We start from the raw sequence: 142,015 nt of genomic DNA on the forward strand, positions 1-142,015 counted from the left end.
TGAAATGTAAAGTAGACGGCACGTCTGGCTAGTCAAAATTTTACCCCTTCTCCATGTGTGTTTAATTTTTTTAAATTGGACACTGCTTGTGAATCATGTAATTTTAATGAGAAAATATTTGGGGCTGAGGAGGTCGTGTGAATGGTTAACTCAAAGAAAGATATATCCCGATCTTCTTGTTAGAATGACACAATCGGCAGTCATTCCTTAATGTTGTGTACAACAACATCCATATTTGCTCATGTTGCCATAAAAAAAGGCAAATGGAAGACGAGACTAATCTCACAGTGCAGGAAAAGATGTTTTAGGGGTGAGGAGTCCTTCCATAATTTAATTGCTGGCTGAATACAAATTTGTTGTTAAATCTACCCCTGTGCATAAGACATTGATCTCATTTTCATAAAGGTCCCATTATGCAAGGTGAGGTAATATGGGGTTTAACATCGCGTTCAAGATTATTGTACTTTATATATTGACATGCATGCACATATGTGTGTGCGTGCATGTGTGGCCTTTCCATGCCACAGTTTAACATGAATACCTCACTGAGACACAGTATACTGACTCCAAGCCTTAACGCTGACCTCCAGGCAGGGTAACAACAAGTACCACTTTTAACATCTTTCAGTTTGATGTGGCCGGGGGTCGAATCCCCAAACTTCCGCTCTCCGGACAGGCGCTCTACCACCAGACCACGGAGGCGGTCTTTACCTGCTGAAACACGTACAAGAACAGTTTCGCCGGATGGTCACAAGTCATACTCATATGTGATGCAAAGAGGCAGGGAGAGCATATAAAAGGGTAGTCCAGTAACTATGACGATGGAACAGTTCCTGAACATGTTATTAGATATCAATTCTGGTTTCTGTATTTCAATAGGAGTGGGTCACAAATGCATTTCATCAGAAAAATAATACCCGATAAAATTTTTTAAAATGCTTATTTTATCTGGAAATAAGTATTAATTGCTGCTTTATCCTTTTTCGAGGTGTATTATTAACATCCTCGCTGACTTGGTTGGCCAAGGGGTCAACATGGTCAAAGGTGCCATGATTCGATGTGCAGAGTTGCGTCCCTTGGGCATGCCAGAAACCTATGATTGTGGGTTCGAATGCCCAATTCTGTTTCAAAGTCTGACAGTATCATACCTGCGCCTGTTGGTTTTACTTAAGTGGTAAACGTCTAAAACCTGTATCACTTGGGCCTTTCCTCCCACATGAAGCGGACAAGGCGTGACATAACTCGAATACTGTACTAAACAACGTTAAACCAAACTCACTTGACATCTTCAACTACTATTCAATACAAACAATAATTATATCAACAGTTTATTATCAGTAAGTCCAGTACAAAAAGAAAATATTTGAATAATCCAACATATTTACATACATATTTGAATACTTCAGCCTGCTAAAATTGCACACATTTCATAAATTAGTGAGCTGTATTTTTAACATTCTTGCTAGGTCATGGCTAAGCGTTGCTCAGTTTTCGTTGTAGGCAATCAATACATCCAAGGTGCCAACCAGTGACAACTGTTCTAAAAAATGCTGGATAAAAATAATTTCTCAGATTTTTCATAAGGAAACACACATGCTGGATGTTCCTTTCCGAAAAAATATGGTATGTCTTAGATGCTAACTGAAAAAGTAGTTTGTATAGAAAAAAAATTCCAGGCCCTGAAAATATATTATTGTCAGACCCTAAAAGAAATTGTCTTAATAGGGCAAAAATGTAATTGCCTTGAGGCTTTTAACACTTATCTAATTCCTCAAAATTTCAACAATTCAAATTTTTGAAATATCCTCATTTCGCAATAAAAAATAAAACGGTCACAGTGGAGGTTACGAGCATATCAGAGATATGATTACTGATAATTAATAAGGTCTTATTCTTGATTATTCTTCAATATAGAAAAGTATCAATTTTTCAGTTACAAATGAATCGGGGCTGCATGTTTTTAAGCCCTGGGATAATTACAGATTTTTCCTATTTTAGTAATACTTCATCCAAATTCAAGCCCAGGGCTTGAAAACGAAAAGAACGAAACTATGATAGGAAGAATGAACATCCCCTGTGCAATGAAACATTACCATATTCGACGTAATAAGCGCTCAGGGCGCCCTAGAATAAAATTTTGGTGAAAAAAGACAGAGTTGAAAGATCATAAATTTTGTGGTTTATGCTAACAGCCTGAAATGATACAAAAGAAAAGTTTGTGTGTATTTTAAAAGACAGATATATTGTTCCAGAATTTAATTGCCCATAATTAAGGGTGCATATAACACACGAGTGCGTATCATACACAAATAAATAAGTCTTGTCAAGGCCGTAGTTAAATTTTTTGACAGGGGGGGGGGGGCAAATATTTGTACAAGTATCACTTGTCCCCAACTTGATTCAAATAAAACTGTTTTCTATAAAAAGAAATCGAGGGGGGCAACTGCCCCCCCGGCTGGCTACGGCACTGCTTGTGTACATTGATCAATCGGAAGAAATTGGGATTGTTCACTTGCCAATATATTAGCAAATATCGCCATGGGCGCTTATTACGTCAAATACGGTACTCACAAATAGATGGAGAGAGTGACACTCACAAGAGACATGATTTAACTTTTTGCTACTAGAAAATTATGAGTCAAGAACACATTCAAAACTGAAACTGAAAACTGTCAAAAATGTCAGTACAAACCAATATCGCCGTTATGCGTGTTTGTCACGTGTCTGTAATGTCCCACATTGTGTATCCGGAATACCACCTAGAGGAAGGGTCAGAAGCGTGCTACAACACATGTTGAAGAATATCCAGTACGGGAGATCAATAATTTTTCCAATTAAATTTAAGCCAATGGGCAAAAAAGCAGTTTATTTTTTCCCGTTTATAAGCCCATGTGCTAAATAACGAGGGGGCTAAAGATGTGCAGTCCTGATAGAGAGCAAAACTTGATGAAAATATGAAATTGATCCTTACTGAATATTTAATAACACAAAATAGATAAATGTTAACATGTAATTTTCTTGATCCTCTATCCTTACCAAAGGTTGAGCAGCTTTAGACGAGCGAGGAATAGAAAACATAGATGCCAATATGTTGTCTCTAACAAGGATAACGTCTCACCTTGCTTTACAGTTCAAAACAGAAAAAGCAGTACCAACATCGCCAAATTGACATCTTTTACATGGGTGTCTGATTATTATGAAAGCCAAGCCTAGTTCGTCAAGGGTGGAAACTGGGCTTTTTCAGTCAGTTAACTCCCTTGCCTCAGGAAGAGTGAGTGAGTGAGTGAGTATGGTTTTACGCCGCTTTTAGCAATATTCCAGCAATATCACGGCGGGGGACACCAGAAATGGGCTTCACACATTGTATCCATGTCGGGAATCGAACCCGGGTCTTCGGCGTGACGAGCGAACGCTTTAACCACTAGGCTACCTGACCGCCCCTGCCTCAGGAAGATGGTCATTAACATGCTGAATGTGAAAAGTTTCAAATCGTCACATCAGAAAGATGTGATATGTCCGAATGTTATTCCTGTCAGGTTGGATAAATTAAACAATGAATAGTATCTACCCAGTCAATTCAAACTGAAAACATCTTGAGTGAATGGATGAATGTTGTCAAAGCCAGACTCAGCAATGTCACAGCTGAATCACAACCTGTAGAAAACCTAGCCTGGACCAGACAAACCAGTGGTCGATATTATGAACAAAGTCCAACTCACTGTCGCTGTATGATGACACACAATCAACTCACCAATGACAACCAGACAATCCTGAATGGTAATTACTAATGGTAGCTTCAAGAAATTTCAAAACTTGTGAGCAATTTTGTTAGTCACACAGCCATCCCACTTAGCAATTAATTCATATATAATATACATTGTTCAATGTAAAACATTTGACAATAATATACCAGTAAATGGTAACAACGATTATAGGTCGCAGTTCCAAAATGCAATCTTAGTGCCACTATTTCCTGAGCTATGTTTTTGTGACTTGTATGTATTAATTCATGTGATGACCAACCAGAACAATTCAATATCAATAAAGTAAACAACTGACTGATAAAATTCAGTGGAAAAAATATTCATAAAATACAATTTGACATCATAACATGTGAATAAATTTAAACAGGAATTTTATTCTTCTATTGCCACTGACTATCTTTGTTTAGACACTTGTCAAGCAGTGATGTATCACATGGTAAATGAATATCATGATTTGTGTTATAATTATGGTTTCAAGTTTGCTTTGTGCATTGTTGTGGCATCAAGAATGCTTTGTGGCATCAAGTATGCTTTGTGGCATGAAATTTGCTTTGTGGCATCAAGATTGCTTTTAAGGGATGAAGTTTGCTTTGTGGCATGGAGTTTGCTTTGTGGCATCAAGTATGCTTTGTGGCATGAAGTTTGCTTTGTGGCATCAAGATTGCTTTGTGGCATCAAGATTGCTTTGTGGCATCAAGTATGCTTTGTGGCATCAAGTTTGCTTTATGATGTCAAGTTTGCTTTGTGGCATCAAGTTTGCTTTGTGATGTCAAGATTGCTTTCTGGCATAAAGTTTGCTTTGTGATGTCACAATTGCTTTGAGGCATAAAGTTTTCTTTGTGATGTCAAGATTGATTTGTAGGATAAAGTTTTCTTTGTGGTATCAAGATTGCCTTGTGGAATTAAGTTTGCTTTGTGGTATCAAGATTGCTTTGTGGGATAAAGTTTGCTTTGTGGTATCAAGATTGCTTTGTGGGATAAAGTTTGCTTTGTGGCATCAAGTTTGCTTTGTGGCATCAAGATTGCTTTGTGACATCAAGTTTGCTTTGTGGTATCAAGATTGCTTTGTGGCACAGCGACACAGGCGACAGGCATCAGTCACACACATAGCCCAATGAGACATAAACATGTACACATAAATATAAAAAGTAGGAGACATCCAAGTCCAATACAAAAAGATAATGGTGCGTCTTGAATATTGAGCCTATCCAAAGAACTGTATTCACAAAGCATCAGCCTCCGAAAACAGATCTGTATGAAAGCAACCACCATGTCTATTTCTCCCACATAAAAATAATTTGTGTTGAAACTCTGTTTAACCACTTTATCCTATATTTTATAACAGTCTTCTTTCAGATAGAGTTGAACATCCCCTATTTTTACTGTACATTGATCACAAATGGAACCTGTCTGTGAAATCAGCTCAGGCATACTGAACGGTTGGCATCGTAGAAAAGCTTTTATTTAGTCAATCAAAACAATGTACTGCAGCTAGGGAAGGAACTCTCCGTATCACAGAATAGGACATGGTCCTTGCTACGATGCTGGCTCCCTCGTCTGTTATATGCCGAGCCCACCTGGAACAATTAATGAGTGTCTGACATGCTTTGGACATTTTGGTTTTTTTAGTTGTTGTTTAACGCTGCACTCAGCAATATTCCAGCCATATGACAGCAATCTGTAAATAATTGAGTCAGGACCAGACAATCCTGCAATTGACATCATGAGCATCCATCTATGCAATTGGGATCAATGACATACGGCAGCTAAGTCAGTTAATCTGACCACTTGATCCCGTTAGTCACCTCTTATGACAAGCATAGTCGCCTCTTACGACAAGCATGGGTTGCTGAAGACCTATTCTACCCCGGTCATGGTGTGCCACTTGGATGTGGGAGGAAAGCCTGAAGTGATGCAGGTCTTGGATGTTTACCAATCTCGTGAAATCAAATCATGGGTTTGATGCTGACAAACCTAAAAACATAATCAGGACAAATTTGGGATTCAAACCCATGACTAAATGTTTTTTGCATGCCAAAGGAATGCACCTCTGCATGGTGGAATGTGGCGCCTTAGACAACAATAAATGGATATTGGTAAGGCGCTATAGTCCATCCTGAAGCATGCTCAAAGCACTAACCCCGCACCCCCAGTCAATGGATTAGTGTGCACTCGATTTTCTTTCTCAGCCCCCTTGGGAGTACACAACCCAAGTTACCTGTGAGGCTCTAGAAGCCTAACAGTCACATTACCATCTCATTCTACCGGGTACCCATTCGCTGCTGGGTGAACACAGGCATATTTCAAACAAAGTCACTTGCCTAAAGAGACACCACATGTGGTACATGTGCTTTTACTTGGGTAAAACATTTTAAAAAATTTAACTGAAATTATGAATGTGCAAATAATACAGATCTGCAAAAAGTTAATGGTTCCTAATCAGTTCAGCTGAAATGTCCCTTATGGACAACGTACCTGCAACCTCGAGACTGGTACCAGTGATGTACTTGCTTCTGTCACTGGCCAGGAACACGCATGCATCAGCTACGTCTGTAACCACGGTAACAATGCAAAATGTAAACAAATCTCTTCACTGCACGAAAAAACCTTCAGCAATACTTGTCATAGAATCTAGCTATCCTCTGCTTGATTTGTGAATACGAACTCTGAAGTACTGATGAGAATACTGTGGTGGACTTTCTGCTCTGATCAGTCCTAGAAGGATTCTAGGGCAGGATAGACAATTCCCAGTACTGAACAGCAGTTGTCATTGGAAGGGAAATAATAATAATAATAATAATAATAATAATGTGCATTTTTATAATGCGCCAAATCCACACCCTAAAGCATGCTCAAAGTGCTCCATTATTAACCCAGTCTCTGGATCAGTGTGCACTTGGTTTTCATTCTCAGCTCCCTGAGGATCATACAACCAAAGCTGCTTGTGAGATGGAGATTGCTAATTAAATTCAAGGCCTTGTCAAAACACGATATCCATATACCTAGCTAAATCTAATTTCAAGGAATTTTCAAGACAGACCACAAACTTCACCCTGGTCACCAGAGGCAACTGTCATGGGGACTTGGCTCGTACAGCGTGTGACCTGGCTGATTGTATGTCATCGTGGCATGAATTGGTGATCATACTATCGACCATTTGTTGGTCGCATTGGTTTTTTTCCAAGGTTGTGTGATTTGTCTGGAACATTGCTGATTGACTCATAAAATACAATGTTATCTCACCCTCTGACTTCCCTATCTTCATCATGGGAACGAGGAACATCGCCCTCTGTAGCAGGTGTTCCGGGACCGCTGCTGTCATGGGAGTATCGATGAAGCCAGGGAGGACGGCGTTCACTCGAATGTTGAACCTGGGACAGCCATGATTACATTAAGTGTAACCTATTCATACATAACAGCATTATTTGTTCAATAATTCAATCTTAGTATTTTTTTACCCAAACATGATGATCCCCTATTTGTATACATAATTTGGTGACACCACTCAATTTGAACTTCCTGAAGCAGCTACATGGCAATGGCTGGTAAATAATGGATTCTGGACCTGACAAACCAGTGATTGATATTGTGAGCAATGTCCAACACCTTCAGGATCTATTCTAACCCGGATTCCCCATGGAGGTCTTTTCTACCATCTTCCCGAGATAAAAGTCCAGTTTCCAACCTTGCCGAACTAGGCTGGAATTCCTGGGCTCAATCGTAGCGCCACCAGTGGCTATTATGAGTTCCTTCTATGTCCCTCCTATTCACCAATCAGATTCCACCTCTCATTTCACTTGCATTTGCTTCAAAGAAAACTGTGGCGCCCAGTCAAGACGATCTGATAATCAAAATCTTTTTTGTGTAATAAAACGGGTCTTATTTCACGAATGCATCAGATCACGAGAGCACCTTGATTAAAAACATGAAAAGATTTGGAAAATATGTGTTGACAATGATTTGGCGGAACACATGATTTGCAAATCCTGCAATCGACCGAAATCCGCACAACATTTTATGTTCCGGACGTCGATTTCACGACCCAATTTTGATTGGACTTATGCATAGACTCGTTAGTCCAGTCAATTCTCCACAATTCCAGCCTTGTTCGGCAAGGGTGCAAACTGTACTTTTAAAGTCAGTTAACTCCCTTGCCTCAGGAAGATGTTTTCTACAAGCATGCCAAGTATCAGTTTCATTTGTCCTAGGAGATATAGGAGCACTCTGCTGGTCCTAGGGGTATCTGAGGAGATATTTGCACTCGGCTGGTCCTAGGGGTATCTGAGGAGATATTTGCACTCGGCTGGTCCTAGGGGTATCTGAGGAGATATTTGCACTCGGCTGGTCCTAGGGGTATCTGAGGAGATATTTACACTCTGCTGGTCCTACGGGTATCTGAGAAGATATTTGCACTCAGCTGGTCCTAAGGGCATCTGAAGAGATATTTGCACTCTGCTGGTCCTAAGGGTATCTGAGGAGATATTTGCACTCTGCTGGTCCTAAGGGTATCTGAGGATATATTTGCACTCTGCTGGTCCTAGGGGTATCTGATGAGATATTTGCACTCGGCTGGTCCTAAGGGCATCTGAAGAGATATTTGCACTCTGCTGGTCCTAAGGGCATCTGAAGAGATATTTGCACTCTGCTGGTCCTAAGGGTATCTGAAGAGATATTTGCACTCTGCTGGTCCTAGGGGTATCTGAGGAGATATTTGCACTCGGCTGGTCCTAGGAGTATCTGAGGAGATATGTGCACTCTGCTGGTCCTAGGGGTATCTGATGAGATATTTGCACTCGGCTGGTCCTAGGGATATCTGATGAGATATTTGCACTCTGATGGTCCTAGGGGTATCCGAGGAGATATTTGCACTCTTCTGTACGCAGGACAAGCAAGCCGTGGCACAAACTCCCCTCACTCACTGTTTTGAATAAGTTACTTCCCCTGCCGACCTACTTCCAAGTTTCCTGACTCAAATTAATCAGTAAACAGGAGAAAGCAGGAAGAGAGAATTATCATCTTATTCCTCATTCATGACTTCCGCGAAACTTGCCTAAGGAAGGAAATATCTATTTGAGAGCAAAATCAACAAACATCTCTTCTTTAACATCTTACAGTTTCATGTCACGCCATTCTAGGTTCTACACACAGACAGAGAAGTCCTCCACACCTCCTGAAGCTGACTGAACACTGACATTACATTCTAGGTTCTACACACAGACAGAGAAGTCCACCACACCTCCTGAAGCTGACTGGACACTGACATTACATTCTAGGTTCTACACACAGACAGAGAAGTCCACCACACCTCCTGAAGCTGACTGAACACTGACATTACATTCTAGGTTCTACACACAGACAGAGAAGTCCACCACACCTCCTGAAGCTGACTGGACACTGACATTACATTCTAGGTTCTACACACAGACAGAGAAGTCCACCACCCCTCCTGAAGCTGACTGAACACTGACATTACATTCTAGGTTCTACACACAGACAGAGAAGTCCACCACACCTCCTGAAGCTGACTGAACACTGACATTACATTCTAGGTTCTACACACAGACAGAGAAGTCCACCACACCTCCTGAAGCTGACGGGACACTGACATTACATTCTAGGTTCTACACACAGACAGAGAAGTCCACCACACCTCCTGAAGCTGACTGGACACTGAAATTACATTCTAGGTTCTACACACAGACAGAGAAGTACACCACACCTCCTGAAGCTGACTGGACACTGACATTACATTCTAGGTTCTACACACAGACAGAGAAGTCCACCACACCTCCTGAAGCTGACTGGACACTGCAGACATTACATTCTAGGTTCTACACACAGACAGAGAAGTCCACCACACCTCCTGAAGCTGACTGAACACTGACATTACATTCTAGGTTCTACACACAGACAGAGAAGTCCACCACCCCTCCTGAAGCTGACTGAACACTGACATTACATTCTAGGTTCTACACACAGACAGAGAAGTCCACCACACCTCCTGAAGCTGACTGAACACTGACATTACATTCTAGGTTCTACACACAGACAGAGAAGTCCACCACACCTCCTGAAGCTGACGGGACACTGACATTACATTCTAGGTTCTACACACAGACAGAGAAGTCCACCACACCTCCTGAAGCTGACTGGACACTGAAATTACATTCTAGGTTCTACACACAGACAGAGAAGTCCACCACACCTCCTGAAGCTGACGGGACACTGAAATTACATTCTAGGTTCTACACACAGACAGAGAAGTCCACCACACCTCCTGAAGCTGACTGGACACTGCAGACATTACATTCTAGGTTCTACACACAGACAGAGAAGTCCACCACACCTCCTGAAGCTGACTGGACACTGACATTACATTCTAGGTTCTACACACAGACAGAGAAGTCCTCCACACCTCCTGAAGCTGACGGGACACTGAAATTACATTCTAGGTTCTACACACAGACAGAGAAGTCCTCCACACCTCCTGAAGCTGACTGGACACTGACATTACATTCTAGGTTCTACACACAGACAGAGAAGTCCACCACACCTCCTGAAGCTGACTGGACACTGACATTACATTCTAGGATCTACACACAGACAGAGAAGTCCTCCACACCTCCTGAAGCTGACTGGACACTGAAATTACATTAGAGAGAGTGAGCGCGTGAGTAAGTTGGGTTTAACACCGCTTTGAACAGTATTCCAGTTATATCGCGGCGTGTAGGCTTGATGTGGGAGGAAAGCAGAAGTGATGTAGGTTTCAGACGTTTACCACTTCGGTGAAACCCACGGGTGTAGTTTTGACAAACTTAGAAACCATGATCATAGGTTTCTGGCGTGTCCAAGGGAGACAACTGCACATCGAATTGTGGCACCTTTGACCCCTAGGCCACCCAAAGACGTTAATTATACTCCTGGAAAAAGGAAAAAGCGCCAATTACTGTTAACTTCCAGATAAAATAAGCATTTTTTAAATTTGTATCGTGTATTATTTTTCTGATGAAATGTTTTTGTGACCTACTCCTACTGAAATACAGAAACAAATTGATTATTACTATAATGTTCTTGAATGATCCTTGCTCTGTTGATAAAAGATATGATCCTTGAAGGAGTGAAACGAAGACTTTTACAGGGCGCCGCCATTGATGCTGGCTCGCACATGGTCAATCCCCAAAACGAGACCCTGACCTCTGACCCATACATATGCATATAATTACAAACCTTGATTGCATATACACTACAATTACTTTTACCACTTTAGTGGAACCCATGAGCCCAGGTATGGTGCTGACAGACCTAGAAACATAAATGGGGTGAACCTGGATTCGAACCCATGGTCATAGGTTTAGGGGATGCCCACAGCAACCCTTGGCCCAAAATAACGAAAGATCTTTGTGACTTTCAGGAACATAGGCGGCATCGACACAGGATCAGAGCATTATGCGGGTATGATTCATGAGGGTCTACACTGGGGAGTCTGGGTTAGACCCAAGTAACATGCTGGTATGATTCATGGGGGTCTACACTGTTGGAAGTCCAGGTTAGACCTAAGTAACATGCTGGTATGATTTATGGGGGTCTACACTGGGGAGTCTGGGTTAGACCCAAGTAACATGCTGGTATGATTCATGGGGGTCTACACTGTTGGGAATGTGGGTTAGACCTAAGTAACATGCTGGTATGATCCATGAGGGTCTTCACTGTTGGGAGGCCAGGTTAGACTTAAGTAACATGCTGGTATGATTCATGAGGGTCTACACTGTAGGGAGTATGGGTTAGACCCAAGTAACATGATGGTATGATTCATGGGGGTCTACACTGCTGGGAATCCTGGTAGGACTCAAGTTACATGCTGTATGATTCATGAGGGTCTACAATGTGGGAGGTCCGGGTTAGACCCAAGTAACATATTGGTATGATTCATGAGGGTCTACACTGTGAGGAGTACGGGTTAGACCCAAGTAACATGCTGGTGTGATTCATGAGGGTCTACACTGTGAGGAGTCAGGGTTAGACCTAAGTAACATGCTGGTATGATTCATGAGGGTCTACACTGTGAGGAGTCCAGGTTAGACCCAAGCAACATGCTTGTATGATTCATGAGGGTCTTCACTGTGAGGAGTCCAGGTTAGACCCAAGCAACATGCTTGTATGATTCATGAGGGTCTACACTGTAGGGAGTCTGGGTTAGACCCAAGTAACATGCTGGTATGATTCATGAGGGTCTTCACTGTTGGGAGTATGGGTTAGACCCAAGTAACATGCTGGTATGCTTCATGGGGGTCTTCACTGTGAGGAGTCCGGGGTTAGTCCCGAGTAACATGCTGGTATGATACATGGGGTCTACACTGTGAGGAGTCCAGGTTAGACCCGACTAACATGCTGGTATGATTCATGAGGGTCTTCACTGTGAGGAGTCCGGGTTAGACCCAAGTAACATGCTGGTATGATCCATGAGGGTCTTCACTGTTGGGAGTCCGGGTTAGACCCAAGTAACATGCTGGTATGATTCATGAGGGTCTACACTGTGAGGAGTCCAGGTTAGACCCGACTTACATGCTGGTATGATTCATGAGGGTCTACACTGTGAGGGGTCCGGGTTAGACCCGACTAACATGCTGGTATGATTCATGAGGGTCTTCACTGTGAGGAGTCCGGGTTAGACCTAAGTAACATGCTGGTATGATTCATGAGGGTCTACACTGTTGGGAGTCCGGGTTAGACCCAAGTAACATGCTGGTATGATTCATGAGGGTCTTCACTGTGAGGAGTCCGGGTTAGACCCAAGTAACATGCTGGTATGATCCATGAGGGTCTTCACTGTTGGGAGTCCGGGTGAGACCCAAGTAACATGCTGGTATGATTCATGAGGGTCTACACTGTGAGGAGTCCGGGTTAGACCCGACTAACATGCTGGTATGATTCATGAGGGTCTTCACTGTGAGGAGTCTGGGTTAGACCTAAGTAACATGCTGGTATGATTCATGAGGGTCTACACTGTTGGAGGTCCGGTTAGACCCAAGTAACATGATGGTATGATTCATGGGTTCTACACTGTTGGGAATCCTGGTATGACTCAAGTAACATGCTGTATGATTCATGAGGGTCTTCACTGTTGGGAGTCCGGGTTAGACCCAAGTAACATGCTGGTATGATTCATGAGGGTCTACACTGTGAGGAGTCCGGGTTAGACCCGACTAACATGCTGGTATGATTCATGAGGGTCTTCACTGTGAGGAGTCTGGGTTAGACCTAAGTAACATGCTGGTATGATTCATGAGGGTCTACACTGTTGGAGGTCCGGTTAGACCCAAGTAACATGATGGTATGATTCATGGGTTCTACACTGTTGGGAATCCTGGTATGACTCAAGTAACATGCTGTATGATTCATGAGGGTCTTCACTGTTGGGAGTCCGGGTTAGACCCAAGTAACATGCTGGTATGATTCATGAGGGTCTACACTGTGAGGAGTCCGGGTTAGACCCGACTAACATGCTGGTATGATTCATGAGGGTCTTCACTGTGAGGAGTCTGGGTTAGACCTAAGTAACATGCTGGTATGATTCATGAGGGTCTACACTGTTGGAGGTCCGGTTAGACCCAAGTAACATGATGGTATGATTCATGGGTTCTACACTGTTGGGAATCCTGGTATGACTCAAGTAACATGCTGTATGATTCATGAGGGTCTTCACTGTTGGGAGTCCGGGTTAGACCCAAGTAACATGCTGGTATGATTCATGAGGGTCTACACAATGACATATTTGAGTTAGACTAGGTCCTAAGTAACATGCCAAAAATATAACTCTAGATTTCCAGCCTAGTTCGGCAATTGTGAAAACTGGAATTTTACAGTCAGTTAACAACCTTGCCTCAGGAAGATGGGTTGAGTGAGGCATTGCTCATTATATCAATCACTGAAGATTATTTACTGGCCCCAGTTATACAGGTATGTGAATCATAACTTGTGTGTTATTCATGAGCTGTGTGTGATTCATGATCTCATGTTTGATTTATGAGGAGTGATTAATGATTCAGAAGTTGGACTGAATCAAGATGAATAACTACGGTGCTCAATAGTTAGAAAATGTTACACCAGCTATAGATAGTTTCAGTTCAGTTATGACCAAACCTTGCAAATTCTCTTGCCGCTGTTTTCGTCAGTCCAATAACACCTGCCTTGGACGCTGCATAGTTGCCCTGCCCAATATTACCCATCTGAAACAGAAGCATCGTATAAATATCACGGCTTCATGCAATATTACCCTTCTGAACACACAGGCATAGGATATACAATAAGGCTTAACCCAATTATACCCAGCTGACACATAAGCATAGGATATACATCTAGGCTTCACACAATATTACCCATCTGACACACAAGCATAGGATATACATCTAGGCTTCACACAAAATTTACCCATCTAAAACACAGGCCTAGGATATACATCTAGGCTTCACACATTATTACCCATATAAAACACAAGCATAGGATATACATCTAGGCTTCACCCAATATTACCCATCTAAAACACAGGCATAAGATATACATCTAGGGTTCGCACATTATAACCCATATAAAACACAAGCATAGGATATACATCTAGGCTTCACACAATATTACCCATCTAAAACACAGGCATAGGATATACATCTAGGCTTCACACAATATTCCCCATCTAAAACACAGGCATAGGATATACATCTAGGCATGTATACTGCATACTCGACTTGTGTTTCTTTTGCGTGTGAGTATACATCTAGGCTTCACCCAATGATACCCATCTGACACACAAGCATAGGATATACATCTAGGCTTTACCTAATATTACCCAACTGAAATACAAGCATGCCATGGTTACCTTGCCGACGATGCTGGATATATTGATGATAGATCCATTCTCCACCTTGCCCTCCATCATACATTTGCCGACTGCCTGGTTCACCAGGAACGTGCCCTGGCAAGGGGAGAAATACTGCATCACAACCTGTTCCCAGGGACAATCCAGGGAGGCTACAGGGGGAGGGGTGGCAAAACATGACAGCTACAGGGGGTGGGGTGGGTGGGTGTGTTTAACCTGACAGCTACAGGGGGAGGGGTGGGAAACATGACAGCTACAGGGGGTGGGGTGGGTGGGGTGGGTGGGTGTGTTTAACTTGACAGCTACAGGGGGAGGGGTGGGTGGGTGTGTTTAACCTGACAGCTACAGGGGGAGGGGTGGGAAACATGACAGCTACAAGGGTGGGGTGGGTGGGTGTGTTTAACTTGACAGCTACAGGGGGAGGGGTGGGTGGGTGTGTTTAACCTGACAGCTACAGGGGGTGGGGTGGGAAACATGACCGCTACAGGGGGAGGGGTGGGTGGGTGTGTTTAACCTGACAGCTACAGGGGGAGGGGTGGGTGGGTGTGTTTAACCTCAATGCTACAGGGGGAGGGGTGGGTGGGTGTGTTTAACCTGACAGCTACAGGGGGAGGGATGGGTGGGTGTGTTTAACATGACAGCTACAGGGGGAGGGGTGGGTGGGTGTGTTTAACTTGACAGCTACAGGGGGAGGGGTGGGTGGGTGTGTTTAACATGACAGCTACAGGGGGAGGGGTGGGTGGGTGTGTTTAACCTGACAGCTACAGGGGGAGGGGTGGGTGGGTGTGTTTAACCTGACAGCTACAGGGGGTGGGGTGGGAAACATGACAGCTACAGGGGGAGGGGTGGGTGGGTGTGTTTAACCTGACAGCTACAGGGGGTGGGGTGGGTGGGTGTGTTTAACCTGACAGCTACAGGGGGAGGGGTGGGTGGGTGTGTTTAACCTGACAGCTACAGGGGGTGGGGTGGGAAACATGACAGCTCCAGGGAGAGGGGTGGGTGGGTGTGTTTAACCTGACAGCTACAGGGGGAGGGGTGGGTGGGTGTGTTTAACCTGACAGCTACAGGGGGTGGGGTGGGAAACATGACCGCTACAGGGGGAGGGGTGGGTGGGTGTGTTTAACCTGACAGCTACAGGGGGAGGGGTGGGTGTGTGTGTTTAACCTGACAGCTACAGGGGGAGGGGTGGGTGGGTGTGTTTAACCTGACAGCTACAGGGGGTGGGGTGGGAAACATGACAGCTACAGGGGGAGGGGTGGGTGGGTGTGTTTAACCTGACAGCTACAGGGGGAGGGGTGGGTGGGTGTGTTTAACCTGACAGCTACAGGGGTCGGGGTGGGAAACATGACAGCTACAGGGGGAGGGGTGGGTGGGTGTGTTTAACCTGACAGCTACAGGGGGTGGGGTGGGTGGGTGTGTTTAACCTGACAGCTACAGGGGGAGGGGTGGGTGGGTGTGTTTAACCTGACAGCTACAGGGGGAGGGGTGGGTGTGTGTGTTTAACCTGACAGCTACAGGGGGAGGGGTGGGTGTGTGTGTTTAACCTGACAGCTACAGGGGGAGGGGTGGGTGGGTGTGTTTAACCTGACAGCTACAGGGGGTGGGGTGGGAAACATGACCGCTACAGGGGGAGGGGTGGGTGGGTGTGTTTAACCTGACAGCTACAGGGGGAGGGGTGGGTGTGTGTGTTTAACCTGACAGCTACAGGGGGAGGGGTGGGTGGGTGTGTTTAACCTGACAGCTACAGGGGGTGGGGTGGGAAACATGACAGCTACAGGGGGAGGGGTGGGTGGGTGTGTTTTACCTGACAGCTACAGGGGGAGGGGTGGGTGGGTGTGTTTAACCTGACAGCTACAGGGGTCGGGGTGGGAAACATGACAGCTACAGGGGGAGGGGTGGGTGGGTGTGTTTAACCTGACAGCTACAGGGGGTGGGGTGGGTGGGTGTGTTTAACCTGACAGCTACAGGGGGAGGGGTGGGTGGGTGTGTTTAACCTGACAGCTACAGGGGGAGGGGTGGGTGTGTGTGTTTAACCTGACAGCTACAGGGGGAGGGGTGGGTGTGTGTGTTTAACCTGACAGCTACAGGGGGAGGGGTGGGTGGGTGTGTTTAACCTGACAGCTACAGGGGGTGGGGTGGGAAACATGACCGCTACAGGGGGAGGGGTGGGTGGGTGTGTTTAACCTGACAGCTACAGGGGGTGGGGTGGGAAACATGACAGCTACAGGGAGAGGGATGGGTGGGTGTGTTTAACATGACAGTTACAGGGAGGGGGTGGGTGGGTCGGTGGGTGGGTGGGTGGGTTTAACATGACAGCTACAGGGGGAGGGTTGGGTGGGTGGGTTTAACATGACAGCTGCAGGGGGAGGAGTGGGTGGGTGAGTTTATGACAGCTACAGGGAGAGGAGTGGGTGGGTGAGTTTAACATGACAGCTACAAGGGGAGGGGTGGGAAACATGACAGCTGCAGGGGGAGGGGTGGGTGGGCGTTAACACAACCTGACGACCTGATCCATGCGGGTGACAATAATTGTAATTGTTTAACAGATGGCATACCTAACACATCAATGACTAAGTATTTCATTCGTACTTCTATTCACAAATGCAAATTTGTCAGTTTTAGCATTGTGTCATTAAAATCACTTCTCAAAATGAAAGATTTCTTAATTTTTCACTCATCATATTTCAGAATCATTTTGGGATTTTTATATGAATATAATAATATTTCGAATAAAATCACATCCACAAACCTTCAAATTGACATCAATGACCTTGTCGAAATTTTTCTCATCCATTTTCATGAGGAAGTTGTCTCGTGTTATTCCTGCAGAGTTTACAGCCACAGATGGCAGCACCGAAAATTGGCTTTTAATTTGTGCCATCATGGCGTTAATATCGGTGGAGGAGGCGATGTCGGCTGTGTATGCCTGGTGCTTCTGGCCTGGCGGAGATAGAAACATTACAGAATTATAAATTGCTTTTGTAGACAATCAAATGCCACAGAATCACTTGCAGATTTGGGTGTTTTACAGATGGGTGTTTGTTGCTGATAGAATGTTTTACTGATAAGGTGTCATTCTGACAAAATGTTTTAATGATAAGGTGTCATTCTGACAAAATGTTTTACTGATAAGGTGTCATTCTGACAAAATGTTTTACTGATAAGGTGTCATTCTAACAAAATGTTTTACTGATGAGCATTTATTACCAATGGCTGAAAACCAAAACTAAAATTTCAAATTTCAAATACTTGGACCATCAGGCTAGAATACTTACTGCCTTGTGGGAGTCCTGACACTGTTGCCTCAGCATTGGACTTGTCGATGTCCACCACTGCGAGTATAGCGCCCTCTCGGGCAAACACCTGACATATTGTTTTACCTATGCCACTGCCTCCTCCTGTAACCATGGTAACAAAGAAACATCTGACTAAATTTGATGTTACAACCCTATATTGATTTAGAAAACTGAAACAGTTGAATTTTTGACAGATGGAAATTGATGTAACCCATAGCAACCAGAGAACATTATAGTACAAAAGGAGAAACTATATTATAAGAGTCATTTCTGTTGCATGCTGCTAGGGTTGTTCTCGACCACGGTGCTTTCAATTAGGAGATCAACATGCTGTGTTTTCAATGTAGAGCTATTTTACCTGTAGATTTAACCCCGCTAAATTGAATTTGAAACCAAACACCCAGCGTGAGGTTTCAAATGTTTAATTTAGCATAGTTAAATCTACAGGTAACCTAGCTCTACATTGAAAACACAGTATGTTTTTCTCCATTCTACCATGACTAAACATAACGCGAACTCTTTGGTGTTAGCAAATATATAGAGTGGAGCGGGATTGGTTGAGTCCAGTATTTTGAGTGGGTTATCAATCTGAATTACGGAATCACCAACAACAGCCTGTAAACAAAATATGGCGCTGTATATGCTCAAGCAGTTTGTCTACACTGTAATACTTCTCCCGAACATATCACAGGCATTGAAAGCATATAAGCACGGTAACTTGGTCAGCTAGCATGAGGTGGGCATCCCTAAAGAAAACAAAGCAAGCATTGCAAGGCTTTCGTTCTACACCGAACGTCACCATTATGACATCATATCACTCATTGTCACGCAAAAGATTGACAAGTTTGTTTTTTGCAAGACAGAAGAAAACTATCATAAAACATGTCCTTCACTCAGATCCTGTGAAAAACTAGAGTGGTAAAATGCAAAACTTACACCGTAGTACATTTAACATTGCCTGATGTAAATGTATGTAAGGTCGAAAGATATAATGAGTGTACCCTGGTCAAGAACTACCCATCACTATCACTTCCTGTTTTTTGTAGTTTTTTTACACTGAAATAAGTTTTCAAAGTGCTCAGTGACATTTAACTGTTTTGGGTTTCAAGTTTGCAACACAGTTTGATAACATTATCTTGACGGAAAGACCTGAAATCCGACGCTACTTGACAATGAGTGTCATTCCCAATTCGATCGAATCAGGTTGAGGTCAATGACAGCCAATGTCATTTGACACGACATACAGGTGACACCCATTGCCGACAACACAGCACAAGTTTTCACCGACAAATAGACAATAATGTTGGAAGTTTACATCGCTAATAATGCATAATATTTAATAGGTATGAGGTAAACAAGTTTAGAATAAATATATAACTGAAATGTCCTAAAATTTCAAGATACCCGTCACGATAGCTAATCTTCCTGCAAGTACTCCCGACGCCATGCTGCTTGTTATTTATAGCCACAGGAAGTTCACGTACGCAACTTATTTTTAGATTTGGGGATTTCGATCTTTTCTATTTCTATAATAATATTGACCAATCAGGAAACGTGTTACAGATAAAGAATCCCGTGCGGTCCTATAAGAATTTCTGTTGCATTAGTGTTTGGTCATGAATTGCACATGGTGATCGTTTCATCATGAGTTTTACAGTTGTTCTGAATTCTTGTGTTGCTGGCGTTCTCAAATCCTTCACAGTTGATGCCCGTATTTTAACGAAGAGATCATGCATCCGAAAAAGTCTTAACAAGGTTGTAACCGCTAGATTCTGCACCAGTATCGGTTATCCGCAGTTGACATCCAGAGATGACGATTCCGAATCCGACTCGGAGAATGAAGTTGGAGAGACAAGATCGCTCACAAATAAATTTTTGGTAACTCTTTCTTTTGAAGTATTCTCAATTACAACAATGTATAGATGTATAAACCACGGAAAGTGTGTCTGGAGCAGTTCACTATGGGCACGACTGAGCAGACACGTGTGCACCGGTACTCTCAGGCTAGCCAGACGATCTCATGAATGACATTGACAAACATGCTTCAATGTCGGTATAATGTCGTATTTTTATGCTTGTATTTCTGTCTTCACGTCAGTTCTTGTTTAGTGAAATACAAAATATCAACACTGTAACACACAATATTCTGTAGATGATCTGAACAGTTGGCTTTGCTACAAAAGGCCAGGAAACTGAAGGTCAAAGTTCAAAATTCTGAATTCATTTATAAGAAATAAATATAGATCTAATCACAGATTTTGTAAAACTTGTGTTTATAGAACTTGCATCTGTTTAATCAGAAATTGGCCCTGTTCGCATTCCAAGCTAGAATACATATTCTGAACATCTGCTTGTAAACTGTAAGTTACATATGCTAAATGGATCAGGTGGCCATATGTTTGGTGACCATGGCAACTGGATGATTGCATGTTATTTTACGCTGATTGTAGGATATCAATCACTCGTTTGTCTGGTCCTGAATTTGGCCCGTAATGATTGCTTGAATAACCTGTTATGGTCTGATTAGAACTGCAAACAGTTGTTGTGCAAACTGATAGTTGTTATCAAAATGTTATATTTGTATTAATAATCGGAGCACCTTTAGAATACAGTACCACAACTTCTCGTGAGGACGATCTCTGCCGTAGGTCACATGTCACAAGACAAGCAAACAGTTTTAGTGAGAATCCGTCGGACGCGAACCCGCGACCTTCGGATTGTTAGCCTGACAGCTAACCGACTGAGCTACGTCCACACTGTTAAACTTAGTGCAAATTTACCTAGTCATTCCTATGATGTTACGGAACTGAACGAAAGGGTCGAATAGGTGACGAACACTTACGAAAGTTAGGGGTAGGCATGGTGTCTCGTGACTTTAGTCTACGGACACTTACGAATGATCCCGATGCCATTTGGCACACTCGTCCCATTCCGTAATCTACAAGATACTGGGTGGTGATCAGGAATGAGCCGATATGCCGCGGACTGAAAACGGCTCCAGGCGTCAGACGTCAGACGTCGAACTCGCGAGTGCGCATGAATGATATGGTATTTAATAATTCGTCGGGTGATTTTTGTGACAGAAAAGTGTGGTGGGGAACACTGTAAGGATGATTTGGATAATAGTAAGGAACGATGGAGGAATAAGCATGACTAGTGACGACACAACGGTGAGTTCGCTTTTGAATCTGTACTGAAAAATGTAGCCGGTGAAAGTGGCTTGTGTGAATGTTCCAGGACAGTTTCCAGTAGCCAAAATATTCGACACAAAACCATTTCATCCTTTTTACTCGACGTTTTTGTGGGAAGAATATAAGGAGTCGCTATATAATCTATAATAGCCACTAAACGAGTACCTCGGCCCCTAACCCTAATGATCGTAAAGGGGTGATTGATCGTAAAGAGGTTAAGGGTTAATGATCACGTGTTTGAAAAGTTTGTGGTACTGTATTCTAAAGGTAGGCCTAATAATCATGTGCCATTATGTTTGGGTACAGTTTATTTTAATATTTTCTCAATGTTATGTATTCACTATTAAATATGTAAAAAATACACTGTTTACATTATTATGTTTGCACACATCTTTCATCATGTTCATATGTGTCAATCTCATTCAAATAAATCCATGGAAGACAGGAAATACTGCAATGAATGTCATTCAGGATATACTGTGGCATGACATTCAAATTCAGCTTGGACAGTTGTACCTTACACTGTAGATGTATTAATTATTTTGATATCATGAAATGGTTAATCGACACGAAACAGTTTCATCATGTTCAGTTAGGCAAGTAAACAGTTTAAGATTGTTCAAACTGTGACATCCCTATCCAGAATGATTATTTACCGGCTGCCATCACGATCTCTAGCCCATTTTTATTTTGTGCTGTCAACTCATTCTTTCTTCTTTTAAATGTGCCTCAACTAGTTTTAAATCTAATCTGTTATATGCTAGTTATCGTACTGTCCTTCGATGACAGGTTTTTATAAAGTTTAAATATATGTATTATAAATGTCTATCTTCTCGTCACGATATCGCTGAAATATTAACTCACTCACACACAGTACTGGACCACAATTATGTTTCTAGGTTTGTCAGCACCATACACGTGCTCTTTGGTTTCACCGAAGTGGTAAACGTCTAAGACCTGCATAACTTCGGGCTTTCCTCCCACATTAAGCTGACACAACGTGATATAACTGGAATACTGTTAAAAGCAGCGTTAAACACAACTCACTCACTCAAAGGACTGGAATATTGCTGAATGTGGCATCAAACAACAAACAAACAAATTGTTGTTTGGAAATCTGCTCATTGAATCAATCTTGAAGGTCTTGCGATTAAGTCTTGATCCATCTGTATGATCTTCCCGATTCAAGGGTCCAGGGTGGAAACTGAACTTTTATAGTCAGTTAATGTCCTTGGATCGGGAAGATGGTCTTGATCAAAAGACCATTTGCCACTGTATCATTGTTTTCAGATTGTAGGTCTCGGCAACCCAGAGATGCAGTCAAGTCGCTACAGTGTGGGGATGCAGTTTGTGGACCTTCTGGCCAAAAGGATGCGACTGAGGTGGACCGCACACATGTTCAACAAGACGGGTGGATTCACTGCGTCGGCGCACATCGGCAACTACACCGAGTTACACCTTCTCAAACCACGGTTGCCTGTGAATATCAACGGGGCAAGCGTCATCAAATCAAGTGAGTTCACGACTACAGAAGACTCAAGTTACCGTGGTTACTAGTGCATAGGTTGATATGTTTTGCTATGGATTCTTTCTAGCCAGGAGGTTAGGTTGTTATGTAAGTTTTTGCTGCCGTCCATTGTTTGTGGGACCGCCTCCGTGGTCTAATGGTAGAGCGGAATATTTGGGGTTCAATCCCCGACCGCGTCATACCCAAAGACGTTAAAAGATGGTACTTGTTGTTACCCTGTCTGGCACTCAGCATTAACAGGCTAAAACAGGGACTGGTCGGCTCGGAGTCAGTATACTGTGTCTGAGTGGGGTATTCATGTTAAACTGCGGCATGGTATCTTAGTGAGCTAGCACTATAAATCGGCATCAGTCCGGACTAGTACAAGCAGCCACACACACATGCATGCACATCGCTACATAAGTGCAATAATCTTGGATGCGACGTTAAACCCCATTTCACCTGACATTGTTCGTGGTCCTGTCATACATCGGAAAGTGAGTTTTGTTGGAAATCATCAATTGATTCTGTAACCATGTTAATAGCCATTAAAAAATTAAGATTTGAGACCTCAGGCTGATCATGCTGTTGGTTTCAAATGAAGTTTTTGGTCATTGAATATTCCATTTTCTTTCAACTCGACCCATACAAGATCGCGTCAGGTAGCGTGTATAATTAAGTAATCAGTGTCAAGACTTCTAAATTCTCAGAACAAATGAGCAAAGTGTTTGGATTAGCATATTTGATTTCTGTGCCTTGAAAAAATCTAGAACATCCATTTCCTAATGTAGATATTTAAGGCCCTGACATTATTTTGTTATTGTGGATATTATTTACTCCCGGCCATTTCTGAGCGCCATGGCCCCTCCATCCATCAAGGAATGTTTGTACTATGTTTGATCTCTGGCACACGAATGTGAGGACTTCTGTGCTAGGTTAGTGATAACGAGGATGGAGACGTCGACATCACTCCCAAATGAACCTATGGTCCAGGGAATATTTGGCATCAGAGATTGGAAATTAGCGCCATTCTCCTGAAGCAAGGGAGTTAACTGACCATAAAAGTCCTGTTCCCACTCTTGCCGAACTAGGCTGGAATTATGGAGTTATGCTTTATCTGGACGCATAGTCTACGCATAGTCCAATCAAAATTGTGTAGCGAAATCGACATTCAGTTTGTAAACTGACGTGCAGATTGTGGTTGATTCAGGATTTGCAAAGTATGTTTACCGACAGATATTTTCCAAATCTTGTCATGTTTTTAATCAAGGAATGCACATGTTTTGATGCACTTCGTGAAGTAGAACCCATTTTATTAGAATATAGATCTTCATTATCGATCAGATCCTCTTCACTGGGCGATGCACATTTTATATTAAGAAAATGCAAGTGATATGAGAGGTGGGATCTGATTGGTCAAAAGGAATGACTTAGGAGGGTGTTAACTTGGAATAGCCACTGGTTGCGCTACGATCAAGTCCAGGAATTCCAGCCTAGTTCGTCAAGGGTGGAAACTGGACTTTTACAGTCAGTTAACTCCCTTGCCTCAGGAAGATGTTAAACACTTGCTGATGTGTGTATGATCAACTTTCACAGTGTAGGAACTATTTGTTCTTCCAGCTCGTTTCTTTGATGTGAAAGCGGGGAATGTGTATTTGGTACACGCACTGCCTGATTTAGCCCAAGGGGAGTTCGAAATCTCCAAAGTGGACAGCACCAGGTAAGAGAGCGGTCAGTTGGAGGGAGATGGTCAATACAATCATATAACACAAGGGTCAGGAGGCACTTTGCACAATTTGATGACTAGTATTATTTGTCAGTAATTTTGAAGAGCCATTATAGTATTAGTGGTGTGTGTGTGTATGCATGTGTGTGTGTGTGCATGTGTGTGTGTGCATGTGTGTGCATGTGTTTGCACTCACTCACTCACTCACTCACTCACTCACTCATTCATATCCAAGACATTACTTCCTCAACATGCTCAACAAGTCTGTGTGTTTACAGACCCGTGAAGACCTGGGGTAAAATAGGTCTTCAGCAACCCATGCTTGCCATAAAGGGCGACTATGCTTGTCGTAAGAGGTGACTAACGAGATCGGGTGGTCAGGCTCGCTGACTTGGTTGATGCACGTCATAGTATCCCAATTGCGTGGATTGATGCTCATCATGTCAATCACTGGGTTGTCTGGCCCAGACTCATTTATTTACAGACAGCTGTCATATACCCCGGTAGCTGGAATATTGCTGAGTGCATCATTAAACAACAAACAAACAAACAAAACATCTGGAAGACAGCATGTCGCAATTCAAGCACAACCTTGTGAGGTTCCACAGTTGAATGTTTAGATGGCAGACTGGGATATAACTGAAATACTGTACAAAGGGGAGGTAACTCACTCATACCTTGGTCCCACGGTTCGTCAGGAGAAAGGCTGGTTGAGTCAGTGGTTGGTATAGTGGAATGTGTTGATGTTTCAGCTACAGTGGTGTGGCGTCCACGGTGGAGACCCTCAATTCAGATGTAAGTATTGTAATGAAGTTTTTTAAATCAGGAATTATTTTGCTCATGTAACACATGTGTCAGGATGTTAAAAAAATAATAGATAGTGATAATCATTCGGGCAGGCTATCGATATAGATTATAGAGATCGATAATCGCTTACTAAATATCAATCAGTTATTGATAAATATCGGCGAAGTAACTTTAAGTAAAAAAATATGCAGATATAACAAAAACAGTTGCTTTCCGTCTTTGACAATTGACATATCAACAAAAACATGACTGTCTTGGTAATTCTCCAATTGATTTCATCACAATAGTTTATGTAAGTTTTGTAGTGCAGGGGAGATAACTACATCAGAGAAAAATCCCTTCTATGTTTCGGCTGTTTTGTCAATCAATTTTGAAGGGAAACATAATTAATTAAGGAATTTCTGTGTAGATTTTAGTTCAAATGATACAAATAATAACGAACCTAGTTGTACTTATTATTACGGAACACAGAAAAGAAATGGCAATACATATTGTTTGAAAAGCCGGTATCCATGGTAGTCCTAGAGGAGGTGCAACATGAAATCACCTCACTCACTCTGTCCTTTATTTACCGCCTCCGTGGCCTAGTGGTAGAGTGTCCGCCTGGAGAGCGGAAGGTCCAGGGTTAGATCCCGACCGCGTCATAACAAAAGACTTTAAAAGATGGTACTTCTTGTTACCCTGTCTGGCGCTTGGTATTAAGGGGCTAAAACAAGAACTGGTCGGCTCGAGGTCAGTATACTGTGTCTGAGTGGGGTATTCATGTTAAACTGCGGCATGGTATCTCATTGTGCTGGCACTATAAATCGGCATCAGTCCGGACTAGTACAAGCAGCCACACACACACACGTACATGCACGTCGCTATATAAGTGCAATAATCTTGGACGCGACGTTAAACCCCATTTCACCTCACCTCACCTGTCCTTTATTTGTTTTTGTTTTTGTTTTTTCATGGTAATCTTCCCCTTGTGTTGTGTTTCAGGAAATGACGAGTCTTGCTATCGGAATAGACGGTCCAGCAGAAGATGAGGAACCGGATGACTATGTGTGGGATGATTTCACAAATGATGAATATGGCAACATTGACAATGCCATCAAGGATGCCATGGAAACGCTGATAACACACATTGAAGAGAAACATGACATTGAGCTGGACATTAGGGTATCTCGGCCCTTGCATGTCAAAGACGAAGGCCTTTCCAAATACATGACAAAAATGAAGAAACTGTCCAAGACGAAATATTCCAAGGATTATCGGAGAGGTCATCGGAATGAGAGAGATTCTCGGTATGAGAGAGATTCCCGGAATGAGAGATATTCTTGGAATGAGAGAGATTCTCGGAATGAGAGAGATTCTTGGAATGAGAAAGATTCTTGGAATGAGAAAGATTCTCGAAGATACTATTAATCATGTAAATAATGGCTGTGATTGTGATGGATTGTGCTTCAGACAAGCCTCCGTATGCAGTACATTTGTTCTGGATACAATATTTTACTTAGTTGTTATTCTGTTACCATGGTTACTCAGACCTTTATTGCCAAATCTGTTATTGCCAGTGCCACAGATTTGAATTTGTTCTCAGTTGTATCATTATTGGCTGTACAACCATTACAGTCGGCACTTTTACTCTGATCGGCCTTTGACAACACTATTCGGAAATATCTATCTAACTAAAAATCCACACAGAGCACAAGTATTCCTTTTCGATACTACACCCTTTTCAGGTTAAATGTCATGGCGCTTAGAAATGACAGGGTGTATGAAATAACCTCATCATATGTAGTACTGGCTTTATTATTTTCCATTCAGAATTGGCTGTTCATGTTCATTTTCGAGATCAGAAAATGCTGTTCTGAATGATTTGTTCGCTCGTACAGAGAAATTAGACTTCTTGACACTGATCAGCTGATTAAAAGGTTGACCTGGGACAACCCCACATGGAAACTTTGTCTGATCATCACACAGAGAGGTATTGTGTTGGATTCATTTGGAGTAAAAGATGTGACTTTAATGAGATTGGTGTGGTGCATCTGTTGCCAGCTTTTCTCATTAGCTATCGCTGCATCCCATTACAGGTCATGTCAGAACTACCAAAGGCCTTTCATCTGGCCAATCAGTGCATCGCTTATGGCATCGCAAGAGAGAAAATCTGATTGTGGATTCTAATCATGCGGCCATGAAATGGTTAATACAGGGTATTCCGAATGACAGTTATTGGAAGTACGACTCATTCTGTCAAAATCATCGTCAGTCTCCCTATAAACATTCATAGCCCATGGAAAGTACTGCCATACAATCTCTGCCTTCTATTAGATTTTCCAGAATTTTCTTGTATTCAGTTTTCAAATTTTATATCAAGAATTTTGAGAATATTTTTCAAAGCCTAGTCTGGAAAGAAAGTCGCCATTTTAGAATTAGTGTCGTAAAACCCAAGAAAGCTGCTTTCTGATTGGCTAATGTTGACTTCCTGTTAGTCATGTCACTGGTTGATCAAAGTTTGCGAAGGGTCATTCTGACGTGACCTGTAAAAGGATGGCCTCAGATCTTTGGTGTTGCGGTAGCAAACTATAATACAAACAAACTAAGCTTTCTCATCAGAAGTTTGTGTTTTCCTTTCATTTTCTGATGGGAAGAAAATACATCGTCATCCATGATGACAGAATTAGACACAAAGAGAACTCTTCCATAAAAAAGAAAATTATTATTATAAAAACTACTACAAAAACCATATTTCTTATTTAACAAAACCAAAATGTTTTGATTGCTCTGAAAATAATTCTTCACACGAAATGACCTTAGACTTGTTTCCAGTTTTCTTGTAGCCAAATAATGGCATTCTTGTCACATTTGAAGAAATTTGAAACTGGAAGGGTACCGGTATGTTGAGAAGGGCAGTCATTCTTAATCTTGATAAGTTGGCTGCCGTAAAATTTGATGCTAGTTTAAGATATTGTATCTTGATATGATGTGTAAAAATGTCTTCGATAAATATTTTGCTTTTACCAATCTATTAACTGAGAAAACTTCATGCAGGATTGTGAGTGAGTAATATTATCACATTATTTAATATGTTTGCCATGTTTCCACACTAAGATAACAATAATAATCTTTGAAAACTTAATGCTGTGATTGGTATTGTGTGCGTATATTGGAGAGAAGGGAGGAGGCTTTGGGGATGCCAGATTTTTGCTTACAGTTGACAAAATGTGTTCATTATCTGTAAGATTACTGAGGGGAATAGGTGGCCCAGAGTTACATCCCTTTGGCATGCCAGGAACCTATCATCGTTGGTTAAAATCTCAGATTTGCACTGTTTATGTTCCTAGGTTTGTCAGCACCATACCCGTGAGTGGTAAGCATCTAACATCTGCATTGCTTTGGCTTTCACCACAGCAAGCTTACACGCATCTTCCCAAGGCACGGACGTTAAGTGACTATGAAAGTCCAGTTTCCCCCTTGCTAGTAATTCCAGACCAGTTCAGCAAGGATGGAAACTGGACTTTTATAATCACTTTAACCTAGCCTTGGGAAGATGGCTGACACGCTGTTTGAAAGATTGTTTAGAGCAGTGTCTTGTATGTACTTCCTATTCTTTTATATGTTGAAACGGGTATTAAATATTATGACAAAATTAGTTAGTATGTGAATCTAGTTAGATTTTATCATGTTCAGTTTTGGACAACCTAGTCAAAACTTGAAATATGCCCAGCATCAAAAGTTAAGCACCATCCAATTTTGATTAAACAGACATTACAGTGTATTAGTATTATAGATTCAGGTCTTGGTGTTTTTGCAAATACAAATTTGTGTTTTGTGTCTGTCCCAAATAACCTAAACCTGATTATTGCAGAATGCTCCAACAGGTGTAATCATGAACATAACTTGAGGCACTCGTTATGGGGTTCTCTGGTCACTAATCAAGCGGGGGCACGGGTGTCCAGTCGTCTAAGGTGCCGCGATTCGCTGTGCAGAGTTGCGTCCCTTGGGCACGCCAGAAACCTATGATTGTGGGTTTGAATCCCGGTTCGCCCTGATTATGTTTCTAGGTTTGTCAGCACCATACCCGTGCTCATGGGTTTCACCGAAGTGGTAAACGTCTAAGACCTGCATAACTTGGGGCTTTCCTCCCACAATCAGCAGACACGCCATAATATAACTGGAATACTGTTATAAGCGGCGTTAAACCCAACTCACTCACTCACACTTGATCAATGGCTGCCGAAGTGTCAGGACAGATCCTGGTACATATTCTTCAGTTGTCTTGAGACAATGCCTTGTACATAGGAAGTGTGTAGTTTGATAGTGTTATTGATGAAGGGTATATTTGACATGTTCAGGTCTGTCTTAGAAACAAATTATCTTCTGGGACAAGCGGAACAGAAATGATTTATTGTGATATCAATATGTAGAACATTTTTTCATCAATAAATTACAAACCAAACTTGATCTTCAGACTTTTATTTCTGTGTTTATTACATCGTAAGTGATGCCATGGTTTACACTAGAAAAACATCTGTGTAATATGAACTAATACTTCTGCTTTATTGACTAGACAACATGGACGATGGTCAAACACATGTCAAACACATGCTCCTCAAATAAGGGAGGATTTAAGAAGAATCTACTGGCCATCATACTGATGAGGATTCTGGTTCAGACTTGGTCCCCAGCAACCTATGCTGGTCATTGAGACGACCAGATGAATTGGGTGGTAAGGCTCAGGGTCATTGTACCAGAGCGGTGTGAATCATTCTGTCAAATACCTAGAATATTGCTGAATGTCAAACCAAATCACACATGGAATTGGGCGGTGAAGTCACTTCAATGTAAACTGTTAGCAGAACTCACCATGGTCACAGCACTGTAATGAGTGAGTGAGTGAGGGAGTGAGTTGGATTTAACACCACTTTTAACAGTATTCCAGTTATATCACAGCGTGTAATGTCTCCTTAATGTGAGAGGAAAGCCCAAAGTGATGCAGGTCTCAGACGTTTACCACTTTGGTGCAACCCACAAGCACAGGTATGGTGCTGACAAACCTAGAAACATAATTGGGGCGAACCAGGATTTGAACCCACAAACTTAGGTTTCTGGCATGCCCAAGGGACGTAACTCTGCACAGCGAATCGCGGCACCTAAGATGACTGGGCAACCCGTGCCCCCCAGCAATGTAATATCATCCATAGAAAATCACTGTTTGTTAAAAATTGAGGGAACTATTCATCCATTTGTTAATATGTTTTCTCACTAATATACAGGAATTATGCAAATTATTTTCTTTAAGAATAAGATGTTATCAATCTGTGGTAAAAACATTAATTACTATTTGTGGTATTTTAATATACTGATTTCCTACATGCATCTACAGTTAAGTATTAATCTGGTGAATTAGTGTTCTGAATGCACAGTGCCCAACTTTTTTTTTTTTCTAACAATTAAATTAGATTTTAAAATACCTATCAGATAAAACCTTTAATACCTTACATAGACCAGCAGAAGTGTGAATCTAAGCTTGTGAAGTAATCCGAGCTCTCTGGTTAACAAACTTTGGTTTTGTTTTGTTTGTTGTTTTACGCCGCACTCAGCAATATTCCAGCTATATGACGGCGGTCTGTAAATAATCGAGTCTGGTCCAGACAATCCAGTGATTGATATCATGAGCATCAATCCATGCAATTTGGATCGATGACATGCATCAACCAAGTCAGAGAGCCTGACCACCCGATCCCGTTAGTCGCCTCTTACGACAAGCATAGTCGCCTTTTACGGCAAACATGGGTTGCTGACCTATTCTACCCCGGAATCTTCACGGGTAACAAACTTTGAATTATGATGAATGTTGCATCACTAATGGCTTTGTTTTTAGTGGAAAACCAGGGTTTTGAATTCTTTGTATTAGAGTGCCAATGACATGATTAAAATAAGTTCCTGTTGCTTTAAGGGGACACTTAAAATTTGTTTCTAGTTTTTTCAAAATGCCTTCAGATTCTGTACATTTTCGAAGCCAATGACAGATGTTCTTTTAAGTAACAAACACCTAATGCAACGTATAATATTAATTAAATTAATGAAGTGATTCAGGACTTGAATTCCAATGTCATCAGTTACCAATCTCAATGAAAAGGAAGAAGACCCGTGAAGATTGGGGTAGAATGGGTCTTCAGCAACCCAAGTTTGCTGTAAGAGGAGACTTTGCTTGTCGCAAGAGGCGACTAACGGGATCAAGTGGTCAGACTCGCTGACTTGATTGATGCACATCATCGAATCCCAATTGCATAGTTTGATGCTCATGATATCAATCACTGGATTGTCTGGTCCAGACTCGATTATTTACAGACCGCCATCATATAGCTGGAATATTGCTGAGTGCGGCGTTAAACAACAAACAAACGAAAAGGTAGGAGGCTTTAATTGAAATTAGTTAATATCTAGTTCATGGTGAAATGAGTTTGAAGATGGATCAAAGTATTCAAAAGACACACTTAGTTCCAAATGGCACACCTAAACATCTTTGTAAGCGCCCTGGGGCACACTCGAAATGGAATATGTCTTTCCCTGAAGAGTGACAAAGTGATTCTTTTCACTCAAGTTTTCATTCACCAATTGTTAAACCTGCTAAATGGATGTGTACTTCTTGTCAATATCAGCTTGCCGTGAAAGGTGTTGACTGACTATTTCAAGTTTCACATTCAGTTACTTTTGTGGGAAAGAAATATTTGTGAAAATGAGAAGAGAAACATGGACAACTGGCTCTCAAGCATGGCTGACATTGGGAGGATTACCTAGGATTATTTATTAACACTTACATTATGGTGAAAATGGCTACATCGAAAAATGAAATATACCAACTGAGCACAGTCCCCTGACTGGTACCCTTTTACAATGACATCTATTTCGGCTATTTGTATCTGTAGTAAAGGATTCCTGGTGTTCAGGTGGGATGATCTTCACTGCTTCATAAATAGCTGCTACCTGTAACAAAATAGATTTTATTCTTAATTATCTGTCTTATACAACTACATTGTATAAAAAATGTGCTGTTTTCATTCATGATAATTTTCTCAGCTCAGTATTTAGTGAAAAAAGAAATGATGTTCACCAATTTTGGCACCAAAGTTCAAGGCCTGATATAATAACCAAATTCTGGAAGAGTAGAATTTCAATTAGAACAGTTCACCTATACATCATCATATGAGGAGAGATTGATAGGTTCCAAGCCTGACATCGGAAGACTTGACTATAAGACATTAATATGATTTATTTTTCAACATTATACCCTTCTACATTGAGACACTTTTGGACAATGTTGAAGGGATTTCTCTTGGCTTGTCCTCTTGGCTGTCCAAAACGTTTTCCACAGCTGCTATGTCATGTTTGGGAACAGGTGGAAGTTTGACAGAGCCAGATAGGAAAATAAGGTTGGCGCTGAAGGAGTTCACAGCCACTCGTGGATAGTAGCCATGGGAATGACTAATTTGTGCACTGGCATATTGTCCTGGCAGAAGAGTACACCTCTTAGTTTCCTGCAGTTGCCTCAAAGGTGCAGCATTATATGCTCCGTTTATTGTGTGGCCTTTTAGAAGATAGTACACCATGATGACACCCTTGAACCATGACACCATGATGACAACACAAAGGCCATAACTTTCCATCTGATGCAACAGCCTTCGTCCTCTTTGGCAGTGGTTATGCCAAATGCTTCCAAACGTTTGAAATTGTGGTTTGGACTCAGGTTTCATCCATTGTTAAAAATCATTGCAAAAACCTTTCTGGTTCAGCTTCAAACAGAGCTAGATTATCAGGAGACATGCTTGGTGCGTTTTGGATCAGAGGTCGAAGGTTATAGCATCCAACAAGGTGATACTATCAGCTCCAGTTTCTGTAATAATGGAATGTACTGTCTCCTTGGAAATGCCTTTGAACTGGCAATATGACACTAAGTCATTTGCTGGTCAGTTGTCACTGTATCGTGGATTCTGTGGATCATTTCCGGTGTTGCTGACATGACAGGCCTTCCAGGACAGGGGTCACTGGACACTTCCATGCTTAAACTCTGCTGCCCACTCTGATGCTGTACACATGTCTTCACATGGCTTTTTTCTGCAAGTTATTGATCACTACAAGTTCCTTAATTTTTCCTTGATATACCTCTATGACATCATGTAATGTCCACAACAAAAGCTTTTTATTTATTTATTGCAAAGACTGACACAAGATCCACTTCACAAAGTTATCAGATGTCTGGAGGCAGTAACCCAGCAGCATGTTGCTAGTGGCATGATCGTGTCCAGGGCGACCCACAGCTTCTGGGTGGAATACACCACCACCAGTGTCTGTTGACCAGTATTGCTACATTAGATTCTTGATTCACAACAGCTACTACCATCGATGGATGTCTTGTGAGACTATGCATAACCAACAGATGGATCATTGTTTCATTGCATCTAGGGTTAATATTGAAGAGGGAATTGTCCTAAAATACATTTGGGTGGAGCAAGGGGAGATGGTGGAGCAAGGGGAGATGGTGGAGCAAGGGAGATGGTGGAGCAAGGGGAGATGATGGAGCAGGGGGAGATGGTGGAGCAAGGGGAGATGGTGGAGCAAGGGGAAATGGTGGAGCAAGGGCAGATGGTGGAGCAAGGGCAGATGGTGGAGCAAGGGCAGAAGGTGGAGCAAAGTAGAGGGTCGAGCAAAGGAGAGATGGTGGAGTAGATGGTGGAGCAAGGTCAGATGGTGGAGCAAGGGGAGATGGTGGAGCAAGGGAGATGGTGGAGCAAGGGGAGATGGTGGAGCAAGGGAGATGGTGGAGCAAGGGCAGAAGGTGGAGCAAGGGGAGATGATGGAGCAAGGGGAGATGGTGGAGCAAGGGGAGATGATGGAGCAAGGGAGATGGTGGAGCAAGGGGAGATGGTGGAGCAAGGGAGATGGTGGAGCAAGGGGAGATGGTGGAGCAAGGGGAGATGGTGGAGCAAGGGAGATGGTGGAGCAAGGGAGATGGTGGAGCAAGGGGAGATGGTGGAGCAAGGGGAGATGGTGGAGCAAGGGGAGATGGTGGAGCAAGGGCAGAAGGTGGAGCAAGGGGAGATGGTGGAGCAAAGGAGAGATGGTGGAGCAAGGGGAGATGGTGGAGCAAGGGGAGATGGTGGAGCAAGGGAGATGGTGGAGCAAGGGAGATGGTGGAGCAAGGGGAGATGGTGGAGCAAGGGAGATGGTGGAGCAAGGGAGATGGTGGAGCAAGGACAGATGGTGGAGAAAGGGGAGATGGTGGAGCAAGGGAGATGGTGGAGCAAGGGGAGATGGTGGAGCAAGGGAGATGGTGGAGCAAGGGAGATGGTGGAGCAAGGGAGATGGTGGAGCAAGGGGAGATGGTGGAGCAAGGGGAGATGGTTGAGCAAGGGGAGATGGTGGAGCAGGGAGATGGTGGAGCAAGGGGAGATGGTGGAGCAAGGGAGATGGTGGAGCAAGGGGAGATGGTGGAGCAAAGGAGAGGTGGTGGAGTAGATGATGGAGCAAGGTCAGATGGTGGAGCAAGGGGAGATGGTGGAGCAAAGGAGATGGTGGAGCAAAGGAGAGGTGGTGGAGTAGATGATGGAGCAAGGTCAGATGGTGGAGCAAGGGGAGATGGTGGAGCAAGGGGAGATGTGGAGCAAGGGAGATGGTTGAGCAAGGGGAAAGGTTGAGCAAGGGAGATGGTGGAGCAAGGACAGATGGTGGAGCAAGGGCAGAAGGTGGAGCAAGGGGAGATGGTGGAGCAAGGGCAGAAGGTGGAGAAAGGGCAGATGGTGGAGCAAGGGGAGAAGGTGGAGCAAGGGCAGAAGGTGGAGCAAGGGGGATAAGGACAGATGATGGAGCAAGGGAAGATAGTAGAGCACAGACAGATGGTGGAGCAAGGGAAGATGGTGGAGCAAGGACAGATGGTGGAGCAAGGACAGATGGTGTGGCAATCGGAGATGGTGGAGCAAGGGCAGAAGGTGGAGCAAGGGGGACAAGGACAGATGATGGAGCAAGGGGAGATAGTAGAGCATGGACAGATGGTGGAGCAAGGGCAGAAGGTGGAGCAAGGGAGATGGTGGAGCAAGGGGAGATGGTGGAGCAAGGGGAGATGGTTGAGCAAGGGCAGAAGGTGGAGAAAGGGCAGATGGTGGAGCAAGGGGAGAAGGTGGAGCAAGGGCAGAAGGTGGAGCAAGGGGGATAAGGACAGATGATGGAGCAAGGGGAGATAGTAGAGCACAGACAGATGGTGGAGCAAGGGAAGATGGTGGAGCAAGGACAGATGGTGGAGCAAGGACAGATGGTGTGGCAATCGGAGATGGTGGAGCAAGGGCAGAAGGTGGAGCAAGGGGGACAAGGACAGATGATGGAGCAAGGGGAGATAGTAGAGCATGGACAGATGGTGGAGCAAGGGCAGAAGGTGGAGGAAGGGGGACAAGGACAGATGATGGAGCAAGGGGAGATAGTAGAGCATGGACAGATGGTGGAGCAAGGGCAGAAGGTGGAGGAAGGGGGACAAGGACAGATGATGGAGCAAGGGGAGATAGTAGAGCACGGACAGATGGCGGAGCAAGGGAAGATGGTGGAGCAAGGACAGATGGTGGAGCCATCAACCAACTCATTCCTTGTACATACGAATACATATACTTTGCATGTAGTCATTATTTATAACCAACAAAACAAACCACATCCTGGTATTAACAAAGACTTCAAGAAAAAGTGAATAAGAAAAGTGATCCGACTAATGAGCTTGAACGCTCAGATTACATCGCAAGAAAACGTACATAGATAAGTCTTTACATTGCAGAAACAGTAATATTTCTTCTGCAACACATCACAGATTTGCAGCCATCGACTCTAAATACTGCTTTAATATCAGGTAACAAAAGGTCCCTGCACAGGATTGGGTTCACTTGAGTGTCCTCAGTTATATACGGCCTAATGTCATTTCTTGATAAACATCTGTCACTACTACACAATATAGGCTGTATCAATGGTGATGGCGTAACTCAGTGTTTACAAACCCTTGAAACATTGATGATGCATCACATTCAGATGAGTGACAAGATATGTGACATATTCAAGACAGTGAAAAGATAAGAAGATGCTGTGACTAAGATGCAGGTTTTTTATTTCTCAAAAAAAGAAAGAAAAACACCTGTGCATTAATAAAATATACTTTCAATATCACACGATAAGTAGAATTTAAATATACACACAACAATAATACTAAAGATGAATTGACTATTAACAAAATCTGTCCAAGTTTAAAATCACTTTGATCCTAAATTTGTACAAAGATCAATATTTCTTTTTACACAGCTTAAATCAAATAAACAAATGTACAGATATGTTAAATCTGTAAACAAATAAGATACATAATTGTTATGTACATAAATATATTTGCCAATTAACTGGACGGAATTATATTTAGTTGCGCAAAATGTAAATGTTAAATTTCAAAGGTTTTAAGTTCATGATTTTGACTTCAAATTTAATTGTCATATTGACAGATATAAAAACCTATATCACAAATTTACATGGCTAATAACATAAAACTAATTCAATTTTTGATTCAATAAATTTAAAAAACATATCACATAACAATCCTAAAGATAATCAACAAAATCATGTGACCAATTCATTGAATTCACTTAATTTCAGGCTATATTGTTATTGGAATTATTTGATAATTGGACATCAACATAGGAAGTGAATGTGAAATGTGATTGACACAATGTTGTTAATAGCATGTCAATATCAGAAGTGAAGACTGTGTTTACAGTGAGCTGCATGATCAGAATGATGTATATTTCATCACAGATGTCACTGATTGGCAAGGCATGCAATGTGCTCAGTGTCATATACACAGCTTTAGTATACTTTACTGGAAAGTCTCTTGGATGTTGCGATTGGTCCAAGAGCGATTGGTGTCTTGGGTTTATCCAATGAATGAAGCTCTTGCATGACTACATGTTGTGTGGACATTGGTACCCGAGTGAGCAGCTGGTCAGCATAAAACATGGCCTGAAAAATAGAGTTTCAACTGTAACTTACACATTTATACAGAGAGTGAGTGTTGGGCTTAATGCCGCTTTGAACAGTATTCCAGTTATATCATAGCGTGTCAGCTTAATGTGGGAGGAAAGCTGAAAGTGACATAGGTCTCAGATGTTAACGACTTCGGTGAAACCCATGAGCATGGGTATGGTGCTGACAAACCTAGAAACAAAATCGGAGTGAACTGAGATTCAAACACATGATCCTAGGTTCCTGGTCTGCCCAAGATGCAACTCTGCACAACGAATTGTGACACCTTAGACGAATGGATCACCTGTGCCCTCTTTTATACAGTGCTTGAAGAGGGTCAGTTCACCCACAAGTGGGCAAACATAAAAAGAAAATGACCCCCAATGACTTTGATAAAATTCACACAATTTTCTGTTTGATGCAGCGTACAAACGAGTCTAATTTCCCAATTGAGATAGAGTTGACATGGTCTTCATCTTCATCTTCCCTCAAATTGACATCATGGTACAGATGCTGGTACTATTACCAAGCGAGTGTTGAGATGTCCTAGCCAGTTTTTGATCACTTGCTTCATAAAGGTAAATATGAAAACATACAAGTTTATTGATAACAACTTCTGGTTTATTGAATCTGGAACATTTCGATGTAGATTCTTACACTGCAGGTTGATCTACATCTTTACTCACCAACTTCTAGAATGCCAGTCAAACAGTTAGTAGATAAGAGAGAAAATGAGTTGTGTTTTACCCTGCTTTTTGCAATATTCGAGCAATATCACAGCGGGGGACACCGGAAATGGGCTATACACATTGTACCCGAATCAGGAATCGAACTCGGGCATTTGGCATGACAAGCGAACGCTTTAACCACTAGGCTTGCCTACCCTTTCGCCCCCAGTTTGATAAAGGAACTAGCATCTGTACCAAAACGTATTTCTTGCATTAGAATCTTGGTGCCTGTGATTTTGCAGCAGACACTATCATGATTTTGTCAACATGTAATAGGACATTATCTATATAATTACCAAATTTGAAAAATATCTCTAGGACAATTTGGATGACAATCAGTTAATGTCCTTGAAAATGAACAGATGAGCCCTGTGGTAAAATTGTTTATCACCTGTCAATCAAGCAACATGATTGACCAATCAGAAAGTCTGAAGCAATACAAAAAACGTCATTTTGTCTGACAACTTTCAACCTGTACGACTTATACCAAAGTGACAGATGCTTTAAACATATATATGACAATGTCACTCACATCAGTATCTTCGGAAATGTAACATTTTTCATTAGTAGAAGTATGAAGACTTTAAAAAAAATACCCATACATGTTGATGACTAATTTGTGTTTCCTTGTGTTTGGGTAGAGGTAAACTCCACTCTGGCGATAGGGTAATTAAGTCAAAGGGGGTATGTGGGGGTGTCTCAAAATAGGAGGAATTTATTTTTCTATCCAACATGATATTTTCATTATTTCAATACTGTCGGACTTCCTGTTCTCACCTTGGGGGCGCTGACAGTCTGGATGCCCACAGAGCGAGTGAGGACCTTCCTGAGGGTGCCGAGTCTGGTGGTGGCCGACAACACCCTCATCTTGTCCAGGTTGGTGGGGATGAGCTGCTTGGGGCGGGGGATGAGCCCCAGGTCACCCAGGCTGTAGTGAGGCAGTGTACCTCCGGTGTTTGAGATCGGGGACAACGGTAACTGACTGTAAGAGGATACAAACATTCTCTGTAGATGCCACAAAGCTGTAGAGGGACTGGATCACTGTGGATGACTGGGATTTGACATGTTCATGCTCTTGTTTGAATACGGGGACAAACGAGGAAAAAAAACAACCAACGATACAAGGAAATAGTCACTGGGGGCTAAGTCTGGGCTGTACAGTTAAATCACCCACCCTACAGCCCAGACTTAGCCCCCAGTGACTTTTTCCTGTTCTGGCAAATGAAATCTGCCCTACTTGGAAGATGCTTCCAGGATGATGAGGACATAAAGGCTGCCACAGAGGCGTGGTTAGAGGGCCAATCTGTGTATGTCTATAAAAGTGGTATTAAAAGCTTGAAGGACAAATGGAATAAGTGTATTGAGGTGAATGGAGATTATATTGAAAAATAAAAGTGCAAAAGATATTCTGCGACTTGGTCTTATATTGAAGTTGCAAAACTTATTGAACGCCCCTCATATGACAAATTATTATTATATACCAGAACTTACCCTCTCCTAATGCCCTTGCCACTGCCAGGAATTTTACTTGCACTCCTCTCCATCTCCTCGTACTGCTTGCCCAGTTCCCCGGGGGGTGGGCCGACGCCCACAGCTGCAGCACTGTTGAGGAGGATGAGCAGCTGCTCCAGCATCCGGTCCCGGCTCTCCATCTCATTCAGAGCATCTTCTTCATCTAGGTCCTCTTCTGCATCAGTTTTCTAGACATCAGGGAGGGAAATCAGATTTAATGTAATAATTTTGATACAACTGGCAAATTGAAACATATAGTATTAATAAGGGAAGCACAATGATTCAATAATATCAATCACTTGATTGTCTGGTCCAGACTCTATTTTTTACAGATCGCCATCATATAGCTGGAATATTGCTGAGTGCGGTATTAAACAACAAACAAACACACACAAAAATAAAAAAGATATCCTTGTACCATGTCCCACATTTCAAACTACAATCATAGCTGAAACAATTGGCTGATTTGACAATGGTAAGAGAGGGATTTTGAATCAAGACAATGACTTTTGAAAATACAGTGCGGGTGGGCGTTTTTTTGGCTTGTTCAAACTAGTATATAACCCAATAAACTTTTGTGTATCTGGGAAACAGCCCCTCTACATTAACAAGCATACAAACTCCTAATTGCTGCCATGACAATAAAAAAAAGTTGTGCCGTGAATCAGTGCGCATGTAAAGGGAAGTAACTGTGTGCAATATTGGATCGCATTGTTCTTAAGTATTAGGATTTTTTAATTTTTTTAAAAATGGAAATAAAAACGAAACGTGTGGCAGACTTTATGATGATGCGGGCAGTGCCTTAGAACCAAGACTAATTTTTTTTAGCCTTACATTTGAAATTTTATTTAGAACTGAAAGAATTGTAGATGCAGAGGTTTACTCAGTAGCACCTTCAAATCTGTAAACACATATCTATACCAGGACATTGTATAAACAAGAAAGCCATTTTGAGAGCTGGACACAATATCAAAACATACCCTGACAGCCATTTTGAGAGCTGAACACAATATTAAAACATACCCTGACAACCATCTTGAGAGATGAACACAATATTACAACATACCCTGACAGCCATCTTGAGAGCTGAACACAATATTACAACATACCCTGACAGCCATTTTGAGAGCTGAACACAATATTACAGCATACCCTGACAGCCATTTTGAGAGCTGAACACAATATTACAACATACCCTGACAGCCATTTTGAGAGCTGAACACAATATTAAAACATACCATGAGAACCATTTTGAGGTCTGAACACAATATTACAACATACCCTGAGAACCATCTTGAGAGCATAGGCAGTGTCTGCCAGAACTCGGTCAATCTTGGCCTTTTCTTTCCTCTCCTTTTCCAGATGGTATGTGACATCTCGAAGCTGCTCTTCCTGTTGATCCTTCTCCCCATACAGCTGCTGGTTCTCCTCGCGAGTTGACTCCACCTGTTGACGGAGGAGATCTGCCTCGGCATCACGCTCTCTATACTCCTCCTCTCTTAGCTCGTACTCTGCTATCATAGCTTCCTGGTTCCGACACTTCTCCGTGAACATCTTGATCATCTGAACACAAACAAAGTTATGACTCGAATATTTCACACATCTATTTATTCTTCTAAAAATAACATTGTTTAATATACCAAGAACAAGTTATGAATAATCTGTCATTAAGTATTCTAGTTCTTTTTTTCCTTTGATATAAGCCTCAAAAGGCTATTTCCATGTTTTACTGTTGAAAAGGCTGTGTTCGATGTGATCTAGGTAGTGTACAACCCAATCCACACCTTGAGTGTCTTACACCCCAGCTACTCCCATACATGATACATGGACAGTTTGTACAAAACAGGGCGGTTGGGCAGCCTAGTGGTTAAAGCGTTTGCTTGTCACGCCGAAGACCCAGGTTTGATTCCCGACATGGGTACAATGTGTGAAGCCCATTTCTGGTGTCCCTGCCGTAATATTGCTGGAATATTGCTGCATAAACCCATACTCACTCACTCTATGCCAAAAACTTTAGAGTCAAACAGCCCGAATTAGCTCTTGGCATCATTTAATTTTAGTGCTGTTATATGGACTATTTTTGTACTAGACCAAACAGAATTTTACTAGACTCGGGCTTCTGACAAGTGACTTAAGTCGCAGACTGTATGGAGACTGTAGTCCCATGCTATAGACAGGTGGAGAGTGTAGGCTTACCATAAATGTACACACAATACAGATTTCAATCATGGAGAAGAAAACACTTCAAACAGAACATTTGTAGGGTGTAGATAATATTGAATTTGGTTGCTTGGCAAAATACTTCTAATGTCTTTTGCAAAATGACATGAGTGCCAAAAAACAGTTCATTCAAAACATAACAGATCGCTTTCTGGTACTGAACACAGGGATGATTCCTAAGTTGCATCAGCCATCAGACAGAACCAAGAAGAGCCTGATGAACCAACGATGCAGCAAGTACCATATCCTGCCTAACATAAGGTGATTAATTGAAAGAAATTGTTTTCCTGATCTGTCAAAATGAACAATAGCAAAATGAAAATCTAATAAAAAAATAATTCAGATATTGTTTTAATATTGATCTACTGGTATAATTTAAAAAAATAAAATAATATGCAACATCACTCTAATAAATTTGTGTTGAAAAGAATATTCATTGTGACATGCAAAATACTAATGCAATAGTGAAGTGTTTAATGCAAACTTTAAAGCTATGTAATCCTTCAACATGACATATCTGGTTGCGCAGTCATTTAGGTGGGAAAATGGCCACATTCATGTGCCTCAAGAGTGCAGTTGAGATCTTATTATTTCTTACCACCAACACTGCAAGAAAAAAAATTAAAAGTGTGTAAATCAACTAAACAAATATTTATTGCGGAACCTGTCCAACAAATGATTCAAACCATGTACCTTTTGACCGCTATGATTTTTCTTCAGTAATTCCTTCTCATTTGTCTCCAGCATCTCAATCTGCTGTTTCTGTTTCTTCTCCCGCTGACGGAGTTCATCGTTTTCCTGAATCAGTTCCATGGTTTTGTCTGACATTTTCGCTAACTGTGCGTTGATTGACACATTTTCCCGTATTGTCCTTTTAGTTGTCTCTGCCATTTGCTTGTTGGAAACTTTTCTAAACTCGGCAGCAACTTGGTTCACTCTCAGAATCATCTCTTTCTTTAACCTGTCAAAGTTCATCATAAAATAAAAGAAACACTTATTTCAACGACATCAACTTATCAATGTAAAATCAATGTTTACCCATAACAATAATTTTTTTCAGCTTTCTCTCAAATATATTTCTGCAAACCTCCAAATCCATAATATGCAAAATTTGAAAAAATACAATGTGGCTCTCACTCAAAGAAAGTGGTGTGGGATGGCAGCTTATATTTTCTAGTGTTAAAAGAGTATGCTATAGAAAGGGCTTGTATCTAGGTATTTTCATATTTCAGGGTTCACTCTAGGAATTTTCTGACATGGACCCTTTATGTGAAAATTTCAAATTTTCCAGAGGTAAGCCCATACAGCACAATGTTAAAATGCCCCATTGTATTTGAAAATGTGGGCCTTTTTTCAAATTTAGGGGCTAAAAGCACAAGGCCCCACCCCAGAATTATCCCTGATATTCCCTTTCTTAAAACTGACTTAAATGCTCCCATACATGTTCTTTTGTTGATGATAATATTACCCAAAATGCAAATTTCATTGCCTTAACTCAGCATAAGTAAGTTTGTGAGTATGGCGTTACATTGCTTTTGGCAATATACCAGCAATATCAAGGACGGGGACACCAGAAATGGGTTTCACACATTGTACCCATGTGGGTAATTGAACCCATGTCTTCAGTGTGACCGCTTTAACTAGACCGCTTTGTACTAGGCCGGACTGATGCCGATTTATAGTGCCCGCACAATGAGATACCATGCTGCAGTTACACATGAATACGCCACTCAGACACAGTATACTGACTCCCAGCCGACCAGTCCTTGTCCCTTAATGTCGAGCGCCTGACAGGGTAACAACAAGTACCATCTTTTAACGTCTTTTGGTATGACGCGGTCGGGGATCGAACCCCGGACCTTCCGCTCTCCGGGTGGACACTCTACCACAAGACCACGGAGGCGGTCTTTGAACTGAGAAACCTAGAAACATATCAAGGCCCAAATCTGGGATTCAAACCCACAATCAACAGTTCTTTGCACCCCAAAGTGATGAAATCTGCACAGCAAATTGTGCCTTGGATGACAGGACCACCCATTTCCAGGTTCAACTGTATACCAATCACCCCTAGCTGCTGATCACTGACCTGTCTTTATCAATGACAGCCTTCTTCTCCAAGGCATAGATGGCCTCCTTGTGATCCTGATCCTTCTTGGCCAGCTCTTCTTCCATCATGGCAAACTTGGCCATCAAGTCCTCCTTCTGTACCTTGAACTCCTCCAGAGAAGCTAGCTTGCCACCTACAACAGGGAGAGTGAGTGAGTTGGGTTTAATGCCGCTTTGAACAGTATTCCAGATATATCAGCGTGTCAGTTTGATGGCAAGGAAGGGCTAACTGATGCAGGTCTCAGACGTTGACCACTTTGGTGAAACCACAAGCATGGGTATTGTGCTGTAAACCTAGAAACATAATCAGGGCAAACTGGGATTTGAACCCATGATCATCGATTCTGGTGCGTCCAAGTGATGCAACTCAGCACAGCGAAATGAGGCACCTTACATGATTGTGGCTACCCGTGACCCTGACAAGGGCGTGAGTGAGTATGCATTTATAGAATTACAAAAGTAATACAGATGACAACGACATTCCTTGATGAAAATGCATCAACATGACATCATACAAGAAATGACATTGTCTGTAAGAAATGACAAAAAAAGTCATGACATTACTTTGGGCATAATGGATTTTAACAATGGGATCGACATTAATGCCACAGATTACAGCCCTTGGCCCCGTTCCACAAAGCAATCTTAGCGCTAAGACAATCCTAACTCCCATATCTTAACATAGACTTATGATAATCTTAGAGCTAAGATCACTTTGTGCAACAGGGCCCTGAAATAGATCTGATTCCTGCATGCTTTCAGTATCGCCAGCATCACTTATCCCTTACCTAAGATCATGTTCTCTGATGTCAGCTGATCCTTCATCTCCTGGTACTCATTCCTCAAGGACTGCAGCTGATTCTCGTAGGTTTCCTTCTCTGCATCTTTGGCTTGTTGCAAACCAATGAAACGATCGTTCAAGTCTGCCAGTTCATCAGCTGAAAAACAATGGTTCAGGTGACAATAACGCCCTTGAAAATAGTTTAAAAAAATGAATATAAAAAATAAATTGCCTCCAACTTCACATTTAGATTGAGTTAAAATTTTACATCGCGATACATGGCAATACTGCAGCCATATTGCGATGAGAATAAGTTATTTATCATTAAATATGTCGACAAAGGAGAGTGAAACAGTAAGGTAAGTATCACAGTTAAAGTATAAAACAAACCAGATCAATATTAAAACACATCATTTTACAATAGATTATTTAGTATCAATCAAGACTATGCTATAGACTACTAGCAACCAAAGCTAGACCACCTAACTGGGGATCATGGTGACTTACAGTGCTTTTGCTTCCTGCATGATTCCCAGCAGGATTAATGCCATCACTTTGGTTACCAGTGGCTGAATGCAATGCTAACCAATATTAAAAAACAAAGTACACTCAAGAAATTAAAACACTAGTCAATGTTATATACTTCAATGTACCATTGGATGAAATTGTAATAATTAATTTCTTGGGGTGTATGCATTATTGCTACTGTTTATTGTTGTACAGCTTGTTATAAGATGCAGAAGCTTACACTTTTTCTCCACTTGTTGTTTCCAGAAGGACACGATCTCCCTCTTATCCGTGTCCATCTGGTCAAACTTGGCATGGAACTGGGCATTTCCAACTTCAAGCTCATCACACTTTTTCTGATACCTGCAGGGATTAATAAGACAGATTAGTCTTTGTTTGTTTGTTTGTTTGTTGTTTAATGCCACACACATCAATATTCCAGCTACATGACGACGGTCTGTAAATAATCAAGTCTGGGCCAGACAATCCAGTGATTGACATCATGAGCATCAATCCACGCAATTGGGATACGATGACATGCACCAACCAAGTCAGCAAGCCTGATCTCGATCCTGTTAGTCGCTTTTATGACAAGCATAGTTGCCTTTGATGGCAAGCATGGGTTGCTGAAGACCAATTCTACCCTGGATCTTCACGAGTAATAGAGATTGGTAGAAGTATTAGGATGATGTATCAAGTGAGAGGCTGTTGTTTTATGCCACAGTCAGCAACATGAAAGCAGGGACTTTTCAATCTAGTGACTGAATCCATGCTGAAAGCAAAGGTCACATTGGGATACGATCACCTGCCAATCATATTACCATCTTAGTCAGCTCATTTAGATGACCTAAAGGAGAAGGTGTTTTCAGGCCCCTTTTGGCCCATGGATAAGCATAATTTAAGAAATGAGGAAACCATTTTAAGTCATTAATACAATTGAAGAGCTTAGAGCTAAAAGGGGCCAAAATGCACTTTGGCCCTTTTTGCATATTATTGCATAAATAAAATCTATGAGTTTTTGTCTACCTGTAGGAAAAATATTGTATGTTTTCATTGATGCGTTTTTGAAATATAGCTACTTAAAATTATATAAAAGGGCCAAAGTCAAGTTCCAAAAGGACCAAAGTCACTTTGCTAGATTTTGGCTCTTTTAGTTCTCATTTCCGTGTGTGGTTGAGACTGGTTGTCTGAGAGAGATTTTGAAAGTTTGGACACCTTATTATTATCTTGGCATTAGTTTGTGGTGGCACAAAGAGAAGGCATTACTGGAAATGGGATTGTGTAACTCAAGATAAAAGAGGAAAAAGATTTTGAGTAGGCGACGCCAGGTGAAGGGTTCAGTAAAGAAACTGGAAAGATGCATATTTATTGTGGTTGAAGTGGGGAGCGGAGTGTGTGTTATATTTTTAGGCCTTACAGAAATCATCTTCCCGAGGCAAGAGAGTTAACTGACTTTAAAAGTCCAGTTCCTACCCTTGCCGAACTTGGCTGGAATTCCTGGGCTCGATTGTAGCGCCACCAGTGGCCATTACGAGTTATGTCCTTTCTATGCCTTTCCTATTGACCAATCAGATTCAACCTCTTGTATCACTTGCATTTGCTTCAAACAAAATGGTGGCGCCCAGTCAAGACGATCTGATCGATAATCAAGATCTATATTGTGATAAAACGAGTCTTACATCGCAAAGTGCATCAAATCACGTGAGCACCTTGATTAAAAACATGAAAAGATTTAGAAAATATCTGTTGACAAAGAGTTAGCGGTGCACATGCTTTGCAAATCCTGCAGTCGACCAAAATCTGCATGACACATTACGAAACGATTTCGGTGCGCGATTTTGATAGGACTATGCAGAGACTCGTTAGTCCAGTCAAAATGTAACTCCATAATACCAGCCTAGTTCAACAAGGGTGGAAACTGGACTTTTATAGTCAGTTAACTCCCTTGCCTCGGGAAGATGTACAGAAATAGAACTGAATCTACTATAGATACTGAATAATTCACTCTTTCATTTCCTATCCAATTTTCATATCCTATAGTTTGTCACAAGTGACCAATCCCAACAATGAATTATACATGACAATTAGTTATTAACGGGACACAAATTGGCACTAGCTCCCTAGCATGAGTCAGTTTGTCTAATGTTTAGGTGGTGTTCTTATAGGGTATCACTATTCTGGCTAGTAAATCTTTAAGATTACCGTATTCCACGTAATAAGCGCCCCGCTGTAATAAGCGCCCACAGCGATATTTGCTAATATATTGGCTAGTGAAGAATCCCAATTAGCACCCCTTCCGATTGATCAATGTACACAAGACTTATTTATTCGCGTATAATATGCACTCGTGTGTTATATGCACCCTTAATTATGGGCAATTATATTCTGGAAAAATATATCTCTCGTATATAAACATTTCAGGCTGTCAGCATAAACCACAAAATTTATCTTTCAACTCTGTTTTTTTTCACCAAAATAATATTCTAATAAAAGCCCACTATTTCTAATTTTGAGAGCACCCTAGGCGCTTATTACAACGAATACGGTAAGTTGCATCCCTATTTAAGTACATTGATAACCACTAGACCAATGATGACATATAGAGAATCTCACCCGAGTGTCTTTTGATATGAAATATATCAACACGAGTTGATAAAAGTGGAAAAATTCTGAGGCTTGTCGAGGATTTTTGCCACTTTTATCAACGAGTGTTGATATATTTGATATCAAAAGACACAAGGGGGAGATTTTATTTATCATCCAACATCATTCTTCCAGCTTTTTCAACAGTAATTAGCAGTGTCTTCAGTGTAAAAAAGTACTGCTTACAGCTTCAGTAGCAGAGCCATTAGTGATGTCATTTGATTGTGACGTCATGGTAACCAGTGGCGTCACAATGGTCTGCAAAGCATTGTGATGTAATTTCATTGCAGCGATATCTACAGTTTAGATATCGCTTGATCTCATCCAAGCGATATCTCCTGTGGGAGCCGGTTTGGGATGATAAAACCGATTAAGAGAAAAGTTGAATGAAGGACTAAGCTATCACGGTCTTGATGGGGTGTGTTCCACGTCAGTAGTCAGTAAACATTTCGGACATCTAGTCAGTAGTCATTATTTTTCAGCTTAGAAAAAAATACCTTGAATAACGGACAAGCTGTCAGGTTGAATATAGTTTTATTTAATTTATGCTATGCAGCGCTTTATGGACAGTTTACGTTAATCACTGACTTATCTAACTTTTACAATAGTTTTCTTTTACCGTATTCGACTTAATAAACGCCCAGGGCACTCTCAACATTAGAAATAAGGGGCTCATATTAGAATATTATTTTGGTGAAAAACAACATAGTTGGAAGATCGTAAAATTTGTAGTTTATGCTGAGAGCTTGAAATGTATATATACGACAGATATATTTTTCAAGAATTTTATTTCCCACAACTAAGGATGCATATAACACACATATTATACAAGAATAAATGAGTCTTGTGTACATTGATCAATCGGAAGGGGTGCTAATTGGGATTGTTCACTTGCCAATATATTAGCAAATATCGCCGTGGGCACTTATTAGAGCGGGGCACTTATTATGTCGAATACGGTAGTTGCTTTATGCTAAGCAGTATTCCCATCAGTATCCTCATCTATCAGTGTACCAGGCAAACTAATGAAGACTTGAAATGACAACAGATGAATGAATGTTGTTTTACAGCACTGTATTACAGCTATGTTGTGGAGGGCTGTAAATAATCAAGCCATTACCAGACAAACCAGTGGTTGACAGAAATATCAACATTCTTCCGATCAGAACAATGATACAAGGATCAGTAATGTGATCACATGGCAAAATTAACCCTCAACAACTGTAACAAAAACATGGCCTTTCAAAGCATTATTCAATGTACTTTAAAATATTTCTTTCAATATGTGTTCAACATGTTACAATTTAATTATTTGCATTATAACAGTGTTCAGTCAATCAATATTCATAAATATGACATGTACACTTCTACTGCTAGTCAACTGATGCATGACACTGTTCATGTATTTGGACCTATAGTTGGGAACATATATTAATGTGTCCTGGTAAAAGCTGTTATTTTGTATTCAAAATATTTGTCAAATAAATCAATACTATAACATAAATGTCAAATTCAGTCAATGCTCTTAAACTCTCTTTGCATTTTGTCAAATCATTTACAGAATTCTACAATGACATCATTACAGTTGACATGAAAAGTATAGCAAACCTGACGAGTCTGTTCTCAAGATCTCTGATTTGTATCAGGAAAAATTCTTTGGACAATTCGCTGAGCTGTTCGGTGGAAACTTTGGCTGGAGATCCACGTCCAGACTTCTTTCCACTCTTTTTCCCCTTCTTCTTTCCGCTCTTCTTCTTCTTGGGCGGCATGACTGTTTACTTATGCGTGACAATGAAAATATTGAATTGTCAAACCATCAACGAAAACTATCAGTATATAATTGCTGACATCTACCACTTAGGATGGACGTTTAAATGTTTACACATCCACATAAATTCTTCTGCCGTCCGCCATATTTGTTGTCATAACCCGTGACGTCACGTCCATAGAAACGAGTAAATTGTTATATACTTTTTAACAGACATATATTCATACAGTGTATTCAGATAATATCTAACATGAAATACTCCTTAATAATAAAACTATACTTAAATACTAAACTCATCGAGAACTTTTGTACACCACATCACGTGATCGTCAAAATGGCTGCCAAACCAAAGTGGCGAAAGATCCTCTACGAGGACCAAGGTGTTCCTGATAACTACGTCGACGCCAGTTTCTTGGATGAATTAAAGAAGAATTGTATGCTTGCATATTTCATCTAACGAAAATCTTCCATGTCTAATTCGAAAGACCTTTGTTGGAAGCGTTTGGTCCTGATTTGATTCTGAGGGTTATGAATAAGAAACACGAAATGAGAAATAAATGTCATGTCTCATGAACTGTGTCGCGATAGTATCATACGATACGTAACTGGATTGTATGATGATGATTTCCATATGTTCCGGACATTGTTCATTCTCGCCTCATGTTCCCATGTTTGGTTGGACTGTGGTGATTAGGCTAGTAGAGTTTCAATGATATCCAAAGGCGCCTATGATTGCAGTGGCTCTGTTTTTAAATGGATTTTAGTTGGAATTTAATCTAAATTACGTAATTGATCATTATTGTCATTATGGCCGCAAATAAGTTCAATTTAGTAATAACTCAAAAACAGAAAAATACTCAAGCACAACTGTGCATATGGTTGATGTGTGTGTAATATACATTGTCACCTGTCATGGTAGATCGTTTGGCCTGTCATTGATTGTGAATTTGTGTACATAAGTAGCCAATTCAAATGGGATATAAAACACTACGACAATGTCAAATATGTCAGTGAAACATGTATGCATGAATTTTAATTGGTTTACGAATCCACCATCACTCAACAATGGTTAAAAGTGGAAATCTAGCTGAGAGTCTGAAAAGCACTATTTGTACTGTTTGTTCTATTCTTACAAATGTAAATTTACATAAGTCAATAAATAGATATATTCCTGTATTAGTTGAAATGTTTACATCTTTTTGTTTGCCAGTGTACACCCGGAAATATGAATACCTGCCGCTGGTTTACGAGTCAGGAGTGATTACTCAGCATCTTAGCAGGTACCAGTAGCATAAACTGCCAGGTCTCTTTTTACAGATGTATTGAGCATATGCAATTCAATTTGCAAAGCAGCATCATTTTTTATCATGGGTTTAAATTCTAGAATTGTCCTGATTATCGTTCTTGGTGTTCCTTGGTTCCTCACACATTAAGCTGACATGCTGTGATAGAACAGAAATACTTACAAAAGCAACACCAAGTCTCACTGAGCATAAGTCAAAATGCTTGTATCGATGCTCATGACATCAGTCACTGGATTGTCTGGTCCAGACTCATATATTTACAGACTGCCGTCATATAGCTGGAATATTGCTGAGTGCGGCATTAAACAACGAACAAACAAACAAACACAAAAATACCTTGTGATGATGTATATTATGTGAAGCCAGAGTGATAAAAAAACTGTACAATCACACCTTTTTATGTAATTTTAGAGAAAGCTTTTCTTCTTGTTGGCACACTTAAATCCCAAAAGCACACCAGAATGTTTTTAGGAGAGTCCTGTGGCTGATGTAGTCCAAGGTTTTCCTCAGTCATGATTGAATGTGTATCGTTAAATATTTACATGTAATAGGGTTATTTTACATGGTGTCATCTCCTGTTCCAGCGTCTGCTTGTTTGTGATAGTGTTTGTGTACATGAATGAGAAATGGTTGTCGGCGGAGAGTCTGTGTGTTGTGTCCACTGGGGTAACTGTCGTGGCGTACCTCCTCAATGAAGTCATCGATGGTGGACAGAGTCGGTCCCAGTCCAAGAGGACAAGTAAGTTTGCCGTCTTTGTAGGCGTGTGTCAGAGATACAAACCCTGTAAACACCATCTTCTCAGAAACTACTGGACCAATGAAGCTGAAACTTCACATGCTTGTTGGAAGCAGAATTCATGAGGTTCCAATGAGGTGCCACCGTGGCAGCCATATTGAAAAAGCTATTTATGTCTTGATCGTTGTATGATTAAAAGTGTGTGTTTGAATATTTGAATATCAATACTAACAACAACTGACCCGTGAAGATTGGGGTTAGAATAGGTCTTCAGCAACCCATGCTTGCTGTAAAAGGCGACTATACTTGTTGTCAGGCGGCTAACAAGATCGGATGGTCAGACTCGCTGACTTTGTTGATGTGTGGATTGATGCTCATGATATCAATCACTGGATTGTCGGGTCCAGACTCGATTATTTACAGACCGCCATCATATAGCTGGAATATTGCAGAGTGCGGCGTTAAACAAGAAACAAACTGGCAGCAGCATTTTCTTTGTTGACATTTTAGACCGTTGACTACAGCTGGGGTGCCGTGGCACTAGACTAGTTTTATGCTGATGCACTAATTTGCACCCTGTAAAACTCTGCATGCATGTTATATTCATAATATATTCATAATATATTCAATTCGATAAATACTAGACAGAAGGTTTGCTTAGTTGATTTTATAGGCATTCACCTTATGAGTATTCCGTGCAGAATAAGTCCCTGTGATACCTGTTGCTTGTTGTAAGAGTTGACTGAAAAATGTTGATCGAGGGATAGTGTGCAATCGTACAACAAAGGCTGTTAACCACTTGTTTACTCCAAATTTTTGCAATCGTGATACAGCTGGAATATTAATAGGATGTAGCAATAACGTATTAAAACAACATTTGTTCGTGTCATGTTTCTGTGAAATCATATTTGTTTGTAGAATGGCCCAAATAAGGAATAAATTTTTAACAGATATTTTCGAAATTGAAAAAGTAAATGCTTTGCTTAATTTCTTATCCAGTGATGGACGATCTGAAGACGGCGGTTCTGTTTTCCGGCTTCAGTTTTGGTCTGTCACCGATCTTAGTGTCCCTGACAGAGACAGTCAGCACTGACACAATCTATGCCATGACAACTATCATGCTGCTGGCCAACGTGCTGTTCCACGACTACGGTGCAAGTGCTGCGATGTAGGTGTTAATATATTCACTGAAATACTGAGCATGTTGAGTGATGGATTATATCAGCGTGTCAGACTGAACCAGGACATCTTCCCGAGGCAAGGGAGTTAACTTACAATAAAAGTCCAGTTTCCACCCTTGCCGAACTAGGCTGGTATTATGGAGTTACATTTTGGCTGGACTAACGAGTCTATGCATAGTCCAATCAAAATCGCGCACCGAAATCGAAATCCGGTTCGTAAACTGTCATGCAGATTTCGGTCGATTGCAGGATTTGCAAAGCATGTACACCTCCAACTCGTTGTCAGCTGATATTTTCCAAATCCTTTCATGTTTTTTATCAAGGTGCTCACGTGATTAGATGCCTTACGCGATGTAGGACCCGTTTTATCACGATAGAGAACTCGATTATCGATCAGATCGTCCTGACTGGGCGCCACCATTTTGTGTGAAGCAAACGCAAGTGATATGAGAGGTGGAATCTGATGGGTCCATAGGAGAGGTTTAGTAGGGTCATAACTGGTAATAGCCACTGGTGGCGCTACGATCGAGCCCAGGAATTCCAGTCTAGTTCGGCAAGGATGGAAACTGGACTTTTTAAGTCAGTTAACTCTCTTGCCTCCGGAAGATGGATACAGGAGGGGAATGATGCAGATCGTAGAATTTACCACTGGTGACACAGTGTTGGAAATTAAACTTCTATTCCAGACAATGATCATTAGGTTCCTTAAGGTTGAAAATTGTAAACTGAAAAAAAAATTGGCTTTCTGGAATGTCTTTCAGTTGGCCGGTTATTGTATGGCAGTACGTCCCATGGTATATGGAAATTATCTTATGTTCCAAATGTTTATCCTATTGGACAGGACCCGTGAAGATCCGGGGTAGAATAGGTATTCAGCAACCCTTGCTTGCTGTAAAAGGCGACTATGCTTGTCGTAAGAGGCGACTGATGGGATCGGGTGTTCAGGCTCGCTGACTTGGTTGATGCATGTCCCAATTGCGTGGTTGATTATTTACAGACTGCCATCATATAGCTGGAATATTGCTGAGTGCGGCGTTAAACAACAAACCAATCTATTGGACAGAGATCATGATTTGATGATAGATGATAGATGATGATTTGACAGTATAAGTCATACAGCCCATCATTGTCGTTCGGAAAGCCTTGTATTAAACTTTTCAAGATTGTATGATTAGAAAACACATTTGGACTTTCACATTCATGGTTTCATCAGCTGCCATTACCCTGTGGGGATTCTAGGTTAGAATATTCTGGAAAAGGACCCCAGTGTCCCATGTTTGTCGTAGCAGACGTCCACTTGAATCAGTATTCATGTTCGGTGACTGGGTGGATTGTACCCAGGTGGCATTGGACATTGTTCATTATCATGATTATCATAAATCATGATAATATCAATCATGGGTTTGTCTGGTCCAGACTAGATTCTTTCTGTGTGAGGTGTTATACAAAAACAAAATCCATGTAATCAATCCCTGAATTATTTATTGATTGTGGAAACTTGGAGAAATTCCTTCTTGAAAGTGTAATTAAAGCTGCATATAACTGTTTATCCAGCTTGTTCTACATGAAGGTGACTGGATTAGATGCATGGCATCACATCTTGTCCCAGCCTCTAGTCATGAACTCTGTTGATGTTCCAGTGTGTCTGGCACCCTGTCTCTAAGCGCGGCAACGTTCGCGTCCGTGTGCCTGGCGTCCCGCCTGAACACCACCTGGCATGCCTTCACAACCATTGTGTTTTCCTTTGAGCTGTTCGCTCTGTGGCCTGTCCTGAGGCGGAAACTGAAGGTATGTGTTTGATGGCCATTCCCCGTTCTAGTTTGCAGATTATCCTCCACCAAAAAAGTGTTTTGCGGCAGATATCGAAACGGGTTCCATCTGTCCGTCCGTCATGTTTTGTTTCCAGAGCATAACTCAGAAACCATTTAATATATCTTCATGAAACGTTATATACATTTCATGCATGCATTGAACTGTTGCCTTTTGCTATTCGGGATTTTTTAACAGGCTTAAACTTTTTGTGCATGTGATGACCGTAGAATATCCAGGTTTATTCATGGTGTCACTATTTGCATTCAGTGATGTCATTTTTTTTCATTTCCCAAGAATCTTTTGCACCAATCTTCCTTTAACTGACTATAAATATTTGTACCAAAATAAAGTAAAAGTGTCATCAAGTTATTACTTCAAAAGAGCTGCGCGTCACAGCCTTGTGGCGCTATTTTGTTTTCTTTTGGAGGACAGCAGTTTGCAAACACACAAGATAATTCAAGTGGCCTCCAAGTCTCCCACATATTTGTTTAAAGTTGTCTCCACTATAGTGGCTGAATTGTCTTCAAACAATTTTAAGGTGTCATGCTTGTCGAAGAGGCGACTAACAGGATCGGGTGGTCAGACTCGCTGACTTGGTTGATGCATGTCATCGTATCCCAATTGTGTGGATCGATGCTCATGATGTCAATCACTGGATTGTCTGGTCCAGACTGGATCATTTACAGACCGCCGTCATATAGCTGGAATATTTCTGAGTGCGGCGTTAAACAACAATCAAACTAACAAACAAAATCAAACAATTTTTAAGCATTTCTTACTAAAACAAATTGTGTTTAAGTTTTAGTTTGAATTAAAGAAAACATGCTTTATGTTTATGGCATGAATGAGAAAATAACAAGTTCCATATAATTTTTCCAGACTCATGCACCCAGCAGCCAGGTTCCACTGACTGTCCTCCTGGGGGGCGGGGCACTGATGCTGCTGTTGTCCGTCACAACAGCAGGCGCTGTGTTGTTCGCTGTGTTCCATCTGTTCATCACATTCATCTGCCCCTACTGGCTCACCAGACTACAGCTTTATAAAAAGTGAGTATGCATTAATTCTAGCTTTTTAATTGAACCATAATAAACTTTTGAGAGACAAATGTTTCTGACACTATAAAATCCTATTTCTTTTGAACATGGAAATGAATGTATTTCTTTTTTTCAGTAACATCTACGGTCCATGGGATGAAGCTGTGATTAAACCTGATCCATCATAACACGATGACAGTGTTGTTATATAGACATGCGAGTGAGAGAAAGGTTGAATAGTGGTCAGTGTGTGATTGTTGCTGCCAATTTAATAAATTTGGCAGGTGTTATTTATTAGTACTGAATTATGGATGTCTGTTCCTGTCCATCTTCCTGAGGCAAGAGAGTTAACTGACTTTAAAAGTCCAGGGCCTGGTTCAACAAGGCGATCTTAGCGCTACGATCATCGTAAGCCTATGTTAAAGTATGGGAGTTACGATCATCTTAGCGCTAATATCGCTTTGTGGGGCCTCGGCTGGAATTCCTGGGTTCAGTCGTAGCGCCACCAGTGGCTATTATGGGTTATGTCCTTTCTATGCCTCTCCTATTGACCAATCGGATTCAACCTCTCATATCACTTGCATTTGCTTCAAACAAAATGGCGGCGCCCGGTCAAGACGATCTGATCGATAATCAAGATCTATAGTGTGATAAAACGCGTCTTACATCGCCAAGTGCATCAACTCACGTGAGCACCTTGATTAAAAACATGAAAAGATTTGGAAAATATCTGTTGACAACGAGTTGGCAGTGCACATGCTTTGCAAATCCTGCAATCGATCGAAATCTGCATGACAGTTTACAAACCAGATTTCAATTTCGATGCGCGATTGTGATTGGACTATGCATAGACTTAAGAGTTAACTCCCTTGCAACTGGACTGGACTGCATAGTCCAATCAAAATTGCGTAATGAAATCGACATCCGGTTCGTAAACAACATGGATTTAAACTTGGCGTCCACAGATATTTTCCAAATCTTTTCATGTTTTTTATCAATGTGCTCACGTAATTTGATGCACTTCGTTAAGTAAGACCCATTTTATTACAATCTATATTTTGATCATTGATCAGATCGTCACGACTGACCTCGCCACTATTTTGTTTTGAAGCAAATGCTAGTGACATGAGAGGTTGAATCTAATTGGTCAATAGGAGGGGAAGAGAGGGGGCCGATCTCATTAAAATCAGATCTTAGTTCTCGCTACCGCTAAACAAAGCTTTGTACTAAGATCTGATTTTAATGAGATTGAGAGGGGGCAAAACTCGTAATAGCCATTGGTGGCGCTATGGTCGAGTACAGAAATTCCATCCCAGTGCGGCAAGGGTTGAAACTGGACTTATAGTCAGTTAACTCGGGAACAGTTTGCCTCGGGAAGATGGGTTTGTGTGGACAACAGGTAATTGGAACCAGATCTGATATTGACTGGATATTTCAGGCAATAAAATATTTATTTTTTCATCATGTTTCTGTGCATCTGTTTGAGTGAGTGAGTGAGTATGGTTTTATTCCGCTTTTAGCAATATTCCAGCAATATCATGGCAGGGGACACCACTGCCCATGTGGGGAATCAAACCTGGGTAATCGGCATGAGGAGTGAACGCTGCAACCACTAGGCTACCCCACTGCCATGCTTCTGTTATAAGTGAGGAGGAAGGTCAAATGATATCATTCTTCAACACATTGACTCTGAATTATCTTTACAAATTGGTTGAAACAAAAAACATGGCACCATGTTGGGATTCCCTAGCAACCTATGCTGGTTGTAAGAGGCGACCAAATAGATCGGATGCTGAGACTCCTTGACTTGGATGATGCCATGTCATTGTACCCAACCCTGGATCCTTGTTCACAATATCGATCACTGGATTGTCTGGTCCAGAGTCATATAGTTGGAATATTACTGTGTGCAGCGTTAAGCAACAAACAAACACACATGAACATTATGAACAGTAAAATTGTTATGATTACACATAAACTCCAAAGCTGTAAAAAACGACTATGCTTGTCGTAAGAGGCGACTGATGGATCAGGTGGTCAGGTTCACCGACTTGGTTGATGCATGTCATCTTATCCCAACTGCGTAGATTGATGCTCATGATGTCAATCAGATTTCTTGTTTGGTCCAGGTTAAACAACAAACAAAGATAACAAGGAGTATCGGTCCAAATAATTTACTATCTTGGAAGGAATTATATATTTTCATATCCCATGGAAAGAACACTGACTTAAAGCACAGTATGGAACAACTGTCCAAATGAAGAGTGTTCCTGCGAAAACCATGTATCCGCATTGGAGGGAAGTACATTTCTGAGCAGTAGAATAAATGCTTGGTTCCCCGCCATGGAGAAAACAGGCTGACCGTGGATTTCTGAGCGGGAGAATAAATCTCTTTAATATACCACGCCACAAAGAATACAGGCTGCATGAGGATTTCTGAGAGGAATAACTAATACTCGCACAAAGAAAACAGGCTGCACGTGGATTTCTTATCTGCAGAATAAATCCCATACCCGCCACGAAGAAAGCAGGCTGCACGCTGATTTGTGAGCAGGAGAATAAATCTCTTATACCACACCAAGAATATGGGCTGCGCTTGGATTTCTGAGCGGGACAATAAATCCCTTATACCCCGCTTCTAAGAAAAAAGCTGAACAGTCGAACACCTGTTTTTGTTTTTGTTTCATTTAATCAATTTTCAATTTGATTAAATTCTTTTACAATGGCAGATTGTAACATGTCGAAAAGATAAATTCGTTGTTGAAGTATCACTCGGGGTATATGTATCTTCCCGAGGCAAGAGCGTTAACTGACTTTAAAAGTGCAGTTTCCACCCTTGGTGGAAGCTGGACTTTTATAGTCAGATAACTCTCTTGCCTCGGGAAGATGGGGTATATGTGGTTTTATGCATCACTTTATGATTTATACCGCTCAGTTCCACACATGGCTCGTGGTATAAAACTTAAAGCAGATAAAACCACATATACTCCGAGTAATACTTTTACAATAGTTACTGAGTATAGTATTTGGAACATGTTGCAGACGTTTCATTTCATCCCAGTCATGTCAGATTGTTGTATATGATATGTATGTAAATCAGATACTGATGCTCAACTCTAGCAAGGTGATCTGGCGTTATTGTGTTAGGGTGTCACTCTAGGGCCGTTCTGTTAAAAAAAGGTAAAATTGCCGTTTGTAAAATCTCATCTTGATATCTCACAGCATTCAAATTTCCATCAATCACAATCATTTGAGTCCTTCCTGTAGCCGTTATTCCAGCCCATATCATACCACCACTATCCCAAAAGCGTCCCCTTCAAGAACACATGGCGTAACGTAATGTTCACGCCAACGCTTGTAGACAAGGGGACCCGTGAAGCCGAAGCGACTTACGGGATCGTGTGGTCAGGCCCCCTGACTTGGCATGTCATCGTATCCCAATTGCATAAATCGATGCTCATGTCGTCAATCACTGGCTTGTCTGGTCCAGACTCCATTATTTACAGACCGCCGTGAATATAGCTGGAATATTGCTGAGTGCGGCGTTAAATAACAAACAAACAAATTGTAGACAAGGATCTCGCCATCGGATCTGACCGAGTGGCATTGGCATGGAATTAGATATCGGACATTTTATAGATAACACCTGCAGCAATTTCTACTGCAGTTATTCCATGAAAAAAACCCCAATGCAATACCAGCGACAATTTGGTTTGTTTGTCTCCGAGATTTTTCATGAGCAAAAGCCAAAATTTAATTTGGAGGTTTTGAAGTGAAAATAATCCACCTGTTGCCTTTGAGTATATTTGCTTGAGGTACACCTACAAGGCAGGCTCGAAGAGCGTTTCTCAGACGGGGGTGTCGAGACCAAACTAAAGGCATATGATTAAATCTAAACATGTATAAAAATAAGTCAAGGGATCAGATGGGCTCAATGATTGAGCGGATCAGGTGTTCTCAATGACTGAGAGGATTAGGTGGGCTCAATGACTGAGAGGATCAGGTGGGCTCAATGAGTGCAGGGATCAGGTGGGCTCAATGACTGAGAGGATCAGGTGGGCTCAATGACTGAGAGGATCAGGTGTTTTAATGACTGAGAGAATCAGGTGTTCTTAATGACTGAGAGGATCAGGTGGGCTCAATGACTGAGAGGATCAGGTGGGCTCAATGACTGAGAGGATCAGGTGGGCTCAATTAGTGCAGGGATCAGGTGGGCTCAATGACTGAGAGGATCAGGTGTTCTCAATGACTGAGAGGATCAGGTGTTCTTAATGAGTGCAGGGATTAGGTGGGCTTAATGACTGAGAGGATCAGGTGTTCTTAATGAGTGCAGGGATTAGGTGGGCTCAATGACTGAGAGGATCAGATGGGCTCAATGACTGAGAGGATCAGGTGTTCTTAATGAGTGCAGGGATCAGGTGGGCTCAATGACTGAGAGGATCAGGTGGGCTCAATGACTGAGAGGATCAGGTGGGCTCAATGACTGAGAGGATCAGGTGGGCCCAATGACTGAGAGGATCAGATGGGCTCAATGATTGAGCGGATCAGGTGTTCTCAATGACTGAGAGGATCAGGTGGGCTCAATGACTGAGAGGGTCAGGTGGGCTCAATGACTGAGAGGATCAGGTGTTCTTAATGACTGAGAGGATCAGGTGGGCTCAATGACTGAGAGGATCAGGTGGGCTCAATGAGTGCAGGGATCAGGTGGGCTCAATGAGTGCAGGGATCAGGTGGGCTCAATGTATTAGCAGCTTTGCTGTAGTAATTAAATAAGGCGCCTGAACATCCATCTGAGGTATAGCTCCGTATGTTGATTATTGATCCCACTCGTTTTGACCTCAGACCGACATTTACTCCCAGAAAGAAAGTTATACTATTTTAAAATATATGTCTACAAAGTACAAACTAAAAAAGATCCAGCTGGAGCCCAGAACAGTGGTTAATTTCACGGACCCTAGAGCTGGGGCATTCTAGACTTGAGTTGGAGTTTAATATATTCCCTAGGGTCAAGGAGAGGCAATTTTGGCCTTTGAATTCCGACTTACCCTTAAACCCAGTGATAACCAACGATTTGAAAGTTTATAATCATGTTGTGTTGTTCCCCGTGTAATCACATGAACAATGAAACGAAAAGCATAAACATTTTATTCGCATAAATACATTAAATTTTTTAAAAAAAAGCTGTAATACTGGCCGGTGACAATATATAATTATGAATGTGAAAACTAAAAGTACATGTGCACAATTTGGCCTTTGTACTTCATGTCAACGCGAGGGCAGAATGGCTCTCTGTACATACATGAAGATGGACCCCGCCATTCGTTCAAATAATAAAAGTAACAGCTGTGATCAAATCTCAGGTATATTTCCATTCTGCAGGAACCTGCGCAATAAACACAAAACATCCTGCCGCAATTAATGGAATCTGTTGTTTCGACAATAATACCACACACGCTACAGACTTGGTTGGATGTCGGATGATTGATGGGATGATTGTCAGGTTCAACTGTAATTTAGTTTTGATTTGAAGCATTCCTGTAATTTGATGATGTATTTTATATAATCATCCACCCAAATCTATGTCTCAGATGTGTATATTAACGCTCGCCATTCACACATCTGACAGTTAACTTTCCATGGTCAGAACCCAATGTAACTGATGTCTGGGTTCTCAAAGCAAAGGTGGAAGTTAATCGCCGCCCCCCCCCCCCCCCCCCCAAATCACCCCCCACCCCCTCACAAACACCTTCAGTTATATCCATCCAATTTATAAGATATACCAAGCTTCTATCTCTTTCAATAGTGAGACTCCCATATTACTGATATCTTGCCTCTCAGCGGATGACCGTGCAATCCTTAACACAATCCTTAAGTTGCACAAAATAATTGGTACTTCAATGATCTTCATGTTAAAAGTTGGACGATCCTTGGTTATCCGTCATGCACTTCGTCAACACTTCACGGGATTGTACATACTTCGTTCCGCCCATGAATAAATGAGGCTGTATATACCGTATTTCCTTTATTAGAATCCAATTTTCGCGGACCTCTAATTAACGCAGGGCCATATATGCTCTGACCAACAATAGAAGCCACAAGGCTACGACACGTCATTCATACGTCATCATACATCCCGCCCACGTCATCCTCTCATTGGAACCAATCCTTTGCATGAGTCCTTGGTAAGACTACATAGCAAGACGCCGCTATGTATCCACGGGTGTCGGAACTTATTGTACACAAGCCCGTGAAGTCTTGACGACCTGGAACACCCTATCACCACCTCAGTCACAGCGCCTTGTGGAGGACGTCCACGTTTTGCCGGACCCAGTCCTCGAACGAGAGCAGGTTAGGGTTCATCTGCCTGGTGGACGCCACGTTGTATCTCTGGTCAACTCGGCAGAAAAAGTAGAACATGTTGGCCCAGTCGCGGACACCAGGGAAGTCAAGCATCTTGTAGTCGTTCACGCTAATCTGAAACACAGGGAATAAGGTGGTCAAATAAAAGCGACAGAAACATTTCTATTATACATAATTTCATCTTCTTGAGGCAAGGGTGAAAACTGGACTTTTATTGTCAGTTAACTCCCTTGCCTCGGGAAGATGACAAAATTCATACTTCAAGTTCACCGTACAATGTCATAACATGTGTTAAAGAATCACTATCAAATAGTAATGATACCAGGTGTTTGCGAAAAGGTGAGCGTATTCTGCCCCACCAGTGGCATCCGCCTCAAACACTTGCAAATGCAAGTCAATTGAAAAACAACGTTACATATAGCAGAAGTATAGAAAAAACGGAACTAAATCGAATATAATCTTTGTCACTGATGCGTCAAATTTGGAAGTTCCCTACACTGAGGTCTTGAGAGTTGTAACCCTGATCAAACAACTTTTGACCAAGTGCTGCAACGTTTAATGCATCAAAAATAGCGAGCCTGACCACCCGATCCCGTTATTCGCCTCAAAGCATACTCGCTATTTACGGCAAGCATAGGTTGCTGAAGATCTATTCTACCCCGGATCAAGCATGAGTGACTGGGGACCTTTAGTACCATAGACCTTTAGTACCGTAGATTACTGGGTTGGGAGATAATGAATAAATACCAACATGAATACCAACCCAATTTCAAAACCAAATGTAGTATGGATTTTGATATTTTGGCCCCCTCCCTTTTTGAAATGCTTGATTCAACCATGTGCGAAGCCCATTTCTAATGTCCCCAGTCGTGATATTGCTGGAATATTGCTATACTCACTCACCCACTCACTGCAATTGCAAGACTGTCGTTACATGAAACACTGTCATGGTTACCTGTTTCTCTTTAAACGTTTTGGGTTTGAGGTGTGTGGTGAGGATCTGGGCAATCTCTCTGATCGTGAGCTTGTCGCCGCACACGCTGACCGTCTTGTTGAGGTACATGTCGCGGCAGAGGAAGATCTTCCGCACGACGTCCCCGATGTTGTCGATGCAGATCATGTCTAGCGGGGCCTGGCCTATGGGCAATGCTGTAAACAGACATGTCAGATTTCCTAAGAAGCGGGCGAGGTCAAAGAAAGGTGAGGTGACGTGAAATTGGGTTTAACGTCGCGTCCAAGATTATTGCACTTATATAGCGACGTGCATGCACGTGTGTCTGCTTGTACTAGTCCGGACTGATGCCGATTTATAGTGCTAGCCCACTGAGATACCATGCCGCAGTTTAACATGAATACCCCACTCAGACACAGTATACTGACTCCGAGCCGACCAGTCCTTCTTTTAGCCCCTTAATGCCGAGCGCCAGACAGGATAACAACAAGTACCATCTTTAAACGTCTTTTGGTATGACGCGGCCGGTGATCAAAACCCGGACCTTCCGCCCTCCGGGCGGACGCTCTACCACTAGACCACGGAGGCGGTCAGGCCAAAGAAAGAACCTTCTAACTGTTACCAATTTGGAGGAACCTATGGATTCATGGTACTTGCAGATCGTTAAAAAGATGTTCACTCATCGGTGATAATTCAAGTTGCAGTATCTTGTTCAATGTGTGCTGAAGGTTTAATTAAAAATTGAAATGGTTTGCACTATAACAATAGTATAAGATAGCGACAGCTTGTATTTCCACACCCGTGAAGAACCGGGTTAGAAGAGGTCTTCAGCAACCCATGCTTGCCGTGAACGGCGACTGTGCTTGTCGTAAGTGGCGACTAACGGGATTAGGTGGTCAGGCTCCCTGACTTGGTTGATGCATGTCATCTTATCCCTATCGCGTGGATCGATGCTCATGATGTCAGTCCCTGGATTGTCTGGTCCAGATTCGATTATTTACAGACCGCTGTCATATAGCTGGAATATTGCTGAGTGCGGCGTTAAACAACAAACAAACACAATCTATTTTCACAACCGTGGACCTGGTGAGTGAATGAATGTTGTTTAACGCCACCGTCAGCAATATTCCTGGAACAGCTGTATTAGGGCAAACAACCTGCAAACAACCGTGTCTTGACCAGACAAACCAGTGGTTGACAGCATGAGCAACGGTTTATTGATGACACACAGCCATCCCGGTATCGAGGCCACACACTGCGCTCCCCATCAGTCGGCTATACGACTAGCATGGGCTGCTTGGCAAATATCCTGCTGCGGAATCTCTGAGGGGTATACGTGTTTTTCCACAACCACCTGTCATTTGACTGAAGAAAACATTCAAGACCTTTTAGTGTGATAGTATGACAGGCAATAGAAACGGATGTCAATTATGTCCACAGTCAAAACGGAGAACACTCATCTTCCCGAGACAATTGAGTTAACTGACTATAAAAGTCCTGATGCACCCTTGCACTACTAGATTGGAATTATGGAGTTATATTTTGCAAAGCATGTGTACGGCAACCTCGGCGTCGACAGGTATTTTGCAAATCTTTTCATGTATTTAATCAAGATGCCCACGTGATTGGATGCACTTCGCGAAATAAGACCCTTAATATTACAAAAACGATTTTGATTGTCGATCAGATCGTCTTGACTGGGAGCCGCCATTTTGTATGAAGCAAATGCAAATAATATGACAGGTTGAATTTGATTGGTCAGTAGGCGGGACATAGAAGGGACATAACTCGTAATAGCCACTGGCGGCGCTACGATCGATCCCAGAAATTCCAGCCCAGTTGGGCAAGGGTGGCAACTGGCCTTTTACAGTCAGTTAACTCCCTTGCCTCGGGAAGATGGAAATTATCTGGGAATCATTCAGTAAATATTTATTGAGCCGCCATTTGAATTTTTATTCCCTAATCTATTAAATCAATAATTCATGTATCGATATCACAAATTCATTTTTAGATACGAATAAAACGAATGTATTTGTAGATGTCAATAAATGAATAAATTGCAATTGGCTGACTAAGAAATATTCCATAAACCGAAAACAATATCAGGCCACGCCCACTAACGGACTGCTCCACCTGGTTGGATGATAACAGAAAGGGCGGGGCTTCCGCTGCATTATTGAGCCGAACGATGTCACTGACTTCGAACTGGCCAGAGTTCTGTTTGTGCTTATCATTAAATAAGCAGGCTGTGTAGTTATTAGTGTTATATCATAAACTACATTTTAGGGTATCACAGTTATCTAAAGATCGAATCTCACATTAATAAATGATATATATATATATATATATATATATATATATATATATATATATATATATATCATTATTTTATATTTTAAAATCCTATTTTTTTAAACTTACATAATCTGTATTCGTGTTGGTCAACCTGATCTGGTCTGAAAAGGCCCATGAACTCTTCATAATAGCACGGCACCATGATACAAGTTAGGGGGAGTTTCTTCTCATATAAGTAATCCTCGATCTCCGCCTTGGCGTCGAGGTGACGCACTTCAATTCCCAGCATGCGTTTCGCGTGCAACTGTGTACTGAAAACTACATGTTTCACACCAGCCATTGCGCATGCGTCTGCTATAAGACGACCTTGACGAATTTCATTTTCTTTGCACGATGGGTCTTTAAAGTCGGTGTATGTGACAAGGAAACATGCGTCGGTGCCGTCCAGTGCCATTTTGATGCTGTAAACATCATCCAAATTACACTGGCGAATGTCAACTCCCTCATTCTGAACTAATTGTTGAGGCCTGTTCGAGTCAAGTGTACTGGTCACCGCTCGTACCCGGATGTTGGGATCACGTGCAAGGGTACGTGCAACAGCGCCACCTTGCGATCCGGTTGCTCCAAATACCGTGATGATAAGTGGCTGCGCCATCATTTATCTGGAGAATGCAAAACACGAATTATACAAATGTACACACTTTTATTCCTTAGTGTATAAATGCTTTTCATAGTGGGATGCTAGTGTTGAACATTATTCAAATCAGATTACGGCATTTTTAAAACCAAATTCCCCTTAATTAGTTTTGACTTGATTATATCGCACCGTCGGTACGCATCGTTGCACATGCTATCAAACCCTGGTATGTCAGGCCAAGACCGTCGTCAGTCTAATTAAAATCAGATCTTTTTACTCCGATTGGATACCTCTCTCTGTGAAGATTTCAGGACACCTACATAGAAGGTCGCGTCAGCTGAACTTTCTAATCAGCTAAAAGGCGTCGAGGCCTTAAAATTGTCGGTAAGATTGAGCGAAGCTTTCAAACCAGCACATATGAGACCTGTATCTCGAAAACGAAACTAATCGGTCGGTTCTGAATGAAATTGATAATGCCGGGATTATATTTTTTGTTCTGTTGCATTTAACACAGTTAACATAGTTCACTGATGTACAAAGAGATGATAGCTTGACAAGAATTTGGTGACGTGATCCTTATACCCTTGCATTATTTACTTCGTGAGTATGGTATCGAATCCAAGTGTTTTGTTTTTTTGCTGAATGTTAAAGTGTTTTGTGCAAAAACGTGTTAACAGGTTCAGAATTGGTATTGTGAAAAAATTAAAAACTTTGAACATAAAAAAATAAAGAATAAGTCTCCATCATACCTAAATCATTTGTTACTTCAAAATATGTAACCTGTTTACATAACATACAAAATATTACTTTTCCTTTTGCCAAAAACAACCACGTTTTTAAAAGTCAATTATAACAAATGGAAATCACAAAATAAAAATACTGTTTTTATAATTGAATTAAATACAAGAATGTATCCAAATATTTCAGTTATGGAAAACATGTAAATAAAATATTACATACAAGACTTCGACATAGATGTAGCAATCTGAATGATGATTTGTTTAGAGTTAATGTGCCTCCTCACCATGTGGTTGAAATAATAGAGTCAACTGGTAATATACATTACACTTAGCACCTCGTCAATACACGTTAGCTGTTATATACGGACTGTAATCAATATTCACGACCCGTCTGTCGCACGGGACAATCTATACACCGGGATAATCCCTGTCTGAGCGCCCCTTTTGTGTCGTCCTTGAAACAGCACTCGATCCGCAATTGAAAACCGTTGATTGAAATCAACTTGTGCCGTCAGCTGATAAAGGAGCTATAGGAATTGTTGCTGTAAAACACGCTGTGTGTCGAGATTGACAGCTATACCAACGTGTCACTATAACAGTCAATACTGATATTAACACATATTGCGGTGTCTGACATCTACCTGGTGTTCAGATCTGTTGTACAGGATTTCGGGGCGGGTAACCCAGTCGTCTATATGTCGTAATTCGCTGTGTGGTGTAGCCCCCCTTAAGCGTGTCAGAACCTATGGTCGCGGATTCGAATCTTGGATTCGTCCTGGTTATGTTTCTAGGTTTGTCAGTAGCTACGGAGCCGTGCTCGAGGGTTTGACCAAAGTGGTAAACGCCTAAGACCTGCATCACGTAGGTCTTTCCTTCCACAGTAAGCTAACACGCCGTGAAATACTGTTCAAAGCCGCGCTTTACCAAACTCACTAGACCCGTGAAGATCCGGGATAGAATAGGTCTTCTCCGAACCATGCTTGCCGTAAAAGGCGACTATGCTTGTCGTAAAAGACGACTATGCTTGTCGTAAAAGGCGACTCACGGGATCGGGTAGTCAGACTTAGCTGATGAATGCCTTCGTATCCCAGTTGGGTGGATCAATGCTCATGATATCAATGTCTGGATTGTCTGGTCCAGATTCGATTATTTACAGACCGCCGTCATCTAGGTGGAATATTGCTAAGTGCGACGTTAAACAACAAACAAACAAAAATGCTCACTCACTCACTCGCCTCGCTCACCTCACTCAATCGTGCTACTATAATTTTTCAATGTTGGATTTTCTGTAACTGACTGATTTGTTAAACACGGTCTCTTGTTCATAAAAGCGAGGTTGGGTGTGACGTCACTTTGAGCATAATTCAACTGTGTTGATTTGTTTAGTGTATTGGGCTGTCGGTATTAATTCTGACATGAAGTAAAACATTCTTTTTATTATCTCAATTTTCCCCGCCGCTGTGAATATTTCATCTTCACGAGGCAAGGGAGTTGACTGACAAGTCCAGTTTCCACCCTTGCTGAACTAGGCTGGTATTATGGAGTTACATTTTGGCTGGATTAACGAGTCTATGCATTGTCCAATCAAAATCGCGCAACGAAAACGAAATCCGGTTCGTAAACTGTCATGCAGATTTCGGTCGTTTGCAAGATTTGGCGCGACGATCGAGCCCAAGAATTCCAGCCTAGTTCAGCAAGGGTGGAAACTGGACTTTTAAAGTCAGTTATCTCTCTAGCCTCGTGAAGATGTGAATATTTTTTCCCCGATGTGTTACAAACAATACCCCTAAAATTGCACTACAAAGGCAGACCAGCTTGATCTTTCTTCAGCTATATTTATGAAACATTCGCTTCTTTCTGTTTGAAGTTGAAGATGTGAAACACAGAAAATCAATGGATGGCCTTAGGGAGAGAAGCATGTTGTAAACGTTTATAACATAGTTATAATGGGGTTCGAACCCGCAGTCAGCGGATCCTGATTTAGTTTATCAATAAAGTTTTGCTGGAGTTGCGGCACCTTAGATCACGTGTCCTCCCGTGTCCTTAGCACTTCATACAACCTTAATTTTAGGGTCAGTCGTATACTAGTACTAGTATATTATAGGGAGGCATGGTTCACCAAGTCGGCTAAGATGCAGGGTTGCATGGTTGCGTCCCTTAGGCTTGACAGTATCCGATTATATATGTGGGTTCGAATCCACGATTCGCCCTGATAATGACCTGCACCATACACGTTGGTTTCCCTAAAGTGGTAAAAATCTACCTTCTGCATCATCCTTTCCTCCAACAGTAATTTGGCATTAAAGGCGCCGAGATGTAACTGAAATACTCACTCTCTCTCTCACGCACTCACATGTCTAGTTGGACCTCCTCGCGGTCTAGAGGACAGCGTATGCCAGGAGGGTGGACGGTTTGGGGGTTCGATTCCCGGCCGCGTCATTCCGAAATGACGTTGAACGATGGTACTTGTTGTTACCCTGCCTGCTCGGCAATAAGGGATAACACAAGGACTGATTGATTCGGAGTAATATTATGTCTGAGTGGGGTATTCATGTTAAACTGGTATCTCAGTGGGCTAGCTCTATAAAACCGACACTAGTCCGGACTGATACAAGCAGACCCCGCCGACCCCTCTACACACAAACACACACATATACACACGCAAGCACATACGAACGCACACACACACGAACACACACACACACACACACACACACACACACACACACACACACACACACACACACACACACACACACACACACACACTATCAGGTACAATCAATGTCTTTGTGTCCGGGGGCGGTGGGGTAGCCTAGTGGTTAAAGCGTTCGCACGCCGAAAACCCGGGTTCGATTCCCGACATGGGTACAATGTGTGAAGCCCATTTCTGGTGTCCCCCGCCGTGATATTGCTGGAATATTGCTAAACGCGGCGTAAAACCATACTCACTCACTCGCTCTTTGTGTCCGATTGATTGAGGATGTAGTACTATAACAGCTTACCCCGTGGTTCAAGGTCAACAGGGAATATGGATTTATCGACATGAAACTATATCAAATATAAACACTGTCGATATTGTTATCAATGTAATAAGATCCACCGCGGGCGACAATTCACAATATTGAGCGAGCGGGCGAATTAGATTATACTGATTGAGTTAAGATAACACAACGCACGTAGCTGCTTCGACCTCATGCATATTGGGCTGCGTTTTAATTTTATAAAGAAAGATATATATAATCAAATCTTTTCAGTGTTGCCTATTTTCATTGAGATATTTGAATAACAGTGAGTTTCGGAATGCATTTTCGCCGTAATCAGCAGTATTCAAACTGTAAGTTATATATATTTAGGCACCAGCTTAAGGTCGGCATGTAGATGCATTTCAAACAAGCAATGAAAAAGCACTCGAAATATACGAACTTTTGATATCCTATTCTCTCTAGTTTTAAAAACAACACTCTTAAATTACCTTGTTATTTCGACTATTCAATCCAGCGTCCAGGAATGCTTCCATTCAAAAGGTCATTATTCTTAGTCAACGTCGTACAATGAAATACATCAAATTAAAATATTAACGGTTTTTTTTAAATGTTGTGAAGCTGACCGAAAAATCTCCTATCAACGGAATGACATTTCATGTGTGCCATCAACAAGAGACCATATGCCGATATCTTGTATCTGCGCGAACTGTCGTGTGACAAAAATAAAAAATAAATAAACAGTTGGAACGCGTGATTCTGATTCGCTATAAATACACAAATATTGACGATAAAAAGTTGAGATAAGCTCTAACGCTCTATAGCTCACTAAGTTACTCGGAAACTCTTGAGATGGCAGTTTAAATCAAATGTGTCATTCTTTTCTCGGTACTTAAACAACAATTCCGTGTCGTATGAAAGTGTAGCGGTTCTCCCCCAAACAAAGACTAAAGACTAACCTCGTCTGTCCCTCGTGGCTGTCACAACTGCCAGTGTTTGGCTCAAGGAGTTAGCAACGGTAGTGACCGTCTGCGCATGACGAGAAGGCTTGTTTACATTGAGCTGTTGACACTTGACACGACACTCGTGTTTGAACCTGTCAGTGGGTAAATAGCTTTTAACATGTCGTCAGAGGGTGACAGAGTTGTGTCCCTTAACCCAAAAAGAAACGGGCGTAAAATTCCAAATTCGTTTATCAGTTTGTACCCTTTTTTTCTATTGAGTGTTTATTGTATCTGTGTTTGTGTAAGAATCGACCGCCTGTGGTCTAGTGGCATCGGAATGCCTTGGTTCGATCCCCGGCTGCGTCATACTAAAACACATTTTGGACCCTCCGGACTGGTGAATAGCAATGACTCCTATCAGTTCGAACTAAATCAAATGGAACTAGAAGACCTTGTTTCAACAACTGTTCCCGATTCCTATTCTTACCTTTTTCTAAAGTCATTAGAACTATAAAAACTGACATTTTCCTGCCTTCAAAAGAAAGACCAAAAGTAGTTTCGTTACATTGGATTAAAAATGCCTGTGAGAGCATGAACAACATCATCAAATTAAGTACCAATTGGAAATAAATGAAAATCCCGGATTTAACTGACAGATTTCACACAATTGTAAAAATGCAGTTTGCTGACATGCGCCGTGCCCTCTACGGCCAAGGCAACTACCAACTGACACCGTGGATCGCAGGCTTTAAATTGTCTAATGCCTGCTGGACATCAAAAAGCCAACAGGAGAAAGACAGACATTTTCGGAAGTTCCTGCGTGGCCCCAGATGTCAACAAGGCATTACTGTTTCGTCGGATGATCCTGCGTGGCCCCAGATGTCAACAAGGCATTACTGTTTCGTCGGATGATCGCCTCCACATCCCCAAGACACCACAGACAGCCCGAAAACCAGAACAACGAAAGAGGATTAAAAAAGCAAAGACGTTCACACACTAAGAAAGTAGTATTTTCAACAAAATAATTCATGTACTATAGGAAAGTAGGAAGTAAGTCAGATAGATATGATGAACATTGATTATTATTTATTAAACATCTTATGTATTGTAAATAAGTACGCGGGTTAGAATTGGTCTTCAGCAACCCATGCTTGCCGTAAGAGGCGACTATGCTTGTGGTAAGAGGCGACTAACAGGATCGGGTGGTCAGGCTCGCTGACTTGGTTGATGCATGTCATCGTATCCCAATTGCGTGGATCGATGCTCATGATGTCAATCACTGGATTGTCTGGTCCAGACTCGATTATTTACAGACCGCTGTCATATAGCTGGAATATTGCTGACTGCGGCGTTAAACAACAAACAAACAAACATTTTTTACATTGTCTGTAATTACTTATACGCCCGCCTTGTTGGATAAAGAACAAAACCTTTACGCCCTATTAAATATCTTTTACCCTGTTACTTGTACTCATTTTTGTTTTTATTTGCTTTGAGTTCTTTTTATTTGTACGCCAGTTGTTTTTCTCACGATCTTACCAAACTGAGAAAGACATGTCTTATTGACTGCACTGTATTTTTAAACTCCCGGACGTCTGATGAAACCTCCCGGACGTTTCCGGACGTCTGATGAAACGTCCCGGACGTTTCCGGACGCCCTCGGACATTCTCACGATCTTTCCAAACTGAGAAAGACATGTTTTATTGATTGCACTGTATTTTTAAACTCCCGGACGTCTGATGAAACCTCCCGGACGTTTCCGGACGTCTGATGAAACCTCCCGGACGTTAAATAGTAGGACCCGTGTCAGTATACTGTGGCTGAGTTTGGTATCCATGTAAAAAACTACAGCATAGCATCTCAGTGGGCTAGCACTAAAAACTGGCATAAACCTGGACCAGTAGTCACATACACATGTATCCACAGTGCTACATTTAAGTGAAATATATATATTATTGAACGCGACGTGAAAACCCATTTAAACTCGCCTCACTGTATTTTTATATTTCTTGGAATTAAATCATTCCTGATTGTCAGTCTTTTCACACATTTTGATCTCTGTATTAATATGTAAATAAATTGTCAGGTGAAAACTTTGATTCTTATATATCGCACGGATGTAAATGCACATAGATCACTCACACGGAAAAAATTAAATTGTGGTAGATGACAGAACGACGACTGTGTTGCACATGTTACCCACAATTCCCTGGTGCAAGATTATATCGCAAAGATTTACGACAAAAAGTCAGGCCTGAATTCATTCCACTGCCGCGGTGGTCTATTTGTAATAGTTTCCTGAAAAGTCTTTGGGACTAGTGGGCAATTGAATATGGGTGATTATTGTAAACAATTGATGTAACATGCCATATTTGGTCTACTAGTTCTTCACATTCCCAGTATTTTGTTAGTTGTCCAGTTTTATTTCATTTACACCCTGACACTGCATGACAGTTGTGGGAAAGTTTACCGCAATAGTGATTGGGAGACAATGCCAACAAGCCTATTAATTACAAGCTGGACCGAGTTCTGTCGTGAATAGGCTACTGTGTTTATTTACCTTGAAGAGACATTGCTTATAAAAATTCAGCATGTAAGGGAGGTAATCGCATTGTAGTAAAACAGATGTAAAACAAGGAATGAATTGAAACCAATATTTTTCGTATTATTGAAAACACATATTTGCTGATTAAACAGTTTGGGAAAATTTAAATGTTGTAAGTTTATTTTGACGATAAAAGAGTTTGCCGCCGTGTTGATTCCTCGCTTCAAAGCTAGTGTTCTTGTTTTCTACTGTCGCAAATATTTTCCCTTCCGTTTCCAGAACCAGAATAATCTCCCTTGTTAACACAAGCTCCCCACAGCGAAAGTCCATTTGCGCAGCTCTCTACCCCATCGCGCTGTTACCGAGAGTGTAACGAAGTTAGCAACGGTAGTGACCGTCTGCGCATGACGAGAAGGCTTGATACATTGAGCTGTTGACACTTGACACGACACTCGTGTTTGAACCTGTCAGTGGGTAAATAGCTTTTAACATGTCGTCAGAGGGTGACAGAGTTGTGTCCCTTAACCCAAAAAGAAACGGGCGTAAAATTCCAAATTCGTTTATCAGTTTGTACCCTTTTTTTCTATTGAGTGTTTATTGTATCTGTGTTTGTGTAAGAATCGACCGCCTGTGGTCTAGTGGCATCGGAATGTTTTGGTTCGATCCCCGGCTGCGTCATACTAAAACACATTTTGGACCCTCCGGACTGGTGAATAGCAATGACTCCTATCAGTTCAAACTAAATCAAATGGAACTAGAAGACCTTGTTTCAACAACTGTTCCCGATTCCTATTCTTACCTTTTTCTAAAGTCATTAGAACTATAAAAACTGACATTTTCCTGCCTTCAAAAGAAAGACCATAAGCAGTTTCGTTACATTGGATTAAAAATGCCTGTGAGAGCATGAACAACATCATCAAATTAAGTACCAATTGGAAATAAATGAAAATCCCGGATTTAACTGACAGATTTCACACAATTGTAAAAATGCAGTTTGCTGACATGCGCCGTGCCCTCTACGGCCAAGGCAACTACCAACTGACACCGCGGATCGCAGGCTTTAAATTGTCTAATGCCTGCTGGACATCAAAAAGCCAACAGGAGAAGACAGACATTTTCGGAAGTTCCTGCGTGGCCCCAGATGTCAACAAGGCATTACTGTTTCGTCGGATGATCGCTTCAACATCCCCAAGACACCACAGACAGCCCGAAAACCAGAACAACGAAAGAGGATTAAAACAGCAAAGACGTTCACACACTAAGAAAGTAGTATTTTCAACAAAATAATTCATGTACTATAGGAAAGTAGGAAGTAAGTCAGATAGATATGATGAACATTGATTATTATTTATTAAACATCTTATGTATTGTAAATAAGTACGCGGGTTAGAATTGGTCTTCAGCAACCCATGCTTGCCGTAAAAGGCGACTATGCTTGTGGTAAGAGGCGACTAACAGGATCGGGTGGTCAGGCTCGCTCACTTGGTTGATGCATGTCATCGTATCCCAATTGCGTGGATCGATGCTCATGATGTCAATCACTGGATTGTCTGGTCCAGACTCGATTATTTACAGACCGCTGTCATATAGCTGGAATATTGCTGACTGCGGCGTTAAACAACAAACAAACAAACATTTTTTACATTGTCTGTAATTACTTATACGTCCGCCTTGTTGGATAAAGAACAAAACCTTTACGCCCTATTAAATATCTTTTACCCTGTTACTTGTACTCATTTTTGTTTTTATTTGCTGTGAGTTCTTTTTATTTGTACGCCAGTTGTTTTTCTCACGATCTTACCAAACTGAGAAAGACATGTCTTATTGACTGCACTGTATTTTTAAACTCCCGGACGTCTGATGAAACCTCCCGGACGTTTCCGGACGTCTGATGAAACGTCCCGGACGTTTCCGGACGCCCTCGGACATTCTCACGATCTTACCAAACTGAGAAAGACATGTTTTATTGACTGCACTGTATTTTTAAACTCCCGGACGTCTGATGAAACCTCCCGGACGTTTCCGGACGTCTGATGAAACCTCCCGGACGTTTCCGGACGTTCCCGGGCGGCCCCGGACGTTAAATAGTAGGACCCGTGTCAGTATACTGTGGCTGAGTTTGGTATCCATGTAAAAAACTACAGCATAGCATCTCAGTGGGCTAGCACTAAAAACTGGCATAAACCTGGACCAGTAGTCACATACACATGTATCCACAGTGCTACATTTAAGTGAAATATATATATTATTGAACGCGACGTGAAAACCCATTTAAACTCGCCTCACTGTATTTTTATATTTCTTGGAATTAAATCATTCCTGATTGTCAGTCTTTTCACACATTTTGATCTCTGTATTAATATGTAAATAAATTGTCAGGTGAAAACTTTGATTCTTATATATCGCACGGATGTAAATGCACATAGATCACTCACACGGAAAAAAATAAATTGTGGTAGATGACAGAACGACGACTGTGTTGCACATGTTACCCACAATTCCCTGGTGCAAGATTATATCGCAAAGATTTACGACAAAAAGTCAGGCCTGAATTCATTCCACTGCCGCGGTGGTCTATTTGTAATAGTTTCCTGAAACGTCTTTGGGACTAGTGGGCAATTGAATATGGGTGATTATTGTAAACAATTGATGTAACATGCCATATTTGGTCTACTAGTTCTTCACATTCCCAGTATTTTGTTAGTTGTCCAGTTTTATTTCATTTACACCCTGACACTGCATGACAGTTGTGGGAAAGTTTACCGCAATAGTGATTGGGAGACAATGCCAACAAGCCTATTAATTACAAGCTGGACCGAGTTCTGTCGTGAATAGGCTACTGTGTTTATTTACCTTGAAGAGACATTGCTTATAAAAATTCAGCATGTAAGGGAGGTAATCGCATTGTAGTAAAACAGATGTAAAACAAGGAATGAATTGAAACCAATATTTTTCGTATTATTGAAAACACATATTTGCTGATTAAACAGTTTGGGAAAATTTAAATGTTGTAAGTTTATTTTGACGATAAAAGAGTTTGCCGCCGTGTTGATTCCTCGCTTCAAAGCTAGTGTTCTTGTTTTCTACTGTGGCAAATATTTTCCCTTCCGTTTCCAGAACCAGAATAATCTCCCTTGTTAACACAAGCTCCCCACAGCGATAGTCCATTTGCGCAGCTCTCTACCCCATCGCGCTGTTACCGAGAGTGTAACGAAGGTGTCACGCGCTGGGAAGGAGCTTGCACAAATCTGGACGCACTCAGTCGATTGAATGAAGGAAACACTGGACGTTTAAGAAATATCATGACGGAATTGGTTCGGTTTATCCCGGCTTTTAAACTTTAATCCGGAATGCATTTGATTAGTATTAGAATTCAATACAGATACAACACAAATAAGGTCACAACTATTAACTATTATTATATTTGTTTGTTATTTAACGACCCACTCAGCAATATTCCAGCTATTTGACGGCGGTCTGTAAATAATCGAGTCAATCCAGTGATTGACATCATGAGCATCGATCTACGCAACTGAGATACGATGACATGCATCTATCAAGTCAGCGAGCATGACCACCCGATCCCGTTAGTCGCATATTCCGACAAGCATGGGTTGCCGGAGACCAGTTCTAAACCGGAACTTCACGGCTTAATAATTATTATGCGTCCCAGGGGTTATCTTTTAGGATATGAAGGACGATGTAATTTGGAAATACCAATAAGTGAAAAAAAATCTTTAAATATTTATAAACTATGCAACAATAGATCGAGTATTCATTTTCAGACTGCACTGGTCAAACCTGTGTCTGATACAATGAGCACCGTTTCACGCAATCGGGTACGCCGAAATATTGTATAACTTAAATATACGTTAATGTCCAGCGGTGATTCCGGGGTAGAATAGGTCCAAGGTATCTATGTTTATCAGGTTCGGTGACTTGGTTGAATTTGTGTCATCGTACCCGAACAACGTGGAGCGTTGCTCATAATATCAACCACTGGTTTGGCAGATCCAGTCTCGACTATTTACGTGGGCCGCCGTGATATGCCTGACATATTGCTAACTGTGGTGTTAAATAACAGTCACCGACACACTAAGGTCGCATTGTGTGAACACAACCTGTGCATATACAACCCTAGTTTCCCAACAGGGAGAAATACCTTTCTCATAAGTCATAGTCGTCTCTTAAGTCATACATATAGACATACGATGCAGTAGTCATTATCATCCGTCAGTTAATGGACGTTATTTTCGAGGTAAAGTTGACTATATTCTCGCTGTGTCATTGAGGTATACTTGACAAAAGAAGTGTCTGCCAGACTCCCTGGACAGGTGGCGCTGCAGTTTAAAGGGATGGAGGTAAACATTATCAGTGCTATAAAAAGATCTATACTGACTCCGGAGACCATATAAGTTACCTTTTTTCACGAAATGTATATTTTCCCACATTTGAAGCCCAAAAGCTACATTGACAAACCCGATTTCTACCATAACGTTATATTTTAACAACAAATTGGCCATAATTGTGTAGTTATGCTCGAACGCCATTGGGATATACATAAAGTCAGCACTCTGAATAAAGAAATATGTAAAATTTTGTGAATTATTTTGATAATTCAACAGAAACTGTGATTCAAATGATGTTTTTGGCTTCAATTGCGATATGTTCCTAATTTCGTCTATGACAGCCAACATATTTGGTTTGTATTTCCAAAACCCCCACCTCGGCACTAGTTCTTCAAGAGAAGCATTCGCCATATTGAAACCAGTGTGCAGCCAGATCTTATCACGTGGCAGTGTGTCAATGTTCCAAGGGTTAATCAGAGTGTCATCTCCAATCTGTAAGAATCCTTTTACATCGACATTAAGCTTCATGGCCTCAACGGTGCATTCATACATAAAGTACCAACCTCTTTTGAAGCGCTCTATGAAAATGAAGTATGGAAGTGCAAGAACCCTCATATACTTCTTGAACTTCGTCAAGTTTGGTCCGCAGTAGATTATGACAGAAAAGTACGGGCGATACATTGCTTCGAGGATGTTGATATTGGAATACAGTTTACCCACATTGAATGTTATTATCAGGGCTATGTCATCTATTACCTTATTTGGAAACCTTCTAACAGACGTGGGACACAATAGCTTCAGCTGTTCATGGGATTCGCTGTTCACTGATGTCCTTTTAGGTACAGTACCGGCGGCCCCGAGTGTTGGGTTCTCCCGTGGTTGTATTGGTTGGGCTTCTCTCTGTGGTGTCTGGTATTTAATTGACGTCAGTTCTGAAACCCATTTGTTGATCATATGGAGATCCCGCATTGTGACTAATAGCTCTCCTGCCATTATAGTCATGGCATTTTCCAAACATTTTAAGATATCCAAACCATGAACGCATTTCCATGACAACAATGCAGATGGAACATTCACATCGCGCTTGTTGTTAGACGTGCCTGTCCGTTCTGACGTGCAAGCTGGATATATTCCAATATGACCTGGGATTTCCCACAGTAAGCGTTGTATTATCATGTCTCCATTTCCGATGTCTCTCAAAAGGAGAGCCCAGAATGCATCATACCGGAAGACGTCGATGTGGGTACTTAGGTAAGTGTACGTGTTGATCGGGAGAAACACTGGGGGATACGAATCACAGTTTGACGACAGTTTTTCCTGAGTTGTCTCCCCCTGTGTTGGACTGAACGAAGACATAATTAATGCACTTATATGTTTCTCTATGTAGAAATCGTTATAGAATTTCGTTAGTTTTCCTATCTCGTTGTTAAATACTTCATGCGGGCCAATAAAAGTTTTATTTGACATCAGCATTATTCCCGATTCAGGCATATTGTCGGCCATTCTCTTTATCAGCTTCATGGTACCTGCATCTAGATGACGGGCCACACATATCACCTTTGCCCCGCGAGATATGGCGTGAAGATAAGCGCCTATTCTCTTGGACAGCCACTTGTCATTTTCATATTGTGTGGTTGTTTCCTCTTCGGTTGAATTCAAAACGGCGCAACCAGAAAATCTGTTCGAAGAAAAGTGAGTGAGTGAGTGAGTGAGTGAGTGAGTGAGTGAGTGAGTGAGAGTGAAATGGTTGGTTGGATGGTTTGTTGTTTTACGCCACACTCAGCAATATTCCAGCTATATGAAGGCGGTCTGTAAATAATCGCGTCTGGACCAGACAGTCCAGTGATTGGTATCAAGAGCATCGATCCACGCAATTGGGATCGATGACCTGCATCAACCAAGTCAGCGACCCTGACCACCCGATCCCGTTAGTCGTCTTTTACGACAAGCATGAGTGAAGTGAACAGATGCTTAACTTTCTGAAAAATCTATAAGAAAAAACAAAATGCATGGTGAAATAGGGAAGTTTAAAAGGTGACAAACACACTTCCAGTCAATCCTGAATGTACCCAAAATGTGTAAAATAAAACCCACGAAACATTTCTTTACGGAACAAATTACCTGCAGAATATCCTTGTGTCGGTATGACCAAGAGACAATACCGTCCATCCAGCGATGCCAATGACGTCATTTCCTGTGTAGGATGACGTAATTATCCATTTACCACTTGATTGTCTAAAAAAGAGACATAAGTAAAATGATCTTCTTTAGCAACGTAAATGCACAGTAAGCGATTTAAAGAATAACTAAATGTTTACGGAACGACAACTCGGAATATAACAGTACCCTGTTATCCGTTTATTATTGAGTATAGTATGCAGTTAGATTTTATTTCAAACTGATTTTGGTATCTGAAACCACATAATAATAAACCCGAGACGATGCAGATTAGAATTATTCTTCAGCAAACCATGAACGGGATCGGTTTGTGACTTGGTTCATGCATGTCATTGTATCCCAATTGGGTGGATCGATGCTCATGATGTCAATCACTCGATTGTCTGGTTCAGATTTGATTATTTAGAGACCGCCGTCATATAGCTTGAATATTGCTGAGTGCGACGTTAAACGACAAACAAACAAACAAACAAACAAACAACATGTTACTTATCTCCTGAAGGAATGCACGAACGTAACAAGACAACAGACCGGAGGGTTGACGTACATTGTTTGGTAATGTTGAATTTTGTAGATAACGAACTGGTTCGACACTAAATGTAATTATATATATCGATCAAGAATAATGTTCCGAATAATTAGTTACTAAGTAACAGGTGTTTACAGTATTGTTTGATGGCGTATTGGGATCTATTGTGTTAATGCGTCGGGAACCTGATCAATACGTACGCTTGTGAGACAGAGCCTAGTCGACGGTGCGCCAACATCACGTCGTACCATTTCCAAAACATGTACATTATAAACACCTGGCACAACACAAATGACACAAACAGTGTTTTCCTGGCTGAAAAAGGAAAAAGAAATAAGTAGTAACTTCGCATAGGGGACCCCACTCGCCCCTTTCCGTAACTCATTCCTGACCAACTCTTGTTATTCCGGGATAAGCTGAATAGCGACTCTCCCGTGGTCATTTTTGCAATTGGGTTCCGTCTAAGCGCAAACGAGCATAGCTAAAAGAATTGTCAACTCGTTGCGTAAGGATTCGCGAATATTTTCCCCATGTATATATTTTCCAGATGTTATTTAAAACACATCTTGACTTAAGGTATTATACACCATGTTTGAACACATTTAACTGTATGTTGGGTATATTTTTAGATGCAAGACATATGCACATTTAAAATTATTCTTGAGGGATTCTTTGACTGAAGTACTTGAAGTCATACGCGCAGTCTGATTGGTTTTTCGTATAGGGGGAGGATTCTTCTTGTGGGTTACGGAAAGGGACGAGTGGTGACGAATGTTCGTAACCCTTAAGAACAATCGGCTTGTCCCGGAATGACGCGAGTCCAGTTTGATCGCGTGCCTGTCGTCTCCCATTTCATCTGACATTACATCAATCCCCGCTTTCGTGTGAAGATCACTTATCACTATCTCGGAAGCTTGACCACTGTTGCGGCGAGGGGATTAAAATTCTTGTCATTGTCATTTCCACTGCTCTCATCTTTTATACTGCCATTGAATATTGTACTACCATTCTATTGTGTACGAATACTGACACTGTAATTACCGTGTAGTAATTTGTATTGATTAATTTAATTGATAATAGTTAATTTTGTAATACAGTTGTTGTTTGTTTGTTGGTTTCACACTAAATTCTTTTACGTACAGATTTCTGGGATAACATATTGTTTCAATTTGGGAATCAACACGTAACAGTATGCCTCTACCAAATTTCCGTTATCAGGGCGTGTCAGCTATATGTGGGATGAAAGCCCGAAGTAATGCAGGTAATACCGCTTTGGTGAAACCAACGAGGAAGGACATGGTGCTGACAAATCCAGAAACATAACCATGGCAAACCTGGATTCGAACCCACAATTCGTAGGTTCCTGACACGCCTAAGAGACGCAACTCTGCACAGGGAAAGGCGACTTTGTTATTGTATATCGACCAGCGGCCACGGTCGCCCTGATAGGGACAATGGACCTATTGACCATATAAACTGTAACATATTGATCTACCACTGTGTATGCTGGCGCATGACTCTTCGTGAAAGGTACATACACAGTCAAAACGGATACAACTTCTGAATTCTGAACAAACTAACTTTCGAAATCAAAATGTTAAAAACAAGAAATACCTTAAAAATAAACAACAGTTGCAATACGTAATGATTGCGAGCTTAAGAATAAAATTAAAAAAACAAAAAAGACATCCACTCTTCAAAAAAAGAAACGAACAGGTAGTATGTAGTAGTTCATTGAACCTGACTACACAAAAAATCCGGTATTATAAATTGGATATATGTTATTGGAAAATATTGGTGGCCTTATATTCGACAAACAGTGCGTCAAAACGCAGCCATTGTCGATTTGCAATGTCTTAAACGGCATTGTTTTCACACTTGCTCAAAAATGGAATAGAGGAAAACAGTCAAGCAAAATGCACGTGCAAGTTATTGCATTCGTAACTCGTGGTAGTGGCTATAAAAATGCCACCATAAGCCAATAATTTGTCATTCAATTGTCAACATTTATTAAGATCGAAAATGCCGAGACTCAGCGCTGCTGATCGGAACATCGCCATAGGAGGTATCCAAAGAGGGGAGTCGCAGTCTTCTGTTGCATGCCACTTCAACGCCAACAACAGAGCCATTTGCCGCCTTTGGGACCGATACACACAGTTCAATTCCACTGCAGACCGACCGAGAACAGACCGACCAAGAGTTACCATCCCTTCACAGGATCGCTACATTCGACTGTTCCACCTACGTCATCGCAATGCCACAGCTACGGAGACTACAGGACGCATCCCTGGTTTGAGGAGGATATCGGACCAGACTGTCAGGAACCATATTCGCGAGGCTGGAATCCGACCCAGAAGACCAGTTATCGTCCCTGTTTTGCAACAGATCCATCGACAGCGACGCTTGCTTTGGTGCCATACCTTACAGCCTTGGAATTTGAGAAACTGGAGACGTGTACGATGAACCACGATTTCTTCTTCACCGGCGAGATGGAAGACAACGTGTTTATCGTCGTCAAAATAAGCGGTTTGCCCCACATTGTGTACGTGAATTCGACAAATTCGGTGGCGGTACTGTCATGGTGTGGGGGCAAAAACCACGAGATCTGACTTGGTTGTGGTTCAAGGACATTTGACAGCAAATCGCTACATGAATCAAATTATTTAACCTCACCTTCTTCCAATCATTGACCGCCAAAGGGAGCTGTTTCAACAAGACAACGCTCCACCGCACACAGCTCGTTTCACGGTAGACTACCTTCATAATGCCAACATCAACGATTTGCCCTGGCCGTCGGGATCTCCAGGTCTCAACCCAATCGAACACCTCTTGGATGAACTCGATCGACGTGTACGTCAACGTCGCAGACACTTCCACAATTGGCCAACGCCTATCTATCTATCTATCTATCTATCTATCTATCTATCTATCTATGATATTAAATTAAATATATCGACTTTATTATTTACAATAAATTTACTAAAATTCTACCTGTGCGTTTCTTTTTTTGAAGAGTGTGCATTTAAAGACCTATGGGTGCACGGCTAGAAAAATGAATTCATTTGTGAAATTAAGTAGCATGTTCGAAATAGCGCGATAAACATTGGTTACATTGAGTCTAAAAATGAAAATAGATCGACTCCAACTGATACGACACGTAGTATGCTCGTAACGATTCTTAGTATGCTCGGTACGAATCCTGGTATGCGCGGTACGAATCTTGGTCTGGTCGGTACGAATCCCGGTATGCTCGGTTCGAATCCCGGTATGTTTGTTGTGAATCACAGTATGTTTGGTACGAATTCCGGTATGCTCCGGTATGCTTGTCATGAATCCTGTTATACTTGGTACGTATCCTGGTATGCTCGACGCGAAGCTCAGCATGAAATCATGGTATTCTCGGTACGAAACCCACTATGCTCAGTATGAAACCCGGTATTCTCGGTACGAAACCCACTATGCTCAGTATGAAACCCGGTATTCTCGGTACGAAACCCACTATGCTCAGCATGAAATCATGGTATTCTCGGTACGAAACCCACTATGCTCAGTATGAAACCCGGTATTTTCGGTACGAAACCCACTATGCTCGGTATGAAACCCGTTAGGCTCGGTACGAAACAAACTATGCTCGGTATGAAACCCGGTAGGCTCGGTACGAAACCCACTATGCTCAGTATGAAACCCGGTAGGCTCGGTACGAAACCCACTATGCTCAGTATGAAATCATGGTATTCTCGGTACGAAACCAACTATGCTCAGAATGAAACCCGGTATTCTCGGTACGAAACCCACTATGCTCGGTATGAAAACCATTATGCTCGGTATGAAACCTGGTAGGCTCGGTACGAAACCCACTATGCTCGGTATGAAACCCGGTAGGCTCGGTACGAAACAAACTATGCTCGGTACGAAACCCACTATGCTCAGTATGAAACCCGGTAGGCTCGGTACGAAACCCGGTATGGTTGGTAGAGTATTGACATATTTTATACATACCCAGGTATTGGTAGGCTTGGTATAAATCTCAACACGTTTATTTCGAATCCTGGTTCAAATGCAGGAAATCCTGTTTTCGCCACAAATCGCCAGAAGGGTCGGGTGGTCAGTCCCCGTGACCCATGCAGACGGCGTTGATCATTGCTCATGATGTCAATCACTGGATTGCCTGGTTCAGAGACGGTTATTTACAGACCGAAGTCATATAGCTGGAATATTGCTGAGTGCGGCGTTACACTCATGCACATCCTGGTATCTTGGGAAGGCAAATCCAGATAATGTTTTTCATTAAATCCCGGTTTACACTGCCAGTAGATATTCCAACTCCCAATGCATGTCGGAGTTTAGTGCCAGTGAGAACAAGATTACTCTGCAACGACTGTACATCTATTCCAAAGTATTCGTCAAATTGACAATCCATCTTTTGGGTTACTTTGCATTACGACAACAACAACAACAACAACAACAACAACAATATTAATAATAATCTGAAGACTTACCCCGCGTAACCCGAAGTAGGCAACGGTAGCGACGTTGTAGCGTCATGCTTACAGCCTCACCCAAAACAAACTGGATTGTATGACAATAGAACTGTATAATATTATTGATTGGGTTGCATTATCATACACACTGTATTGACCAAATCCGCAGACGCGTGAAACAACTTGTGTGTTGTATTGTAGGTATATAAAACAGCTGGCATTTAACCATACATCACCGAACCGAGGCCGCGTGGCGTGTGAGGTTCACTCGGCTTTAAAGAGTGTTTCAGTTATATCACGGCGTTATGTTTGTTTGTTTGTTGTTTAACGGCGCACTCAGCAATATTCCAGCTATATGATGGCGGTCTGTAAAATAATCGAATCTGGACCAGACAATCCAGTGATTGACATCATGAGTATCGATCCACGCAATTGGGATCGATGACATGTATCAACCAAGTCAGCGAGCCTGACCACCCGATCCCGTTAGTCGCCTTTTACGACAAGCATAGTCGCCTTTTACGGCAAGCATGGGTTGCTGAAGACCTATTCTACCCCTTGAATGTTCACGGGTCCACGGCGTTTTGTGAAGGAAAAAGCACGACTCCGAGGTTCGGTCTTACATTGCCGATACCCGATTGCCCACGTCTCACTTTCTCGAATAGCTGGAATATTGCTGAGTGTGGCGTTAAACAACAAACCAACAACAACGTCCTCCACCATAACCGAGAAGGAGTGTTTTATTTCACTTATAAACCGTCTAAATGCAAGAAATAACAGAAAGAATATGTAAACATTGAGATATCTTATAGTGAACCGCTACAGGATGTCGCGGTATAACGGGAATGCGATCAAAGTGAAGAGAAAAAAAACACGTGCAGCATAGATGTGTATATAAGATAGAGACGGGATATATCGCAAAGAAAATGAAGAACGATGTTTAGTTTATTTCTTATATGAGATATCAACATTATTTACAGCACTTCAAGGATGATGATAAAATGTACAAGCTTTAAACATATTTACCCGTATTTTAATAACAATGACGGACAAGTCTATTTTATGCACCGGTGGATAATAACCTCATATTCTCACAATCCTCACGCTGATTACCTGTATCTTTTCTCCCAATACCGATTGTCATATCTCTCCCGATTTTGGAGACAAAAAACGTGCGCATGAATACTAGTACATCGATAGCCTACCTATCGATTCCTAAAAAATGGCTGCCGATCGATAACCCATAGGAACTGTAAAACGTATCGATATTTCTCCCATTACACGATTGGTCTCTGATACATGCTGGGTCAACAGCTCTTGCGAAATTCATAGACGCCCTGGCGTCTAATAGAGGAAATACGGTAGTTTGATATCGGATGTTTTTGACTATTAACTATTTGATATATGATGATAACCCAAAAGATCTATTATAAGTGACTTTAAGGTAATGACAGAAGTAGGATCTTCCCATATGCCGCTTTGTTTATCATTCTTTACATCAGATAACCATCCCGCTGATGGACCCGAAAATGTATTACAAAGAGTTACATATACCTGGCCACAGAACGTTAATGAAAAATGCCGGAATGCTGAAAACAACCAAACTGAACTTTCTGGTGATGTAGACAGCGTATATGAAAAATTTCAAAATAAGTTATTAACTTGTGCAAATGACTGTAAGAAAACATCGAAAACGTCAATTTCTGCAAAGGGAAGCAACTGGTACGACGACGAATGCCGAGACGCTAGGTCACATGCAAGATACAAGCTGTGTGCATTTCATGCTGCCAACAACGCTCGTGCACGGCATGAATACATCGAGTCATGGAACTATTGTAAACACCTCTGCAACCAGAAGTCAAAACACGATTTTAATACATATTGTGACAGTTTAAAAACAGCATTAAAAACTAAAAATGCGGACTTTAGGAAATTATTGAAACGACGAAAAACCCTTTGTTTTGATAACATAAAACCATCTGACTTTGTGAATCATTTTAAGACTGTGTTTCATAATAACTTCCTATACGAAGAACAGCAAGACTTTTATAATTACATGAACCGTTTTGTGTTATCCTTGTCTGATTCTATTATTGAGATAATATCGATACAAACAGTGAACTTGATACGGATATAACTCACAGTGAAATAGTTGATGCGATAACAATCTCATCAAAATCAGATCTTAGTTTTCGCTGCCGCTAAACAAAGATCTGAGGACAACCCATTGCGGGTCACGTCAGAACGACCTTTCGTGAACTTTGACCGACCACTGAAATGACTGACAAGAAGTCGACATCAGCCAATTAGAAAGCAGCTTTCTCGAGCTTTACGGCACTCGTTTCAAGCTGGCGACTTCCATTTTAGACAACGCTTGAAAATTATGTTGACACAGTTCTCGATTAAAATTTGGAAAACTGAACAAACGAACGTTCCGGAATGTCTAATTTATGGTTGAGAATGTATGTCAGTGCTTCCCTGGTACTGTTCAACGCGTCCTCCGTTCAAATGTTTATCCTACGGAAGTGAGAGATAGACGATAATGTTGACGGAATCAGCCGCACGGGCCGTAACTGTCGTTCGGAATACCCCGTGTTAACGTTTTCGAGGTTGCATTATTAGAAAACTCATTCCGACTGTCACTTTCATGATCTGGTAAGCGACGCTTTGATTGGTCGGATGAAAGGTCGTTCTGACGTGGCCCGTAATGGGATGTCCTCAGATCTTTGTTCAGCGATAGCGAGAACTAGGATCTGATTTTAATGAGATTGATGCTATAAATGATATGAAAAATGGTAAATCCCCTGGTTATAGTAGAATACCGATGGAATTCTTTTATAAACGCCCCTACCATATGTATTGAAATGTTACTTTCACTATTTAATCTCATTTTAAATACTGGTGTTTACCCTAAAGCCTGGTCACTAGGTGTAATTATGCCTCTATTCAAACAAGGCAGTAGAAACAACCCTTCTGATTATAGACCCATCTCAGGGAAAATAATGTGTAAACATTGAACCGATTGGGAAGATCAAGATAGTTTTTTAGTACCTGAGCAGGCTGGGTTTCGAAAAGGATTTAGAGAATCTGTGTATGTTATCAATGCTTTGATTGAAAAATACTTGTTGATACATAAAAGAAGATTCTATTGTGCATTCATAGATCTAAAGTCAGCGTTCGATTCAGCGTGTAGGACAAGTTTAGTTTACAAACACTGGATAGGTAATTTTAATGGTAAAATATTTAGAATACTTTAAAATATGTATGAAAATGTTAAATCTTGTATATTTGTAAACGGTGGCTATACAGACTTTTTCCATTGCCAGTCAGGTGTACGACAGGGATGAGGGTTATCTCCCTTTCTATTTTCATTCTTTGTAAATGATATTGTTGATTTTCTTAATTCAGACGGGCAACGTAATATCCAATTAGGATTGATTGAACTTTTTATTCTAATGTTTGCAGATGATATGGTCTATTTCGACAGTACAGTAGTGGGTTTGCAAAGACGCCTTGACAAAATAAAGATTTATTGTTATAAATGGAAATTGTCTATTCTACCATGAATTTGGAATTTACTCGAATCTGATTGGTCAATCAGAGGCTATTAAATCACAATAAACCCCCGCTGATTGAAACAGCTGGTTTGACGGCCGCATCACCGCGGAAGCTAATATTCATAGAACAGTACTATTTTCAGTCATTGTCGGTAGGCATATTTAAATAATTATATCTACAATTACAGGCTACAAAATGCACAGATGCGGTTACTGCAATATTCAAAAGATGTGTGGCAATACATTTCGTGCAGAAAAACACGACAGAAATCAACAAAGGGAATGTATTTACGATTTGGAGACAACAGAGAGCTTGGAATTTTGGCGCTTTTCTATATACGACTGTGACGTCATATTTTTTGCGTCACAAGTAGCGATATGACGTCATAATGGTGACGTGCGATGTAGAGCGAAAGCCTTGCAAAGCCTGCTTTGTTTTCTTTAGGGATGCCCACCTCATGTTAGCTTACCAAGTTGCCGTGTTTATATGCTTTCAATGCCTGTCATATGTTCGAGTGAAGTATTACGGGGTAAACAAACTGCTTGAGTATATACAGCACCATATTTTGTTCGGTGATTCCGTAATTCAGATCGATAACCCACTCAAAACACTGAACTCAACCCATGCCGCTTCACTCAATATATTTGCTAACACCAAAGAGTTCGCGTTTTATTTAGTCATGGTAGAATGGAGATAAACATACTGTGTTTTCAATGTAGAGCTAGGTTACCTGTTGATTTAACCCCGCTAAATTGAATTTGGAACCGAACGCGCAGCAAAAGTAAAGTTATTGTATTTAGACGTAGTGCTCGTCTTCGAAGATATGAAAAGTTTTGGTTTGGCACCGACATTATAGAAATTGTTCCTAAATATTTAGGTGCTTATCTTTCATCATCCGGTAGTTGGTACTTAACACAAAAGACACTAGCACTACAAGTTCTGCCACATCCAAGTTCGGGGTGGAGAGACATTTATTTTGATGTTATTATTGTTTACTGGGGGTAATTGCTAACTAACTAATAACACTTACACATGTTAAATGTATAGTAGAAGGTTATTCAAAATGTTTGTTGTAGAAATATATTCGTTTAGCATTTTAAAACCTTTTTCTACAACCTGTCACCCCTACAATAGAAATGATGGCTTCTTCGATTTCCAAGAAATAACCTCTCTCGCAACTTCCAAGAATTGACAGTCAGTCCACAGTGTACAACAAGTTGGTAGAAATTAAAACATCCGTCTTTGGACTAAGTTTGGAGTGTTTTTTTTCAACTTCTTTTGAAAAACTATGTGTTTTGAACACTTATTTTGAACTACTCACGACTATGGTGTTTTTAATCTGGAACTTTAGTAATAATTGTTACATATATAACTACCTGTGACCACTTTTAGGAATGTGCCAAGATTGCGGACCTGTGTGCCTGTGTTGTTACGCGTTGCAAGAGAGCGCCGTTTTCAAAGCGTTGTTGCCGTCATGGTAGAAAGGATTTATCTCCTAAATAAATTGCTGGGCACCAAAAGTAAAACAAATTCTTTATTCATATGGTTTTGGCCATGTTTGGGATAGTCAAGGAGTAAATCATATTGGTTTCATTGATAACTTTAAAATCAGATGTATTGATATAGATAACCAACAGTGGTCTAGTAGTTTAAGAACTTACATAAAACTTTCTTTTTATTCTTGTATTAAACAATATAATGTACTGGAAAATTATCTAGATTGTATTTCAAGTAGTGCCTATCGTATTGCTTTGAGTAAATTTAGATGTTCTGTTCATACTTTGCTTAATTGAAAATGGAAGGAAGTACAATATACCAAGAGCTAAGAGACTGTCCGTTTTGTGTAAGACCTGAAGTGGAATCTGAATATCATTTTTGTCTACAATGTCAATATTATGACAGTTTGAGACGTAATGTTCTACCTTATTATTTTTACACAAACTTTTCCTAAATGTGTAACACTCTGTACATCTAAAACCCCATGCATAATTAATGTTTTAGCTCAATTTTTATTTCTTGCTTTTAAAAAGCGTAATAATTTTCTTATTGGCGCTGAAATTGTTTAATTCTGATATCATATATTGTATAATGGGCCGGTGGCCCCTTTACTGAAATAGAGCTCTCTCTCTCTCTATCGGATGTTTTTGGCGATGATATGAAGTTCTAGGCCGTAACCCTGACTGCTTCCATGATGAGATTACACGACTTTACGGAGGCATATTTCCTGCATACAAATGAAATGTTTATCATGGTTATGAAACTGATAGGGACATTTCGAAGCGAATAGACTCGGAACAGGCAATGTCGTCATTAAAAAACAACCGACAATGAAAGTAAAACATTATAAAAATGTGTTTGAAGAAACTTTATTCATGACAACATGTTGTTTACAAACATTTTTGTATTCGATATTCATTGCCATCGGCATTCGGGAACCACCACCGTCAGAATTTGGCTATTTCAAGGCCACAACTGTCTCATTGCTTTCTCGCCTCTTATACCTCTTATTTAAACATTTGAAACCTCGCGTTAAAGCGCACGGTTCAAAATTGAAATAAGACGTATTTACTTTACAGTGGGACTACATCAAATTTACAAACACAATCTCATAAATGTTTTATCGTGACATAAACCACACTTCGTTCTTCGTTGTGCTTTGCGTTTTATCGCGTAGCTATCTTATATTTCATGACAAAACATTGTTCTATCAAACACTTTTTTCACATCAACGTTTATTAGACAATCATTCCGTGATATATATTTTTTAATCAATGGCTAACACATCATCATTTGTGACAGTTTTTAGATAAAAAAGATGTGCATAGTGTACGTGATGGTGGGTATTAGCCTGTTTTATAGTAATTTTAAAATGAAAACTCAATTAATTTCAGGGCTTACAGATACTATGCATACAGAAGATTCTCAACTTCTTGTGAAAAATCTTTGTCTACCAAAGACGTCCTAAAATGTAGAAGGGTTCATCCTGCATGTTTCGAAAGTGAGTGAGTGAGTGAGTGAGTGAGTGAGTTGGGTTTAACGCCGCTTTTAACAGTATTCCAGTTACATCACGGCGTGTCAGCTTAATGTGGGAGGAAAGCCCGAAGTGATGCAGGTCTCAGACGTTTACTGCTTCGATGAAACCCGTGAGCACGGGTATGGTGCTGACAAACCTAGAAACATAATCGGGGCGAACCGGGGTTCGAACCCACATTCAGAGGTTTCTGGCGCGCCCAAGGGACCCACCTCTGCACAGCAAATTGCGACGCCTTAGACGACTGGGCCACCCGTGCCCCCGCATGTTTTGTGAATAGAATAAGAGAGGCCTCTCGCAGAATAAGAGTTTCATGTATGCAAAGACCATGAACTGAATATGTGCATAAAAAATAAAATCATATATGACTTTTTGTATGTGTAAATATATACTTTGTAAGACTTTTAAACATGTTAAAAATGTTTTGATTCAATAGATCTCCTTTTATGCGTTACCGTGTAAAATAATTAAATTTTTTCCAGTATAAAGATGATATTCGATACAAGCATAATTAAAACAGAGATATGAAGAAGCTACCTGCTGATGCCAATTTTGGCAATATATGTCATTAAGAATATAAACGTTTCATTACCAGTCTCATGTGAAATTAACACGTAAGAATATCCACACATTAAATGTAAATTCCTCACTGCAGACACCCAGTGCTCCTACCGATTATATCGAGTTGCTTTACCATTATATAACATCATATAACAGTGAAACCATTATATAACATTATATAACAGTGAATTTGACATCTATGACAGAACTTTACACTTTCTTCTTAAGAAACTAAACATTCTTCAAACACGTGCTGGCATGAAATGACACAAACATATATTTGGTAAGTCTGTTCAGGAGGAAGTCTTTACGCTGGGACAGGAACATCTAAACATCTAGATTGCTGTTTTTACTACGTTACTATATATCGTATTCTTCATATAACATTTAAAACAAGCATTAAAGTGCATCATCCACTGATTGCATTGCAGCATACTCTATATTATTTGTTCCGATAGTAAGAACACATTTAAACATCATTGGTAAAGCGTAGAGCCCCCCAATCAAAATAGGACCCCTCTTCCCCACTCATATTTGGGAACGTTTCCGACCCAAAAATAAAGGGGCTTCAAAATGCTTTTCGGTCTGAACTATTTGGCGATACTGTCTAGGAGCTTCGTAATGGTGAAATGCGACACGCAAACCTTTCAACCACCATTCCAGTATGTTCCTAGTCACCTGGAGTGACCGTTCAGACCGTTTGTCAACAAACACCGGAGCAGCCACTTTGCCAACATACGTAGGAGCTGATTTCTTTCCTACAAATAAAGGCGCGGATAATGTGCGACCAATCAAAGGGGCATGTGATTCCCTGTTCCACGATAGTCCTTTCTGTTCCCGTCGAACCAGTTGTTGAATTCTCTGCAGTAGATTTACAACTGTATTCTGTGTATCAGGCTGGCTGGGGTCTGCACTGGCGGAGTCACTGCCGAACAGTCGCTCGAGACGGTGGTCATCTGACAACATGTAATCACCTCGCACTTGCCCGTTGGTGTGAGAGGCGGTTGCGTCCCCTTGTTGCAGCACAGCATATTGAGACAACAGCGGCCACGGGGATAAATCATTCAAAGTCGGCGAGTCAGCACCTGCAAGGTAAAAAGTCAGAACAGTCAGAACACTTAATGGAACAAAAAAAACATGAAATGTGCGTTTGGGAGTTAAAGGTGTCGGTATTCAAATAGAACATGTGTTTTTTCTTTACTCTGTGAAAATGTATTTTAAGTCATGAACACAAACCAGAATTCGAGCTTAAGGAGACATATTTAGTGTGATTTGTAGTGTGTTTAAGAATCCAAGTACACTTTTAAAACCGATATCACGTGGAAATGCATGTGTTGTAAGAGTGCTTTACATGTTGAAAAGGGTTGTGAAAAACAAAGCATACAGAATAATACCTATATCATTGGCGGAAGTCCGAATAGATCCAAGCAAAAGAATGAGATGGAATGAAATAATGGCAAAGATGCGTTTCATGGCAGGTGATGGAGACCCTGGAAAAAAATGATGATGATGAAGATGATGATAATAATATCATGCAAAACCATACGTCTATTTCTCAGTGTGGCCACATCGAATTGTATTAAAATAACTTGAGAGACATTTTAAATCATTTCGAGCAGAGTTAATTATACACTTCTAATTTTGCACGTGAACATGACTTTATCTTGATTTTTAAAATATTCGGTATGTTATTTTTATTCCACCATGAAACCACAGCTTCAAAACAATCACAGTACACTAACGGGTATAGAACATAGGTCTCCAGCAGCCCATGCGTGTCTCCACATTGGGATTCCTTGATAGAATATAGGTCCCCAGCAACCCATTCTTGCCGTAAGATGCGACTTTATGGATCGGATGGTTGATGCAGGTAACCGTAGCCCATTGTATAGATCGATGTTCATGATGTCAATCCCTGGATTGTCTGGTCCAGACTCGATCATTTTCAGACTGTCTTCATACAGCTGGTATATTGCCGAGTGCGGCGTTAAACAACAAACAAACAAACAAACAAACAGAGCAACTTTGCTAAGTAACATGATGAATACGGATCACTGAAAATGAAAGGAGTAATGCTTGCATGAAGCAATAATTTTTATAGGTTTAACCCTGAATGGTATGAAAACATTTCTTGATAAGTATCTTCATTGTCTATGTCCCAAATTTTAGAAAATGTGACATTCGCAAATATGTTAACATTTGAAATTGTTGGGCATCAAATACTTATGTACACATGCAAATCTGTAACCACATGACGTTTACAAAACCCCCACATGTAGCAGTTGATGAAGAGAATAAAGAGCATACCTTTTTGAGTATCGCTGCTCCCTGATAGAAAAGAAATGTATAATGAAGCTACGGATCGGAGCTGGGGTTGCATTTGGTCACTTTGCCATAAGAGATGAGTCAATTATGTTGCTAAGAGACCTGTTAATAAATATTTTCTGTGTGACGTATTTCAGTTATATTTGACGACGGTGTTGACGCACATTGTTGGTCAAATGGACCCATGTCCAATCTGGGATAGAGTACCTCATCAAAGGTTCTTGTAATGTACAATGGGAATGGAGTGAGCACAAAGACTGTCAAGAATAAATCAGGTACCTGATTACTTCTATTACAAAGATGGTGTTTGGGTGAGGAAATGGATTGTTGAAAATTATGTGTGCTTCCCAAAAGCCATTCCATTGAGAATAATTACTGTGTCAGTTATCGTTCTTACTATTTCTCATTAAAATCAGATCTTTGTTCTCGCTATCGCTGAACAGAGATCTGAGGACATGCCATTACAGGTCATGTAAGAAAACCTTTCATCCGACCAATCAAAGCGTCGCTTACCAGATCATGAAAGTGACAGTCGGAATGTATTTTCTAATCATGCAACCTCGAAAACGTTAACATGGGGTATTCCGAACGACAGTTACGGCCGTACGACTGTTTCCGTCAAAATTATCGTCTATCTCTCGGTTCCGTGGGATAAACATTTGAACGGAGGACGCGTTGCACAGTTTGTAGGGAGCACTGCCTAACACTCTCAACCATATATTAGACATTCCGGAATGTTCGTTTGTTCAGTTTTCAAACTATTGATCGAGAACTGTGTCAATATACTTTTTAAGCCTGGACAGAAATGGAATTCGCTAGATTGAAACTTGTGCTGCTTTCTAATTGGCTGATGCCGACTTGGCTGGTGTCATTTCAGTCGTCGGTCAAAGTTCGCGAAAGGTCATCCTGACTTGACCCGAAATGGAATGTCCTCAGATCTTTGTTTAGCGGCATCGAGAACATGGATCTGATTTTAATGAGATTGCGTTCTTACTTTGATCAAGTTAATCACCATGGTTGGCTTACATGATGTAGTTCAGTCAATCAAGGGTCAAACTTCATGCCATGGTTGTTTCAGCAGGTCCTGTTTGAGGAGGCAATTAGAGTCACAAGGGGCGACAAAACTTACATCTGTCACATTTTACACTTGAAACGTGTTGGTTGGTTTCTGTAAAATGGAGCTGTGGGGTAGCCTTGTGGTTAAAACGTTTGCTCAACAATGTGAAGCCAAGTTCTATTACCCACATGCGTACAATGTGAAAAAAACATTTCTGTTGTTCCTCGCCGTGATATTTCTGGAATATTGCTAAAAGCAGCGTTAAAGCACACTAACGCACTCACTCGATGATGTCAATATATTTATATGAGTTAGTGAGTGACTGAGTAAGTTAAGGTTTAAAGTCACATTGGCAATATTTCAGCCATATCGTTATTAAATCAAGTCGTATAATAATGATACACACAACTGAACTACCAAACATGTCGACGGACAGGATAAGAACTAGATTATCACAGACGTAGAATTAAAACTACCATGTCACCATAAAAATTGAACTATTGATAGCAATACAAATAAAAATGGGCTAGAGATAACATGCGACCAAAGTTAGCCCACCATACTAGGGACCATGGGGACTTCTGCTACCTACATGGTACCCCCCGCAAGATTAACACCATGCTTCTGGCTACTGGCGATTGCTGGAAAGTTAAGCCAGCAATTTAAATGTACAAGTATTCTTAAATCAAAACTATGGTAGAAATAAACGTACTTTGAAGGGTGAGGTCTTACATACTCCCACAGGGGGACAATAACTTCATGCTGTACAGCCACTTACAATCGCAGATATCAAATTTACTCATACCAATTTTAAAATAAGACGTACTTAATTACAAAACACGATCTTCAAAAATGTTGTAACAAAGATATTTCATTTAAAAAGCAAAATATTAAATGAGAACTTACACTATTAAAATGGTCCTTCATACTTGATGCTTTGAAATATGTATCCCTTGCGATGGAAAAATCAATGCTTGACTGTGATTTTTTCATCACAAGGAATACACATCGGGGGGTCGTCACCGTCCAATATATTGATGACGCATTGTGTATACCTGCTGTGGTCAATACACGTATTATTATGAACTCTTCAAATCTTGACTGACAACCAAAGTAGGTGTAACCGATATTTTGTTTAATTTCATGTTTATTAACACCTACTTGGGTGTCCGACGTCTTTTTCATCAGATCTCGGATATATGATACAATCATTGTTTATAATCAGTGTATGGAATCCGAAGTGGTGTCACAGATTTGTTGAGTGCTGTTTTAGTAGCATCATCAGCCATTGTGTTCCCAGTGATTCCAACATGGCTGGGTAACCGACAGCAAACGGTGTCGTATTGACCAGTAGCAAGTTCATTATATATTTCAAGAATTTCGATTAAAAGTGGATGTTGGGTGGACTGATTTATAATTGCCCGAAGACAGGAAAGATAGTCGGAAAAGATAATAAATTGTTTTTGCTTTGATTGTTTACAAATGTATTCTAGTGCTGTTAATATGGCCTTTGCTGTAAAAATGGAACAGTTATCTGGTATTCTGAATGATGTAGTCCTGGATCCAGTGATGGCGGCACTTGCATCACCATCCTTGGATCCATCTGTAAATGCAGATTTGTAAGTATCAAATTTGTTTCGTAATTGATTATAATCCTATTGATAAATAAGTTTATTGGTTTCAGAATTCTTTAATTTAGTTAAGATTAGATCCCCCTAAGATTCACCTGTACTAACTGTCAAATTTGGGAAGTCAAAAGTTGGGTGGGGCTATATTTTCAAGATTAATGTTAGCTGCAGAAATAGACGATTGTAGTCTTATGCCAAGCGGCGGACTAAGTGATGATTTTTGTTGTTGTAGAGGTCTTCAAAAAGAGGACTAAAAACACTATCTTAGACTGTATTAAATTTCAAAGAACGAAATTTAAAAATATATTGCAAAGATAATATAATGAGACGTTGTTTAAGGGACGGCTCATCAGCCTCCACACACAGACTTGGTATCGGAGAAGTTCGGAAGGTTCCAAGGCAAAGCCTCAGTCGTCCTTGACGATGAATAGAATCTAGTATTTAAAAATTGCTTTCACAAGCTCCACCATAAATGATGGATTCGTAATCAAGTTTAGAACGGACAGGAGATCTGTATAGTTGGAGGAGGGTTTACTGACCCCCTTCCCATTTAGAATTAGAGACAACTTTTAATAAATCTAGGGCCTTTATTCTTAAAGTATTTAATGTGGGGTAAAGAGGTTAAATGATGATCGAAAATTATATCTACCAATTTTTGCTTCCTTTACAACGTTAATAGGGGTGTTATCTAATATTAGTTCTGGGTCTTTGTGAGGTTTGTATTTTCTACAAAAAATTATTCAGTTTGTTTTCGATTTTGAAAATGTAAAGCCATTTTCAAGACAGTAAAAGATCAGTTTCCATATAGTGTCACATACTTTTTCTTAATCGAAAAAGATAGTCACTGCGTATTGTTTGTTTATAATGGCATTCTTTACGAATGACTCCAATCGAATTAAATGGTCAATGGTACTGCGATTTGTACGAAAACCACATTGTATATTGGTTATTAGATAATCAGATTCGAAGTACTATGTTAATCTATTTTTGACCAGTACCTCAATCAATCTTTATTGTATGAAAGGCCATTGGCCCATATACACATACAGATAAACAATATCATTTTACAGCTGTACGGCGCATTATATAATTATTGGATAACTAATATGATGCTTGACATGTAATAGAGGTATTGTAATAACAGTGGTAATAACTACAGTGGCAGTAGTAGTATAAAATACAAAAGGAATGGAATAGCATAGTGCGACTTTCAATACAAAATAATCTATCAGTAATATACTTATCATGTCATGACAATTTGACAATTTAAATGTATATGCATTTCTAGTAGAAACAAACAGACAAAAAATGAAATGTAGATACTCCTGATCTAGATGCGAAAGTTTCAAAACAACTACTTTTTTCTGGACATATCGGATTCACTAAGTAATTTACTACGCACTCGTAGACTTTGATAGATGTATTGTGATATCTTAGTTAATTTTTGACTAGGGATACCATTAAAAGATAGTATTTTGTTCATCGAATAGTGGTTCTTAGTGATATCAGGCATATATTTCAATTTATGGTTGTCGTAAATTGGACATATAAACAAAAAGTGTAATTCGTTTTCAATATGGTTTTCGCAGAATGGACAAAAACGCATATCCTTAGGAATAGAGGAGAAGCGACCCCTGTTGCACATCAAATCATTTAACCCTAGCCTAAGTTTAATACGTTCCATGGTTTTTGCAAACACAGCTGGTCAATGAAATGGGTAGATAATTGAAAGGATCAGAATGATCACGTCAAGGTTTAGGTATGGGAACAATCATAGCTTCACGCTGTAATTCTCCTGACGTCCAGATTTTATCACATATTATCAAAAGGGTTTCTGAATAGGATTGCAGTAAATGTTTTATAGCAGTATCACGAGCTTGCCCAAGAGCAGTATCACGAGCTTGCCGTAGAGCAGTATCACGAGCTTGCCCAAGAGCAGTATCACGAGCTTGCCCAAGAGCAGTATCACGAGCTTGCCCAAGAGCAGTATCACGAGCTTGCCCAAGAGCAGTATCACGAGCTTGCCCCAGAGCAGTATTCACCAAGTTTATAAGCAATATCAGAAGTATCGGTTAATAACTCATTCCCATTCTTAAGTTGGTGGATACTAGAGATTTAGAACCTTTATCTTTAATTTTCTGTATCATGTCCCATACCTTAGACAAAGGCTATCTTGGAGACATAGGAGACATAATTTTGCCAAGACTGAGGTATATTTTGTTTAAATGTATGCCATGCTTTAGCGTTTAATATTCTAAATTTATTCAAATTGTTGACCATAGAATGGCGAAGGAAATAGTGTTCAGCAATTTCCCACTGTAATTGGACCCGTGAAGATTCCGGGGTAGAATAAGTCTTCAGCGACCCATGCTCCTGTAAAAGGTGACTATGCTTGTGTAAAAGGCGACTTACGGGATCGGGTGGTCAGGGTCGCTGACTTAGTTGATGCATGTCATCGATCCCAATTGCATGGATCGATGCTCATGATATTAATCACTGGATTGTCCGGTCCAGACTCGATTATTTACAGACCGCCGTCATATAGCTTGAATATTGCTGAGTGCGAGGTTAAACAATGAAACAAACCAAACCAAACCGTTTGTAAATGGTGACACTACAACTCAACAGTGGGTTGTGGCCATTCAAATCTCCCCTGATAACACAGAGTTTAGGGCGTTGGTCATATAGTGCCTGAAGATCAGATTGTTGGAGAGTGTACGATGGTGGTACATGCAAAGAACATAAAATAGAAACAATATTTAATGTTACATGTACTGCAAAAGCCTGAGAGGACCATGGCTGTGAATGACACCCTGCCCCACCATAACAGAAGATCCTCGAGTTGCTTTATCCCCTGGAGGGGAAAAGCAATGGTAAGAATTGTACTGTCTCAAATACCATTTGTCAGAAGTTTTAAGGAAAATTTCTTATAAACAAAATGCCGATGGTTTGAAATCTTGAAATAACAGCCGAAGATCATTGATATTGTTCCAAAGTCCTCTACAATTATATTGGATTAAAGTGGGAGAGCAACTCATGGGGGTTCAATTGGAAATCGTGAGCTAGGGAAAGACACCTCAATATGTTTCATGGCTTTCGATTCCTATTTTCTTTTGTTGTTTTCATTTCGGTGACAGGTTCACAATGAATTTCAGGTTCAGGAATAGAATCTGGCAGAGGTTCATTGAACAGTTCAGTTTGAAGCTGCTGATGGTGTTAGATTTGTTAGTATGAACTTCATACAATATGGTCTGCTCATCAGAGATAGCCGTTTGGCATAAACTTTGAGTGGAGAAGAGTAGACTGCAGCAGAATAAGCCAGGGTGCAAGAGGAAGTAGGTGACTCTTGATCAACCAATTTCTTGGCATCAGAAAAGGAGATGTCATTTGTGTACTTTAGTTTCAGAAGTTTGCATTGATCGAGCACCAGAGATTTATAGATTTAGTGTTGAAGAAAACTGATAATGAATTACTGAAACAATTGATCTTTACACTTGTATTACATTCGAAATAAAATGTCTGGACATCAAGTGCTAAAAGATCTCTCACAAATCTCGCTGAATCCTGGTATCTAGGAATTGTTTTATCCAATTTAGGCATTTTTAAATACATAAAAAAAATGAATATCTATGTACACATTTTCGAAAATGAAAAGCTGTTACCTGAATACAATGCATGAGCTGCATACACAGGTTGGGTTTTCACCTATTTGTTTCCCATGCAGGATTGACTCGATGGGCGCCTTGTCAGTTTCTCTTGACAACACCTGTCAGGTAGTGACTTCAATCCCTTAGGCACGCCAGAAATTGTATTTGTTAGAATCATTGAGATGATATTGCTCATATCCATTTTTGATAATTTACAAAAAAACCCGACTTATTTCATCACACACACTGTCAATTATCATTATAGCACCCAAGTATATTTCCTCATTGTTATTAAGGTCCAAGCGGCCAACGTGGTCCCGTGTTGAGAATCATTGTCATACATAAGGGTCATCAGCTGCAGTTAATGAGAAGTGACGAAATACAAACAACTAAATTGTTCTTTGTCCATATTTATTTCACAAAGGTATCTATAAAAACAAAATAAAAATGTCTGGTCTTATTTGACTATTATTGACAAATCATATAAAAGAGGCTTTCCACTCACCTCGTTACCTTTGCCCATACACTCATTGGTGATATAGGAAGTAACACTTTGATAAGACCAGTTGTGTACTTCCAATGAACTCAAGGAAGACAGATGGATGAGAGCATGACCCAATTCCAATATACTGGGGAATTGACGAGGTATGATATGGCCATTTTCCAAACAAATGTTTACCAACTTTTGTTAGAAAAAGAAAATATCTTTTGCTCACTGCTTCATGATCAAAGTCATAAAAAAATCTCCAAAAGCATACACGAAGGAGCTTCGTAATGGTGAAATGCGCCATGCAAACCTTTCAACCACCATTCCAGTATGTTCCCAGTCACCTGGAGTGACCGTTCAAACCGTTTGTTTGCGAACATTGCTGTTTTATACTACATTACTATCTAAATATCGTATTCTTCATATAACGAATCAAACAAGCATTATAGTGCATCCTCCCTTGATTGAATTGCAGCATACTCTATATTATATTTTTCGATAGTAAGAACACATTAAAACATCATTGGTAAAGCGGAGAGCCCCCCAAATCAAAATAGGACCCCTCTTCCCCACTCACATTTGGGAACGTTTCCGACCCACAAAAAAAGGGGCTTCAAAATGCTTTTCTGTTTGAACTATTTGGCGATACTGTCTAGGAGCTTCGTAATGGTGAAATGCGACACGCAAACCTTTCAACCACCATTCCAGTATGTTCCCAGTCACCTGGAGTGACCGTTCAAACCGTTTGTCAACGAACACCGGAGCAGCCACTTTGCCAACATTCGTAGGAGCTGATTTCTTTCCTACAAATAAAGGCGCGGATAATGTGCGACCAATCAAAGGGGCATGTGATTCCCTGTTCCACGATAGTCCTTTCTGTTCCCGCCGAACCAGTTGTTGAATTCTCTGCAGTAGATTTACAACTGTATTCTGTGTATCAGGCTGGCTGGGGTCTGCACTGGCGGAGTCACTGCCGAACAGTCGCTCGAGACGGTGGTCATCTGACAACATGTAATCACCTCGCACTTGCCCGTTGGTGTGAGAGGCAGTTGCGTCCCCTTGTTGCAGCACAGCATATTGAGACAACAGCGGGGATAAATCATTCATATTCGGCGAGTCAGCACCTGCAAGGTAAATAGTCAGAACAGTCAGAACACTTTATAGAACAACAAAACATGAAATGTGCGTTAGAGAGTTAAAGGTGTCGGTATTCAAATAGAACATGTGTTTTTTTTCTTTCTTCTTTGAAAATGTATTTTTAGTCATGAACATAAACCAGAATTCTAGCTTAAGGAGATATATTTAGTGAGATGTATAGTGTGTTTTAGAATCCAAGTACACTTTTTAAACCGATATCACGTGGAAATGCATGTGTTGTAAGAGTATTTTCCATGCTCAAGACCTGTGAAGATCCGGAATAGAATAGGTCTTCAGTTACCCTTGCTTGCTGTTAAAGGCGACTATGCTTGTCATAAGAGGCGACTTACGGGGTGGGGTGGTCAGGCTCCCTGACTTACTTGAAGCATGTCATCGATCCCAATTGCGTGGATCCATGCTCGTGATATCAATCACTGGATTGTCTGGTCCAGGCTCGATTATTTACAGACCGCCGTCATATAGCTGGAATATTGCTGAGTGCGGCGTAAAAAAACCAACCAACCAACCAACCAATTATGCCAAAAAGAGTTGTGAAATACAAAGCATATAGAATAATACCTATATCATTGGCGGAAGTCAGAAGAGATCCAAGTAAAAGAATGAGAGTGGATGAAGTCACGGCACACATTTCTTGGATGTCAACTGATGGAGACCCTGGGAAAAAAAATGATAATGGTGATTGGAAATAATAATGACAATAATAGCAATAACATTAATAATAAAAATAATCAATAAATTGGAATGCATTCAAGCGCTTTGTTTCTTCCTCGGTGTCGGCACGTTGTATTGGGATAATGTTATTACATTAAGACTGTCTGTGACATGCTGGATGCACTCTTCATCGCAACCATTAAGTCAGCAAGAGGTAGTTAGCCATCACAAGCAATTAACATAAACATGACTTTGACTTGAAGGATAATATCCGGAATGTTTTGTATCGGATGGCCAGATTGCAGTTACATAATATAGTGCAGATGTTACACAACTGACCAACTCAAGTAAGGGATGATTTGATAAGCCATCGATCTCCGTTATTCTATTGCTTTGATAATCCTTTTCTGACCTTGACAAAAGTATTTCTACCATTCGTCCAAAATAATATTCAAACATATATACAACAGCTTCGGAACAACCGCCTCAACCGACAATCGGTAAAGGTTTAACATAACTTTAGTAATCAAGAGTATACCTTTGTGATGAATATCTCCGTTTCCCAAGAAACGAATCTTCTTTTCTGCTGTGTGTTTGCAAGAGTCACCGATAGAAATGAGTTGATAGTATTATTTATCTGACTTTTTATCTGTCTTTTACTTTCGTCATCTATGACGTGTGTCGATGACGTGCATGCCGTCTGCCGTGAGAACAACATGTGTCATATGTGTGTTGTATGTGTCATAAACAGTGTGCTGTTTGTCGCACTTCTTCTGTGTATCTCAATTCCTTCCTTTTGGAGAAAAACATCATGTTTTGATGGACGTTTGAGGCCTTGAACTTTCATCTCCGACGGCAAATCTGAAAACAAATAAAATTTACTGGCATCGTAAAATAAAAAGCTATCAGTTATTTTCCGTAGGACAACGTAGTTCTATGTGTATTCTCACAGCTTAGAAACACAAGCTTTCAAGTTGTTCCTCTTTCACAAAACAACCATATGACTGAGGTGATCGTAAGTCCTAAGATCTTAACCATAACTTTTTGCACGTGGCGTCTTTCAGGAAATAACCTCAAGCTGAGGTGATGAAACTCACGGGTTACATGTAGTTCTACCCAGAATTAACCTGCTCAGATGAATACCATGTGTTTGACTAACCATTGGTTGAATTATCCAGGGCCTGTCTCGATTGTTGGTATCAAAGTCAGGCACATTAACTGTCCTTAAAAATTGATTTCACCCAAATATGGCTCCAATGTACTGATGACAAATCGAGGGGTTAGTGCCAGAACCACTTATCTCCATTTTCCCTAGATGTGAGAAATTCCACTTCAATAGTTTGAAATGGTGAAAAAAAGCACCACTTGAAGTTTTATTAGCAATATTGTTTCCAGCCATTGTCATTAAGTATGCGAAACAATATATCTTGTTTTTTCAACATAACATAGATATTAACATGTAATAAAGACAACCTGAAATATATGCAATGTTCTGGCATATCGGTTCCCCAAAGAAATTCAGCTTGACTATCAGCCAAAGCGAAGTAAATGAAGGCAACTCCATCTGGCAGCATAAACATTATAAGAGAAAGGGGAAATGTGAGGCCCAGATTCTTGTAAACAGAAGTGATACATTGTGGCCCTGATAAATGATTACATTTCTGCTTGCGTCAAATAACCCCAAACACAGGGGCATACTGTAAAACCTGGGGTGGGGTCTGGGGTCTGGGCTGATTGGCTTGCGTATTGAACTTGTTTGGGTTCACATCATATGTTTACTGTCTGAAGCTGAGAATGAAGACGTGACTTAGTGACGCACATATAAACATAGCTGTGTAGGATACAGGTAGATAAACTGTCCATATCTGCTGGTGCATGTTTCGAAGTTCCTGGAGTGTCTGTGAAACACGTGGTTGACGTCGAAGGCGCCGATCCATCTCATCTCACATCTGCTCGATTGGTGAGAGATCAGGGGATGACATTCGCGTTGTTTTGTTGAAGAGAATCCTGAACAAGTCGAGCAATATGAGGCCGGGTGTTGTCATGTTGAAAGGTAATGCCTGGGCCATGACGACGCAAAAACGGTAGAACAACAGGGCCGATGATCTCGTCGCGGTAGCGCTGTCATTGAGATTTCCCTCTACCACTATCAAACGGGTCCTCTATCTTGCTGTAATCCAACCCCTTACCATAACGCTGCCGACCCCGAACCGATCTTCTTCCATGACACAATGATTGACGTAACGTTCACCTGGACGTCGGTACACTCGAATCCGTCCATCGCTGTGGCTGAGGTGAAAACGAGACTCGTCAGTGAAGAGAACTTGTCCCCACTGCATGGCCGTCCAGCGTAGACGCTGTCTGCACCGCTATAGACGTGCCTGACGGTTGTTTCCTGTCAAAATGGGACGCCTGGCGGGTCTTCTGGCGACAATCCCTGCACATCTGAGGCGACGACGTACGGTTTGTGAAGATATTCGTCGAAGGCCAGGGATGCTTCTTGCAGTCACTGTTGCTGGCTGGAATCGATTTCGTAGGTGTGTTGTTCGAATCCAGTTGTCTTGTCGATTATTGGATACGCGTGGCCTGCCACTCCGAGGATGGTCTCTGACTGCATTCGTCTGTTGCCAACGTTGCCATAAAACCAAATGGTGTTTCTGTGGACTTTAAATTGTCTTGCAACATCACGTTGACTCGATCCTGCTTCAAGCTTACCAATGGCTCGTAGACGCTCATTTTCGGACAAGCGTGGAATTTCATAATGTTGAATAATTGCGTAATTTTGTTGCATTGATACCATGAGCATCGGTCCAAGCTGTTGTGATAAGATGACATTTATGAACCAAGTCAGCAAGCCTGACAACCTGATCACTTTAGTCGCCTTTTACGACAAGCATTCGGTGTACCCATCACAAACACATGCAAAGCCAAGTCAACTGTTCACCTGACAAAGTGAGTGAGTGAGTTAAATTTTACTATCATCAGCAATATTTCAGCCATATAGTGATGGGAACTAGGTATTAGATCTGATCAAACCAGATCTTTTTTTTTAAAAACCATATTGCTAAAATAGATTAAGTCCTATCAATTAAAACAAGGCTATAGACCACTAATAAGCAAAGTTAGACCAATTCCTGGAGAACATGGGGACTTACAGTACGTATTGACTATGCTTGTCGTAAAAGGCGACTAACGGGATCGGGTGGTCAGGCTCACTGACTTGGTTAATGCATGTCATCGATCCCAATTGCGTGGATTGATTCTCATGATATTAATCACTGGATTGGCTGGTCCAGACTCGATTATTAACAGACCGCCGCCATATAGCTGTGATATTGCTGAGCGCGGCGTCAAACAACAAACCAACCAACCAACTACAGTACCTATGCTTCCTGCATGACTCCCCAGCAGGATTTATGCCATCACTTTGGCTACCAGTGACAGTACCGTATGCTTGCCAATATTAAAAACGACAACAAAATTTAATTTCTAAAACACAAGTCAATATTACTTAACTTGATCACTAGCAGGAGGACAATATTTTTACGCTACTTTAACCACCCGTGTGGCACCAGTTGATGATAATATGTAACTTATTTAAAATGGATATCATCTATTCAAAATTCATCTATTAGGTCTACTTCTCTTAAGAAAAACCCAAGAATTTAGGCGTACTGACATTATTAAAAAGATCCTAGAAAGAAGATGAATGATAAAAATTATCCCTTGTGAGAGAAAAATCTACACAGTCAAGACTTCTGAAACAGTTCTCCATATTGTGGATGAAAAGGTGTATCATAAGCAGGATTTAATGTAATTTTGTAAGATATTGAAGAGACAATTTAATACGGCGTTGGTGAAGAGAAGGCTCATCAGCTTCAACATAAAGGCTATCAATAGGAGATGTCCTAAAGGCGCCAAGACATAGTCTCAGGCCTTTGATGGTGGACTGATTCTAATTTTTTTAGATTACTCTTACAGGCTCCACCATATACAATCGAGTCAAAATCTAATTTGGAGCGAATAAGTGATCTGTATAAGTGGAGGAGGGTTGTCTGATCCCCTCCCCATCAATCTCAATATACTGCAATTATTATTTAGCTGCAATTTGATACGACTTTCAATAAGTCTAAAGCCTTCAGGCACTTATTCTTCAGATACTTAATATGCGCAAAATAGGTTAAATGATGGTCAAAATTAGCCCCAAAACTTTGGCCTCCTCAACAACCTTAATGGGAGTGTGATTTACTGCAGCGGGAGCAAATTTGGGTGGCCTGACAGGATTTTGCACCATGCACCACAACGGAGTAGGCTTGGAATATCAACATCCACACTGATGTTAAAATACCCAGCTTTGACAGGTGAAGGGATCTTAGTAAGGGCAAATGTAAATAAGTACATGTGGATTTTGATGATGACATCGCCGTCTTTCCTGGTAAACCGTTTGACAGATGAGACACCTAGGTGCTGTATTTCTGCTACAATCTTCAGACATATCTGAGAGGCACTTTGCACGATCTCATACAATGCCTCTACCTGAATTTAGTTTTTTTGTGCACTGGGAGAGTCTCAGTATTTGCAAAATGATGTGCTTTGAGAAGATTTTGAGATTGTTGTCTCTTAGCACATTCCACAAGCAGGGGAGCGGATTGGAGACGAGTAACATTTTTAACTGTTCCACACAGTAGTTAGTACACACCACAAAATAATTATTATCAGCAGAAGAAATACGTTTCTTCTGCTGACGTCACTTCCTTTGAAACAATGAAGGGGTTGATTTTGAGGGGCTCTCCATCAACTCCTCCACCGACACACGGGTACAACCCAGGGCAAACGGACTGCCCCATTTGGTCACATTTTACGACCAGCAATGGGGTGGTGAGGACACATTCTTATCTACCCCAGGTCCCCACTGGGTAATATTTATACGAAGAATGTCAAACTAACATTTTCTAGCTGGTCTCACCCGATACTGGAGTTACTATATTATTATATGTCATTGGCAAAAGAGATTACTATTTCATACCAGTGCAGGGTTTTAAGGGCGAGTGTCATTCGGGTTGACAATAGGATAGGGTGGCGAGCTTTAGTCAGCTTAAGAGGATAGGATGACAAGTGTGTATGTTTGAGAACATATGGGATTGAGAAATTGATCTCAACACTCCAGGAGCATAATTAAGGTGAGATATTTTAGCCCTTTAATTTAATATTTTGAACTAAGTCAAACCTGTAGCAAAGGGCTTCCAGGTTATTATCATTAAAGTGTGTGAGTTGGGTTTAACACTGCTTTTAATCATATTCCGGTTATATCAGCTTAATGTGGGAGGAAAGATGAAGTGATGCAGGTCTCATACGTTTACAACTTTTGTGAAAACTTTGAGCACGATTTTGTGCTGAGAACCCTGAAACATGATGGGTGTGTACCAGGATTCGAATCTACAATCATAGGTTTCTGGCGTGCCCAAGGGACGAATCTCTGCAGAGCAAATTGCGGCGCATATGACAACGTTAACAAAACCACCTGTGCCGACCATAATCGTAATACTCAATAAAAAGTTACTATATTTTGTTATGCCATTGGCAAAAGAGATTATTTTTCCATACCAGTGCAGGGTTGTAAGGGCGAGTGTGTTATTCAGGTTGACAATTGGATAGGGAGGCGAGCTTGTGTCAGCTTAAGAGGATAGGATGACAAGTGTGAAGGTTTGAGAACATATGGGATTGAGAAATTGATCTCATCACTCTGATCTTTGACTTGACTGAAACTGTTCATCTAAACTGTTGATGATGATTGAAATTGGTACTTGAGAGGTCAAATGGTCAATACAGGAAGTTGTTCTTGTATTCCTTTAAAGTTGGACGTCTCAGTCATTAGTTGTCTGTTCTTGCACTTGGTATCATAACTGATTTTCAGTCATCGATTCATTTTATTTCCATCATTATTTTGCCTTTTAAGCCCTATGGTTTCTGTTTCAGGAGATTATTGAGATTATGTTCTGGCTTGAACGTTTCAAATTAACGTAGGACAATGGGTTTGATTCCTGTGCCCCATTTAAAAAATTGTTCGGTTCTATGTTAAAGTATGTCACAGCTTTTTGGAAATAGTGGTTGTGGTTTTCACTCATTAATCGAGCACCAGAGATGGTGCATAGCCCCGTTGTATTTATAGATTTAGTGTTGAAGAAAACTGATAATGAATTACTGAAACAATTGATCTTTACACTTGTATTACAAATTCGAAATACAATTTCTGGACACCAAGTGCTAAAAAATCTCTCACAAATCTTGCTGAATCCTGTTATCTAGGAATTGTTTTATCCAATTAAAGCATTTTTAAATACTTAAAAAAGATGAATATCTATGTACACATTTTCGAAAATGAAAAGCTGTTACCTGTTCTCCCATGCAGGATTGACTCGATGGGCACCTTGTCAGTTTCTCTTGACAACACCTGTCAGGTAGTGACTTCAATCCCTTAGGCACGCCAGAAATTGTATTTGTTAGAATCGTTGAGATGATATTGCACATATCAATTCTTGATAATTTACAAAACAAACCGACTTATTCCATCATAATTTAAAGCACTCAAAGTATATTTCCTCATTGTTATTGAGGTCCCAGTGGCCAACGTGGTCCCGTGTTGAGAATCATTATGTCATGCATGAGAGTCATCAGCTGCAGTTAATGAGAAGCAACGAAATACAAACATCTAAATTGTTTTTTTGTTCATATTTATTTCACAAAGGTATCTATAAAAACAAAATAAAAATGTCTGGTCTTATTTGACTATTATTGACAAATCATATAAAAGAGGCTTTCCACTCACCTCGTTACCTTTGCCCATACACTCATTGGTAATATAGGAAGTAACACTTTGATAAGACCAGTTGTGCACTTCCAATGAACTCAAGGAAGACAGATGGATGAGAGCATGACCCAATTCCAATATACTGGGGAATTGACGAGGTATGATATGGCCATTTTCCAAACAAATGTTTACCAACTTTTGTTAGAAAAAGAAAATATCTTTTGCTCACTGCTTCATGATCAAAGTCATAAAAAAATCTCCAAAAGCATACACGAAGGAGCTTCGTAATGGTGAAATGCGTCATGCAAACCTTTCAACCGCCATTCCAGTATGTTACCAGTCACCTGGAGTGACCGTTCAAACCGTTTGTTTGCGAACATTGCTGTTTTATACTACATTACTATCTATATATCGTATTCTTCATATAACGAATCAAACAAGCATTATAGTGCATCCTCCCTTGATTGAATTGCAGCATACTCTATATTATTTGTTTCGATAGTAAGAACACATTAAAACATCATTGGTAAAGCGCAGAGCCCACAAATCAAAATAGGACCCCTCTTCCCCACTCACATTTGGGAACGTTTCCGACCCACAAAAAAAGGGGCTTCAAAATGCTTTTCTGTTTGAACTATTTGGCGATACTGTCTAGGAGCTTCGTAATGGTGAAATGCGACACGCAAACCTTTCAACCACCATTCCAGTATGTTCCCAGTCACCTGGAGTGACCGTTCAAACCGTTTGTCAACGAACACCGGAGCAGCCACTTTGCCAACATACGTAGGAGCTGATTCCTTTCCTACAAATAAAAGCGCGGATAATGTGCGACCAATCAAAGGGGCATGAGATTCCCTGTTCCACGATAGTCCTTTCTGTTCCCGCCGAACCAGTTGTTGAATTCTCTGCAGTAGATTTACAACTGTATTCTGTGTATCAGGCTGGCTGGGGTCTGCACTGGCGGAGTCACTGCCGAACAGTCGCTCGAGACGGTGGTCATCTGACAACATGTAATCACCTCGCACTTGCCCGGTGGTGTGAGAGGCGGTTGCGTCCCCTTGTTGCAGCACAGCATATTGAGACAACAGCGGCCGCGGGGATAAATCATTCAAAGTCGGAGAGTCAGCACCTGCAAGGTAAACAGTCAGAACAGTCAGAACACCTAATGGAACAAAAAAACATGAAATGTGCGTTTGAGAGTTAAAGGTGTCGGTATTCAAATAGAACATGTGTTTTTTCTTTACTCTGTGAAAATGTATTTTTAGTCATGAACACAAACCAGAATTCTAGCTTAAGGAGACATATTTAGTGTGATTTGTAGTGTGTTTTAGAATCCAAGTACACTTTTAAAACCGATATCACGTGGAAATGCATGTGTTGTAAGAGTGTTTACATGCTGAAAAGGGTTGTGAAAAACAAAGCATATAGAATAATACCTATATCATCGGCGAAAGTCCGAAGAGATCCAAGCAAAAGAATGAGATGGAATGAAATCATGGCAAAGATGCGTTTCATGGCAGGTGATGGAGACCCTGGAAAAAAATGATGATGATGAAGATGATGATAATAATATCATGCAAAACCATACGTCTATTTTCAGTGTGGCCACATCGAATTGTATTAAAATAACTTGAGAGACATTTTAAACCATTTTGAGCAGAGATAATTATCCACTTCTAATTTTGCACGTGAACATGACTTTATCTTGATTTTTAAAATATTCGGTATTTTATTTTTATTCCACCATGAAACCACAGCTTCAAAACAATCACAGGTATAGAACATAGGTCTCCAGCAGCCCATGCGTGTCTCCACATTGGGATTCCGTGATAGAATATAGATCCCCAGCAATTCATGTGTGTTTCTCGACTGGGATTCCGTGATAGAATATAGATCCCCAGCAATTCATGTGTGTTTCCCGACTGGGATGACGTGATAGAATTTTGGTCCCCAGCAATTCATGTGTGTTTCCCGACTGGGATTATGTGATAGAATATAGATCCCCAGCAATTCATGTGTGTTTCTCGACTGGGATTCCGTGATAGAATATAGGTCCCCAGCAATTCATGTGTGTTTCCCGACTGGTATTACGTGATAGAATTTTGGTCCCCAGCAATTCATGTGTGTTTCTCGACTGGGATTATGTGATAGAATATAGGTCCCCAGCAATTCATGTGTGTTTCCCGACTGGGATTCCGTGATAGAATATAGATCCCCAGCAATTCATTTGTGTTTCCCGACTGGGATTCCGTGATAGAATATAGATCCCCAGCAATTCATGTGTGTTTCTCGACTGGGATTCCGTGATAGAATATAGATCCCCAGCAATTCATGTGTGTTTCTCGACTGGGATTCCGTGATAGAATATAGATCCCCAGCAATTCATGTGTGTTTCCCGACTGGGATTATGTGATAGAATATAGGTCCCCAGCAATTCATGTGTGTTTCTCGACTGGGATTATGTGATAGAATATAGATCCCCAGCAATTCATGTGTGTTTCTCGACTGGGATTACGTGATAGAATTTTGGTCCCCAGCAATTCATGTGTGTTTCCCGACTGGGATTATGTGATAGAATAAAGGTCCCCAGCAATTCATGTGTGTTTCCCGACTGGGATTACGTGATAGAATATAGATCCCCAGCAATTCATGTGTGTTTCCCGACTGGGATTACGTGATAGAATAAAGGTCCCCAGCAATTCATGTGTGTTTCCCGACTGGGATTACGTGATAGAATATAGATCCCCAGCAATTCATGTGTGTTTCCCGACTGGGATTATGTGATAGAATAAAGGTCCCCAGCAATTCATGTGTGTTTCCCGACTGGGATTACGTGATAGAATATAGATCCCCAGCAATTCATGTGTGTTTCCCGACTGGGATTATGTGATAGAATAAAGGTCCCCAGCAATTCATGTGTGTTTCCCGACTGGGATTATGTGATAGAATTTTGGTCCCCAGCAATTCATGTGTGTTTCCCGACTGGGATTACGTGATAGAATATAGATCCCCAGCAATTCATGTGTGTTTCCCGACTGGGATTATGTGATAGAATTTTGGTCCCCAGCAATTCATGTGTGTTTCTCGACTGGGATTCCGTGATAGAATATAGATCCCCAGCAGTTCATGTGTGTTTCTCGACTGGGATTATGTGATAGAATTTTGGTCCCCAGCAATTCATGTGTGTTTCTCGACTGGGATTCCGTGATAGAATATAGGTCCCCAGCAATTCATGTGTGTTTCTCGACTGGGATTATGTGATAGAATTTTGGTCCCCAGCAATTCATGTGTGTTTCCCGACTGGGATTCCGTGATAGAATATAGGTCCCCAGCAACCCATTCTTGCCGTAAGATGTGACTTTATGGATCGGATGGTTGATGCAGGTAACCGTAGCCCATTGTATAGATCGATGTTCATGATGTCAATCCCTGGATTGTCTGGTCCAGACTCGATCATTTTCAGACTGTCTTCATACAGCTGGTATATTGCCGAGTGCGGCGTTAAACAACAAACAAACAAACAAACAGAGCAACTTTGCTAAGTAATATGATGATTACGGATCACTGAAAATGAAAGGAGTAATAATGCATGAGGCAATAATTTTTTATCGGTTTAACCCTGAATGGTATGAAAACATTTCTTGATAAGTATCTTCATTTTCTATGTCCCAAATTTTAGAAAATGTGACATTCGCAAATATGTTAACATTTGAAATTGTTGGGCATCAAATACTTATGTACACATGCAAATCTGTAGCCACATGACGTTTACAAAACCCCCACATGTAGCAGTTGATGAAGAGAATAAAGAGCATACCTTTGTGAGTATCGCTGCTCCCTGATAGAAAAGAAATGTATAATGAAGCTACGGATCGGAGCTGGGGTTGCATTTGGTCACTTTGCCATAAGAGATGAGTCAATTATGTTGCTAAGAGACCTGTTAATAAATATTTTCTGTGTGACGTATTTCAGTTATATTTGACGACGGTGTTGACGCACATTGTTGGTCAAATGGACCCATGTCCAATCTGGGATAGAGTACCTCATCAAAGGTTCTTGTAATGTACAATGGGAATGGAGTGAGCACAAAGACTGTCAAGAATAAATCAGGTACCTGATTACTTCTATTACAAAGATGGTGTTTGGGTGAGGAAATGGATTGTTGAAAATTATGTGTGCTTCCCAAAAGCCATTCCATTGAGAATAATTACTGTGTCAGTTATCGTTCTTACTATTTCTCATTAATATCAGATCTTTGTTCTCGCTATCGCTGAACAGAGATCTGAGGACATGCCATTACAGGTCATGTCAGAAAACCTTTCATCCGACCAATCACAGCGTCGCTTACCAGATCATGAAAGTTGACAGTCGGAATGTATTTTCTAATCATGCAGACTCGAAAACGTTAACATGGGGTATTCCGAACGACAGTTACGGCCCGTACGACTGATTCCGTCAAAATATCGTCTATCTCTCGGTTCCGTGGGATAAACATTTGAACGGAGGACGCGTTGCACAGTTTGTAGGGAGCACTGCCTAACACTCTCAACCATATATTAGACATTCCGGAATGTTCGTTTGTTCAGTTTTCAAACTATTGATCGAGAACTGTGTCAATATACTTTTTAAGCCTAGACAGAAATGGAATTCGCTAGGTTGAAACTAGTGCTGCTTTCTAATTGGCTGATGCCAACTTGGCTGGTGTCATTTCAGTCGTCGGTCAAAGTTCACGTAAGGGCATCCTGACTTGACCCGAAATGGGATGTCCTCAGATCTTTGTTTAGCGGCAGCGAGAACATAGATCTGATTTTAATGAGATTGCGTTCTTACTTCGATCAAGTTAATCACCATGGTTGGCTTACATGATGTAGTTCAGTCAATCAAGGGTCAAACTTCATGCCATGGTTGTTTCAGCAGGTCCTGTTTGAGGAGGCAATTAGAGTCACAAGGGGCGACAAAACTTACATCTGTCACATTTTACACTTGAAACGTGTTGGTTGGTTTCTGGCAAATGGAGCTGTGGGGTAGCCTTGTGGTTAAAACGTTTGCTCAACATTGTGAAGCCAAGTTCTATTACCCACATGCGTACAATGTGAAAAACCCATTTCTGTTGTTCCTCGCCGTGATATTTCTGGAATATTGCTAAAAGCAGCGTTAAAGCACACTAACGCACTCACTCGATGATGTCAATATATTTATATGAGTTAGTGAGTGACTGAGTAAGTTAAGGTTTAAAGTCACATTGGCAATATTTCAGCCATATCGTTATTAAATCAATTCATATAATAATGATACACACAACTTTACTACCAAACATGTCGACGGACAGGATAAGAACTAGATTATCACAGACGTAGAATTAAAACTACCATGTCACCATAAAAATTGAACTATTGATAACAATACAAATAAAAATGGGCTAGATAGACAAGCAAACAAAGTTGCCACAATACTAGAGACCATGGGGACTTACGGTACTTCTGCTACATACATGGTACACCCGCAAGATTAACACCATCCTTCTGGCTACTGGCGACTGCTGGAAAGTCAAGTCATCAATTAAAATGTACAAGTATTCTAAAATCAAAACTATGGTAGAAATAAACGTACTTTGAAGGGTGAGGTCTTACATACGCCCACAGGGGGACAATAACTTCATGCTACTTCAACCCCCTTGAGAGTACAGCCACTTACAATCGCAGGTATCAGATTTACTCATACCAATTTTAAAATAAGACGTAATTAATTACAAAATATGATCTTCAAAAATCTTGTAACGAAGATATTTCTTTTAAAAAACAAAATATTAAATGAGAACTTACACTATTAAAATGGTCCTTCATACTTGATGCTTTGAAATATTTATCCCTTGCGATGGAAAAATCAATACAGTCAAGTGGGACATGCTTGACCGTGATTTTTTCATCACAAGGAATACACATCGGGGGATCGTCACCGTCCAATAAATATTCATGACGCATTGTGTATACCTGCTGTGGCCAATACACGTATTATTATGACCTCTTCAAATCTTGACTGACAACCAAAGTAGGTGTAACCGATATTTTGTTTAATTTCATGTTTATTAACACCTACTTGGGTGTCCGATGTCTTTTTCATCAGATCTCGGATATATGATCAAACCACTGGCTTATAATCAGTGTATGGAATCCGAAGTGGTGTCACAGATTTGTTGAGTGCTGTTTTAGTAGCAGCATCAGCCATTGTGTTCCCAGTGATTCCAACATGGCTGGGTAACCGACAGAAAACGGTCTCGTATTGACCAGTAGCAAGTTCATTATATAATTCAAGAATTTGGATTAAAAGTGGATGTTGGGTGGACTGATTTATAATTGCCCGAAGACAGGAAAGATAATCGGAAAAGATAATAAATTGTTTTTGCTTTGATTGTTTACTAATGTATTCTAGTGCTGTTAATATGGCCTTTGCTGTAAAAATGGAACAGTTATCTGGTATTCTGGATGATGTAGTCCTGGATCCAGTGATGGCGGCACTTGCATCACCATCCTTGGACCCATCTGTAAATGTAGATGTGTAAGCATCAAATTTGTTTCGTAATTGATTATAATCCTATTGATAAATAAGTTTATTGGTTTCAGAATTATTTAATTTAGTTAAGAGTAGATCCCCCTAAGATTCACCTGTACTAACTGTCAAGGTGGGGAAGTCAAAAGTTGGGTGGGGGCTATATTTTCAAGATTAATGTTAGCCGCAGAAATAGAAGATTGTAGTCTTATGCCAAGCGGCGGACTAAGTGATGATTTTTTGTTGTAGAGGTCTTCAAAAAGAGGACTTTAAACACTATCATAGACTGGATCAAATTTCAAAGAACGAAATTTAAAAATATATTGCAAAGATAATTTAATGAGACGTTGTTTAATGGACGGCTCATCTGCCTCCACATACAGACTTTGTATCGGAGAAGTTCGGAAGGTTCCAAGGCAAAGCCTCAGTCGTCCTTGACGATGAATAGAATCTAGTATTTAAAAATTGCTTTCACAAGCTCCACCATAAATGATGGATTCGTAATCAAGTTTAGAACGGACAGGAGATCTGTATAGTTCGAGGAGGGTTTACTGATCCCCTTCCCATTTAGAATAAGAGACAACTTTTAATAAATCTAGGGCCTTTATTCTTAAAGTATTTAATGTGGGGTAAAGAGGTTAAATGATGATCGAAAATTATATCTACCAATTTGGCTTCCTTTACAACGTTAATAGGGGTGTTAACTAATATTAGTTCTGGGTCTTTGTGAGGTTTGTATTTTCTACAAAAAATTATTCAGTTTGTTTTCGATTTTGAAAATGTAAAGCCATTTTCAAGACAGTAAAAGATCAGTTTCCATATAGTGTCACATACTTTTTCTTAATCGAAAAAGATAGTCACTGCGTATTGTTTGTTTATAATGGCATTCTTTACGAATGACTCCAATCGAATTAAATGGTCAATGGTACTGCGATTTGTACGAAAACCACATTGTATATTGTTTATTAAATAATCTGATTCGAAGTACTATGTTAATCTATTTTTGACCAGTACTTCAATCAGTCTTTATTGTATGAAAGGCCATTGGCCCATATACACATACAGATAAACAATATCATTTACAGCTGTACAGCGCATTATATAATTATTCGATAACTAATATGATGCTTGACATGTAATAGAGGTATTGTAATAACAGTGGTAATAACCACAGTGGCAGTAGTAGTATAAAATACAAAAGGAATGGAATAGCATAGTACGACGTTCAATACAAAAGAATCTATCAGTAATATACTCATCATGTCATGACAATTTGACAAATAAATGTATATGCATTTCTAGTAGAAACAAACAGACAAAAATGAAATGTAGATACTCCTGATCTAGATGCGAAAGTTTCAAAACAACTACAATTTTCTGGACATATCGGATTCACTAAGTAATTTACTACGCACTCGTAGACTTTGATAGATGTATATATATTGTGATATCTTAGTTAATTTTTGACTGGGGATACCATTAAAAGATAGTATTTTGTTCATGGAATAGTGGTTCTTAGTGATATCAGACATATATTTCAATCTTAGGTTGTCGTAAATTGGACATATAAACAAAAAGTGTAATTCGTTTTCAATATGGTTTTCGCAGAATGGACAAAAACGCATATCCTTAGGAATAGAGGAGAAGCGACCCCTGTTGCACATCAAATCATTTAACCCTAGCCTAAGTTTAATACGTTCCATGTTTTTTGCAAACACAGCTGGTCAATGAAATGGGTATATAATTGAAAGGATCAGAATGATTACGTCAAGGTTTAGGTATGGGAACAATCATAGCTTCACGCTGTAATTCTCCTGACGTCCAGATTTTATCGCATATTATCAAAAGGGTTTCTGAATAGGATTGCAGTAAATGTTTTATAGCAGTATCACGAGCTTGCCCAAGAGCAGTATCACGAGCTTGCCCAAGAGCAGTGTCACGAGCTTGCCCAAGAGCAGTATCACGAGCTTGCCCCAGAGCAGTATTCACCAAGTTTATAAGCAATATCAGAAGTATCGGTTAATAACTCATTCCCATTCTTAAGTTGGTAGATACTAGAGATTTAGAACCCTTATCTTTAATTTTCTGTATCATGTCCCATACCTTAGACAAAGGCTATCTTGGAGACATAGGAGACATAATTTTGCCAAGTCTGACGTTTATTTTGTTTAAATGTATGCCATGCTTTAGCGTTTAATATTCAAAATTTATTCAAATTGTTGACCATAGAATGGCGAAGGAAGTAGTGTTCAGCAATTTCCCTTTGTAATTGGACCCGTGAAGATTCCGGGGTAGAATAAGTCTTCAGCGACCCATGCTCCTGTAAAAGGTGACTACGGTTGTGTAAAAGGCGGCTAACGGGATCGGGTGGTCAGGCTCGCTGACTTAGTTGATGCATGTCATCGATCCCAATTGCATGGATCGATGCTCATGATATTAATCACTGGATTGTCTGGTCCAGACTCGATTATTTACAGACCGCCGTCATATAGCTGGAATATTGCTGAGTGCGGGGTTAAACAATGAAACAAACCAAACCAAACCGTTTGTAATTGGTGACACTACAACTCAACAGTGGGTTGTGGCCATTCAAATCTCCCCTGATAACACAGAGTTTAGGGCGTTGGTCATATAGTGCCCGAAGATCAGATTGTTGGAGAGAGTACGATGGTGATACATGCAAAGAACATAAAATAGAAACAATATTTAATGTTGCATGTACTGCAACAGCCTGAAGAGGGGTATTGAGAGGAACATGGCTGTGAATGACACCCTGCCCCACCATAACAGAAGATCCTCGAGTTGCTTTATCCCCTGGAGGGGAAAAGCAATGGTAAGAATTGTACTGTCTCAAATACCATTTGTCACTAGTTTTAAGGTAAATGTCTTGTAAACGAAATGCCGATGGTTTGAAATCTTGAAATAATAGCTGAAGATCATTGATATTGTTCCAAAGTCCTCTACAATTCTATTGGATTAAAGTGGGAGAGCAATTCATGGGGGTTCAATTGGAAATCGTGAGCTAGGGAAAGACACCTCAATATGTTTCATGGCTTTCGATTCCTATTTTCTTTTGTTGTTTTCATTTCGGAGACAGGTTCACAATGACTTTCAGGTTCAGGAATAGATTCTGGCAGAGGTTCATTGAACAGTTCAGTTTGTGAAGCTGCTGATGAAGTGTTGGATTTGTTAGTATGAACTTCATACAATATGGTCTGCTCATCAGAGATAGCCGTTTGGCATAAACTTTGAGTGGAGAAGAGGAGACTGCAGCAGAATAAGCCAGGGTGCAAGAGGAAGTAGGTGACTCTTGATCAACCAATTTCTTGGCATCAGAAAAGGAGATGTCATTTGTGTACTTTAGTTTCAGAAGTTTGCATTGATCGAGCACCAGAGATGGTGCATAGCCCCGTTGTATTTATAGATTTAGTGTTGAAGAAAACTGATAATGAATTACTGAAACAATTGATCTTTACACGTGTATTACATTCGAAATAAAATTCTGGACATCAAGTGCTAAAAGATCTCTCACAAATCTCGCTGAATCCTGTTATCTAGGAATTGTTTTATCCAATTTAGGCATTTTTAAATACTTAAAACAGATGAATATCTATGTACGCATTTTCGAAAATGAAAAGCTGTTACCTGAATACAATGCATGAGCTGCATACACAGGTTGGGTTTTCACCTATTTGTTTCCCATGCAGAATTGACTCGATGGGCGCCTTGTCAGTTTCTCTTGACAACACCTGTCAGGTAGTGACTTCAATGCCACGCCAGAAATTGTATTTGTTAGAATCATGGAGATGATATTGCTCATATCCATTTTTGATAATTTACAAAACAAACCGACTTATTCCATCATAATTTAAAGCACTCAAAGTATATTTCCTCATTGTTATTGAGGTCCCAGTGGCCAACGTGGTCCCGTGTTGAGAATCATTATGTCATGCATGAGATTCATCAGCTGCAGTTAATGAGAAGCAACGAAATACAAACATCTAAATTGTTTTTTTGTTCATATTTATTTCACAAAGGTATCTATAAAAACAAAATAAATATGTCTGGTCTTATTTGACTATTATTGACAAATCATATAAAAGAGGTTTTCCACTCACCTCGTTACCTTTGCCCATACACTCATTGGTAATATAGGAAGTAACACTTTGATAAGACCAGTTGTGCACTTCCAATGAACTCAAGGAAGACAGATGGATGAGAGCATGACCCAATTCCAATATACTGGGGAATTGACGAGGTATGATATGGCCATTTTCCAAACAAATGTTTACCAACTTTTGTTAGAAAAAGAAAATATCTTTTGCTCACTGCTTCATGATCAAAGTCATAAAAAAATCTCCAAAAGCATACACGAAGGAGCTTCGTAATGGTGAAATGCGTCATGCAAACCTTTCAACCGCCATTCCAGTATGTTCCCAGTCACCTGGAGTGACCGTTCAAACCGTTTGTTTGCGAACATTGCTGTTTTATACTACGTTACTATATATCGAATTCTTCATATAACGAATCAAACAAGCATTATAGTGCATCCTCCCTTGATTGCATTGCAGCATACTCTATGTTATTTGTTTCGATAGTAAGAACACATTAAAACATCATTGGTAAAGCGCAGAGCCCCCCAATCAAAATAGGACCCCTCTTTCCAATTTGGGAACGTTTCCGACCCACAAAAGAAGGGGCTTCAAAATGCTTTTCTGTTTGAACTATTTGGCGATACTGTCTAGGAGCTTCGTGATGGTGAAATGCGCCACACAAACTTTTCAACCACAATTCCAGTATGTTCCTAGTCACCTGGAGTGACCGTTCAAACCGTTTGTCAACGAACACCGGAGCAGCCACTTTGCCAACATACGTAGGAGCTGATTTCTTTCCTACAAATAAAGGCGCGGATAATGTGCGACGAATCAAAGGGGCATGAGATTCCCTGTTCCACGATAGTCCTTTCTGTTCCCGTCGAACCAGTTGTTGAATTCTCTGCAGTAGATTTACAACTGTATTCTGTGTATCAGGCTGGCTGGGGTCTGCACTGGCGGAGTCACTGCCGAACAGTCGCTCGAGACGGTGGTCATCTGACAACATGTAATCACCTCGCACTTGCCCGGTGGTGTGAGAGGCGGTTGCGTCCCCTTGTTGCAGCACAGCATATTGAGACAACAGCGGCCGCGGGGATAAATCATTCATATTCGGCGAGTCAGCACCTGCAAGGTAAATAGTCAGAACAGTCAGAACACTTTATAGAACAACAAAACATGAAATGTGCGTTTGAGAGTTAAAGGTGTCGGTATTCAAATAGAACATGTGTTTTTTTTTCTTTCTTCTGTGAAAATGTATTTTTAGTCATGAACATAAACCAGAATTCTAGGTTAAGGAGATATATTTAGTGAGATGTGTAGTGTGTTTTAGAATCCAAGTACACTTTTTAAACCGATATCACGTGGAAATGCATGTGTTGTAAGAGTATTTTCCATGCTCAAGACCTGTGAAGATCCGGAATAGAATAGGTCTTCAGTTACCCTTGCTTGCTGTTAAAGGCGACTATGCTTGTCATAAGAGGCGACTTACGGGGTGGGGTGGTCAGGCTCCCTGACTTACTTGAAGCATGTCATCGATCCCAATTGCGTGGATCCATGCTCGTGATATCAATCACTGGATTGTCTGGTCCAGACTCGATTATTTACAGACCGCCGTCATATAGCTGGAATATTGCTGAGTGCGGCGTAAAAAAACCAACCAACCAACCAACCAATTATGCCAAAAAGAGTTGTGAAATACAAAGCATATAGAATAATACCTATATCATTGGCGGAAGTCAGAAGAGATCGAAGTAAAAGAATGAGAGTGGATGAAGTCACGGCACACATTTCTTGGATGTCAACTGATGGAGACCCTGGGAAAAAAATGATAATGGTGATTGGAAATAATAATGACAATAATAGCAATAACATTAATAATAAAAATAATCAATAAATTGGAATGCATTCAAGCGCTTTGTTTCTTCCTCGGTGTCGGCACGTTGTATTGGGATAATGTTATTACATTAAGACTGTCTGTGACATGCTGGATGCACTCTTCATCGCAACCATTAAGTCAGCAAGAGGTAGTTAGCCATCACAAGCAATTAACATAAACATGACTTTGACTTGAAGGATAATATCCGGAATGTTTTGTATCGGATGGCCAGATTGCAGTTACATAATATAGTGCAGATGTTACACAACTGACCAACTCAAGTAAGGGATGATTTGATAAGCCATCGATCTCCGTTATTCTATTGCTTTGATAATCCTTTTCTGACCTTGACAAAAGTATTTCTACCATTCGTCCAAAATAATATTCAAACATATATACAACAGCTTCAGAACAACCGCCTCAACCGACAATCGGTAAAGGTTTAACATAACTTTAGTAATCAAGAGTATACCTTTGTGATGAATATCTCCGTTTCCCAAGAAACGAATCTTCTTTTCTGCTGTGTGTTTGCAAGAGTCACCGATAGAAATGAGTTGATAGTATTATTTATCTGACTTTTTATCTGTCTTTTACTTTCGTCATCTATGACGTGTGTCGATGACGTGCATGCCGTCTGCCGTGAGAACAACATGTGTCATATGTGTGTTGTATGTGTCATAAACAGTGTGCTGTTTGTCGCACTTCTTCTGTGTATCTCAATTCCTTCCTTTTGGAGAAAAACATCATGTTTTGATGGACGTTTGAGGCCTTGAACTTTCATCTCCGACGGCAAATCTGAAAACAAATAAAATTTACTGGCATCGTAAAATAAAAAGCTATCAGTTATTTTCCGTAGGACAACGTAGTTCTATGTGTATTCTCACAGCTTAGAAACACAAGCTTTCAAGTTGTTCCTCTTTCACAAAACAACCATATGACTGAGGTGATCGTAAGTCCTAAGATCTTAACCATAACTTTTTGCAAGTGGCGTCTTTCAGGAAATAACCTCAAGCTGAGGTGATGAAACTCACGGGTTACATGTAGTTCTACCCAGAATTAACCTGCTCAGATGAATACCATGTGTTTGACTAACCATTGGTTGAATTATCCAGGGCCTGTCTCGATTGTTGGTATCAAAGTCAAGCACATTAACTGTCCTTAAAAATTGCTTTCACCCAAATATGGCTCCAATGTACTGATGACAAATCGAGGGGTTAGTGCCAGAACCACTTATCTCCATTTTCCCTAGATGTGAGAAATTCCACTTCAATAGTTTGAAATGGTGAAAAAAAGCACCACTTGAAGTTTTATTAGCAATATTGTTTCCAGCCATTGTCATTAAGTATGCGAAACAATATATCTTGTTTTTTCAACATAACATAGATATTAACATGTAATAAAGACAACCTGAAATATATGCAATGTTCTGGCATATCGGTTCCCCAAAGAAATTCAGCTTGACTATCAGCCAAAGCGAAGTAAATGAAGGCAACTCCATCTGGCAGCATAAACATTATAAGAGAAAGGGGAAATGTGAGGCCCAGATTCTTGTAAACAGAAGTGATACATTGTGGCCCTGATAAATGATTACATTTCTGCTTGCGTCAAATAACCCCAAACACAGGGGCATACTGTAAAACCTGGGGTGGGGTCTGGGGTCTGGGCTGATTGGCTGGCGTATTGAACTTGTTTGGGTTCACATCATATGTTTACTGTCTGAAGCTGAGAAGTCCTCTATCTTGCTGTAATCCAACCCCTTACCATAACGCTGCCGACCCCGAACCGATCTTCTTCCATGACACAATGATTGACGTAACGTTCACCTGGACGTCGGTACACTCGAATCCGTCCATCGCTGTGGCTGAGGTGAAAACGAGACTCGTCAGTGAAGAGAACTTGTCCCCACTGCATGGCCGTCCAGCGTAGACGCTGTCTGCACCGCTATAGACGTGCCTGACGGTTGTTTCCTGTCAAAATGGGACGCCTGGCGGGTCTTCTGGCGACAATCCCTGCACATCTGAGGCGACGACGTACGGTTTGTGAAGATATTCGTCGAAGGCCAGGGATGCTTCTTGCAGTCACTGTTGCTGGCTGGAATCGATTTCGTAGGTGTGTTGTTCGAATCCAGTTGTCTTGTCGATTATTGGATACGCGTGGCCTGCCACTCCGAGGATGGTCTCTGACTGCATTCGTCTGTTGCCAACGTTGCCATAAAACCAAATGGTGTTTCTGTGGACTTTAAATTGTCTTGCAACATCACGTTGACTCGATCCTGCTTCAAGCTTACCAATGGCTCGTAGACGCTCATTTTCGGACAAGCGTGGAATTTCATAATGTTGAATAATTGCGTAATTTTGTTGCATTGATACCATGAGCATCGGTCCAAGCTGTTGTGATAAGATGACATTTATGAACCAAGTCAGCAAGCCTGACAACCTGATCACTTTAGTCGCCTTTTACGACAAGCATTCGGTGTACCCATCACAAACACATGCAAAGCCAAGTCAACTGTTCACCTGACAAAGTGAGTGAGTGAGTTAAATTTTACTATCATCAGCAATATTTCAGCCATATAGTGATGGGAACTAGGTATTAGATCTGATCAAACCAGATCTTTTTTTTAAAAACCATATTGCTAAAATAGATTAAGTCCTATCAATTAAAACAAGGCTATAGACCACTAATAAGCAAAGTTAGACCAATTCCTGGAGAACATGGGGACTTACAGTACGTATTGACTATGCTTGTCGTAAAAGGCGACTAACGGGATCGGGTGGTCAGGCTCGCTGACTTGGTTAATGCATGTCATCGATCCCAATTGCGTGGATTGATTCTCATGATATTAATCACTGGATTGGCTGGTCCAGACTCGATTATTAACAGACCGCCGCCATATAGCTGTGATATTGCTGAGCGCGGCGTCAAACAACAAACCAACCAACCAACTACAGTACCTATGCTTCCTGCATGACTCCCCAGCAGGATTTATGCCATCACTTTGGCTACCAGTGACAGTACCGTATGCTTGCCAATATTAAAAACGACAACAAAATTTAATTTCTAAAACACAAGTCAATATTACTTAACTTGATCACTAGCAGGAGGACAATATTTTTACGCTACTTTAACCACCCGTGTGGCACCAGTTGATGATAATATGTAACTTATTTAAAATGGATATCATCTATTCAAAATTCATCTATTAGGTCTACTTCTCTTAAGAAAAACCCAAGAATTTAGGCGTACTGACATTATTAAAAAGATCCTAGAAAGAAGATGAATGATAATAATTATCCCTTGTGAGAGAAAAATCTACACAGTCAAGACTTCTGAAACAGTTCTCCATATTGTGGATGAAAAGGTGTATCATAAGCAGGATTTAATGTAATTTTGTAAGATATTGAAGAGACAATTTAATACGGCGTTGGTGAAGAGAAGGCTCATCAGCTTCAACATAAAGGCTATCAATAGGAGATGTCCTAAAGGCGCCAAGACATAGTCTCAGGCCTTTGATGGTGGACTGATTCTAATTTTTTTAGATTACTCTTACAGGCTCCACCATATACAATCGAGTCAAAATCTAATTTGGAGCGAATAAGTGATCTGTATAAGTGGAGGAGGGTTGTCTGATCCCCTCCCCATCAATCTCAATATACTGCAATTATTATTTAGCTGCAATTTGATACGACTTTCAATAAGTCTAAAGCCTTCAGGCACTTATTCTTCAGATACTTAATATGCGCAAAATAGGTTAAATGATTTAAAATTAGCCCCAAAACTTTGGCCTCCTCAACAACCTTAATGGGAGTATGATTTACTGCAGCGGTCGCAAATTTGGGTGGCCTGACAGGATTTTGCACCATGCACCACAACGGAGTAGGCTTGGAATATCAACATCCACACTGATGTTAAAATACCCAGCTTTGACAGGTGAAGGGATCTTAGTAAGGGCAAATGTAAATAAGTACATGTGGATTTTGATGATGACATCGCCGTCTTTCCTGGTAAACCGTTTGACAGATGAGTCACCTAGGTGCTGTATTTCTGCTACAATCTTCAGACATATCTGAGAGGCACTTTGCACGATCTCATACAATGCCTCTACATGAATTTAGTTTTTTTGTGCACTGGGAGAGTCTCAGTATTTGCAAAATGATGTGCTTTGAGAAGATTTTGAGATTGTTGTCTCTTAGCACATTCCACAAGCAGGGGAGCGGATTGGAGACGAGTAACATTTTTAACTGTTCCACACAGTAGTTAGTACACACCACAAAATAATTATTATCAGCAGAAGAAATACGTTTCTTCTGCTGACGTCACTTCCTTTGAAACAATGAAGGGGTTGATTTTGAGGGGCTCTCCATCAACTCCTCCACCGACACACGGGTACAACCCACGGCAAACAGACTGCCCCATTTGGTCACATTTTACGACCAGCAATGGGGTGGTGAGGACACATTCTTATCTACCCCAGGTCCCCACTGGGTAATATTTATACGAAGAATGTCAAACTAACATTTTCTAGCTGGTCTCACCCGAGACTGGAGTTACTATATTATTATATGTCATTGGCAAAAGAGATTATTATTTCATACCAGTGCAGGGTTTTCAGGGCGAGTGTCATTCGGGTTGACAATAGGATAGGGTGGCGAGCTTGTGTCAGCTTAAGAGTGAGTGAGTGAGTGAGTTGGGTTTAACGCCGCTTTTAACAGTATTCCAGTTATATCACGGCGTGTGTCAGCTTAAGAGGATAGGATGACAAGTGTGTATGTTTGAGAACATATGGGATTGAGAAATTGATCTCAACACTCCTGGAGCATAATTAAGGTGAGATATTTTAGCCCTTTAATTTAATATTTTGAACTAAGTCAAACCTGTAGCAAAGGGCTTCCAGGTTATTATCATTAAAACGCGTGAGTTGGGTTTAACACTGCTTTTAATCATATTCCGGTTATATCAGCTTAATGTGGGAGGAAAGATGAAGTGATGCAGGTCTCATACGTTTACAACTTTTGTGAAAACCTTGAGCACGATTTTGTGGTGAGAACCCTGAAACATAATGGGTGTGTACCAGGATTCGAATCTACAATCATAGGTTTCTGGCGTGCCCAAGGGACGAATCTCTGCAGAGCAAATTGCGGCGCCTATGACAACGTTAACAAAACCACCTGTGCCGACCATAATCGTAATACTCAATAAAAAGTTACTATATTTTGTTATGCCATTGGCAAAAGAGATTATTTCTCCATACCAGTGCAGGGTTGTAAGGGCGAGTGTGTTATTCAGGTTGACAATTGGATAGGGTGGCGAGCTTGTGTCAGCTTAAAAGGATAGGATGACAAGTGTGAAGGTTTGAGAACATATGGGATTGAGAAATTGATCTCAACACTCTGATCTTTGACGTGACTGAAACTGTTCATCTAAACTGTTGATGATGATTGAAATTGGTACTTGAGAGGTCAAATGGTCAATACAGGAAGAGCGCTCTCTATCAGAAAGTAGTAATTCAACCCTTGTATAATGGGTATCATAAATACTGTAATTGTCGTTCGGAATACCCACTGTTAGTAATAAGGTCGTTCTAACGTGACCTGTAATGGGATGTCCTCAGATCTTTGTTTAGCGGTAGCGAGAACTAAGACCTGATTTTAATGAGATTTAACTAAATCGTCCACAAAAGATGTTGGCTGTTTTGAAATAATGGATACTTTAAAGAGTCGACTGCAAAACATATTTTGTCGCAAGTGATGGGCCCTCTTGTTCTTGTATTCCTTTAAAGTTGGACGTCTCAGTCATTAGTTGTCTGTTCTTGCACTTGGTATCATAACTGATTTTCAGTCATCGATTCATTTTATTTCCATCATTATTTTGCCTTTTAAGCCCTATGGTTTCTGTTTCAGGAGATTATTGAGATTATGTTCTGGCTTGAACGTTTCAATTTAACGTAGGACAATGGGTTTGATTCCTGTGCCCCATTAAAAAAATTGTTCGGTTCTATGTTAAAGTATGTCAGAGCGCTAAAATTGCTTTTTGGAAATAGTGGTTGTGGTTTTCACTCCTTAATCGAGCACCAGAGATGGTGCATAGCCCCGTTGTATTTATAGATTTAGTGTTGAAGAAAACTGATAATGAATTACTGAAACAATTGATCTTTACACTTGTATTACAAATTCGAAATAAAATTTCTGGACATCAAGTGCTAAAAAATCTCTCACAAATCTTGCTGAATCCTGTTATCTAGGAATTTTTTTATCCAATTAAAGCATTTTAACTATTTAAAAAAGATGAATATCTATGTACACATTTTCGAAAATGAAAAGCTGTTACCTGAATACAATGCATGAGCTGCATACACAGGTTGGGTTTTCACCTATTTGTCTCCCATGCAGCATTGACTCGATGGGCACCTTGTCAGTTTCTCTTGACAACACCTGTCAGGTAGTGACTTCAATCCCTTAGGCACGCCAGAAATTGTATTTGTTAGAATCATGGAGATGATATTGCTCATATCCATTTTTGATAATTTACAAAACAAACCGACTTATTCCATCACACACACTGTCAATTATAATTTATAGCACCCAAGAATATTTCCTCATTGTTATTAAGGTCCCAGTGGCCAACGTGGTCCCGTGTTGAGAATCATTATGTCATACATGAGGGTCATCAGCTGCAGTTAATGAGAAGCAAGGAAATACAAACAACTAAATTGTTCTTTGTCTATATTTATTTCACAAAGGTATCTATAAAAACAAAATAAAAATGTCTGGTCTTATTTGACTATTATTGACAAATCATATAATAGAGGCTTTCCACTCACCTCGTTACCTTTGCTCATACACTCATTGGTAATATAGGAAGTAACACTTTGATTAGACCAGTTGTGCACTTCCAATGAACTCAAGGAAGATGGATGAGAGCATGACCCAATTCCAATATACTGGGGAAATGACGAGGTATGATAATGGCCATTTTCCAAACAAATGTTTACCAACTTTTGTTAGAAAATGAAAATATCTTTTGCTCACTGCTTCATGATCAAAGTCATAAAAAAATCTCCAAAAGCATACACGAAGGAGCTTCGTAATGGTGAAATGCGCCATGCAAACCTTTCAACCGCCATTCCAGTATGTTCCCAGTCACCTGGAGTGACCGTTCAAACCGTTTGTTTGCGAACATTGCTGTTTTATACTACGTTACTATATATCGTATTCTTCATATAACGAAACAAACAAGCATTATAGTGCATCCTCCCTTGATTGCATTGCAGCATACTCTATATTATTTGTTTCGATAGTAAGAACACATTAAAACATCATTGGTAAAGCGGAGAGCCCCCCAATCAAAATAGGACCACTCACATTTGGGAACGTTTCCGACCCACAAAAGAAGGGGCTTCAAAATGCTTTTCTGTTTGAACTATTTGGCGATACTGCCTTGGAGCTTCGTGATGGTGAAATGCGCCACGCAAACTTTTCAACCACAATTCCAGTATGTTCCCAGTCACCTGGAGTGACCGTTCAACCCGATTGTCAACGAACACCGGAGCAGCCACTTTGCCAACATACGTAGGAGCTGATTTCTTTCCTACAAATAAAGGCGCGGATAATGTGTGACCAATCAAAGGGGCATGTGTTTCCCTGTTCCACGATAGTCCTTTCTGTTCCCGTCGAACCAGTTGTTGAATTCTCTGCATTAGATTTACAACTGTATTCTGTGTATCAGGCTGGCTGGGGTCTGCACTGGCGGAGTCACTGCCGAACAGTCGCTCGAGACGGTGGTCATCTGACAACATGTAATCACCTCGCACTTGCCCGTTGGTGTGAGAGGCGGTTGCGTCCCCTTGTTGCAGCACAGCATATTGAGACAACAGCGGCCGCGGGGATAAATCATTCATATTCGGCGAGTCAGCACCTGCAAGGTAAATAGTCAAAACAGTCAGAACACTTTATAGAACAACAAAACATGAAATGTGCTTTTGAGAGTTAAAGGTGTCGGTATTCAAATAGAACATGTGTTTTTTTTCTTTCTTCTGTGAAAATGTATTTTTAGTCATGAACATAAACCAGAATTCTAGCTTAAGGAGATATATTTAGTGAGATGTATAGTGTGTTTTAGAATCCAAGTACACTTTTTAAACCGATATCACGTGGAAATGCATGTGTTGTAAGAGTATTTTCCATGCTCAAGACCTGTGAAGATCCGGAATAGAATAGGTCTTCAGTTACCCTTGCTTGCTGTTAAAGGCGACTATGCTTGTCATAAGAGGCGACTTACGGGGTGGGGTGGTCAGGCTCCCTGACTTACTTGAAGCATGTCATCGATCCCAATTGCGTGGATCCATGCTCGTGATATCAATCACTGGATTGTCTGGTCCAGACTCGATTATTTACAGACCGCCGTCATATAGCTGGAATATTGCTGATTGCCGCGTAAAAAAACCAACCAACCAACCAACCAACCAACCAATTATGCCAAAAAGAGTTGTGAAATACAAAGCATATAGAATAATACCTATATCATTGGCGGAAGTCAGAAGAGATCGAAGTAAAAGAATGAGAGTGGATGAAGTCACGGCACACATTTCTTGGATGTCAACTGATGGAGACCCTGGGAAAAAAAATGATAATGGTGATTGGAAATAATAATGACAATAATAGCAATAACATTAATAATAAAAATAATCAAGAAATTGGAATGCATTCAAGCACTTTGTTTCTTCCTCGGTGTCGGCACGTTGTATTGGGATAATGTTATTACATTAAGACTGTCTGTGACATGCTGGATGCACTCTTCATCGCAACCATTAAGTCAGCAAGAGGTAGTTAGCCATCACAAGCAATTAACATAAACATGACTTTGACTTGAAGGATAATATCCGGAATGTTTTGTATCAGATGGCCAGATTGTAGTTACATAATATAGTGCAGATGTTACACAACTGACCAACTCAAGTAAGGGATGATTTGATAAGCCATCGATCTCCGTTATTCTATTGCTTTGATAATCCTTTTCTGACCTTGACAAAAGTATTTCTACCATTCATCCAAAATAATATTCAAACATGTATACAACAGCTTCGGAACAACCACCTCAACCGACACACATTAAAGGTTTAACATAACTTAAGTAATCAAGAGTATACCTTTGTGATGAATATCTCCGTTTCCCAAGAAATGAATCTTCTTTTCTGCTGTGTGTTTAGAAAGAGTCACCGATAGAAATGAGTTGATAGTATTATTTATCTGACTTTTAATCTGTCTTTTACTTTCGTCATCTATGACGTGTGTCGATGACGTGCATGCCGTCTGCCGTGAGAACAACATGTGTCATGTGTGTGTTGTATGTGTCATAAACAGTGTGCTGTTTGTCGCACTTCTTCTGTGTATCTCAATTCCTTCCTTTTGGAGAAAAACATCATGTTTTGATGGACGTTTGAGGCCTTGAACTTTCATTTCCGACGGCAAATCTGAAAACAAATAAAATTTACTGGTATCGTAAAATAAAAAACTATCAGTTATATTCCGTAGGACAACGTAGTTCTATGTGTATTCTCTCAGCTTAGAAACATAAACTTTCAAGTCGTTTCTCTTTCACAAACAACCATATGACTGAGGTGATCGTAAGTCCAAGATCTTAACCATAACTTTTTGCAAGTGGCGTCTTTCAGGAAATAACTTCAAGCTGAGGTGATGAAACTCACGGGTTAGTTCTACCCAGAATTAACCTGCTCAGATGAATACCATGTGTTTGACTAACCATTGGTTGAATTATCCAGGGCCTGTCTCGATTGTTGGTATCAAAGTCAAGCACATTAACTGTCCTTAAAAATTGCTTTCACCCAAATATGGCTCCAATGTACTGATGACAAATCGAGGGGTTAGTGCCAGAACCACTTATCTCCATTTTCCCTAGATGTGAGAAATTCCACTTCAATAGTTTGAAATGGTGAAAAAAAGCACCACTTGAAGTTTTATTAGCAATATTGTTTCCAGCCATTGTCATTAAGTATGCGAAACAATATATCTTGTTTTTTCAACATAACATAGATATTAACATGTAATAAAGACAACCTGAAATATATGCATTGTTCTGGCATATCGGTTCCCCAAAGAAATTCAGCTTGACTATCAGCCAAAGCGAAGTAAATGAAGGCAACTCCATCTGGCAGCATAAACATTATAAGAGAAAGGGGAAATGTGAGGCCCAGATTCTTGTAAACAGAAGTGATACATTGTGGCCCTGATAAACGATTACATTTCTGCTTGCGTCAAATAACCCCAAACACAGGGGCATACTGTAAAACCTGGGGTGGGGTCTGGGGTCTGGGCTGATGGGCTGGGGTATTGAACTTGTTTGGGTTCACATCATATGTTTACTGTCTGAAGCTGAGAATGAAGACGTGACTTAGTGACGCACATATAAACATAGCTGTGTAGGATACAGGTAGATAAACTGTCCATATCTGCTGGTGCATGTTTCAAAGTTCCTGGAGTGTCTGTGAAACACGTGGTTGACGTCGAAGGCGCCGATCCATCTCATCTCACATCTGCTCGATTGGTGAGAGATAAGGGGATGACATTCGCGTTGTTTTGTTGAAGAGAATCCTGAACAAGTCGAGCAATATGAGGCCGGGTGTTGTCATGTTGAAAGGTAATGCCTGGGTCATGACGACGCAAAAACGGTAGAACAACAGGGCCGATGATCTCGTCGCGGTAGCGCTGTCATTGAGATTTCCCTCTACCACTATCAAACGGGTCCTCTATCTTGCTGTAATCCAACCCCTTACCATAACGCTGCCGACCCCGAACCGATCTTCTTCCATGACACAATGATTGACGTAACGTTCACCTGGACGTCGGTACACTCGAATCCGTCCATCGCTGTGGCTGAGGTGAAAACGAGACTCGTCAGTGAAGAGAGCTTGTCCCCACTGCATGGCCGTCCAGCGTAGACGCTGTCTGCACCGCTATAGACGTGCCTGACGGTTGTTTCCTGTCAAAATGGGACGCCTGGCGGGTCTTCTGGCGAAAATCCCTGCACATCTGAGGCGACGACGTACGGTTTGTGAAGATATTCGTCGAAGGCCAGGGATGCTTCTTGCAGTCACTGTTGCTGGCTGGAATCGATTTCGTAGGTGTGTTGTTCGAATCCAGTTGTCTTGTCGATTATTGGATACGCGTGGCCTGCCACTCCGAGGATGGTCTCTGACTGCATTCGTCTGTTGCCAACGTTGCCATAAAACCAAATGGTGTTTCTGTGGACTTTAAATTGTCTTGCAACATCACGTTGACTCGATCCTGCTTCAAGCTTACCAATGGCTCGTAGACGCTCATTTTCGGACAAGCGTGGAATTTCATAATGTTGAATAATTGCGTAATTTTGTTGCATTGATACCATGAGCATCGGTCCAAGCTGTTGTGATAAGATGACATTTATGAACCAAGTCAGCAAGCCTGACAACCTGATCACTTTAGTCGCCTTTTACGACAAGCATTCGGTGTACCCATCACAAACACATGCAAAGCCAAGTCAACTGTTCACCTGACAAAGTGAGTGAGTGAGTTAAATTTTACTATCATCAGCAATATTTCAGCCATATAGTGATGGGAACTAGGTATTAGATCTGATCAAACCAGATCCTTTTTTTTAAAAACCATATTGCTAAAATAGATTAAGTCCTATCAATTAAAACAAGGCTATAGACCACTAATAAGCAAAGTTAGACCAATTCCTGGAGAACATGGGGACTTACAGTACGTATTGACTATGCTTGTCGTAAAAGGCGACTAACGGGATCGGGTGGTCAGGCTCGCTGACTTGGTTAATGCATGTCATCGATCCCAATTGCGTGGATTGATTCTCATGATATTAATCACTGGATTGGCTGGTCCAGACTCGATTATTAACAGACCGCCGCCATATAGCTGTGATATTGCTGAGCGCGGCGTCAAACAACAAACCAACCAACCAACTACAGTACCTATGCTTCCTGCATGACTCCCCAGCAGGATTTATGCCATCACTTTGGCTACCAGTGACTGTACCGTATGCTTGCCAATATTAAAAACGACAACAAAATTTAATTTCTAAAACACAAGTCAATATTACTTAACTTGATCACTAGCAGGAGGACAATATTTTTACGCTACTTTAACCACCCGTGTGGCACCAGTTGATGATAATATGTAACTTATTTAAAATGGATATCATCTATTCAAAATTCATCTATTAGGTCTACTTCTCTTAAGAAAAACCCAAGAATTTAGGCGTACTGACATTGTTAAAAAGATCCTAGAAAGAAGATGAATGATAATAATTATCCCTTGTGAGAGAAAAATCTACACAGTCAAGACTTCTGAAACAGTTCTCCATATTGTGGATGAAAAGGTGTATCATAAGCAGGATTTAATGTAATTTTGTAAGATATTGAAGAGACAATTTAATACGGCGTTGGTGAAGAGAAGGCTCATCAGCTTCAACATAAAGGCTATCAATAGGAGATGTCCTAAAGGCGCCAAGACATAGTCTCAGGCCTTTGATGGTGGACTGATTCTAATTTTTTTAGATTACTCTTACAGGCTCCACCATATACAATCGAGTCAAAATCTAATTTGGAGCGAATAAGTGATCTGTATAAGTGGAGGAGGGTTGTCTGATCCCCTCCCCATCAATCTCAATATACTGCAATTATTATTTAGCTGCAATTTGATACGACTTTCAATAAGTCTAAAGCCTTCAGGCACTTATTCTTCAGATACTTAATATGCGCAAAATAGCCCCAAAACTTTGGCCTCCTCAACAACCTTAATGGGAGTATGATTTACTGCAGCGGTCGCAAATTTGGGTGGCCTGACAGGATTTTGCACCATGCACCACAACGGAGTAGGCTTGGAATATCAACATCCACACTGATGTTAAAATACCCAGCTTTGACAGGTGAAGGTATCTTAGTAAGGGCAAATGTAAATAAGTACATGTGGATTTTGATGATGGCATCGCCGTCTTTCCTGGTAAACCGTTTGACAGATGAGACACCTAGGTGCTGTATTTCTGCTACAATCTTCAGACATATCTGAGAGGCACTTTGCACGATCTCATACAATGCCTCTACATGAATTTAGTTTTTTGTGCACTGGGAGAATCTCAGTATTTGCAAAATGATGTGCTTTGAGAAGATTTTGAGATTGTTGTCTCTTAGCACATTCCACAAGCAGGGGAGCGGATTGGAGACGAGTAACATTTTTAACTGTTCCACACAGTAGTTAGTACACACCACAAAATAATTATTATCAGCAGAAGAAATACGTTTCTTCTGCTGACGTCACTTCCTGTTTGTATAGACTTTGAAACAATGAAGGGGTTGATTTTGAGGGGCTCTCCATCAACTCCTCCACCGACACACGGGTACAACCCACGGCAAACAGACTGCCCCATTTGGTCACATTTTACGACCAGCAATGGGGTGGTGAGGACACATTCTTATCTACCCCAGGTCCCCACTGGGTAATATTTATACGAAGAATGTCAAACAACATTTTCTAGCTGGTCTCACCCGAGACTGGAGTTACTATATTATTATATGTCATTGGCAAAAGAGATTATAATTTCATACCAGTGCAGGGTTTTAAGGGCGAGTGTCATTCGGGTTGACAATAGGATAGGGTGGCGAGCTTGTGTCAGCTTAAGAGTGAGTGAGTGAGTGAGTGAGTGAGTGAGTTGGGTTTAACGCCGCTTTTAACAGTATTCCAGTTATATCACGGCGTGTGTCAGCTTAAGAGGATAGGATGACAAGTGTGTATGTTTGAGAACATATGGGATTGAGAAATTGATCTCAACACTCCTGGAGCATAATTAAAGTGAGATATTTAAGCCCTTTAATTTAATATTTTGAACTAAGTCAAACCTGTAGCAAAGGGCTTCCAGGTTATTATCATTAAAGTGCGTGAGTTGGGTTTAACACTGCTTTTAATCATATTCCGGTTATATCAGCTTAATGTGGGAGGAAAGATGAAGTGATGCAGGTCTCATACGTTTACAACTTTTGTGAAAACTTTGAGCACGATTTTGTGGTGAGAACCCTGAAACATAATGGGTGTGTACCAGGATTCGAATCTACAATCATAGGTTTCTGGCGTGCCCAAGGGACGAATCTCTGCAAAGCAAATTGCGGCGCCCATGACAACGTTAACAAAACCACCTATGCCGACCATAATCGTAATACTCAATAAAAAGTTACTATATTTTGTTATGCCATTGGCAAAAGAGATTATTTTTCCATACCAGTGCAGGGTTGTAAGGGCGAGTGTGTTATTCAGGTTGACAACTGGATAGGGTGGCGAGCTTGTGTCAGCTTAAGAGGATAGGATGACAAGTGTGAAGGTTTGAGAACATATGGGATTGAGAAATTGATCTCATCACTCTGATCTTTGACGTGACTGAAACTGTTCATCTAAACTGTTGATGATGATTGAAATTGGTACTTGAGAGGTGCAATGGTCAATACAGGAAGAGCGCTCTCTATCAGAAAGTAGTAATTCAACCCCTGTATAATGGGTATCATAAATACTGTAATTGTCGTTCGGAATACCCACTGTTAGTAATAAGGTCGTTCTAACGTGACCTGTAATGGGATGTCCTCAGATCTTTGTTTAGCGGTAGCGAGAACTAAGACCTGATTTTAATGAGATTTAACTAAATCGTCCACAAAAGATGTTGGCTGTTTTGAAATAATGCATACTTTAAAGAGTCGACTGCAAAACATATTTTGTCGCAAGTGATGGGCCCTCTTGTTCTTGTATTCCTTTAAAGTTGGACGTCTCAGTCATTAGTTGTCTGTTCTTGCACTTGGTATCATAACTGATTTTCAGTCATCGATTCATTTTATTTCCATCATTATTTTGCCTTTTAAGCCCTATGGTTTCTGTTTCAGGACATTATTGAGATTATGTTCTGGCTTGAACGTTTCAAATTAACGTAGGACAATGGGTTTGATTCCTGTGCCCCATTTAAAAAATTGTTCGGTTCTATGTTAAAGTATGTCACAGCTTTTTGGAAATAGTGGTTGTGGTTTTCACTCCTTAATCGAGCACCAGAGATGGTGCATAGCCCCGTTGTATTTATAGATTTAGTGTTGAAGAAAACTGATAATGAATTACTGAAACAATTGATCTTTACACTTGTATTACAAATTCGAAATACAATTTCTGGACACCAAGTGCTAAAAAATCTCTCACAAATCTTGCTGAATCCTGTTATCTAGGAATTGTTTTATCCAATTAAAGCATTTTTAAATACTTAAAAAAGATGAATATCTATGTACACATTTTCGAAAATGAAAAGCTGTTACCTGAATACAATGCATGAGCTGCATACACAGGTTGGGTTTTCACCTATTTGTCTCCCATGCAGGATTGACTCGATGGGCACCTTGTCAGTTTCTCTTGACAACACCTGTCAGGTAGTGACTTCAATCCCTTAGGCACGCCAGAAATTGTATTTGTTAGAATCGTTGAGATGATATTGCACATATCAATTCTTGATAATTTACAAAACAAACCGACTTATTCCATCATAATTTAAAGCACTCAAAGTATATTTCCTCATTGTTATTGAGGTCCCAGTGGCCAACGTGGTCCCGTGTTGAGAATCATTATGTCATGCATGAGATTCATCAGCTGCAGTTAATGAGAAGCAACGAAATACAAACATCTAAATTGTTTTTTTGTTCATATTTATTTCACAAAGGTATCTATAAAAACAAAATAAAAATGTCTGGTCTTATTTGACTATTATTGACAAATCATATAAAAGAGGTTTTCCACTCACCTCGTTACCTTTGCCCATACACTCATTGGTAATATAGGAAGTAACACTTTGATAAGACCAGTTGTGCACTTCCAATGAACTCAAGGAAGACAGATGGATGAGAGCATGACCCAATTCCAATATACTGGGGAATTGACGAGGTATGATATGGCCATTTTCCAAACAAATGTTTACCAACTTTTGTTAGAAAAAGAAAATATCTTTTGCTCACTGCTTCATGATCAAAGTCATAAAAAAATCTCCAAAAGCATACACGAAGGAGCTTCGTAATGGTGAAATGCGTCATGCAAACCTTTCAACCGCCATTCCAGTATGTTCCCAGTCACCTGGAGTGACCGTTCAAACCGTTTGTTTGCGAACATTGCTGTTTTATACTACGTTACTATATATCGTATTCTTCATATAACGAATCAAACAAGCATTATAGTGCATCCTCCCTTGATTGCATTGCAGCATACTCTATATTATTTGTTTCGATAGTAAGAACACATTAAAACATCATTGGTAAAGCGCAGAGCCCCCAAATCAAAATAGGACCCCTCTTCCCCACTCATATTTGGGAACGTTTCCGACCCACAAAAAAAGGGGCTTCAAAATGCTTTTCTGTTTGAACTATTTGGCGATACTGCCTAGGAGCTTCGTGATGGTGAAATACGCCACGCAAACTTTTCAACCACCATTCCAGTATGTTCCTAGTCACCTGGAGTGACCGCTCAAACCGTTTGTCAACGAACACCGGAGAAGCCACTTTGCCAACATACGTAGGAGCTGATTTCTTTCCTACAAATAAAGGCGCGGATAATGTGCGACCAATCAAAGGGGCATGTGATTCCCTGTTCCACGATAGTCCTTTCTGTTCCCGTCGAACCAGTTGTTGAATTCTCTGCAGTAGATTTACAACTGTATTCTGTGTATCAGGCTGGCTGGGGTCTGCACTGGCGGAGTCACTGCCGAACAGTCGCTCGAGACGGTGGTCATCTGACAACATGTAATCACCTCGCACTTGCCCGTTGGCGTGAGAGGCGGTTGCATATTGAGAAAACAGCGGCCGCTGGGATAAATCATTCATAGTCTGCGAGTTTGCACCTGCAAGGTAAAAAGTCAGAACAGTCAGAACACTTAATAGCACAACAAAACATGACATGTGCGTTTGAGAGTTAAAGGTGTCGGTATTCAAATAGAACATGTGTATTTTGTTTATTCTGTGAAAATGTATGTTTTAGTCATGAAAACAAACCAGAATTCCAGCTTAAGGAGACATATTTAGTGAGTGAGTGAGTTTTAGAATCCAACTAGACTTCCGATATCACGTGGAAATGCATGTGTTGTAAGAGTATTTTCCATGCTCAAGACCTGTGGAGATCCGGGATAGAATAGGTCTTCAGCAACCTTACTTGCTGTTAAAGGTGACTATGCTTGTAAGAGGCGACTAACGGGATCGGGTGGTCAGGCTCGCTGACTTGCTTGAAGCATGTCATCGATCCCAATTGCGTGGATCCATGCTCATGATATCAATCACTGGATTGTCTGGTCCAGACTCGAATATTTACAGACCACCGTCATATAGGTGGAATATTGCTTATTGCGGCGTAAAACAACAAACGAACCGACCAATTATGCTAAAAAGGGTTGTAAAATACAAAGCATATAGAATAATACCTATATCATTGGCGGAAGTCAGAAGAGATCCAAGTAAAAGAATGAGAGTGGATGAAGTCACGGCACACATTTCTTGGATGTCAACTGATGGAGACCCTGGGGGAAAAAATGATAATGGTGATTGGAAATTATAATGACAATAATAGCAATAACATTAATAATAAAAATAATCAAGAAATTGAATGCATTCAAGCGCTTTGTTTCTTCCTCGGTGTCGGCACGTTGTATTGGGATAATGTTATTACATTAAGACTGTCTGTGACATGCTGGATGCACTCTTCATATACACAAGTATGCAACCATTTAGTCAGCAAGAGGTAGTTAGCCATCACAAGCAATTAACATAAACATGACTTTGACTTGAAGGATAATATCCGGAATGTTTTGTATCGGATGGCCAGATTGTAGTTACATGATATAGTGCAGATGTTACACAACTGACTAACTCACGCAAGATTGGATAAGCCATCGATCTCCGTTATTCTATTGCTTTGATAATCCTTTTCTGACCTTGACAAAAGTATTTCTACCATTCGTCCAAAATTATATTCAAACATATATACAACAGCTTCGAAACAACCACCTCAACCGACTCACAGTAAAGGTTTAACATAACTTAAATAATGAAGAGTATACCTTTGTGATGAATATCTCCGTTTCCCAAGAAACGAATCTTCTTTTCTGCTGTGTGCTTGCAAGAGTCACCAATGGAAATGAGTTGATAGTATTATTTATCTGACTTTTTATCTGGCTTTTACTTTCGTCACCTATGACGTGTGTCGATGCCTATCAACGTGCATGCCGTCTGCCGTCTGCCGTGAGCACAATATGTGTCATATGTGTGTTGTATGTGTCATAAACAGTGTGCTGTTTGACGCACTTCTTCTGTGTATCTCAATTCCTTCCTTTTGGAGAAATCGTCATGTTTTGATGGACGTTTGAGGCCTGGAACTGTCATCTCCGACGGCAAATCTGAAAACAAATAAAATTTACTGGCATCGTAAAATAAAAAGCTATCAGTTATTTTCCGTAGGACAACGTAGTTCTATGTGGATTCTCACAGCTTAGAAACACAAGCTTTCAAGTTGTTCCTCTTTCACAAAACAACCATATGACTGAGGTGATCGTAAGTCCAAGATCTTAACCATAACTTTTTGCACGTGGCGTCTTTCAGGAAATAACCTCAAGCTGAGGTGATGAAACTCACGGGTTAGTTCTACCCAGAATTAACCTGCTCAGATGAATACCATGTGTTTGACTAACCATTGGTTGAATTATCCAGGGCCTGTCTCGACTGTTGGTATCAAAGTCAGGCACATTAACTGTCCTCAAAAATTGATTTCACCCAAATATGGTTAAATTGTCTTGCAACATCACGTTGACTCGATCCTGCTTCAAGCATACCAATGGCTCGTAGACGCTCATTTTCGGACAAGCGTGGCATTTCGTAATGTTTAATAATTGCGTAATTTTGTTGTATTGATACCATGAGCATCGGTCCACGCTGTTGTGATAAGATGACATGTATCAACCAAGTCATACTCACTTCTAAAAGAAATGCGCACACTAAAATGTCAAACGTTCGAAATCGAAAAGGTATAATATTACCTTATCGTTTTTCGGACATTTCGGACTTAAGGGTGTGCGTTTCTTTTGGAAGTGAGTAAGCATGTTTACTTATTACTTTATAACATTATGATTTAAAAGTATAATATGTAGTCTTAAAACATGTTGAAAATTAACAAAAAATATTCTAAAAATGACTTTTTACATTTTTTTAAAGGATCAATATACTTTTCATTCATTAATATACTACAATAAAATGTTATAGAAAATATAGAACTTTATGCTGTCATTTTTTCTCAGCGGTTGACAGTTCCTTTCAACTGTGTCTGTAAACCAGCTGTTGGACTTGCAAAAGTCTCTTAGTTTTGTTTGTTTGTTGTTTAACGCCACACTCAGCAGTATTCAAGCTATATGACGGCGGTCTGTAAAACAATCTACTCTGGACCAGACAGTACAGTGATTGATACCATAAGCATCGGTCCACGCAATTTTGATAAGATGACATGCCATCACTTTGTCTACCAGTGGCAAAACAAGAATTAAAGGAGTACTGACATTATTAAAAAGATCCTTTAAAGAAGATGAATGATAATATTTATCTCCTGTGAGACCCTAGCCCAAGACCTCAGACCCCAGACCCCAACCCAAGACCCCAGACCCCAACCCAAGACCCAACCCCAAAACCCCAGACCCCGCCCAACCCAGGTTTTACAGTATGCCCAGGAGTCTGAAGCCTATATCAGAGTGCTAGAATGTGTCAATTCTCGATACATTTTTCTGGCTTAATAGAACTGAGTGAAAACTTTAATGTTGTGTATACCAGCATGTAGTATTTTAGAACAGAACATCCTTGCGCAACACGAGAACAGAATTAGGTGTTAAGATGTGTATGTTTTTTTGAATATCTTTTAAAATATACAATGTATTACAATGACATTTTGGTGAAGGATTATATATGGTCATACAATGTTTTGAAAGTCAATTTTAATATTTTACAAGATAATGTGTTCTGGCACTAACCCC

General features: G+C 40.6%; 8 protein-coding genes across 9 annotated transcripts; 4 read left to right on the forward strand and 4 right to left on the reverse strand.

Moving 5' to 3' along the window:
- Positions 1 to 4,353: 4,353 nt before the first annotated feature.
- On the reverse strand, positions 4,354 to 19,385 carry LOC124119954 (estradiol 17-beta-dehydrogenase 8-like). The gene is made up of 8 exons (XM_046482660.2): positions 19,335 to 19,385; positions 17,910 to 18,032; positions 17,384 to 17,574; positions 14,635 to 14,730; positions 13,905 to 13,990; positions 7,008 to 7,135; positions 6,240 to 6,314; positions 4,354 to 5,341 (listed from the first exon to the last, which is right to left on the reverse strand). The coding sequence occupies exons 1-8, from the start codon at positions 19,375 to 19,377 to the stop codon at positions 5,325 to 5,327; spliced, it is 759 nt and encodes a 252-aa protein (XP_046338616.1). The 5' UTR covers positions 19,378 to 19,385; the 3' UTR covers positions 4,354 to 5,324.
- Positions 19,386 to 19,481: 96 nt separating this feature from the next.
- LOC124119953 (probable peptidyl-tRNA hydrolase) lies at positions 19,482 to 29,605 on the forward strand. Its single transcript, XM_046482659.2, has 5 exons — positions 19,482 to 19,808; positions 22,412 to 22,634; positions 24,249 to 24,348; positions 25,107 to 25,149; positions 26,146 to 29,605. Exons 1-5 carry the CDS (start codon positions 19,575 to 19,577, stop codon positions 26,569 to 26,571), a joined length of 1,026 nt encoding a protein of 341 aa, XP_046338615.2. The 5' UTR covers positions 19,482 to 19,574; the 3' UTR covers positions 26,572 to 29,605.
- A 4,271-nt stretch (positions 29,606 to 33,876) lies between these two features.
- Positions 33,877 to 34,665, forward strand: LOC124119921 (otolin-1-like). The gene has a single exon (XM_048389273.1). It carries the CDS (start codon positions 33,877 to 33,879, stop codon positions 34,663 to 34,665), a length of 789 nt encoding a protein of 262 aa, XP_048245230.1.
- A 154-nt stretch (positions 34,666 to 34,819) lies between these two features.
- LOC125376879 (circumsporozoite protein-like) lies at positions 34,820 to 35,359 on the forward strand. Its single transcript, XM_048389274.1, has one exon. It carries the CDS (start codon positions 34,820 to 34,822, stop codon positions 35,357 to 35,359), a length of 540 nt encoding a protein of 179 aa, XP_048245231.1.
- Positions 35,360 to 36,269: 910 nt separating this feature from the next.
- On the reverse strand, positions 36,270 to 49,605 carry LOC124119929 (cilia- and flagella-associated protein 157-like). Its single transcript, XM_046482604.2, has 9 exons — positions 49,291 to 49,605; positions 45,281 to 45,402; positions 44,540 to 44,689; positions 43,732 to 43,885; positions 42,339 to 42,606; positions 40,707 to 40,988; positions 39,405 to 39,613; positions 38,691 to 38,895; positions 36,270 to 37,182 (listed from the first exon to the last, which is right to left on the reverse strand). The coding sequence occupies exons 1-9, from the start codon at positions 49,449 to 49,451 to the stop codon at positions 37,030 to 37,032; spliced, it is 1,704 nt and encodes a 567-aa protein (XP_046338560.1). The 5' UTR covers positions 49,452 to 49,605; the 3' UTR covers positions 36,270 to 37,029.
- A 173-nt stretch (positions 49,606 to 49,778) lies between these two features.
- On the forward strand, positions 49,779 to 55,959 carry LOC124119949 (phosphatidylinositol N-acetylglucosaminyltransferase subunit C-like). Its single transcript, XM_046482652.2, has 7 exons — positions 49,779 to 49,884; positions 50,661 to 50,730; positions 51,339 to 51,493; positions 52,490 to 52,658; positions 54,312 to 54,459; positions 55,363 to 55,529; positions 55,654 to 55,959. Exons 1-7 carry the CDS (start codon positions 49,785 to 49,787, stop codon positions 55,703 to 55,705), a joined length of 861 nt encoding a protein of 286 aa, XP_046338608.2. The 5' UTR covers positions 49,779 to 49,784; the 3' UTR covers positions 55,706 to 55,959.
- A 5,295-nt stretch (positions 55,960 to 61,254) lies between these two features.
- LOC124119927 (nmrA-like family domain-containing protein 1) lies at positions 61,255 to 70,597 on the reverse strand. Of its 2 annotated transcripts, none has more exons than XM_046482600.2 (4): positions 70,445 to 70,597; positions 65,251 to 65,786; positions 62,833 to 63,026; positions 61,255 to 61,991 (listed from the first exon to the last, which is right to left on the reverse strand). In XM_046482600.2, exons 2-4 carry the CDS (start codon positions 65,780 to 65,782, stop codon positions 61,806 to 61,808), a joined length of 912 nt encoding a protein of 303 aa, XP_046338556.2. In that variant the 5' UTR covers positions 65,783 to 65,786; positions 70,445 to 70,597; the 3' UTR covers positions 61,255 to 61,805. The 2 variants fall into 2 exon arrangements, with proteins under 2 accessions (XP_046338556.2, XP_046338557.2); XM_046482601.2 differs by lacking the exon at positions 70,445 to 70,597 and adding an exon at positions 69,977 to 70,431.
- Positions 70,598 to 73,274: 2,677 nt separating this feature from the next.
- Positions 73,275 to 81,092, reverse strand: LOC124119926 (probable glycosyltransferase STELLO2). The gene is made up of 4 exons (XM_048389275.1): positions 80,232 to 81,092; positions 79,446 to 79,559; positions 78,081 to 79,002; positions 73,275 to 73,439 (listed from the first exon to the last, which is right to left on the reverse strand). The coding sequence occupies exons 1-4, from the start codon at positions 80,471 to 80,473 to the stop codon at positions 73,275 to 73,277; spliced, it is 1,443 nt and encodes a 480-aa protein (XP_048245232.1). The 5' UTR covers positions 80,474 to 81,092.
- Positions 81,093 to 142,015: the final 60,923 nt, after the last annotated feature.

Source organism: Haliotis rufescens, unplaced genomic scaffold (genome assembly GCF_023055435.1).
Source record: "Haliotis rufescens isolate VD_foot unplaced genomic scaffold, xgHalRufe1.0.p SCAF_8, whole genome shotgun sequence".
Taxonomy (NCBI): Eukaryota; Metazoa; Mollusca; class Gastropoda; order Lepetellida; family Haliotidae; genus Haliotis; species Haliotis rufescens.

Bases quoted from the DNA above. Each gene is read 5' to 3' on its own strand.
- LOC124119954 (XM_046482660.2), bottom strand. From the start codon at position 19,377: ATGGCGTCGGGAGTACTTGCAGGAAGATTAGCTATCGTGACGG. The intron at 7,136-13,904 runs GTTTGGTCATAA...TGGCTGTCCCAG, and splicing joins GCGGCAAGAGAATTTGCAAG to GTTCAACATTCGAGTGAACG. The intron at 6,315-7,007 runs GTGAGATAACAT...CCGTGGTTACAG, and splicing joins GAAGATAGGGAAGTCAGAGG to ACGTAGCTGATGCATGCGTG.
- LOC124119953 (XM_046482659.2), top strand. From the start codon at position 19,575: ATGAGTTTTACAGTTGTTCTGAATTCTTGTGTTGCTGGCGTTCTCAAA. The intron at 22,635-24,248 runs GTGAGTTCACGA...TTGTTCTTCCAG, and splicing joins GGCAAGCGTCATCAAATCAA to CTCGTTTCTTTGATGTGAAA. The intron at 24,349-25,106 runs GTAAGAGAGCGG...TTGATGTTTCAG, and splicing joins TCCAAAGTGGACAGCACCAG to CTACAGTGGTGTGGCGTCCA.
- LOC124119921 (XM_048389273.1), top strand. From the start codon at position 33,877: ATGGTGGAGCAAGGTCAGATGGTGGAGCAAGGGGAGATGGTGGAGCAA.
- LOC125376879 (XM_048389274.1), top strand. From the start codon at position 34,820: ATGGTTGAGCAAGGGGAAAGGTTGAGCAAGGGAGATGGTGGAGCAAGG.
- LOC124119929 (XM_046482604.2), bottom strand. From the start codon at position 49,451: ATGCCGCCCAAGAAGAAGAAGAGCGGAAAGAAGAAGGGGAAAAAGAGT. The intron at 45,403-49,290 runs GTTTGCTATACT...TAATCCCTGCAG, and splicing joins CTTGAGAACAGACTCGTCAG to GTATCAGAAAAAGTGTGATG. The intron at 38,896-39,404 runs GTAAGTTCTGGT...ATCCTCTTACAG, and splicing joins GGCAAGGGCATTAGGAGAGG to TCAGTTACCGTTGTCCCCGA.
- LOC124119949 (XM_046482652.2), top strand. From the start codon at position 49,785: ATGGCTGCCAAACCAAAGTGGCGAAAGATCCTCTACGAGGACCAAGGT. The intron at 49,885-50,660 runs GTATGCTTGCAT...TTTGTTTGCCAG, and splicing joins GGATGAATTAAAGAAGAATT to TGTACACCCGGAAATATGAA. The intron at 50,731-51,338 runs GTACCAGTAGCA...CTCCTGTTCCAG, and splicing joins ATTACTCAGCATCTTAGCAG to CGTCTGCTTGTTTGTGATAG.
- LOC124119927 (XM_046482600.2), bottom strand. From the start codon at position 65,782: ATGATGGCGCAGCCACTTATCATCACGGTATTTGGAGCAACCGGATCG. The intron at 63,027-65,250 runs GTAAGTTTAAAA...GTCTGTTTACAG, and splicing joins CCAACACGAATACAGATTAT to CATTGCCCATAGGCCAGGCC. The intron at 61,992-62,832 runs GTAACCATGACA...CCTGTGTTTCAG, and splicing joins AAACGTTTAAAGAGAAACAG to ATTAGCGTGAACGACTACAA.
- LOC124119926 (XM_048389275.1), bottom strand. From the start codon at position 80,473: ATGACCACGGGAGAGTCGCTATTCAGCTTATCCCGGAATAACAAGAGT. The intron at 79,003-79,445 runs GTAATTTGTTCC...TTCTTCGAACAG, and splicing joins GACACAAGGATATTCTGCAG to ATTTTCTGGTTGCGCCGTTT. The intron at 73,440-78,080 runs GTAATAGATGAC...ACCCACTGACAG, and splicing joins TTAGAAGGTTTCCAAATAAG to GTTCAAACACGAGTGTCGTG.